This window comes from Scleropages formosus, chromosome 7, assembly GCF_900964775.1.
Source record: "Scleropages formosus chromosome 7, fSclFor1.1, whole genome shotgun sequence".
NCBI lineage: Eukaryota > Metazoa > Chordata > Actinopteri > Osteoglossiformes > Osteoglossidae > Scleropages > Scleropages formosus.
The window spans coordinates 21849821-21988059 of NC_041812.1; the positions used below are offsets into that span (position 1 = coordinate 21849821).

Genomic DNA, 138239 nt, shown 5'->3' on the forward strand with positions numbered 1-138239 from the left:
TGCTAAGGTCAGAGCTATAATTTCTCAAGTATTCATAGGAAAATTCTGTCTGAAATGTCACAGCAAAAAGTAACCTTAGTGAGGATGTAATTGGTGGAGGAAGCATTCATTCATTTGAAATAAGTCATATACTCCTTGTCACAATATCGTGATAGCACAATGGAGTGTTTTTAACTGAGAGATGTCACATCTGGCATCTCTGTAACATGTAACTTGGCCTAAGACATATTTATCTTTAACAAGTTAATTCTATGCATTTTTAGGCCTATTGAAGAGGTATGAGAAGTAAAGCTCTTTTCACAGTAGTATGACATCTGTTCCCCATCTTTTACAGTAACCTATTACACCTTAATGCATAAAACACATACATACAAAAAAAGTGTGTGTATTCTAGTCACTGTTGTGTAATTTTGTCTGTGCTGTGTATCACATTCAAAACCTTGTCTGGGTTGTGGCCACAGTTCCCTTGTTTTCATTGTATGACATCACAAATTTTACTGTATTTCATTTATATACAAACAAGAAGTCATATTTTTCTTCAGTTATTGCTTTGGAATAGAGGCATTGCCTTGCAAATGACTCTAGTTCAAATTTCTTCTCTTGCTACACTGCAGTACCCTTGATGCCCTTGATGAAGGTGTTTTGCTTCTGTAAAAACTACCCAAGACTATAAATGCAAAGTCAAAGGCTATGTGGGCTATAAAGAGCATAGGACCCCCTGTGCATTGTATCCTACTCAAGCTAAACTGCTTAGAAAGTCCTGTGCCTAAAGCTTAATATGAAAGGAGTTTATGAGTTAAAAGGTTGTTACAATGTACATGTAAGTACTGAAACAACTAAGTTCAGCACTTCTTTCGGAATTTTTTAAGACATGAAGCCAACAATTTTTCAGTCCATCTTGCTGAATATCAAAAGTCCCCTAGCATGATGCTGCTACTACCACACTTGAATGTAAGAGTGATGGGTTGCATTGGTTTGCACCAAACATCAAACACATCAAAATGATACAAACGATCTTAAGGCATACTTATATATAATGGCTATGTATAAGTCTGGATTTTACTCTTAGTGAAAATCACATTGGATATGTTCATGTCCAGATGTTCTGTGTATTTTACACTAGACAGCGAAGCTTGCATTATGCATGTTATGTTGCATTTGCATATGCTTGCATTTATATCCATGTTACACACAGATACACATGTGCACAGAGGGACTGGCTTCTCATATTGCAAAACTTTAAGTCGTGCATCTTCAAAGGTATAAACATTTTCTATTTTATTCATTTTTAAATAAAATTTTCAGCTTTTTCTTTTTTTTTTATTGTGCAATACTGTATAGCCACCTGCATTCCCTTTTCCAGTTAGCTTGAGTTAAAGTATCAATATGATTCAAGACCTTTACATTTGCATTTATTCATTTAGTAGACGCTTTTGTCCAAAGCGACGTACATCTCAGCAAAAGTACAATTTATGCATTACATATGCGTGTACTACTTACAATGGGTCACTCATCCATACATCAGTGGAACGCACTCTCTCTCTGTTACTCACACACTATGAGTGAACCTGAAGAGTATGTCTTTGGACTGTGGGAGGAAACAAGAGCACCCGGAGGAAACCCACACAGACATGGGGAGAACTCCACACAGATTGCGCAGGGATCAAACCCAAGTCCTCTCACACCACTCAGGCATGGCACAACAGCAGTGTCACTGTGCCACCGTGCCGCCCATCAATGCACATTTACATTTTATCAGTGCAGTAAATCTAATGTTCAGTGCTTCTTATTGTACAGTACATCTTAAGGAGACACTTTGATATGAGAGATGGTAATGAATCTCGTAAAGATCAAATTTGCTGAATTATAAGTTATCATATTACAATTCTTTTAAGACTGTTAAACTACTATTTGGTCTGAACTCTTCAGAAGGAGAAAGTAGTTTACTGGTTGGGCTGCTTTTACTTCTGAAACCTTTATGTTATTATTTATTTATTCCTTTTAGCAAGCAAATTGTGTTGCTGAGAAAAAATTTACAAATAATGAAAAAGAAAAAAAAAACTTTTTTTTTTTCTGTAAATAAAAGCATATCCCAAAGTCAGTCCTATTTGTTAAATTTTAGATTCTGGAATGAAATGTTTAATATTTAAATAGTTAGTTTTTCTGTTATTTCTTTTATTTATTTTTTTATTTTTTTATTCATTTATTTTCATCTAGATGTACACATATGCTCATTGAAAGTTAAAACAAAACTTAAAGTAAAAAAAAAAGTTTTTCCTTAAAATATTTTGAGTAATGAAAGTGTAAATAAAATATACTGATGATTTGTAACATCCAAAAGTGATAAACAATGCATATAAAATGTATATACAAGTATGAAAAATTGCCCCAGCAAGCCCTGTTAATATATGCTAAAACTTATATTGCAATTTGTAAATAGAATACATTTCTGAAAGATTTAGAAAGCACTAGAAATTTAAATGAAGGTGAATACATTTATTTAGCATCTTTTGTTTATGTCTTTTTTCTTTAAGTCTCTAGGACATCCCAAAGCCACAGGCTATGTAAATAACATTAACCAACTTCCAGATGTGTGGCAAGTTGCATGTTCTCTGGACAAGGATATATCCCAGTCATGGGATAGACAGCCACTTATTATTTATGACAATAAGTGTCCAGTGTAATTCATAATGATCCTTTAATGCTAATATTCTCTGTTCATTAAACTGGGCAGAAACCAAAAAAAAAAAAAAAAAAAAAACCTCTCAAATCAACTGCATTGACTGTGACCTACTTAAACTTCCGTAAACTTACTCATATTAGACTTTGTTTATTTCTGCACATAAAGTCTCAATGCTAAATTAAAATCTTTTCACCACAAATCTCCTCCGTCTTTTCAGGCAGCAAGAACCTTCATTCCTTTCTACTATAATTTTCTTTTAAATGAAAGGGAATATTAGTGCTGGATGTACTGTAGCACAAGTGCTCAAGGACTGGAATGGCTGCGTATAACAAGAACTGTAGTTTCTGACGGAATTGCAAACTATTTTTATTAGTGAAGTTCATGGTTGATTTCATCTGAGTTAAAAAGATGAACAATGGAATGCATGTAGATTTACAATGTGAGACGAATTTTTGACTTCCTTTCTATGAAAGAATGGCATTTGTTGCACTGTGAAGAATTGGGCCTCATTGTAAGCAGCAAAAAATGTGGCTCTGTCAAAAAAAAAAAAAGAATATGACTTAGATTTGAGTATAACCTTGAGGTCCACTTGACTGATAAACTAAAATTGTTTTCTGTTTCTTAGAAGCAAGCTACAAAATCATTTATACTGGCTAATGAATTTGAATAACCTACTATAATATCAGCAACACTATGTTGCTCTGGATAAAGGGAACTAAATTAGATGCTTAGAGGCCCCTTTAGAGTGTTGATTTTTGAACTTGTATTACTTAAAATGGCCCACATTGTGAGCACTCAAATATTTTTTCTTAAAGGCTTTAGCAAAGTCCACAAAAGTGAATCAATCTTTGAACTGATATTTTGCAGGGTGTGCTGTAAAGGTACATTAACCACCTGCTGTAGTGTCTGCTGGGGGCGACTGATCATTAGGCAACCCAGAACACAGCCCTGACTGTACAGACTGTAGGGCATGTGGGCTGATTTACCACAAAGTGACAACTCTGCTGTTGGTAGGAAGGAGTTACAATGCATGAGTGGCTGAGTAGCAACGTTGCCAGAATACTAAAAAAAGAGGGAGCTACTCGGTCATGAGCAAAAACAGGCCCTCAGTAAACTGCTAAAACATTATAGTGTTATTCTCTTTTTCACTCTTGGCTGAAACAAGTTTACGGAAAGCTGACTCAATAATAATAATAATAATAATAATAATAATAATAATAATAATAATGTAAAACATGTTTATTTAAATATATTTAAATTAAATATAGAAAATCAAATATATTATCATGCGTTGTTGTTGAGTCCATTCATTTTCTCATTATGGATATATCTTCAGATGGTCTCTCAGTCACTGTGCTAACATATATTAGTAAGGGGGAAAAAGGTACATGTAGCTTGACCTGATTTATCAGAGATCAGTGACCACTGGCTTCGCTCTTACATTTTCTCAACATGTGTAACTCAAAGTGACAGTAGCCTGAAGCCATCATGAGGCACAGAGGTAGGTGAGCTCTCTAAAATGTTGTATAACGTGCAAAGGAAACTGCTGATTGGAAAAAGGAAGGTTGCAGCATGTTGGTACAATGCAGCTGTGGCAATATCCCATTACATCCCTTTTGTTTGTTCTCCATGTATATATCCATATATATATATAAAGACTCTTTATGTATAGTTGTAGTAACCCTGAGCAAGGTACTTCACTATGAATTCTCTCATAAAATACTCAGCTGTGTACGTGAATCAAATCAGAAGTCACTTTGGATTAAAAGTATCGACTGAAAAACAGAATTAAAACCAAAAAGTATAGTTCACATCTAATCTATTTTTCCATAAATATTCATTTGGTGTACTTTGCATGTGACACTAAGAGGTGAACACTGAAAGGAAAGTTGAAAACAATGATTACAGAGCAAAAGACCTTTCTGTTTTCACATACATGAATAAAACATCAAGGAAAGCTTTTTGATTTATCTCCATGAACTGGGTGAAAGTTGCATCTGAATGTCAGTAATGCTGTCATTCAGTGCTGTGATCTATTTGAACTAATACAACTATTTGAGGGCTTTTTAGCATTTAAAATTACGTTGCATTTGTTTTCAGTGGCAAAGTATATGTATTCGTTGGCCAGGAATTGGTTAAAAAATTAATTATATGCTGTATATTTACATCATTACATTTATTCATTTTGCAGACACGTGTTCCCAAAGTGACGCACATCTCAATGTGTGTATTACTATATATATGGAAAATACTTTGCACTCTCATTCTCTCTGGCCACCGTATGTGGCATAGCTAACTGTAAAATAACTTTTCTTTAATGAAAGCAAGCAATTTATGGTCATAAGATTGAGTTGATCATAATCGGTTTGGTGATTATGTTTGGGAACTCCCTTGGAGTTTTCTAGATTGCCGTTTAATTTAAAATGCATGATTAGTATTTATTTGCATGATGAGCTGCTTACAATGCTGCTGTTTTTTGGAAATGAAAAGCAGTACTGAGCTGTTGTTGCCACACTGTTCATAACAATGTTTGTCATCGATTTTTGTGTGGCTTTTTATGCCATTGTGTGTTTCTGTTGGTTGACAGTAAAGGACTCAACTAGGTATATATAATTTAACTCTGTATCAAAAGCCCAATCCTATACACAGTTTAATTTACCGGCTATTATGAAATGCTAAAAATTTTAATATTACTTAACAAAAATAAGGTCAATTTTTGGATCAGCTTCTGGAACAATATCCACTACACCACTCATATGCATTTATGATAATATCTTTTTCATATCCAAACGGTATTGTCTGAAACTTATCCAAATCTGAGCATATGACAATAACTTCCAAAAGACAGTTTTTCATTCAGGTGCTATGCTTAAAGGTCCCAGCTGCAGAAGGATTAGAAAGCTGCCAAGAAACTTAAACAATTGTATTTTTAAGAGAACCAAGCAGATCAATCTCAGTCAAATCTGTAATACTGATGACAGTCAGTTTAAGCAAATGTCCCCCTATCCTTGAATGTCAGCTATTTAGCTAATTTTCTTTTTCCCCAAAGCTACTTAGTGGCTTACCCAGCTGCACTGTAAAGAGTCATTACTGGAGAAATAGAGAGTAAGTACCTTTCCAAAGGGTGCTACAACAGGAGGTGGAATTTAACCCTGGGATCACTGACTGTAAGGCAGCTCTAACCACTGCACCACCTGCTGTCCTTTATCTGTCCTTGACTGTTGAAAAAATTACTTTTTCAAACTGGTGAGGTGATGAAATTCACTCATATCTCTGTGTGAGACTGAGGGGAGAAGCAAAATTGACAAACACAGTAACAGAGAGAGAGAAAGAGAGAGAGAAATCTTCTTTGTACCAAACTGACTGCACCCGGAGGCTTGTCCAGGGCCCTGCTCCCTGTTACATGGACTGGACTGGCAGCCTTTCTTGTCATTTCACTGACTGACACAGGGCTGAACCTCACGCTGGAGCTCCCATGTCAGAAGCCAAAATGTGACCCAGAAATCAGTCGTAGCTGTCACTTGGCATTTCTCTTCCTTCTGCATCCAAACCGCAGCCTACACAGTCCTTTTTCTCACAATGTACCACATGCCTCACAGCCCATTCTGTGCACAGCTCCCTATAGTCAGTTTATTTGATTAACTCTGAGCTGTGTTTCAATGCATATATATATATATATATATATATATATATATATATATATAAATTACTTACTCTATATACACATACACATTGTCTGAAACCACTTGTCCCAAGCAGGGCTGTGGCAAACTGGAGCCTAACCCAGCAACACAGAGCACAGGGCTGGAGGGGGGAAGGGACACACCCAGGACAGGACACCAGTCCATCGCAAGGCCCTCAAGTGGGACTTGAACCCCAGACCCCCTAGAGAGCAGGCAGAGGCCAAACCCATACAGCCAGTTTCACACCGGAAGGAAAATATCTGAATATTTATTACATGTGATGTTTCCATCAGCATGAGGACACTGAGAATCTTCTAGCATTATGGCAGACCATGAATGTCTATGCATGCAGGAGATGAAAGTTACTAATGAGTTTTGGCATACATGTAAAGTGATCTCCTTGAATGAATCAGAGAATGACTTTTATACAAATACATGTTTAGATTTAGTTTCTATATACAGAAAAATGTTACTACAGTACGTATACAAGGGTAAGTCAAGAAGTATGTTTTTATACGTATTATTGTGGATACTTTCTGGCTTAACCTTGTCTGGGGTTTTTAGCAGGTGCAGCTGGGAGAACAGTGGTTAGAGCCACAGCTTTTGGACCCAAAGGTCAAAAGTTTGCATCTCACCTCCAGCTGTAGTACTCTTGAGGAAGGTACTCACCATAAAATTGTGCAAGTAAAAATAATTGTAAGTGGCTTGACATTGTATATTGCTTTCAAGAAAAGCACAAGCTAAATTAGTAAATGTGTTCATGAACTGCATAATTGTTCAACTACCTTCACTTAACTTGTGTATAAAAAAAAAAAAAAAAAATTATAAATTCATGTCAGTCAGGCATTGCCTGGAACTGCTTGTCCCGAGCGGGGTCGCGGCAAACCGGAGCCTAGCTGGCAACACAGGGCGCAAGGCCGCAAGTAGAGGGGACACGCCCAGGACCTGACACCAGTGCGTCGCAAGGCACCCAAGCAGGGCTTGAATCCCAGATGCGCCACTCAGCAGGCACAGCCCAACACATGCTGCGCCAGCGTGCCTCCCATGAATACATGGATTTTTAGAAATACATAAAAATTAAGCTGCACAGATTGCATGTTTCTTGAATTCAAATCTATATAGCGTTTGGAAAGCTCATAAGTAAGACTACTATTAATGAAAACTGACAACAACATATAAGCTGAAACTGTCTTTTTGACTGTTTTTTTAAACATGCACACATGCAAATTTATTCATTTAGCAGACTCTTTTCTCCAAAGCGACGTACGTCTCAGCGAAATACAATTTCTGCATTACATTAGGAGAAAGGGAGACATAATTGCAGACGTGTGATTCTTAAGTACAGTTAGTTTGTTTCTTTCCACTATATGCACCGATATTCATCACACGAGTAGCTGCATAAAACTCGGAATAGAGAATTCCTGATCACCTTTCCTACATTTTTCTTTTTTTTTTTAAAGGTACACAAGAATTTATGTACAATACAGGAGAAGCAACTGTGCAAACACGGACGGAGTGACACACACGCTCACACACACACACACACACAGATGGGGTTGACAGAGCTCTCTGTGATATCACAGTGCCCAGGGAAAGATTGTGCTGGGGGTCTTATTTCACCCACTAAGCTGACTGGTAATCAATTTCAATTACAGTTTTATTTCAGGGGTCAGGTGTGTGTGTGGTGAGTAACTGCACTAATCAGACTGATTGGCACATATGCCAAGTTAAGCTTTTCCCCAGAATTCAGGTTTTGCTTTCAGCCCTCTCAAAACATAGTCCTTTTCCATGCTTGACAGCTGTATTTATAACTTTCTATTGTTCTCTTATGTCAGTTCCAGTGCCATTTGTCAACTTAATAATGTACTATTAGTGATCCTTAAGGGACTACAAGATTAGCACATTATTTTTCACCCCGAGGGAACAGTTCCTCTGGAGAAGAAAGCTGCCTATTTTAAACAAGCATGCACTTTTTGTTGACAGCTCTCTGTAGTGCTGTTTAGAAATTAAATAAAAATGCAAAAGAAAGTTTAGTAGCTGCACAAAGAACAAATGCTAATCACTGTTGTGACTCAGGCAACATTGTAAAGCTGTCTTTGCTTTTTTTTTAATTTAATTGATTTTTTTTTGTATTAAGATGCATTTGTTCTGAGTGTACTGGGATTTAAAGTTGTAAAAATTTCCAGTGTACAGTATGAATATACCTATTTCTTTGTGTTCCTGTATGAAACAAGGGCACATGTGTTCACAGATGATACTGTGTTGTGAACTTATATAAATGCACCTGTCGCAGCCCCATGTCTAGTCAGTTTCTATTCCACTCATGTTCCATTGTGTTACATCCAGCCTTACTGCTTAGCAGCAAGTGTACTCTAACTGAGCACCGAAGATAATGCTGAAAAAAAATTCACATAAAGTGTGTGCACTTACCTTTTCCCTAGTTAACAAAAATTTTTACAAGCAAAGGGAACTCATTACAAACTTAATTTCCAAGCAACTTCTCTTAATTATAATGCAAACGTATAGATGAGAAAACCTGCCATCCTTCATGATATTGAGGAAAACATGAGAGCCACCACATCATTCTATATCTCCGTATCTCAAGAATGCTTAATCACTCTATAATTCATACCCATCTGCCACTTTTCCCAAAATGCTTTCTTGAAGCTTTGTACCTGAACCACATGCTTTTAGGTATCTTTGTATTTGTTATTGTTACTGCCTATTTCATTTACCGTTCTATGCCTGATATAAAGACACACTTTCTCATGGTCATTTTGTGTTATTGTCTCAGAGAGTGGCTGTGTGGTGGCTTAACATGTTTGTTCTGTGCCTGCTCTCTGGTGGGTCTGGGGTTTGAGCCCTGGGGGGGGTGCCTTATGACATCTTGGTGTCCTGTCCTGGGTGTGTCCTCTCCCCTCCAGCCTTGTGCCCTGTGTGGCTGGGTTAGACTCCAGCTTGCTGCAACCCCCACTTGGGACAAGTGGTTTCCTTCTGTGTGTGTCAGACAGCAAGAAAGTTGTCTTTGCAGAACCTCAAAACACACCACAGAAAATGAGGATAGTGATGTTTCAGATGCTGAATCAGGTGACATTAGGAATGTAACAGGCATTGCAAGCTCTAACACTTCATTGTTAACTGTGCTTACAAATGATTTTTATGGCATTAGAGGCAAAGGGATAATGTTAGTAGCAGTGTAAGTATATTGCTTACAAGATTAGGCAATAAACTGGCTGATTTGAATAAAGGTAACTGTTCGAGTGTCCAGACCAAATCATATTTCTTCATATTAATCAAAACTTGAGTCCTTCCTGATGAGGATTCAAACTTTTTTCAAAATGCATCAATCTTTAAGATAAAGCTACATATAAATAAAGATAAAGCTGTATATACTTTTGCAATATCAAATGGGGTTAGTCACAGTGTTGCTAAGTGAACATATACTGTATACTGTAGGCCTACAGTGTCACTGAGTTTGCATGTCCTTTTTCGTAAAGTTCTTTTATAAAAAAAGCAAGTCTTTGAAGAAGAGTCACATTTCAAGTATTTTCAAATTTACAATTCAACTTCATTCATCAATCGAAGGTGAAGTGGTGTAGCAAACTCTAATTTCAATTCACGTAGACGTTTCAAAATGATTCAGCTGATGCCAGGTGACCTTCCAGCTATCCTTGCTGAATAGCATTTCAAGGCAGCTGTTTCTTATGCTAAACTCTGTTCCTTGGATACCTGGGCAGGATGCATTAATCCACCTTATATTCCTCTCCCTGTTCCTTTGACTTCGGCCACAATCCTCTGAACTCTGCATCCTTCCAAAAAAGATATTTGTGCCTCAATTTCACCTAAAAAGTATATGTCATAGAAATATTTGAAGTAGTATTAAATAAATGAAACAGGAGGGATCACCACTTATAACAAAGGATTGTTATAAATACTAATAGCTGCGTGAGCAGCTGGGGGAAATGATGATTCAAAGGAAGCTGTCACATTCAAATTATTTCTCAACCTGCGGAGTTAGTGAGCTGGATATTTATGTATGTGAGTATGTATAGACCGATACATAGACACTTTCTTTATCCCAAAGGATATCTCAGGGCTGGCAGCACATATGAAACAAGGTAGTGACACTGGAACAGGTGAGTAGCACACCCATAGAGTTATAAGAGTATGCAAATAGTGAATTGAAGATAGACAAAAAAACTGAAAAAGCAGCACCAACAGCTTTACAGAATTACCGTAGAGCCCCCCTGGCTCACAAGGAGTGCCTTGTTTGGATTCTAAAGTGTATTGCAAACAATTTCACATACTGAGCCTATGTCTGCATGCAAAACCACATAGAGTGCATGTATGATACCTAGGCTTGTTACAGCTGGTAGCATAGTGTTTAGAGCTGTTCTCTTTGCACCCAGAGGTTCAAGTCTCACCTCCAGCTGTACTATCCATGAGCACGGTATTTACCTGAATTGTTCCAGTAAAGCTACTCACTTGTATCAACAGGTAAATAGTTGTCAGCACCTTAACATTGTCTGTTCCTTCGGATAAAAGCATTAGCTAAATGTAATTGAGATAATCTTGTTGTGTATCATAATTTTCTTCATTGTGGTTTCTTAGAATACCAGGTAGAAATAAGAGCTGCTACTGAGTACTGAGGTAGTTTATGTTTAGTTACATTATGCTTATATTTACCCATGTTTGTACTAATGTATCGTATATAAGATGTACGTCGCTTTGGAGAAAAGCATCTGCTAAATGAATAAATGTAAATGTAACAACAGATATTTAACTGTATGAACAGTTGGACAAAAGATATTTTGCTCATTAGGCTTAAGATCGGGGATGATGCTTTTCTTACACAAAGAAACTGGGTCTGTTCTGTTTCTCTTTCTCCAAATCTAATTTTCAGTGAACGTTTTTCACACAGTAATCAGTTACTCAGCATATCTGTCCTGGAGTTCACACTTAGCCGTTTGTTAAATTATTCAAATTCTAACCACACAAGTTTAAATAAAACACTGTTCTCTTCTGTCTATGTGTTGACTTGACCTAGTGTGGTTGCTAATAAGGCAGTGGTCTTGCTGCAGTGATCTTATGCAAAGTTAAGGGTCTTCATTTTGTTTCTAGGAATTTTGCTGCAAACACACAGTATCCATTGTATTATTTTTGGATCAAATACATTGTAGTGTATTTCTATACTTAATAATACACAGCACTGCTTAAAAGTATGTGAACCCCTTGTTCCTCTCATTTTTAGTACAAAATGGTTATTTAATGAGAAGCAGTCTTTCTCATCTGATATAACAGGTGTGCAAAAACCAATTCCATATGCTGCTTTAGAGAAAATCATGAGTGTGGTAGAAAAATGGAAGTAGTGTAGGTGCACAAATAAGTGAACCCCAATTGCATTGGTTAAATGCAAGTTAAAAAAAAAAAACTTACCAAGTAGGTAAGTAGAATCAGTGTGTAAATCATAATCAGTTATTCATTTTTGTATGTTTATGTTAAGATTTAAGACCAATCTGATTTTATGTTTATTCTTGTGTAAAACACTAAAAATAATGACTGTCCCTATGGGGTTCACATACTTTCAAGCAGCACTGTATGTTGAGTAGGAAATCAGTATTATAGCATTAATATTCAACATTGAAGTGGTTGATAGTTTTGTAAAACTCAGCAGCTAGTGGTGAAAACAAGTAAACAAATAATGAAACAATTAAATAAACTAATAAAATCAATTAAACGACTTACATAATGGGCAGAATGGTGTTCTGACCGTGTTCATTGAAGAAAATTTATTCTTAATCATGTCCTTCCAGTTTCTCATGAAGAAAGAGAGAAAATGGAAAACTTTATTTATTTATTTTTTTTTATCATGTTGCTGATTTAACTGGTGTGCTCACTGGTGTGGACAGACTATCAGTGAATGACCCTTTGAAAGAGGTCAGACTCAAGGGAAAACAGCACCGGCTCCAGACGGTTTCCAAACAGAGTAACATCTGTGTTTGCCATCTGCTTGCACTCAGTGGACACCTGGAAGTGGAGTATTGCCTTTCCCTACATATTCGGGCGGGGGCCTTACTTTGGCGCTTCCATGTGTCTAGACCTAGTTTGAAACTGCGGGAGAACGCAGCTGCAAATTGTTCAGTTTAATTAAATGGCTTACAGGAAGCAGTCAACAATAACATAATACTTATGTGGAAAGCATACTGCTGAAACACACATTTCAAAGATTAGTAGAAAGATATGAGAAGTCAGCAAACAATTTTTGTCAGATTTCCCTTGTACAACGAGCACTCCTTTCACAAGATTTCCAAGTTACAAGAAAATTTAAATTGTTCCTAGTTTTGCATAACAAGGTGTAAACTCTCACCTATGATGAATGCATTAAGAAGACAAATATTTCAGTTTCAAATGTTCACCTTGGTGATGTTGAACCACACAAGGAAAGTACACTGAGTCACATGCCAGTTGTCACACACCAGATCGTGTATGTTCTAGAAATCTTGTTCCTCCTTCTCATCTATAATAATAAAAAAAGTGTTAAAGTATAAAAATTTGAAGCAATCCAAAGAACTCTTTTGAAAGACAACATCATTACAAATGACTTTGTTAATTTGATTAGCTATTCATTGACTCCAGGTATCTCATAGGATATTGATTTTTGCTCTTTTTAAAACATTAGGGAGGAATTTTTTATACCTGGTATGAAAAAATGTAAACCTTTTGTAGCTCGGTAACACATTATATAATGTTCCCATTTAAACTAATGGGGATGATGAGTTTTTTAAATGAATTGTATTTGTGTTTCTAATGCAACGGTGAATTTATGCCATATATTCATGCTTGAAAAGTCACCAAAAAGTGAGAGCAACAAGTCCTTAAAGCTTTAAACTTTCTTTTTTCAGTCTTAACTACCAGTTATGAAATACTTATTTTTCTACATTAAAACTTCAAACATAGTGAAGACAACACACGTTTCACCGGATGCCATTTGTAACTCAACTATCCTGTCTTCTCCTAGGTATTTTTCTCAATATCTTAACAGCACAGGAAAAAGGGAAATGAGCAGGGATACAGGTTTGTTTTGCTTTTTCCATTTAATTTCCCCACAAAAAAGTGTTCATTAGTGGCCCAGGTGATAAAGCATTAGAACCATCAATATAAAGCCTCATTTTAGACCACAGTGTGTAGAAATCAATTTCCATTTACTGCTTCTTTGACTAGAGAAACTTCAAAACCATTACTTTGTTAAATTTTAACAAAATAATACATTCTTTTTGACCCTCTCCTCTAAGAAACTTAGTTATGGATGGGTGTAATGTCATAGTATAAAGTATTACAAGATGAATGGTTATGAATTTCTACTTATCTTTATGGAGGAGGATGCTGAATATTAGATAATGCCTGGATTCTGCAAGTGTTTTGGACAGGGCAATTTGTGTTGTCTGAGCGACTATTAAAAGTGACAGACAAAAGGGCTTTGCTTTGTGATCTGTCTGATTACGCTTCTTTTTTCCTCATTCTCTTATTGACTGTGGATACGGTGTAGCTTTCCATTTTCTGCTGAAATAAATTAAAAGTCAGAAGTAATTTGCTTGATGAGGTATAAAGATGGAACTTTAATTCTTATTTATTCAACGTATTTTTCTGAGGGGTACAAAATCATGTAGAATACCCATTGATTGTGAGAATAATCAGAAGGTTAGAGAAGTAATATAATATATTAGTCATGTAATATAATAGTAATAGAGTAATAGCAGAGTTACAGCCTTTGTTTTATTTTTCTATTAAATGAATTAAATAAAAGCTGTCATTTGAATACTGTTTTTATATAAACTTATTCACTTTCTTTTCATGCCAAATGAAATGAATATGGTAATGGCGTTGAAAAAGTCAAGATAGTTTCTGAAGACACATAAGGTTTTAGATTTCATTATGCTTTCATCATTACACTAATATTAACATTTATAGTTATAAAATAAAAAAAAAAAAACAATATTAAGAACTTTTTAGGTGATGAAAATATATTGTCTCCTTGCATCCCAACACATGGTACTGCAAACTGCTTACATGGCACTTTTTTTTACTGTTAAATTACTCACTTGTATGGTGAGAAGTGGCTGTAATGCCAGTACATTTTCTCAGTAATACGCATGAAGATGTTATTCTGTATTCAGTGTATTAGATTAAGATCATGTACACATAATGTTGGCACAGTATAATGAAAAATAAATATCAACAGTTTAAAAATAATGATGATCCTTTTGAGAGAATCGGGAAGTTTATTCCAAGTGAATATTTCATTTAAAACCTACAATTACTTTTGTCAGGAACAAAATGTGTAAAAGTATTTTAATGCTTTGTGCTAAAAATGTATGTAGCATTGATACAAACAGACAGATACACCACATTCACCTCACCTTTAAATACTCTGTGTGAGAATTCATACGAAACACTTCTTTTGGAATGTCAAAGCTGTTTAGGCTTTGATCCAACCCTGTGTCATTTCCAGAAAAGCTGCAGCGAGATAGTGCATGATGAAACTGTCTGAAAGTTGTCTGCTTCTGTATGCATCTAAGCATACCCTATTGCTGCTGCATTTATTATTTTTTTTTTCCTCTACAACTTGTAAGAAATTGTTGTAACATGTTTCAAAGGTTTTTGGACACATCAGCATGCATAAAAATAAAATAAGATAATAAACAAGAGGAGCACATCTGCGAACAAGTGCATTACTACTCAGTATTAAAACTCTTCCCTGTAACAACCACTATCTTTGTTGCTGCGAGGAGAAAGGGAAAGTGTATAAAGGAAAACGCTAACAAAAACTAATCTTTAGAATAAAAGTTATTTTAAGGTTTTAGGAATAAAGCTAATAGCATTTGCAGTTAGAATTAAAAGAAAAAATATATCAGTAGAGTACAAAAGCTTACAGCTAACAGAGCAAAAAAAAAAAAAAAATTCACAATTGCATGTGCTAACATGGTAGAAAAATGGTCTCTGAACCATCAGTTCACAAAAAGCAAACATTTTATATATATGTATAGTATTTGGTAATTGTTATGATGCACTTATATGCTACATTTATTTGGCTCGCCTATATAGAACTGTATGACAGCAATTACCAATTACTGAAATTATTGTATTATTGACAAATACATTGTTTTAGAAGTCCCCTTCACTATTTTCAAAGTATATTGAGGTTCTCTGAATAACACCACATCCTCAGCTCCTCCAAACAAATCCTAGAGTTTGTCTAGCTCAACATCTGTGCCAGTCATAGCATCCATGCTATTATTTTAATATGTGTTGAAGCATTATCTTAGCTTAAGCGTTTAATTATGTGGTGGATATATCTATGGGAAAAATAAATATTTTGGAAGAAACATGAAGGAATGAGATTAAGGTAAAGGCACTGATGCCAAAACTGGAAGCTGAAAACTTCTATTTCTTCCTTGATGTGAGTACTTATAAATATACCATATTACCCCCTGCTTAAAGAGTGACTGGTATACTTCATCCTACTTTACACAGGGTATGTTTTCCTATATCTTCAATACATCTTTTTAACAAATATGAACCATGGTAGGAATTAGAAATTGCTTACTTTGTTTGATCATGTCGGTTGGCTGGTGGCATCGTGGTTGGAGCGGCTGCCTTTGCTACTGAAGGTTGCCAGGTCAATCCCCACATCCAGCTGTAGTGCTCTTGAGTGAGGTGCTTGCTCCGCAACTGCTCCAGTACCTTCACCCATTCAGCCTTGCACCCATTGTCTTTGGCATAGGCTCTGCCTTGCTGCAACCCTGCTGGGGACAAATGGTTATTGAAATTGGTTGATTGGTTTGACTGTAGGATTTCAATATTAGATGCATGTTCCCAAATGTGCATACCATGGTTTTGTCTGATCTTCAGAAATATGTAACTTCTTTTAAGACAGTTTGAACATAAGTTGATTAAAATATATGATCAACAGAAGAAATACTAACTGGGGTTGCAAAAAAAAAATCAGTATAGCCAATACTTCGCTTCAACAATTAGTAGCATAATAAAAATGTCTAATAAAGAGAAACTGAACCAATTAATATTTAGTGATTCAGAGGAAATAATTTATATTGCCAAAGGTGAACTCTTTTGTTTTTTCATAAGAAAAGGAAAACAGGACACATTCAGCCTTGGATTTCATCACAAGCAAAGCAGCACATGAAACAAGTTATTTTAACCTTAATCATCAAGTTTCAAAGAAATGCACTCTAATTTGTCATTTTCTATATTCCATGGTTCACTCTCTTCCAATATGGAGAAATCATTTAAAATTCTCCACTTGATGGGTTGTACTCAGGAGTAATTACTTCACTATAATAAATGAGTCTGCAGTGAAGCAGAGTACTGCACACATCAGCAGACAAACAAAAAAAAGCTGGAACAGTTCCCCAGCCACCTAATGTCTCCCCCCAGAATGCAGACCTAGAAAAAAATAAAAAAGAACAGCGATTATGACAATTTGCTGTAATATTATATACCTCATGTATAACTGGTAGTTTGCGTTTAACTGCATTTAACTTCAAGAGCTAAATTAAATTACCAGCTTAATCTAGGTTTGATTCTAATGAAAATACAATTATTCTATTAATTTGAAAATTAAAATCAATTTATGATTTAAGACCAATTAGTTTCTAGTTTTGTAAGAAGGCAAAGCTGTTATTGTAGACTAAATCTTCAAGAATTTATTAATGAAAACAACAGACATTTTGATATTATAGATAGGTTCCCATTACATGGCCTAATATACAATACATTTGTATACACACACCCATTGTCTGAAACCGCTGGTTGCAAGTGGGGTCGCGACAAACTGGAGTCCAACCTGGCAACACAGGACACCAGGCTGAAGGGACACACGCCAGTTTGTCACAGGGCACCCCAAGCGGGACTCAAACCCCAAACCCACCGGAGAGCAGGACCCGGTCAAGCCTGCTGCGCCACTACCCCCCCATATATATACGTCTTTGACATCCAGGGAGGGCACTCAAGACAGACATATTTCTACGTCTCTCTGTGCAGCTAGCAATTCTGGCCATTCTGTCTTTTTTAACTGACACATAGTGGGGTGAGTTTTTTCAGAGAAAGAGGTTTTAAAATTGACTTGTGTGATTTAACGTCTTTACCAATGATGAATAGACTGGGTCTTGTCACATTTTCACTGCAAATGTCAAAGAACTGTAATGGACAGGGTAAAAATGATGTACTATTTCTTAAGTAAAATGGAAAAGTCTATGCTTCAGTAACACAAAGCAATAACAGTCAAGCCCAAATATTGAAACTAAGGAGTGTACAGTACAGATAAAGGAGTTACCAAACAGTACACAAGGTATTAATGCAGGTGCATCCTGGCACCGGTTTCAGCTTTCAGCCACATGCTTCATCAGAGAAATTTTCCAGAGTTTTCCCACATAGGTCATGTGTGTCATGACATAATTGAGAAGACGCACATCAACAAACATCTACAAAAGGTAAAAATGATGTAACTGGTAACCATTATTGATATCTATTAATCCACAGGGTTTCTACATCGTTACTTTTATAACGTGAGCTCACTAGGCCTTAAATCTCATAAAGCGCCATAATTATTTTCATGAGGCAGCTGTTATAAAAATGTAACTAGTCATGTTTAATTTATTGTTTGAAATAATCTCTTTTTGATGACATTTATCCTCTCTACAGTCTCACCTCCCATTCTTGCCGTAATAAATATGTGAGTAAGTCATTACAATGTAGACTTACTGAAAGATGTTTGTCAGAAGAAACTTTTACAGCGAAGAAAAGAAGCACGGAGTAACTTTTTCAGTATTGAAATTAGGTATTTTTTTATCTGATTTTTATCTGATTATTGTTATTTGGTGCTGGTTTGGACTGAAAATGACATAATGACATCATAATGCCCCGATCAATGACATTCACTTTGTAATTGGAAAAAGCTAATTAAGTGGATAAAATGTTTTAATCATAATACTAATCAAACAGGAAAGTTTAAAGAATATTTATTATATATAACATGGAAGCTCCCTTGACTCTCAAGATTTAATAGTGTACTGATTTTGTTACACTCAAGAGAATTAAATTTATTTTTGCAATGCAGCATACAGTAGTGAAACATTTAACCTACACAATGATGAGCTTTTTTAGTTTCTAACGTTTGTATTAAAATGAAATAATGAATAAATGAATGATCTTCAAAGTAAATGGCTAGATAATGCTTTACTGTTCTTAAAGCAAAGGGAAAGGAACCCAAATGAAAACAGACAGCTGAAAACCTGACACTTAAACGTTTCAGTTCAAAGCATCTTCAAGGAACTTCTGTTGAATAAATAAATGAAATGAAATGAAATTAACTTGCTTCTACTGCACTTTCCATTCTTTTCTCACCTGTCTTCTTCCCAGCATATCGTGTTCCTGATATGGTAAAGTAAACATTTTAACCTGCACCAACTGAGTGTTGAGAGACTTTCCATATAGCTGGGGTCATTTTCACTAGCAGATCCAACAGTGTGAAGTAAGACCTCACACACTGTCCTTTCCCATCAATAAAGAACTTTTATTTTAAACATCTGTCTCTATTTGGTTAAAATAAATTAGCAATAGGACACCTACAGCCAAAAAGTTCTAAAGACTGTCAGAATTATCCAGTTTATATTTCTTTAAGTACATTTCAACAGAGATAGCAGTTTTGTGGTTAAGCAAGAGGAGCATAACCACCTAAAAATGTTTGTTCTTCTTCAGAAACACTTGATCTGAGGATGACGTTTTAATATTTAAGTCTCAATCTATTGAAACAACAGAAAACAGAGGGTGACTAATCTCTTTACCACATAACCTGTAACTCTTAAGAGGCCTGTCCATCCATTGTCTACAACCTCTTGTCTTGAGTGGGATCACAGCGAGCCAGAGCCTAACCCGGCAACACAAGGCACTAGGTCAAAGAGGGAGGGGACACACTCTAGACAGGACGCTAGACTGCCATAAGGCACCCCAAGCAGGGCTTGAACCCCAGACCTCCCGCACAGCAGACATCAGCAAACTTGCCACCACTCCGCCACACCCCTCCTTCTTAAGAGGTTAAACAAACAAAAAAATAGGTGGAGTTGAGTTGTTGTAGTGGGAGCAAAAATAGTAAATATGCTCACATCGGATTTATAAGCTTTTATTTCTTACTTAGTTATGGAGTAGCAGTTGGGTTGTAGAGGGTAAAAAAGTTTTTTTTTTTTTTTTGTATTTTTATTAATTTTTAAACGAAGTACTGAGTCTTAGAGACTTAACAAGGAAGATTTTTGCTGATGCCCTCGGCCATCACACAGAGGATCAGACAACTAGTTGCCAGCTGTACTGAGGGACGTATTGTTAAACTTTGCCTCAACATAAGCTATTTTAAAGATTCCTTTTGAACCCAAGAGAACATCAAAGTTGGTACGATGGGTGCAATTACGGCTCCACTTCTCCTGAATCGTTAAGTCCATTCATTTGCATACTAAAATGATCTTTTCTGGAGATTTATTTCACTGTGAGGTTTTAAATTTGAACTTGATTAATACAGTAGCTTTGCTGTAAAGCATCTTAGCGTCATTACTCAAATAAAAGAGTATTGGCATTAATTGGGGGCAAGATGGAAGACTGATTACCACCAACAAAATTCAGTCTGTGTTTTGAGAACATTAAGCACATCTGAGACTAATGATCTGCTCATCATGCATTTTTTTTTTATTATTTATTAACATGTGCCATACTTCAGCTGAGACCAATCTAAGCAAATCTGTTTTGCACTGTCCGCTCTTAAAAAAAAAAAAAAAAAAAAAGTTCTTTACAATGTTTCCAAGTTTGCACAGCCAGGTTTCACTCAGGTTTAGTACCGTTCCAGGTACTAGAAAGCCCCTGTTGTAAAGTTTGCCCAGGGGGGTCAAAACTGTAGTCCAGGTACCGGTGCTGAAAAATGTAGCTTGTCAAATCATTGTTATGTTATTATGTATATAATTTTGTTTTCAGTAGTTCTTGAACTTATTGCTGTAAATATTCATGTGGCACGCCAGGGCTGTGTTGGGTGTGGGGGGGGGGGGGGGGGGTAGGGACTCATCATACCTCGCACTGATAACCAAGTCTATCTCACCTCATCTCCCCGACAGCAAGACAGGACATGGAGCCTGAAAAGCGCAACCACAACAGAGCCAAGGGAAGCACAATACATAGCCCTGCACCTCACATGACAACCCTAGACAGCCCAGCGCAGCCCTGCAAGCCAACCGAGAACCCCTTTTCATGCACCAGTCTCCCACCTCCCTCACCCGCCTTTGACCGTTTTCCCTGTCTGGGGCACCTAGGTCAGTAAAAGCGTGCAGTCACGTACCGGACATCTCCTGTGTTGTGTGTCACAGCGCATTCAGTTTTCCCCCATTAGACTGGCCTTTGCATCGGGCTTTACTAGTTATTAGTCAAAACTCCTTTTTAACCATCATGCTAGAACAGAATGCTTCTGGGACAATTTGCATGTGCGATGCTGCCTAAATGGTGGTGTTTTATCTCCCTCACACTTGAAAAATGAAATACAAGTTCTGCAAATTATTCACCAGTGGTGCTAAGGAATGAATGGATTTTGGAGGGATGTATTTGGCATGCAAGTTATGAAGGAGGTGTTGCAACATCTGCTCATGAAAAATGGACCTCCTTCACACTTATGTAAGCACTTTCCCTGAAATGGATCTTAGAGAATGTACAAAATCAGCATCAAAATATGAAACTAGAGGCAATTGCCTTGGTTATATTCATAAGCTGAAGAAGCACCGCAAGTCACCATGTAAACCCTAACAGCAATGCAGTGAGTTTAAATTAGAAAGATGATGAAGATAAAAATGTTTTACAATCCTACTGATTTTAGTTCCTTATAATCCTAACTATTATTCTAGATCATAATTAAGCATTTTTACATATTGTAAATACTTGTAAATCAGTTCCACTTGTAGAAAAGGTGCCTTGTAACAAAATTAGCATAAGAAAATAAAGAATCTTGACTATAAATGCTTTGATGAGATGAGGTAATTTCCACACAGAAGTATATAAATTAAAATTTGACAAAATCATTAATAGAAATAAAAATATGGGAGGCAGGGATTGTCAACACACGTACATTTGCCTGGAGTTCCTTTCTTAAGCTTGGGTACGGTGATCAGCGACCTGGCTGAATGCGACAGACTTTTTCTTCCGCAGCCAGGAGTGCTGAGCTGGCTTCGGGAAGGAAGGAGCTCTGGCTGCACAGTGTCACTAAGCCTCTTTGCTCACCTGCAGGGGGCTGAACAAAGGTGTTCATTCATCATCGGGGTTCTGCGGCAGCCTGTCGCAGGGAGTGGCTCAAGAGCACTGTGTGCAGCAAAAAAATCCCCAGTCAGCCAAAACCCTTTTTTAACTTTTAATATCTCACTTACAGGAATGAGGGCCATCTGTGGAATGAGCTCTGCCAGAATTTTCTGTGATGCACTTCATTTATATTTCTGAAAAAAAAAAAAAAAAAAAAAGTGTTTGTCTGGGAGTGTTCCATTGTGGCATAATATGTTTGTAAATATAAATGAAACTTAAGCTACTTATCAGTTATGCTTTTAGAAAACTTTATATTTTTCTCATGATTAAACATCATGCATGCTTTCACAGTTGAAGATATAGCACAATGAAATGACTTATTCCTATATTCATAAATGTTTAGTTAACCTAGGGGGGTGTGGTGGTGCAGTGGCGCAGTGGTGCAATGGGTTGGACCAGGTCCTGCTCTCTGGTGGGTCTGGGGTTTGAGCCCTGCTTGGGGTGCCTTGCAATGGACTGGCGTTCTGTCCTGGGTGTGTCCTCTCCCCCTCCAGCCTTACACCGTGTGTTGCTGGGTTCGGCTCTGGCTCCCCACGACCCCATATGCGACAAGCAGTTCTGGTGGTGTGTGTGTGTGTGTGGTTAACCTGTTTGGTAAACATTGTATATAATGAGAATCTAATTCAGGATTTATGACTGTAAAATGCTTGTATAGTAGAAACCCCAGACATTTTTTATAGATTCGCATGTACTGCGAAGCAGCTTCAGGAGAGAGCTATTTTACACAGTGACATTTAGCAGCCACCTCCATCTTTCACAAGTGCTCAAGCAAGTATAACACACATTTTGGATCAGCATAAATCCGAACAGCTCTCTGTTGGTCTCCAAAAGCAAAGGAACAGGAAGAAAAGTAAGCCTTCTCATCAGCAAGGGATGTTTGACAGGGAGTCAATTATTTTTTTACCCAACACCTCTTGAACCTAGTGGGAACCGGTTGTGATTTTTCATTCAGTCTGAGAGGTTCCATCCCATCCACTGCAGAGTTCTTCATACAGGTGTTAATGAACAGCAAAAGGGCAGCGGCACTCAGGAGAGGTCTGTATCTATGGCCAGGAGGCTCTAGTTAAATCCTTTCTGGGGAATAAACATATTTCTCACTTTCATATTGCCAATATGAAGATACATGAATAGAAAGTTAGTTACTGTCAATTTTGAAATAGATCATGGTCAAGGAATAATTAAGTAAGTTAAAACTAGGGTAAAATTGCCTGTGGTGCTGTTTAAACTAAGAATTAAGGAACATGTGAAGTTGTCTGACATTACTAAACAAAAACCTGGTAGGGTAGATTCTTTACGGCTGGGTACTCTGTTGCCCACTGAAAGATAGACATTGTCACAAAGTAAGGGTAAGTTAGTTGCTGTTGCCTTTTTGCCAGTTAATACCACCTTTAATAAACAAAGTGCTTGTGTTTACTGTGGTGTCAGAACTATATGGACTGTGTATTTTGCTAGACCATAAACAATTCAAGTAGAGAGGTAGTACTACTTTTAAACCACACAGTGCCATCCTTCTAAAGTGACATGGTTCATTGATGCAGTGTATTGAAAGGGGAGCCATGAGAATAATTAAATCCTAAGACTTCAAAGCTTTTACTTGAATATTGGCTTTTTCAGAGGTCAGCTAAGACCAGATATTTATATTTCACTTGCAGTTTTTCTTAACCACTACTGTGTCACTAGAAAAAATGGGAATGCACATGTTTATTGATCCTGGCAACAAACTGAATGTATTTTTTAAGTGAACTCCGATACGTTTTACTTCCTTTTAGGCTACAAGATTTAATCTGTTCATCAGGAAGAATAATGCAGCTCTTTATGAGGTCGTCACATGATTTTGTCAAAGAAACAGTCAGTTTTCAAAACATATTAATAATTCACAGGACTAAGGTAATTTGTTATATCTGATGAAATGTCATTGAGTATTAATAAACTATCTTACCCAAGGAACAATAGCATGATTTGGAAATATCCTGTGGATTTCAAATAACAAGAAAGGCCTCTCGTTTCTCAGAATAATTACAAAGTCATTCCTTCTAACAAATTAAATGTTAAAATTGAAACAACTAAATAAGAAACAATCAATGGTTCTTTATAAATCTGAAAAGGTATTCTAACAGTTGTGCTATAAGTATGAATACAGATAGTTTTATCATTTAATATACTGAAGCCACAGTACTGTAACAGATATACCAGACAGATTGACTTTTCTGACCAACTGTGAAATCTTCCCATAGTTCTGAAATATAAGCATAGTTCTGAAGACAGACCTTTACTCATATTTTTTAAATATACACATGATCATTATTGCAGCTCTCAGGACTTTCTGTGCCATAACCACCTCTGGGAAAGAATTTTTCTTATATGCATCATACCTATAGAAATGGGTCACTAAATCCATGGACTCCAATGAATAACAGGCTTTAAATGCAGAATATAGATTTTTTTCTATCCATCTGATATCTCTGGAATATCTGAACCTCTTGGGGATCTAATTTAAATTCAATTGGCAGTTGGCCTGTAGTGGTTATAGCTGCCTTTCAAACTGGTTAACTTGATTTTTGGTTTTTGCCCTTCCTTGACAGTCACTTACTAAAGGTAGTCCAAGGCCATATAATTGAAAGTTAAACCACTTTTTTTTCTTATTTATTTTTCCTTTCACTTGTTTATTTTTGAAAACTTCAAATAAAGAACATTTTTGTGATCATATTTAATACTGAATTGCACAAGATTTTTCAGTTCTGTGTCCTTTTTGAGCTTCATTTCGATCTGATTAAGCACTATTAGACCTTCTGTACGTTCTTCATTTTATTACTCAGATGGCAGAATTGAGTGATTCCTTAGATCCATACCGGAAAGTCAACCCGTGAGTAGGTGATAACAATATGTTTTTTTTTTCCTCCAAAGTGGTTAATTTACAGAATCACTATGTAGACTGTAATGAGTACCAGAATGAATTATTCAAGCTCTGTTTTGTCATCTTATGTGCATATTTTGTAGGTGTATGTTGCATGCTACTGTAAGCAAGTGTAATTTCCATCCATCCATCCATTCATCTAGCTGGGAAAGTGGCTATTATTACTTTTTTGTTGGTTATGTTGTATTAAGTTCTGCAGTTTTGAAAAGCACTTCAAAGAAATTAAATGGCTCTCTCCTTAACTATGTTTAGTTAGAAATAAAACCTTATTTGGCTTCATTTTTGAGGCAAGGCAGATGAAAGCAGAAAATGCTTTAAACCTCTGGAATGAAAGGTGTCAGCAAAGACTGCTATGAAGAAAGGATGGTCATCATACAAAAGTGAAAATGAACTGCTGTGAAGGTGTGACTTTCTGCCATCCCATATGTTTGTTGTCCACTTCTTACTTCAGCTTATCACAATTTCAACATGGTGACATAATATATCAAAGAACAAAATATAATATCAATGTAAGGTGAATATCCAGTGGCACGAATGTGTCAATTCTTCAAACATTGTCTAATGTTATATTGCTACCTTCCCCTTTTGCTCTGCAATGTCTACTTACATTTGCCCTGAAATGCAATAGAAAATGTCTTTCTCTTCTCAAGCTCCAAAGTATTGGAATTAACTAGGGTTTCCTTGCTAACTCCAGGTGCTCAGTAGATATTTTCTTTCTATATTGTCTTGAAGGTGAAGTTATTTTGTTTGTAATCCTTTGACACCTGTTTATTTGAAAATTTTGTTTTGTTACACCTTCCCTGTGGCATCTCGAAAATCCACCTCCTGTACGACACATTTGTGACCCAATGTGTTTTAAGAAGAATTGATCATTACCAAGTAACAGTTCTTTCTGATGGACACACATTGTAGTGAAAGTTCGGCCTACCAGCGGATACAAAGACTGCATGTGGTGTACCCCACAGAATGAAAATGAAACTGAGCCAGTTAACCTTTCTTTAAACTCCAAGTTTTAAAATCAAAATTCCACACTTTTGTCAACTTCAAATTCTGGACAAAAGGAGTGATTTCTTTTTTTAATATTTTTTGGTTAAGAAGAGTAAAAAGGCACATTTTAAACTTCCCTGGTTCAGTTTTGAAACTCTAAGCAGCTGACAACAGCATATTAATATATTATAACACTGGTGCTGCCTTTAAGCAACAAAATAAATAACGTGCTTAAACTATGTTTCATTCTAGTGAAGCAGCTCTAGGCTTGGATCTATTCTTTAAACTGTCATTGTGGGTGGTTTCTTATACTGATGGGCCTTTACTTTTTAAAACATTAAGTTGTTAAAAATTATTTAGAGTGCAAACTAATCTCCATGCTGGGAAGGATTTCCAGCAAATGATGGAACTTGCTTTTTTCCACTAAGTACTCTGTCATGGGGTGCATTCAACTAGATCTTGATTAAGAGTTGTAATCAACTTAGCCATTTTTTCTCAGCCACCCACTGAAAGAGACATTTCTCTTGTTGTAAATATCTGAAAATAATCACTGCTGCTTTTCATCCTGGCAGGCCGATGAATTTTCTTTGATGCAGCTTGACTGCTGGAAGTTGAACACACAACACTATGTGAAAGATGCAAATTCAATAAAATCACAGTTTATAACATGTAAAATAAACTTGTTTTACCGTTTTTCAGAGAAATCGTCTGTGGTGAAAATGTGTTCTGTATCCATTTTGATTCCATCAGCTGTTAATGCGGGTAGCTCGTAGCATAGTGCTTAGAGCTGCTGCCTTTGGATGCAGAAGCTGCTAGTTTGAAGGTCACCTATAGTTGTAATTCCCCTGAGTGAGGTATCTATGCAAAGTTTCTGCTCTAAAATGATGCGAATAGTTGAGGGTTGTTTAACATTGTAAGCTACTTTGGAGAAAAGCATTGATTAAATGAGATACTGTAATAATACAATGATGTAGAGGTGTCTGTGTATGGCAAATCACTGTCAACAGGTGGAGCAGCTAGTCATGTAGTGGTTAGAGCTGCTGCCCTTCAACCCTAAGGTTGCAGGTTTGATTCCCAGCTGTAGTACCTTTCTGCAAGGTACTTGTCCGAAATTGCTCCAGTAAAATTGCCGATATATAAATAGTTAAATAATTGTAAGTTGCTTTGAAGAAAAGTATCAGCTTAATGAACAAATGTTGAATCCAACAGCCAACTGTGTTGCTGAGTAGTTTCATGGACATCAATCCATTGACAGTCCAGCAAAGTTTCCATGTGATGTTTTGAAGCCTATGCACCATGTGGTTGCAGATACAACATCTTTCAAAAAAGGTTGCATCAAAGTTGCATCAGCCTGCATGTGCAATCTGTCCATCCAGAACGTCTTCAACCATCCCTGGACACTGCCAGTAGAGACTTTCCACTTGACCACACTTTGAGCATTTTTGTCTCTGTAGCCTGACGTCAATGTCCATCACGGCCTCACCCTAACAACACAGCATGCTGCAGGGTCCCAATGTGGCCCTTTCACAGTTGTTATCACATGTGCAGAAATATGACAATGTTATGTATACTGTATTTATGAGTGAAAAACAGTCTTCTCTCTCTGTAAAAAGGATGCAAACGGATACTATATACAGACATATGTGACATAGGCCTAATCAATTTACTGATTGCAATGTATTTTATAATTTTATATTATATAAAAATGTATCATTTATAATTTTTCTAATTTATATTTTATGAAAAGGCAAGGTAGACATGTGCAAACAGGGTTAATAGGTATGGGAGGTAATGGAAAAAGTAATAACTGATAAACTACCGAAGGACATGCCAAAGGTGTGGAAAATACATTTTTGCTACCTTTCTAAGGGGCAGATTTAATATTTAGTATATAGTGTATATATGTCTGTGGGGCTCTAATAGGTTTCATGTGACTGTTTATTATTGCCTGAAGCACTCATTACTGAACAAGCACAATAACATATAAATAAATAAAACACACAACGTTCTACTTCCTGTGTAACAAGGAAAATGAAGGATGCTTGTTCACAATTCTACTTGTCATTTTTTGCCATATTTATTTTTATAATGTTCTGCAGTCTGTAAATGAGTACCAGTAATTAAACATCAGTCACTGTACCTGTATCCCCACGCCTCTTAGATTCTTATTTTCATCAAGTCTTCAAATTTTATGGTTAATGTCTCTTCAAGGTCTGTGAATGGTAATGTACTTATCTCCAAGGACATGAACAAATGGCCCATTTATTCATGTTAACTATTAAATGTAATCTGTGCTGTTATCTTGTTAAACCACATGTTTTATTCATCACAGAGAATTCTTCAAGAAATTAAGCATACATTAAAATGAACTACATCAACCAAAGGGATCCTTCCACTGGAGAGCTTAAATGTGCCTCTTGGACTAAGTTGGCTGCATTATTCTGCTGTGATTTGAAAGTACTTGGTAACACTAGTCATGCGTGTGCCGCATAATGGTAAAGCCCCATGCTGTTTCTTTTTTTTTTTAAACCTGTGCCATTATAATTAGGGATATATGGCTTTTACTTCATACTGGCACTGATAAAATTGAATAGTTACAAAATAATGCTCATTATAATCATATGGTACTGCTTTGGATTGGTGAGTGTGCAGACTGGGGCTGTAGCCACATTCCATAGGCTGATACACATTAACTTGCAACACACAGACAGAAATAGGTCAGACACACCTAGAGTAGGGGTTGGACAGTGAAAATTCAAGACTTGACAAGTACGTCCTCAACAGTTCTTTACTATGTTTTTCTGCTATACCAGCTATGCTTAAAACATACCAGAAAGAGAGGTACAGTGTTAAAACCCTTGAGATCAAGCATGTACAGCCAATAGGTCCCAAGAATTAGTGAACACTGGTGTTGAAATTTTCGATATGAGTCTTTTGTTTATTTATGCTAAGCAACCAGCCACAAAACAAAAGTAGCCAGAAGTGGGTATGCTAAGGTAACAATTTCCAAGCACAACCAGTTCAAAACTACCATAAATGAGTATTTTCATCTTGTATTTTGCAGAAGCTGTAAAGGGAGAAGGTCTTAACCATATGTATTATTCCACTTCCACGCAGTCTGGCAATGAGGCTGGTGTCTTTCTGAATGCAGTGAGTTTTATTTACTTGCTTGTGCGTGATACTGAAACTTAAAGGGGTTGTTATTTTTTTGGAGTGCGTAAATGTGGACCTGGGGGCTCACAATCAAATTTTTTCTATATATATTGCACTGAATTACTTGTCTTGCAGGTTTTTTTTTTTTTTATGCAGGGTATGAAGGGCATATATTGTGTTGTTTGAAGTTCGAAATAACCTGGGGAATTCAGAATTGAGCATTAAGATATGTGTCCTTTCAAGGTGGACACTCACGTCAAAATTAGACATGTTTCTAGGATATTTTCAGGCACATCTCAGCTGTGTTTTTAAGTACAAAGCCACACCAGGCACTTTGATACAATTAATATCTACAATTAAACACTTTTTTTGGAGAAAGATATTAAATGTGGGCTGGTTTCTCTATTAGTTCTATGAATACAATATTTGGATGACCAAAGTGTTTTTGACCGTCTTATAGAGTGTAACATGAACACATGTGTGCAATAGTGTAACTTCTTGCCCGTATTTGTTTTATATATATATGTTGATGTCCTTGCAATTTCAGTTTGCGTTTGCAGTTTTTTGTGTTTCTATTGTTGTGACCCAGAGCTGTTGGGTTAATCAAAAAAAAAAAAAAAAAAGAAAAAGTAAAGTGGGACTGTATACGGCATCTGCCAATGTGGAAGGGCCATCTTTCAGGTGACCTTATTCAGACTGTTAGAGCATTAGACCCACTTATTCAGTTTCATATTTTTAGCTGTGAATAGAAGCCAGAAGCACCAGCACTGTGCTGTTTGAGCATTTTGTTGTGGCATGAATAAAACAACAGTATTTCTGGGCTCTGGTTTCTGTGTGCTCTTTCCAACAGCTATTGGCAATAAATACTTGCAGACAACATGGCAGAGACAAGTTGGTGGCCATCACATCAGTTTCTATACACCAAACCTAACTCTTTCTAATGCTCTATAAAGCCGCAAGCCTTGCAGCTTAAAAGCTGCTTGCCTCTACAGAATGTGTCATTGTTAGTAGATGTTACAGCTGAACAATTTGCCCTGACCTTTCCACTGTTTCGGAGAGGATGCAGCCCTTGCATGAGAAATATGGACTTGTGAGTCTGCTTGTGCTCTTTAATAGATGCTACAGATCAAGACCTTTCCAAGTGACTCTGTAATTTGGTGCCCTCCCGAAGGAAGTGGAGCACCTAAGCTGCCCCACTTAACACCCTACCTCTTGTGCTTTTCTCCCCTGGGCAGCCATGGGGTAATTTAGAGGAATAATAGACAAGTGCAATTACTAATGACTGTTCTATATCACAGAGCAGTGCTATAACAGACTTGTTATTTTTTAATTCTCTTACTTGGATTCACACCTGTTCAGTAAACTTGACACTGGATTCTAAAATGTTATCTTAGATCACTGTGTATTTTGTCATTTCTACAGTGAAATCAAAGCATCAGCTAATACAATGATGTTATGGGTGTGTTAGACAATCTCGTGGTCATGTTTTTGCAGTCAGTGCTATTATTGTGTGGAAGTTCAAGGCTGTTGACTGTTTAAAAAAGAATTTTTAGAAAAAATAATTATTTTGCTTTGACCATTAAACCTCCAAGCATGCCATTGCAATAATATCATAATGCAGCCCAACTGAAATGTAAGAAAACAATCAAAAACAACTGGTGATATTGCTGTAATTATGGTCACTTTGCTATAGGAAATGGCAGTACATAACTGTTGCAATCATGTATTTTGGCCAGATTACATAAACAAACAAAGATAAAACAAACCAGCTAGACAGCAAGCCAGAAAAAACTGGAATAGGGGAAATAACATGTACTGTAAAAAGAAAAAAAAAAAAAATAACACCCACCAAATGAGGCAAAGAAAACAGCAGGTTATTAAAGTTTGCAGGGGCTTCCTGTGATGCTTATCAGCTGCCTTTCCTACTTCCAAAGTGTCTCCGGTTTTCTTTCCTCTCTATCTCACAGTAGGGAAGTTAAACAGACTCTGGAAACCAGAGTATTTGCCTGTTGACAGTTTGCTTTACTGTACCTGGTGTATCGGAGAGGACGCTCTCTCTTTTCTGCGCTGATACTGGTAAATGTCAATGACCCAATAGCCAAAGCAGAGCCTGAAAAGGCAAAGAAGGACTGTACATGTTTAATTATATATATCTGATCCAGTACAAGTGTGCATTCTCCATAGAAACACACACACACACACACACACACACTTTCAGAACCGCTCGTCCCATACGGGGTCGCGGGGAACCGGAGCCTACCCGGTAACACAGGGCGTAAGGCCGGAGGGGGAGGGGACACACCCAGGACGGGACGCCAGTCCGTCGCAAGGCACCCCAAGCAGGACTCGAACCCTAGACCCACAGGAGAGCAGGACGTGTGGTCCAACCCACTGCGCCACCGCACCCCCCACTCCATAGAAACAATACAGGTTTTTTTATTCACGAACTATTTTATTTATTTCTATTTAGCCAACAACTTAGTTTGAGGCAACTTAGAATGTAAAGTATGTAGTCTACATTACTTAGAATTACTTATACATTTATACAGTTTATCATTTTTATTCAAGCAGTTCAGGGTATTTACCTTGCTCAGATATAAACCAGCAGAAGTGAGAATTTAAATGCATTGCCTCTAACCACTTTACTGGTTACTCTCCAACTGTTTCTCTAAGTTCAGCGCTATATATTTAATATGATATGTCCAACATGTTGCCCTCAAAACCTGGGATTCAGAAGTAGGATTTGCTACTGATATATAAGACATCAGCAAGTGAATTTGCTGTTACAGACCCTCTTTGTTAATGCTGGTTGAAGATGAGAACTGGATGCTCCTAAAAGCTCATCCTGACTCTAAACTGGTAACAAGTCTGTGATTTTGGACAAACCAACCTGGTAATATAGTTCATTTGCGCCACCACATTTCTTTGTGACAGAGGTGTGGGACTCAGCCTGAGCTATTATGATCTATCAAAAGTGAAAATACCTGGAAGAAGAAGAAATAAATAGCTGTTCTTGTATTCACTATAATACTTGCATATCCTTTTCAAAAAGCAAAATTAACTTCAGTTTTTACATTTTCAGCAGTAAACAGGTGTAGCTGCATGTCATGTACTACATCATATTCTTTAAGAATACATAGAGTTTGGCAATTAATTGCTTTACAATTAACTTCTTTTTTTTTCCCCCAAATTGCTTTTGCATTAATCATTGAGAAGATGCATAATGCTCTTTGTGTTTTCTGGTTTTTTTACAGAACATTTCATAGAGAAGTTCCAGGGGAGTCTCTTTCACTCCTTGGTTCAATAACCAACTCTTGATTACGTGGGGGTGGGATGCGGGGGGCAGTTGAAAGGGAAACCTTTTCTCAAAAAGTCACCCTGGCTAATGTCATTCCTTGAGTTAAAGTACCATGGGCCCCATGCCCAGACCTTTCACTCAAAAGTAACTAGAACATTCTCTGTTTCTGAAATCTGAACATTTGGATGCCCATCAGGAAACTGGCATCATGGAAGCAAAGGCCTTTCTTTGTGAGACTGAAATTTCACATTCTGAAAAAATATGAATGCAGACTACAGCAGGTGGTCCAGCAGTTATTGTGTTGAAATGGCTTGCATAAGGTTCTTGGGTCATGTGTGAATGGGTAAAGTGAATGTGCTTTAGGAAATATGCAAAGAAATGCAAGGTAGATTTTTATAATTAGGCAAACCTAGGCAATGGTTCAAAATTTGTGGCTGCCAAAATTTGTTACTAAAATAAATAACTAAATAAAAAAAGCTGTAATTTTGAAAAAAAATATTAAAGCTTGTTTAATAATAAAGTGCTATTAGTTGAAAGTCTGCTGTTATATATTATGACACATCTCCACCTCATGTCTTGTTGCAGATTTGTAAGCAACAGTTTCTGCCAAACTGTCGATCTCTTTAGTACATGCTCGATATCTATATATGCCCTTAACGAAATTCAGTATTATGTTTTCAGTCCGTTTTCAGGTGTTAAAGTAGAAATTTGTGTTTGATGCACATTTGATGTTCAAGTTGTTCTAAAGAATAACGTTAAAAAAAAAAAAATCTCCCTAAATTTAACAGCAAACAGCATTTAATTATCTCTTCATAATCTCTATGTATTTATATCAGAATATGTAGTTTTACATTTACATTTATTCATTTAGCATACGCTTTTGTCCAAAGCGACGTACATCTCTCAGTTACTTTCCACTTGATACACCAATGTTCATCGCTCAAGTAGGTGCAAAAAACACAGGATAGATGAATCTTGATAACCTCCTACCATTTTTTTTCTAATAACAATAAGATACACAAAATCACATACAGTGCTGAAGTAGCGGCTGTATAAAGGCTTATCTGGTGATGAAGTTATGGTAGATAAACATACACTGTACATGAGCTGGAGAAGTCCTGAGCAAAATGGGTCCAGAAAAGATGAGTTTTCAGACCTTTCTTGAATATAGACAGAGTTTCCGCAGTTCTGAGTGAGAGGGGTAGGTCATTCCACCACAACGGAGCCAGAACCGAGAACCTCCATGCTTTACCTTTCATGCGTGGGACCACCAAGCGAGCAGAAGTAGACGAGCGAAGGGTCTGGCTGGAGTGTAGCGGTTGATCAAGTCCTGTAAATAGCTGGGAGCAGTTCTATTGATGCATTTGTAGACAGTAACCAGGGTCTTGAATTTGATTCGGGCAGCTATAGGAAGCCAGTGCAGAGAGCTGAGTAGAGGAGATACATGGGAGCGCTTTGGCAAATCAAACACAACTCGTGCAGCAGTGTTATGTATCAGCTGTAGAGGTTTGATGGCATTAGCAGGAAAGCCACACAGGAGAGAGTTGCAGTAGTCCAGACGGGATTTCACCATGGACTGAACAAGTAGTTGGGCAGAGTCAGTTGTGAGATAGGGACGGATTCTGTGAATATTATGCAGGATGTTTGATGATTTTTTAAAAAATTGTTATATATATGGGGGGTGCTGTGTATATGTATATACAGGGGGGTGTGGTGGCGCATTGGGTTGGACCAGGTCCTGCTTTCCGGTGGGCCTGGGGTTTAAGTTCTGCTTGGGGTGCCTTGCGGCTGACTGGTGTCCCGTCCTGGGTGTGTCTCCTCCCTCTCTAGCCTTTCGCCCTGTGTTGCCAGTTTAGGCTCCAGCTCCCCGCGACCTTGTATGGGAGAAGCAGTTTTAGATGATGTGTGTGTGTGTGTGTGTGTGTATGTGTATATATATATATATATATATATATATATATATACACACACACACACACACATTTTCTGAACTGCTTGTCCCATACGGGGTCGCGGGGAACATATATATATATATATATATATATATATATATATATATATATATATATATATATATATATATACAGTATATTATTAATAAAGGTACAGGTACATGCACACAGATTGGAGATGCGAAATGAGTGAGATGAAGATATGCAGGCTGTTAACAAGTACTAGTGATCTGAAGGATTACCTTTGGCTCATTTTAAGTCTTCACTTATTCATTTCCGTTTCCTGGAAGTCCAGTCTGTAAACGAAAACAACAAATGATTCTCACAATCCAGGGGCATTGCTTACAGACCAGTTGTAGATTCAATGGTAACAATGTAGAGGTGAATCATTTATTTATTGGAGTCAATTGCTGTTGTAACATTAAAATGTGTAAGTGTAAAACTGATACTGCAGGTGAAGGTACCATCGTTTCAAAATAAAGGTGCAGGAGATTCATCATGTTCTGGTACAAACAGACAGTGTATGACACAAAGAACATGAATGGGGCAATAGATACTATTACATGCTACGTTTCAGCCTCATACACACCCATTCTTTGTACCAAAATGGACCAAAGCTGAGATTCTTATCACTGGTCGCTTCATATCAGTCGGCAGCGGCGGCCACATTAGTAACTGACTTTCCAGATTGGTATACTTTGCAGATGAGGATGCAAACACACAATCTTAGACCATCTCTTGATCAGGTTTCTTCACCTCAACTCAAAGCCCCAGCAGAAACCCCAGTGCTCTTAAACCATTTATTATTTTCAATTTCTATTTTACCCAAATGCTCCCATTATTATATTACAATATACAATACGGCTTGTTTCAGAACGAGAGCAAATTTGGCAGTGCTGAAGAATTTAGCTTTAAACATAGAGATATGAGACAAAAAGCCATTGTGTAGTTCTTGACTCTGTACTCTCCAAGTGGTAAAACACTGCTGTGATAACCTGCTGCAATGAGGAGGGTCACACAGTCTAGGCTGTTCCAGAAGAACACACGGAGACCACAATCCATCTCTCTGAGATACATTAGCATTTGTATAGGTTTTATTATTATTATTATTATTATTATTATTATTATTATTATTATTATTATTATTATTATTATTACCAGTAGTAGTAGTAGTAGTAGTCATAGTAGTACATTTTAAATTAGCTTATTACATTTAATTACACTTTTCTCCAGACCAGATTGCAGTATTGGGTTTTGATACTTAGCTACTTTCAAATCTATACCCATTTATACATTTCTAATAGACAGCATTACTGTTATTATTATTTCTGTATTTTATGTATTTTAGAATTAGGCCTTCATTTAATTTAACTTACACTGTTAAGTTTTATCACCACTCTATATAATGCAATACATATTTATAGATTATTAATTAAAATAATACACATTATTATTCTTGTTATGTTTTCTTACAAGAGTTTATTTCAGTGTTACTATGCTTGTCGCAATATGTAGATCCGTCTATGTACGTTTGCGTGATAATGCTTCATTCCAGCAGAATAGGTGCACCGAGGGAAAACAGAACTCTATGTTGTGTTAATGCTGTTGTTATTTTTGTTGTTACGGTTCACAAACCACATTCCACAGCTTTCTGGCTGTCTACGGCTGTTCTTGTATATCTGCCCTCTTTGATCAATCCTTTCATCAGGTTTCCTGATTTTCTGACAGGATTTTTTTTTTACAATTTTTTTTGTAATCTTATTTATTTATTTTAATATCACATTGCCATCATTTCTTTAATTAATTATGCAGTTTCTTTTTTTGTGATTTTTTAATTTATTTATTTATTTTATAAATAATACCGTCTTCATCATGTGTCTGATTTAATTTAATTTTGTGGTTATTCTATTTTGTTAATGACATTATGAAAAAAAATGCACTTGAATGTATATGGAGTGGGGGGTGCGGTGGCGCAGTGGGTTGGACCACAGTCCTGCTGTCCGGTGGGTCTGGGGTTCGAGTCCTGCTTGGGGTACCTTGCGATGGACTGGCGTCCCGTCCTGGGTGTGTCCCCTCCCCCTCCGGCCTTACGCCCTGTGTTGCCGGGTAGGCTCCGGTTCCTCGTGACCCCATATGGGACAAGCGGCTCTGAAGGTGTGTGTGTGTGTGTGTGTATATGGAGTAAATTACAGTGTCTATCTGACTTCCTATAGAACGATAACTTGGAAAAATGTGTTCCAGTAAAACCTTGGATATTTATTTTTGATACTGTGATAAAGGACTGATCTAGACTTAGATGTGGTAAAGGTCTCAAAATAAAATTGTATAAAGTTCATCTGAATTGCTTTTAATATGTGGGGAAATGAAGGCTTTGGACAAACCTGAAAGGATCGCAGACTGATACAATTTGAAAACCACTCGATAATCTCGTGTCATGCATGACATTTTTATTTACAGTATGCTTTCAAGCAAGTTTTAATTTTAATTCATTTTTGAAGAAAAAAACTAATGAATGAATATGTGTTACTCTGCAATGTAGTGGCAACACTACAGGGATGCTTGCTGCTTTGCACCATATGCTCCTGGGACACAGCAGACTACTACAACCATGCACTGGCCAAGCGATTTTTGATAATGCGTGTATAGACATGTTACAGAGTTTTTACTTATTATATCTTCATCAGAGGTTTTCACAAAACATAACCTGATAGAAAGTGGCCAGGCATGTGTTATTGACCTTTTAATGATTGCTTTGTGGAAAAAGTGACTTGAGAGTTATAAACAAATCAAGTTATTTCCTCCTGGGCCAGTCGTGTTTACAACTCAAGGACCTGTACTTTATATATTTTTACACCAAGCAAAATTAAACTGTCTTTGGTTAAGATTATGGTTATGCATATCTGATAGACTGAGTGTCAAAAGTTTAATTACCAAAAGTTACTTAGAACTTTCAGTACGAATATGTTCAAATAACAAATGCGAAGGAAAGCCGTTTTTATCTTTACTTCAGATTTAACATCGGGCTTTTAAATCACGACCCAACGGTTTGGCAAATAGTAAGGATGAAAGGAAGAATATTAAGGGAGAAAGATCCTCCTAAAATCCTTTGCTTCTGTCAATGCAGGCAGTTGAATGGCCACATTTTCCTACGGAGCTTTTACCATGATGGGATTCATTTCTGGGGCATCTTAGTGTTCTGCACTTGCCTCCTTGTCAGTCAGTGTTGTTTTAACACATAGTCACTTTGAAAATTTTAATGATTTGGGTGCACACCCTTAGTGAGTAATGACAGCGATGCTATCGTCAAAGGCATTTTTGGACACAATATCTTTAAATTGACATGTGTAAAGCAAATGATTAGCTTTCAGAGAAGTGCTGCATTAAGATGTTTGCGGTTCAATTTACCGGTACTGTTATCTAGAACAACTTGCCCATGCCTTTCTATCTGAATACAATAATCCATTCTAATAACGAAAGAATGACATCAGCACTGCCCTCATTAATCACATAAGAGTCTAAGTGCTTCAGAGGATGCAAAGTTTTATAACTGCTTGAACAGGAACGAAACATGGTCGAAGATAATGGGCACAATTCAATTTCTAGATTATTAGTTTTGGGTGGCCAGGGTGAAAACAGCCTTTAGAAAGCTACAGTAAATGGCGAGAGAGCACACTATGCACTTGCTGTCAGAAGCTCATTATGCCTTTTGGTGCTATAAGAATGAATGAAATAATGTAACTTTGAGCAAATTCCATGCTTTTACCAGAAGCAATTAATAGCTCAGCCAAGCGGAATATTATGCTGGAGCAGTTCAAGTTAAAAGCTGTGCTCTGATGTATTACTGGGTTCCAGTCATGATTTAAACCTGCAGAGATGCAATACAAGTCCATCTGTTCATCCATATGAAGGGAAATCATCAGTATATTGGTGAGTGTGATCTGGAGAAGACAGATGTGTTATCATCATTGTATTGTATCATTGTATTTATCTACTTTTGTCTCGGGGGGTGCGGTGGTGCAGTGGGTTGGACTGGGTCCTGCTCTCTGGTGGATCTGGGGTTCGAGTCCCGCTTGGGGTGCCTTGCGATGGACTGGCGTCCCGTCCTGGGCGTGTCCCCTCCCCCTCTGGCCTCATGCCCTGGGTTAGGCTCCGGCTCCCCGCGACCCCATATGGGACAAGTGGTTCAGACAGTGTGTGTGTGTGTGTGTGTGTGTGTGTGTGTGTGTGTGTGTGTGTGTGTGTGTGTGTGTGAACTTTTGTCTTAGAGTGCTCTAAAAAATAAATAACAATAGCACCAGAAAACCATATTCCTTACATATAGTGAACAAGCACCAGGTTAAAATATAATTGTTAGATGAGCTGTTGAATCTGAAATTAAAAGGGCAGCAGGTGGCGTGGTGGTTAGAGCTTATACATCAAGAGTCCGAGGTCACAGGTTTTAAATCCACCTCTTTACTGTAGCACCCTTCATCAAAGAACTTGATATGGTAAAAACTGAAAATTGCCAAGTAGTATGAATAGATGCATCAGTGTAACCAGGTTAACATTGTAGCTTGTGTTGTGCAAAAACCTCAGCTAAATAAATTTATTTAATAGTTACCAAATCTGCATGTAGCAATACATGTGACCTGCAGACGCAAACTCCGTCATAACTATTCCACAGCAGTTTTGCTGCTGGCACACAAGAAAGGGCATGATAGGGTACGCTCATGAAATAACTTTATTTTCATCACATTTTTGAATTATGCTTTTGACTTTGTAAGCTTCATCAACCACTCCAGACACAGAGACTTGCATAAATTATGCCAATTATCTGTTCAGAGAAAGCAGAACAGGAGGAAATCCTACAAAATGAGGGAATTACAGTCGCTATTTGTGAAAAAAGAAGGAACTGCCATGCAGATTTTTTTTTCTTTTTTTTTTTTTTTTCAAATCTCACATCTAATAGCATTAAATGGAGTGATAAATGGAAAACACACAGGGCTATGCTCTACTGACCTGCCTCTCTCTGACGGCACTAAGCAACCGCCTCAGGACCCCTGCAGGCTCACTCAACAGCCATGTTGCCTTGGTGGAGTGTTACTGGAGGATGATCTTCAGGTTTTACACGCAAACACGCACACACGCACACACACACTTATTCTCTCACTTTCTGATAGATCATTTCCCTCAAAGGTGTGAACTACAGCTGGAACTCATCTCAAGCCTTTAATTATTCACACTGCAGCACGTTAGGTAATACATTTAAATATTTAGTTTTTCCATTCCATATGATGCCTTACCAAAATCCAGATACTTATTTTATGAATTGGTGTTTAGAAGTATTAGAATGTTGGAGTGGCTGCGGGGAATGCCTGGCGTTGTTCTGTTTCGACTTAGAGTCCACTGGAGGGCTCGTACCTGCCAGCAGGCAGAGTTGCTCAGCCACCCACTGGGACATCTTTGACATAAGGTAGGAGGTGATGGAGTGGGGGCCGTGTGCCGCGAGCAGCACAGGCAGGATTGCAGACATTTGTGGGATTTTATATGCTTTGTGATTAAAAGGTTGTCGCTGAGGATGGGTGGCAGTCACTCGCAGACTTCCTTTCAACACCTAAACAGCTATGATCTTATAAGCTCTTCTGTCTAGGACGATTAAGTGGTTCTTTAAATTACAGAAAAGAATGGAAAAGCAAAAATCAAATACCTAAATAGTTTTACTTGCTCAATGATTCTCTTGCCGTTCAAGTTGGCCTCGTTATACTTGCCCTAATTTCAATTGACTCAAAATTTGAAAATAAGCATATAAAGCTAAGTTAATTGAACATTGTAGTGATAACCTGCACAATAGTTTTAACTTGTATTTCAATGATTATTTAAATCATGACATACTTTTTGTTGAATTCTGTAGAATAGATATTACTGCACATATATCTTTTTCAGGAGATATATTATATTGCACTTTTAGCGTTCAGAGAGCTTTTGTACATTGGTTGGCATTGCATGTTTATCAGTACAAGTAAGCTCACATCATGATGCACACATTTTTTTTTTTTTTAGAAAAATTCCATCACTCCTTCAGTTTGTCTTCCTTTTTAAATGTCTCATACATGTATCTTCCATTAATTAGGAATCATTCTTTCAAAACAGGTAAAGATTAATGAATACATTTTATAGAGTAAACCTGGATGGCACAGCGAGCAGCACTGCTGTCTCAGCACCTGGGTGATGCGAGAGGACTTTGCATATTTGCTCTGTGTCTGCGTGGGGTTCCTCCAAGTGCTCTGGTTTCCTCCTACAGTCCAAAGACATGCTGTTCAGGTTCCCCCACAGTGTGTGAGTGACAGAGGGAGTGTTCCACTGATGTATGGATGAGCGACCCAGCGTAAGTAGTGTATCTAGCAGTGTAAGTCACCTTGGTGAATAAGGTGTGTGGGCTGATAACACTACATAGAGTTCACTGGAAGTTGCTTTGGAGAAAAGCGTCTGCTAAATAAATGAATGAAAAACATTTATAAAAATGTGGTTCCTGAGACCATCAGTCCATCTCCCAGACTGATTGCTGCACCTGTGCAAAAACACCAAAAAGCAAATATCATACTGAAAACAGTCCTGCAGCTAGCCAGCTGTCTAATGTCTCTAGTCTGCAGTGTTTATGTTTAATTGTGCTAGTTTACAGTTAAATTACATGTCCTGTATAGCCTTTCTGTATTTACCTTAAAATTCTATTTTTATGTTGATCTTTTTATGGCATTGTCTGTGTATATTACATACTGTGTATGTTGTCCCCAGACTTTGTAGGCAGAATGACAATTAAGTTGACTTTGACCTTGGCTTTGAACAGTTATGAGGAAATAACCATCATGTGTGATTTAAAATGTCTTTAAAAATCTGTTGAAAGAAAAACCAGCAGTGAGAGCAGTCTTTATAACAAAGTGAAAGTAACAGGTATTGCTTTTTTAAATATGTGTTCTTTCACCGATATAGATGAAAGAATTGTACAAAAAAATAAACTAAATAGGGTTTAGTTAATTTTTACATCATTGTCATATTCCTCTAGTAAACACTGTATACTGTATGTCTACCCATTTCTTGTCTAGCAATCATTCATTCTTATGCTGTCCTCCTTGGCATTTCTTATGAGAAGACTTTGCGTTGTACAGACTCTCACTTATTTCGAGCCATGCTTTTTGACTCATGCTAATTCTGCCGCTGCTAAGAGTATCAGCTTCACACTTAAGTTTTTCTTATCATAGTTTCATGTACTTTTATTTTATTCTCCTTGGTAAAAAAAATGATCCTGTCCAATTGAATAAGAATGGTTTTAGTTTTTAGTTGAAGAATCATGTCAAATCCTTGTTCAGCTGTCTTTTCTGTTTTGTATTATGTTCTTCTTATGGTGCTGAAATGTGTCTATATATCGCCTTTCATGTTTGCTGAAATACACTCAAATTTCTACCCACTCTCCGAAGGAAGTAACGGACTGTCCCTATACTTGCAAAGACGACCACTACATTCAAAATGTCTATATATATATATATATAGTATACAGTATATTTACTGTATATGGCTTTAATCTTTGTGTTTCAGTCACCAGGTCAACAACAATGTAATGTTGATTTATTGCACCTTTTCCTACATGAATGAATATCTATATTTTTTCCATTACAGGTAATATCCTAAAAGACACATGTATAGAAATGTTCCAAAATCATTTCCATGAGACAACTAAAAATAACTAAACATAGAGATGGACATTGGTTTATCCGCCACTGGTGAATTCAGACTCCTGCCATCATGACTTGTTCACCGAACAAACCTCAGTCAGATTGGCAGAGAGGAGAAAGTGACATTGAGCGATTCCCACCACATCCACAAGTTCTAAGGTCATAAATCCCAACAGAGATGCATTGAAAAATTTTCAAAAAACCTGGAGAATATTTTCTTTATGCGCCAGAGTCTGCTTCCCATGTCCCTTGTGGACCTGTTGCAAGCTCCCTGCATGCAAAGCAGCCTTGGAGTATGTGTGCACTGGGGATAAATAGATAAATAAATAAATAAATCTTGATGATAAAAGCATGGCAATGTCTTCTGAATTCGGAAGAAAAAAACTCCTTATAAACTGAATATTTCTGAATGTCAATTATACAGTGTTTTCCAGGTAGCCACCTGTCAATCAGGACGTGTGCTGCAGCACAGAATACGTGATGTCTATGCAGGCAAATCACACCCCTACACTGAATAAAGGGATTTTGAGAAAACTTTCCAGACTAACAATGAAGCACCTTTTCTTCTAAAACATAATTTGAAACCTTTCCCCCCTTCTTTTCCTACAAGAGTGAATTACGAATCATGAATTATTAAAATGCTTATCTCAACATCTTTTCTTCAGTTTTAACAGTATACTTTGTGTGTGTGTGTGTGTGTGAGCCCGTGTGTATGAATAATTTTTTTTTTTTAAACGCATTTCACATTTTTTCATAAACTGGCCATTTCAATATGGATGTCAATGACAGAGGCCTTTTGAAATGTCAGCACTTGAGGTCATACATTGTCAGTTTCTCATGAGCTCATACTCCACAAGCAGCGCACCAGGTGGCATAAAGGTTCCAGCCACCTTTGAACTCGAGGGACTCAGATCTCACATCCTGCTGTACCCTAGACCAAGATACTTTGAAATGATACCATAAAAAAAACCCCAGCTATGCGAACCACCCAATGATTGGTTGAATCGTTTGACTTGTTCCTATGTGACTCAACGGAAATTCTTTGATTTCCAATTTTTGAGTTGTTAACTGCCTTTCAGATGTTAAAAAAACATGAAAAAATAATAATGTGGAGGATCATTTAAGTTTCAAACTCGAAACTAAAGGGTTGTAAAACCAGTATATCTTATAAATCGAAACAGATAAGCATATGATGCATATGACTGTACTAATGGCAGGCTGTTATTAAGAGCCGTCTGCCATTTCCTTAATGAGGACAAGGAATTAAAAAAGTTATTCCAGGGAGGCCGCCCTCACGTCTGCGCGCATTTAAACTATCATCATTCAAGTAATGGGTCTTCTTTACATATTTAAATATGTTTGCTAAATATCCTAAAAAAGTATCACTACTAAAATTATATATATATATATATATATATTTTAAACAGAATTTAAAAAAACTGTTTTCTAAAATTAATATCCCACAGACAACTGCGTACTATTTTAAGCTTCGCCCTGTGACTTTAAAGCACTGTGGTTCGTGTTGCATAAATTAAGATAACATTTCTCCTTGGGAAGACGTTTGTAGACAGTTTGTGTTATTGTGATAGCTTCACGGGCGGAAATTGGTTTTTAACTGTACCCCGTTGGAGTACCAGGGACTCATTAGCCCCGAGGCTATTTTGACACATGATGGAGAAAAAGTTCACAACATCCATCAATGTATGAATGTCCCGACAGAGACAGGATGTGATTGCATTAATTAAACATGTTTATAGTACAGGCAATATGTCATCTCCGTGTAATACTACAAAAACATTTTAAACTATGTTTAAATAAACATAAAAAATGCATAAATTCTGAAAGTCCCACATTATGCATTTAACATACATTTGTCAAGAAAAAAGGTCCTTGTGAATAATTTCATCTTGTTTGTACACAACCTCTTTTACCCCGATTAGGGGTACCCAACTGTCTGAATGAGTGAACAAATGGAAGTAGCTTGAGGTGCTTCTGAAAAAAGCATCATGGAAATGAATGAATAAATATTTTTCCACTTCTGGTTATATCTAATTATTATTAAGATTATTGTTAGAACCTGGATTGTAATTGCAGTGTATTCACTTTCCTCACGTACTGCAATTATTTTTGTTGTTGCTGTTCATGTTATTAAATGGATTAAAAATGAATTTGGTTTGACTGGTGACTATAGACATTTGGAAGTTTAAACTACTGTGTGTTAAGTGTCTTACCTCTCATCATTGCTACGTTTCTGCAACTTGAATCAGCATTCTTTCTCACTGAAATCTGCTGAGCTACCAGGTTCTATCGCATATTTTCATTTTATTTCTTCACAAAGAAACTTACCTGTTCTAACAACTGGATGCAGGTACCTCAGTTACAGCAGGAGACTTTTAGACATCAGCAAATCGACACACATGCAGGGTTTTGGAAGACAGAGTCATATCTATTTTAATGGACCCATTTTTCTGCATTCAAAGTCCTCTTTTCTTAGCTTTCTCTGATGCGTAGGGTACCTCGGGGGTAGCCAGGTCAGGGTGAACATGCCACCAATTCCACTGGGTTCATTCCCGGGAGCCTGGCATCAGTAGGGGCTTCTAGTCACTCAGTCAAAGGTACATGACAAGACCAGCACTGGTGCTCCGTATTGCAACGGAAACAATCCTGATTTGCAGAGGCACAGCTGCTGACTCTTTCAGAGAGATGTGTTAAAATGGCACCAGGTTGTTTTCCTAATGTATGTCATTGTCGTTACCACTTACATATACTTCCTCTCCACCTGATACAACACAACATGCTGTTATTTGAGATGTTTTAGAACACGTTGCTTTAGCTGATGCTTATGTGTGGATAAAATCTGGGCCTGAGCTGGATACACGTAATTCACCATAATGCTTTCGGACAGTAGAAAATTGCCCAATTTCCAAATCAAAATAACAATGTCAGACATCATTTCTTACTGCATTTGCAGGACTGGTCTAAGACTTGACAATAAGGCTCTGAGTGTTCGCTCTTTTCATCTAACCTAAAGTTACAGGCTTTTTTGCTGTCAAAATTATACTACTTCAGTTTCTTTTGGATCATTAACTGTGGGAAGTAAAAGCATAAAAATAACAAGAACAAAGAAAAAAAAAAGAATATGGCCATGATTTTTGTGTATAATGGACATTTAAGTTTGTATCCAATTCAAAAGAAAATATCTACTGAAAAATTAGCAGTTTTGGTTCTAATGCTGGAGAACTAAGGGATTTTTAACTATTGTTTTGTGTGTGTGTGTCTATCTCTATGTGTTTACACAATAGCATCACTTAAATCCTCAGACACCACATATTATTATTGTTGTTACTGTACCACTCAGCATCATAGTCCTGTCAGTTCACTCTTTGGATAATCTCTAAATAGCTCACAGGTCCAAAAACACTTGCGTTTATGAGCACGAGATGATTTCTGATGATTACTGATGATTAGTGATGATTACTGCACACTGGACAAGAGCATATTTTGGCACAGCATTTAAGGAGGGCGAGCTTTACTGAATTTTTTTTTTTTTTTAAATTTTGGTTTTATATCATTTAAGATGAAGTGAAATCAGCTAAGCAACACAACAGCATGAATCATGAAAAAAAAAATAAAATAAACGACTCTCTTTATTGATGTGCAACAGTGAGGCTGAGTGAGAGAAATTACATGGCATTTTTGTTACCCCTTCCCCCAAGTGTCCCATAAATCTGTCTACAGTCAGCAAATTAAAGTATATTTAATCCTTCTAAGCAACTGAAGCAAACCAACAGAACTCTTTAATAAACCCATAACTTTAGAAAGTTGTTTCTTCAGATAGAAGCATTGCAAGCAAGGCCCGCGTTATCAGCGTAAATAAAGATGTTAAAAAGCATCGTTAGAAAAATGTCACTCGATTTGCAGTGTCTTCTTCTTAATGCACACATATGTGTATAAAATTAGGCCACCTACATAATACCAGGATTTCAAATGTCAGAAATGATAAAATTGTGATTCATAGTTCAACAGATACCAAAATTTGAAAAATAATAAATGAATAAAAACGACACAGAATTCAGTAGAGCCGTCCGTTGATAGGAATACATTAACATTGCCACAGAGGGTATAGATGAGTGGTGAGCATGTGTTTCACACGGTACACTTTTCTGTTTTAAACTGCTTAAAGCATCGCCGCAGTGACCCGCAGCACGGCAACGGCCTCTGCCCCTCTCTCAGAGGAACAAAGCGATGATAGCTCAGCCAAATTATGCTCAGTGCAGATACCTGTTTCCCTGCTTTCTTTCAAGATAATAGCCTGTGGTTTCCTGCTTTCTTCTTTAAGGTGTTTGCCCATGGGATATTAGTTTAACAAAGGCTGGAGAAATATTAGCCAACTTCAGAATTTCAAAACAAGTGTTCCCTTTGAAGATAGGCGCTGACTTCAGGCAAATGTGCAACATGAAATGGTAAAATATGCATGCTACAGACACAACAACAAGGCACTTACCTCTGAGTGCTTTGAACTACGCGTTTTATTTAGCATCATGCATTCGCAAACAATTGGTTAAAAGAATTGGGATAGGTAAGTGCACGGGGCTTTAGCACCAGCAGGCATTGTTTCCTAAGGGAAAAATACATAAGCATTCAATGAAATATAATCAATTTGTTGTATCCGCAATGCAAACAAGCAGGTGTACATGTTCATTTTTAATCATGTCACCTGTCCCTGTAGCTATACGTGTGTGTGTGCGTGTGTGTGTGTGTGTGTGTGTGTGTGTGTGTGTCTCAGAGAGCGAGAGAGAGAGAGAGAGAGAGAGAGAGAGAGAGAGAGAGAGAGAGACCTTACAGTTTCCTGTCTAATGCATTGCAGTGGAGAGCATATGAAATTGTACAAAAGATGTTTGTACATGACAATGCAAAATAATTTATGTTCTTGTATTTATAAATATATTTGAAGTAGAAATCTGGAATTTTCAGTTTTACACACACTTTCAGAACCGCTTGTCCCATACAGGGTCGTGGGGAACCAGAGCCTACCTGGTAACACAGGGCATAAGGCCGGAGGGGGAGGGGACACACCCGGGATGGGACACCAGTCCGTTGCAAGGCACCCCAAGCGGGACTCAAACCCCAGACCCACCGGAGAGCAGGACTGTGGTCCAACCCACTGCACCACTGCACCCCTGTTTTCCAGTTTATTAACTAGCTAAAATTTATTACAGTTTTCCTTTCACCATGAAAATCACAAATGTAAGCAAAAGCTCTTAAATAGTGAGACTGAAATGTGATTGAAACGGATGTTGTTCACAAATGTCCTTGCAGCATTTGAAAATATAAAAATTGTGCTTTTTTTTCTTCTGATTGGAGTAATGGTGCAGGAAGTAGTGCCGTTGTCTCAGAGCTCCTAGATAATGAGAGAGGATGTGGGTTCAGTTCTTGTTCAGTCTGTGAGTTGCATGTTCACCACTTGTTTGTGGAGTTTTCCTCTGGGTGATCTGGTAGTCACTTAGGAGAAAACTGTCTATGAAATTAATAAATGTAACTATAAATGCAATGTAAAGAAACACATCTGCAGTTAATCCAGGACAGGTTCTATTCTGGATTGAATTTAAGGTTTTTTTTTTTTCACATGGATTAGAAAATATTTCTAAAAAATGCTGCAGTTTGGTGGGGGTTGTGGTGGCGCAGTGGGTTGGACCGGGTCCTCCTCTCAGGTGGGTCTGGGGTTCGAGTCCCGCTTGGGGTGCCTTGCAGTGGACTGGAGTCCTGTCCTGGGTGTGTCCCCTCCCCTGCCTGCCTGAGTTGCTGGGTAGGCTCTGGTGCCCCGCGACCCTGTATGGGACAGGCGGTTTAGAAAATGTGTGTGTGTGTGCTGTAATTTGATATCAGAATTTTGGAAAAAGTCTTTAAAGTGAAAGTTCAGAAAGAAATTTCACTTTGTTCTTTATTAGTTCTAAATGAAGTACTAACCAAGAATACATTACAGTTTTTCATATTCAGTTTTGTTGTCATGCTTTCCACTGAAACCTGAAACACACCTGAATCATTCCGTAATCTCCTTATTAGTGGATATTCACATAAATATGATAAATTGCTCTGTAATATGTAAAAATGTGGTTCAATTTTCAAAACAGCTCAGAAACGATTTACTTTTCAAGATGATTTTGGTGGCAGTGCAATGTCCTGCAAATTAATTTTCACTAGTAGGGAAACATTTTTGAATTTTTTCAAACATTCCACTTTCACGGATATTCTTTTTCTAAATGATAACCATAACATGTTTATTAATAACTTGGACAAGTTCAATAGGAACCCATTAAAATCATAGTGAAACTGAGCTTTAGAAGTTAAGGACAAAAATATGTCACACACAACCAAATATGTCCCTGGATCATAATGGGTTTATGAATGGTTGTATTAATCACTCGGGGAAGGTTTACCTAAATCTAGATGGGAAATGAAACCACCGAGTTATTGCAGGTTGCCATTAAGGTTTCTGCCCTTATGTTCTTTAATGTTTCACATGTGAAACTGCAATATCACTTTCAACAGAAGCTTTCTGAGTTTGTACCAGTTTGTCAGTTCAACCTTAATCAAAGCTGATATGCTTTTTTTTCACAGCCTTTAAACACTGAGAAGGACACAACATGATATTCATACATTTATACATGATAATGTGGGACCTTCTGTCGCATGCACCCACATACAAGTGTGTGTCTGTGGGGCAATGCAACATCTAATAATGGCATAATCCATATTATCTGCTGCAAACTGCCAGTCTCCAACTGGAGACAAAAAGGAGTACAGCTCTAGTAGCACGTGTGATAATTATAACTGAACGTTTAATCGTCAGATGTGAAAAAGCATTATTTTGGCAAAGCTGCATTCCATCGTATGTAGCATAGACAAGCAAATCACTCTGTGTCAATAAAAAATCAATCTATCTGATTCGTGATGCCAGCCAAGTGAGCTCACTCTTCACGCCAAGTGAACTCAGTACTGTACAAAACAGGACATGCATTAAAAACAGCATAGAACAATCATAATAATGTAAACCTGAGATAATAAATATGAGAGAACATGGCCTCAAGTGCCATTTGGGTAGGAATTCTCCCCTGGTTGAGACCTTACATCCCTATAGTCAAATTTAAACAAGTATAAATATATATACACCCAGTTATCCCCCATTATATGGACGTAGTTTGCTCTTGAAAACGGTTTGTATACCAAGAATGTATAAACTGCTCCTTTCCCATTTTTTTAAAAAAATAGGATGTACAGTATGGTGCAGCGGGCTTGTCTGATTCCTGATCTTCGGTGGGTCTGGGGTTCGAGTCCTGCTTGAGGTGCCTTGTGGCGGACTGACATCCCATCGGGGGTGTGTCCCCTCCCCCTCCAGCCTTTCGCCCTGTGTTGCTGGCTTGGGCTCCGGTTTGCCGCAACGTGGCTTGGAACAAGCGGTTTCAGATAGTGTGTATGTGTATATATACATTTATACTTTAAATCAATATATATGCCTTCCTGGACGTTATGGACACGCCCACATATTTTCACAAACACTTAAAAAGAGTCTCAAGAAATAGTAATCAAAACATTAGGATGATGCAATAGTAAAAGAATCAAGAAAGAAATGAACAAAGACTAAATTCAGGCAGAAATTTTATTTTTTTTAATGAACTACTCTACAGTAAGTACACGTATTCATACAAAAGACTCATACAGTGTAGTTACATTTATTCATTCAGCAAACACTTTTCTCCAAAGTGACATACAACTCAACAAACAACACAAAGAGCACATTATATCAACAGAAGGAAAGATGTGGATGCAAATATGTAATTCTGGAGAACAGTGAATTTGTTACATTCCACTATTTGAATCAGTAGCCTATGCATTATATGAATAGCTGCATATCGGTTTTTCTCGTATTAAACACATTATTAAAAAGAACATAAGGAAAGTAAAATATGTGTACACCAGAATGCGGGAGAAACTGTTACCACCTGTGCTGAAACCTACCAAAAATACTGAAATAAAGTGTTGTAAGGCCAGAAAACACAGTAATAACTATATAGATGTTTTTTTTTTTATTAAATGTAAACATGTAATTGACGCAGTTTGCAGAGCCTTATTTGTTCTGTTTATAAAAATGAATTAATCAGTCATTCATTTTTTTTCATTCCTTACTCATTCAGCAAGTGCAGCTGACTGCTGGACAAGGAATTTGCATTCAGATGCTTTGCAAACGGCAAATGATACAGGGGAAATTCAGTGAGGTGTGTGTGTGTGTGTATTTACAACTCTGATAATTTGTCTGCTATGTTTGTTTGCTTACTTCACACGTTTTCCTTCAGGACACAATTCCACTAACAGATGTGCAAATACCTATTTATCAAACATCAGAAATCGGAACTTGTGTATTGCAATTTGAATCTGCCTCTCTGCATTGCAAGCAAAGTGGGAACTTGATTACCAATCACTACTTAGTTTTTTTTTTTTTTTTTTCCCCACACTGAACAAGAGATGCAATGAAAGATATTTTATCACCCCATCTATGTAATTTTGGCACAAGAATACAATGTCCATTCAGCTTGTATCAGCAGACAAAAGTACATTTACTGAATTACGATAATAGAAAAAAAAAAAAAAAATTCTAAAGCAAGCTGCAATATAATAAGCTGATTTGTTTCCTGTTCCAGCAATTGTAAGACGTTTGGAATTTTTTTCAAGGAAGTTCCTGTTTTTTCTCTCTTGATAATTGTCTTGTTAGGTTGTTAGTCATGGATGAAAACTTTCCTCATTTCTTCTTGCTTGGCATCTGGTTTACTGTATTTATTTCTTCTCCTGTGCAGACTTCTGAGCTAGCTGATTTAAATTGTGGAGTCCTTTCAAATTCTCTATAAAACAAGTTTTGCTTTCTGTATGTCATGAAGTTACTGCAATTTTATGTTTAGAAAGCAATACAAACAGCTCAGACAGTGCTAATGTTAAATCTATAAATGAGATGCAGTGTCTCAGAGGTGTAATGATGTAATCAGCCATATTTCAAAACCCTACTTTATATTTGTGAAGATGGAATAGAACATAGATATTGAATACTACGAAACAGAAGAGAAGTTGGCAAACAGCCACCCTTTGGCCTGTTGTGAGGGAAGCTGAATGGCAGCTTGCCCAGGCAAGACTGCTGGATGGAAGTCCAGACAATCACGTTCCATCAGTAGGTGCCAATGAATTTCGTCCACTGATGCTGAGAATAAATAGGCACTGCATCGCTAAATGTCAGCTTTAAGAGAAAGGTGTTGATGTTGCTATAACCTTGCTTGACCTCAAGTTTCCTATGTTTTAATCCAACTGCAGATGACAGTTCAGTGCCTCTTCATCTTTGCAAAAGATGTGATGTTCACTCAGCTCCTCATGGGCCTGATGTCACATTTCCACCTCTCGCTCCAGTTTATTAATACAGGAATAATTGACATTATGCCAGAGATGAAATATGCATGATGCCATCCTGGGGAATGAAGTGGGAGAACAGAGCTCCTTCACCTTGAATGGTTGCAGGGCATCAATAATAAAAGCACGTTCATGCTCCTCTACAAAAATATTCTGGAGTTTTGAGAAAACGCAGTTTAACTCAGGCAAGCAGGACAGGTTGGTGTGCAGAGGTTCAGATTCCCAAGTGAAGCCCAGCCCCTTTTGCTAACACTCCTAAATAATGCAAAATAAAGAAGGTGAAGAAAAAAGAAACATATTAACAATAAGAATTGAAATTTTTTCATTTCAATGCAACGTTAAAGGTCTCAAAACTCAACATTCCTCAAAGAAAACATTTTCACCGGTCTTCATCTAAAAATCACCTCTTTCCCAAAAGATATGCAGTATATCATTATATAAACTAATGTACGAGGCTGTTGTAATCATCATGTTATCTATAAAGAAATTACTGATAAAAAGTGATCTAATTTGATTATTATCAGTGCCATTTGCAGTGAAAAGACAACTCCGGGATGCTGGCCTTAGAGGCAATGTTTAAAAGAAAAAGGCATGCCTGAGACTGGAAGGTACAAAGACAGTACTAAAACAGGCAAAAAACACAGATGCTGGATGATAGGTGACTGGAAAAGACTTTTATGAACGGATGAGTCTTCGCTGATGAGACTGATATTTAGTATGTAATAATTAAGGAAATGACCCACTGAGGACCTGTAAGGCACTGTTTCTCAAACTACACAACTCTGATGTGTTTATCTTCTTGTGCAGTTGCTCCTCTGGGCCTGCCACTTCTTTTTCTAACCTGGTTAGATTCAGTTTGCTGACATCTCTCAAGCTAGCAGTGGAAACCTTTGCATGAAATCTTCCATTTCTTGGTGATGCGATGGATGGAGTAGCTTTCATTTCAATAGGATGGCATATTTTTTGAGATAGCTGTCTTGTTAAGGCCATTTTTGCTGCCAGAAATTAACTTTAGAAATACTAGAACCTTGTAATCCAATGAAAGACAATTTACGTGCTTTCTGGAACAGAATGGTAGGTTTCAGCTGCGCTAACACAATTAAAAAGGTTTCTCTACCACTAGGACCATCACCGTTAGAGTTTACCATTAAAATGGCAATTTGCTGTCATAAGTGAATACTAAATTGTAATTCAGTATTCCAAGTAGGAGGATTGGTGATGGGGTGGGTTTGGACAGTACCTGCTCTTTAGTGGGTCCGGGGTTCGAGCCCCAGGGTGTGTCTCCTCCCCCTTTGGCCTTGTGCTCTGTGTTGGTGGGTAGGCTCTGGCTCCCCACAACCCCACTCTGAACAAGTTGGTTGTTTCAAGCAGTAACAGCCTGTTGCTGCATTAGTAATGACATCTTGGCTATACTTTTAAAGGAATTTAATGGTACCTTGTTCGTTTTGTGTATGAACTTTCTTTTCATTTTATATTAATATCCATTGCAATACAGTCTGTCTATTTATTCTGAGAAATTGACAAAAGTGGCTTTCTGGGCAGCAACTCAACAACCAGTTGTTCATAATGTACTGTATTTCCAAAAGTGCTTTGGTGCCCCATTCATTTCAAAAGCCTCATAGAAACTCAACACACTATAAAAATAAAGCAGCAGGGTTTTGCATTTTGATTTTCTTTTTTTTTTTTTTTTTTTGGATAATATACAAAAGGTATTTCAGTGGCAACCTGCCATCAATAAAAAGTACAACACCATTTAATGTAAAAACTCATTTACATAAATTGGAGACTAAAGTATAAACAAAACTTGTTGTTATGCAGTTACTAAGCAGCAAATTCAATAAAACAGACTCATTTTAAATCCAGTATTGTGAGTATAACATGGAAATGTTAACTTATTTCATTACTGAGCAGGCATTAACACATTATATACTGGACAACAGTCTGTCTTACTAAAACAAATATACTTTTTGCATAGTTATATAGGAACCCTAAGACTATACCACCATTCTGAAATAAAAATGTTAATTTTAAGCAAAGGGTCTGGGTTAATCTGTGAACTTATTAGTTAGGTGATCAGTCGAATCATTTTTTTTTTTTAAATTAACAAAAACACAGTGTCTGTTAGCAACGAGAAATATTGCTTAGAAATACTTTCAAAACCTGCACAAGGGGAGACCTGGAATATTGAGACCTGAATGACAGTGTTTTAAACCTTTGCAGTGTTTTTACTTCTATAATGACACATATCATTTCAAGAACATCTAAGGAATAATCTGTGTATACAGTACCTATAAAAAGTTTTCATGCCTTAGGATTTTTTAATGTTTTACTGTTTTACAACATTGAATCACAGTGGATTTAATTAGGGCTTTTTGACACTGAACATCAGAAAAAGACAGTGAATGTCAAAGTGAAACTAATCTCAACAAATTGATCTATATTTCTTACAGTTATTAAACAGAAAATCTCCCCCTGAAGCAGAGGTTCTCATTTTGGTAGTAAGACTTCATCAGCTTTGAAACAATCCTTAATTAATTTCCATCATAATGGCAATGAAAAACAAAGTTTTAACTGTTTTGAAGCAGCGAGATGAACCCAGTGCAAGGTGAAGACAAAGCACACAAGATCTTAGTAATTGCTTGACCACTGCTGATAACATGTTTTATTTATTTATTTATTTATTTATTTATTTAAAAACATTTCATGAGCCTTCAGACATCCTGTATTCTAAAAAGTGTAGCATTATTTAAGACACCATAAATGCCATGTCAGAATGAAATATCATTCCCAGGTGCTTGTGAAGGACCTGCCTGTGTTAAATTTTGACACTACGTATGTATAAATCTGTGTGTGCAGATGAATAAATGAATCTATTTTGATATACTTTAAACCAGAGGAGCACAGCTTCAGCTTTCAAAGCTTTAGAGGAGACATGTTAATAGCTTCTGCCTTGCACCTGGAACACCAGGTGAAATGACTAACAGCTCAATTTTGCTCTTCAATGAAGTCATGAAAGGGTGAAGCTGAGAATAAAACAGCACAGCCCGGGGGTGGGGTGGGGCTGATTTTTGCTGCTTTTTGCTTTTCTTTCACTATTATTTATTTGCATTGCACTGCAGAAAAACAATTCCAGGATTTACAGTAGGTGGTCATCCATAAATTAATTGGAATCGTTTGAAATCTTTGTTTAATGTATATAGTTATTTTTTAGGATAACTAATTTTGCTGAATTGAGATTTACCTTTTGGTTCTGTTTTACAGCGACGTGAATTAATCTGTAGAGGAAAAATCTGCCACTCTGTGTGCGTACTTCATGCAATTGTCCTTGAAGCAGAGATTACGCAAAGAGAAAAGTGGAACCAAAAACAGTTGGCTCTAAAGGAGTTACTTAGAAAATGACAGTTCTGTAGCTAGTATATGAGTTTCATAATGACTTATTTATTTCTTTTTTTTTGAATCTGATGTTGAGAGCTGGCAGAAGTAGCTTCAAAGTCTAAATGTGCTTAAATTTCAAAAATTGTGGAGAACTGAGACAATTTCTACGTCTGTTCTTCTTCAGCTAAGTTTTTTGTCTGGTGAGCACTTTTTAAAATATATATATATGCATTGTAAGGACTTCTCTTGACCGTACTTATAAAGTACATACCTGTCTTCACATTTTATTTATGTTACACGCTTACTAAAACCAAATGATGCTGCAGCTGATGTGGGGAAATTTCTTAATACAGCTTTTATTTTTTGTTAGAAAAAGAAATTATTTTCTGCTTTTAATCAGTTTGAATATTGCATGATTTGTCAAGAATGGAATATTGAATTTTGTTTTGTCTTCATATTAAAAATTCTTACAATGACATTTCCAAGGTCATCTATTGTGAAAATTCATGCTACTGTATAATTCAGATGATTTGCATTTAGTCAATTGCTTGCTGTTTCAGAACTGTGTTGTTGTTGTTATTTTTGTTATTTTTCAAAAAATTATTTTGTAGCTGTTAGATTCTACCATGTTAATTTTGTAACTTACACTTTAATATGTTTTCTGTATGTTGTATAAGATAAAAATTGATTCAGCTGCAGTCTTTACCAATGCAGGGGAAAGTATTTCACGTGGTACAAATATGTACAAATAGGAGCTCCTACCGCTGTTTTCAATGATTAGCCTGTAGCTTAGAAGTGTGCTCGCAGTTTAATTTGTTTAATATGAACATGAAGAGTGGGGGGTGCGGTGACACAGTGGGTTGGGCCACAGTCCTGCTCTCCGGTGGGTCTGGGGTTTGGGTCCCGCTTGGGGTGCTTTGCAGCAGACTGGGGTCCCGTCCTAGGTGTGTCCCCTTCCCCTCCGGCCTTACACCCTGTGTTACCGGGTAGGCTCCGGTTCCCCGCGACCCCATATGGGACAAGCGGTTCTGAAAATGTGTGTGTGTGTGTGTGTGTGTGTGTGTGTGTGTGAACATGAAGTGGGGGGGTGCAGTGGCACAGCAGGTTTGGCTGAGTCCTGCTCTGTGGAGGGTCTGGGGCTCGAATCCTGCTTGGGGTGCCCCACGATGGTCCGGCGCCATGCCTCGGGCATGCCCCCCCCCCCCCAAAAGGTGACAACAACTGAAAATTCCCAAATACAATTTGATGTGTGTGAACATCAAGTTGTATTCAGGAATTTTCAATTGACGTCACCTTAGCCTATGAATGTTAGTGCTGTGTGCACACATACCATGAATCAGCATTAACTCTCCACAAGCATGACCCCTTAACTTCATGCTGAAAATTATATTAATGTTTTTTGCTGAAACAACACAACATTCATGCACTGTGTCAGGAGAGATCAGATGTTAAGAGTAGTTCTCTTGCTGCCTGCCAGTGCAGTGTACTGATGTGCATTTTTCTGTAAGCATATTCGTCATACTTCTTGTTGATGGTTTTCACATGCTTTTTTTTTTTTAATTAATAGATTTTTTAAAAAAAATAGAAAATCCATTGAAACAGTTCTAGATTTCATAAAAAACTGCACTGTCAAACTAATGTCCAGTTTGAGGTGTTCGGTTGTCTCTGATGATGTCACCTCGACTGATGATGAAACATTTGCAACCTAAATGCCATGCTCGTTGAACAACCAAACACCTCAACCATCAACCCGAGCTACGAAGACCATCAATATTTTCTATGATCTTCAATGTCCAGTTTCTTTATAAAAATTTGTGCGTAGCAAAGATGAAGCTGTAAGAGATAAGACAAGTCATTTAAAAGATATTTGAGAAGGAAAAAACATACTGACATGCACTGAAGCCACTGTGGTTTGTTTTGAAGATGACAAACAAACAAAAATATATATTTTCCACTCGAAGTATCAAAAAGATTTCTTGTTTGAAACCGTATTCAGACTTGTATGTGAGTAGTCCCACACTCTTGAAAACCTAAATATGATATTACCAGGACATAACTAGATCCTCATTTATTTATTCTTCTGTCGCAGCTGATTATTGTGTACTTCAGCGGTGTTTACTGTCACTGGTGACACAAAGCAGAGGCTATATGTATGTTACAGTACTACTGATAATGTAGACAACATTAAATATGCTGCTAAAAAGACAACTACTGACTTGACTCTGTAGAAGAACATATTAAGTCTTTTTTTTAGAAAAAATATATTTTGCAAAATAAGAAACAATACATATATATTTTATGACAATACAAATACTAAATAATTAACATACCAGCTTTTAGCTTTAAAGCACAATAGAAAATATGATTTGCATTTAAGACTACTGCAAGAGTCTACTGCAACTGCCATCTGATGTATGCGTACAAAATGAGTATCCACACAGCTTCAGGAACTTTAGAATGTGCTAAGACGAGATACTAAGCCAAAATATCCTAAACAAAAAGACTTTGATAACAATAGGTACATTTTATATTTTTTCTAAACATAACAGCCTGCAATGGAGATCTTTAAGCCTCTGCTGAATTGTGTTTATGTATGTGCATGTGTGTGTGTTTGTATGTGCATTTTATGTCATTCATTAGTACTTCATCTCTGGACTACCAAGTTATTTTGCATCACACTGAATTGTGCTTAAACAATTTTCACTGAGCATGTATTTTTGTGTGTATATGTGTATATGTGTAATTTTAACACAATCTCTGTTTGCTTACAACATGTAAATGCTGTTTTGTCTTCACATCTAAATTTGGTCTAAACAAAACAACAAATCAAAGTAAAATAAGCAATATCAAACTGCTACCACCATACCTTCTTTTAACAAAGTAGTTGTGACTACATCATGTACAAAGAAGGACCCATTGTTATCTACTGTATTTAAATAATTTTGTTTCATTAGTCCGTTATGAACAAGCAAGTACAAATCACACTGATAATTGGTAATACAAACATTTCTATAAAGCTGGACTAAAAGCTTGCAGAATTGATATAATAAATTTGTCCATCCATTATCAAACAATATTGTGTATTAAAAGTATACATTAGTATTAATTAAATCATTTTTAGTCTTGTAATTCCTCCTATTATACATATATCTAGGAAAAAAAATGCATTTTTGTTATTGTTCATGCCTTTTTGTTTTTATCAGTTTTCATCCTAATGTTAGGTATCATATTATTCGATTGCTGTTCTGGGTGGGTCTGGGGTTCGAGCCCTGTTTGGGGTGCCTTGAGATGGACTGGTGTCCCATCCTGGGTGTGTCCCCTCCCCCTCCAGCCTTGCACCCTGTGTTGTCGGCTTAGGCTTCGGTTCACCACAACCCAGCTCGGGATAGCGGTTGTAGCGGTTGTGTGTGTTCTGTTGAGTCTCCAACATAGTGCCCTGTACACATTAATATTCTTTTGGTTGCCCTGTCCATACCAAATTATCCATGTTAGTTATCAAAACCAGTGCTAATTGTCTAAATTCCTATATTTTTGGTGGTCACAGCTGAAAAATCATGAATATATAAACACTCAATAGACTGTAAACTCACGACCCACAAAATCATAAACCTGTTAATACAAATAGTCAGCCTGTGTCAACATTACAATGTAAATGATGTGGAAGATTATGAAAGCTATACTTTCCACTAAGAATAAAAATGTGTCTCCTTTTTTTTTTTCTTTTTCACATTTTTTCAGATGATCTCTAATATCTGGTTCACCCCAGCAGAACAAACAATTATGTAAACATGACTCAAGAGTCTTTCCAGGTCCACGGTCAAGTGTCCCTGTCTCCCTCTGACATTAGGTAGAGATCTTCCAATATTCTGAAACGTGGACCCCAGTCTCTGAGGTAGTCATAATTCTGCTCTGAGTCTGAAGAGTTTGTCTCCAGGGAGCTTAGGGAGCCAACCACAGAGCCACGCCCCTCATAACCATAGATCTGAATAGAGTCATATGGGGGCGCAGTGGGGTCATTGTCTGCCTCGTGGAGCCGCACAGTGATAAAAGCATCCACATCAACTCCATTGGAGCCGGTATCCTGTCCCTGTCTAGGAATGAACTGCAGGTCCGGCTTGATGTCCTTCCGTGGCAAGTAGCTGTTGACACCGTCAGGGTTCTGTAGTGTAGCAATGTCGAAAGCCTCTGTGTCCTCCTCACCGCCGCCCTCGTCATCATATCGGATGATGTTCTCTCTAACATCCTCTTCGTCTTTGATGATGAGTGGTTCATTTTTGTGGTTGCGCAGCGTCACGTAGAGTACAATGATGACTAAATTGTAAGGCAACAAATAATAGTAAAAAAGGTTAGATGGCACTGGAGCACACTGCTTAGTAGAAGTCAATATATATATATATATATATATATATATAATATATGTGTGTACAGTAAGTAATTAAAACAGTAAGGTGGTATCAATACATATTAGTCATACTTAGAAACAAGGTGTTTGAAGATCAACTAACTAAATTCCTGACAAAATTAGGCAGTAAACTAGCAGCAGTATCTAGGATGGGGGACAAACTGAAAAATATAAACTAAGCTGGTAAAATACATCAAATAATGATCAATAAAACCATCCAGGAAACAGTAAGTGACAACTATAATAAATTTTTTGTGATTCATACTGAAATCAATATATTAATAAAAGAATTCTGAAATGAATTTAAAAATAATATACAAATTTAGGGGGGCGCGGTGGCGCAGTGGGTTGGACCACAGTCCTGCTCTCCGGTGGGTCTGGGGTTCGAATCCCGCTTGGGGTGCCTTGTGGCGGACTGGCGTCCTGTCCTGGGTGTGTCCCCTCCCCCTCCGGCCTTACGCCCTGTGTTGCTGGGTTAGGCTCCGGTTCCCCGTGACCCCGTATGGGACAAGTGGTTCTGATAATGTGTGTGTGTGTGTATACAAATTTATTAATTAGCTTTTTGTATTTTCACTTTGCTTTGGTGTTACCACTTTGTTTCTTCCGTGTTATAATTTCTATTTGTGTATTACCCCGGTGATTTGAAAATTGCCACTTTGATATTCATTTTATTCTACCATTTTGTGTTTTACTTTGCTTCTCGTTTTCCCACTTGTTTATGAGAGAGAAAACAACACTTTCATTCTGGAATCCCATATCAGTGACCAAAATTTGGACACTCCCCTGTGGAATCTTGGGAAAAAGGAAGAACATTCATTGGCCATTTACTGAACATTTACACCCACCCTATCACAGTCCTTATCCTCCATACCTTCCCAATGCAGCAATGACATTTTTAAAAAATTAACTAACAAACTTTAGCTGCGCTACATTAATGGACAGGGCATTGGGAGAGACTAAAAATGCCTTCATAATGTAGGCTAATTATGTTCATTGCACTTGGAAGGCACTAATTTGCTTTTTACATGACACTCTTTGTCCTCAGTCGCATACTGCCATGTCATAGCCTACTAATGTAGGTCTAATGCAAAAATTTCTATAAATAAATATATTCAGCTGTGTCCATGTTTTGAAGTGTTCAGCTTGCAAGAGCACGTACCTAAGAGTAAGATCACACAAGCAAGAATAGCTATCAAAGCTCCCATGCTTATTCCAATAGGCAAAACAAAGGCTTCAACATTGCAGGACTGCACAGCGCCGTCATTGCTGCAACCACACACCCGAATGGTGAGTGTGTTGGTGCTGCTCAATGGAGGGTTTCCATTGTCACTGATGACGATGGGCAGAAAGTACATCTCCTGCTTCTGCCGTCGAAAGGCGTCATGCTTAGCTACAACGCTGATGGAGTTGTCTGGATAAAGAGACAAAAGGGAACTCACATATATGCAGAAACTCCAAGACTAGGTTAATTCTATTTATAAATTCTCAGAGCTAAATATTTAAAATAGTCTTTAGCATGTACTTATGTAGCCACATCAATACAGTCATTTTACAACTATTGCATACATAAGTCACACTCTTACAAAACAGTCTGTGTGAATTTCTTTGGACCTGTGTAAACCAACAGTGCAGTTTTATTTGGTTTTCCTTTGTTGTGACAACACATTATTTATAGAAGTAAAATTCTGCATATTAATGGATTTTATATTTCAGTGATAAGTAGTTTTGACCATTTACATTTATTTAGCAGACACTATCTCCAAAGCAACTTCCAATGGATTCTATGTCGTGTTATCAGCCCACACACCTTATTCACCAAGGTGACTTACACTGGGTCACTCATCCATACATCAGTGGAACACACTCTCTGTCACTCACACACTATGGGTAAACCTGAACAGCATGTCTGTGGACTGTGGGAGGAAACCAGAGCACCCAGAGGAAAGGCATGCAGAAGTAAGGAAAACATGCAAACTCCACACAGACTGAACAGGGATCAAACCCACATCCTCTTACACCATGCAGGCAGTGTGAGACAGTAGCACTACTCACTGCACCAGTAGGCCACCCATAAATGTAACAGTAATAACAATAAATTTAATATTGCCAAGTGCCAGCCACTAAGATAATTATAGTGCCGTTAGATTATTTGTAGGGAAAATTATGGATACTTCTTAAAAATTTTGAAATTAATATTTAAATTAACTGATTGATTGATTGATTGATTGATTCATTCATTCATTCATTCATTCATTCATTCATGGATTTCTATTAAAGTATAAAATAATGATTGATGCAGGTGTTGCTTTTTTTATCAATGTGGTATCTGAAATTTAGTGATTCCAGAGAAACACCACTCCCTCAAGTGCCACTAGCTCTCTGTAGCATCTATAATAAAGTCCAATGTTGATTGTGCAGCTTTCCATTCTCACTGCATTAAAACTTTACACGTGGTCCTATACAGTTCATAAACAGGGAATGAATTTGGAGACACATTTCTAGTGCTTTTTCATACACCTGCAGAGAAATGTAAATTGATATTGTATGTTGAGATGAAAAGCACAAAAACAAATGGTGAAGGTGTGGCCAAAGACTCTAAAGCTGCAAATAAGTGAAATCATACTTCAATCAAGTGGATAACTACAGACGGATAATTTTAATACATATATGATACAGTAGATGTGGAAAATAGCTGCTATGCCTCCCCACCGCACGCCTTATTTTATGGCCCATTAGTTTCTATTAGAATAAGCAAACTTATTGATGTGTGTGACAAAAGGGAGTACTGCAGAACGGTGGCAAAAAGGGGAAAAAAAATCTTTGATGCACACATTTTTCATAACACAATGCTCATGAAAATATGGCATTATTAACATTAAAGCAAAGGCTGAAAGATCCTGAGAAAAAAATTAAATATAAAAAAGACCCCCTCAGCCAACCTAATAAGGGCCTAATAACTTAATGCATTATTAGAAGGAGAAAAATGCAAAGTGAAAGTTCAGAAACCTTCTAGAGCTAGTTGTAAGTTCTAGAAGCAAATGAACATTCAGTCTGACTTTTCAAACCACTAACATATCCATCCAGTTGTTTTATATGAGCCAGAAGGTTCATTTTGGGATATGTTTTTGGAGTTCAGCTGCTTGAAAAGGAAAAAAAGAAGAAGAAGAAGAAGAAGAAGAAGAAGAAGAAGAAGAAGAAGAAGAAGAAGAAGAAAATCAGACAAATCAATTCAAGGTTAAATATTTTGTTCAAGAGTACCACAGCTAGAGCTCGGGATCAAACCAATGTCCTTTGAATCCAAAGGCAGCGGTTCCAACCACTGCATTACCTGCTGTCCCACTAATACAGCAAAGAATGTGATATAAGACTTTACTGCTGGGGAATGGTAGGCCACCATATTTTTCCCCAATCAGCTTCACAAATATGCAAAATACATGGGGAACTCACAGTGGGCTGAACCTCCTGATTAAGGAGCGTTTAAAACTCTGTCTCTCTTAATTAAGTTAACTGCCGCTCACATACAGTGCTCCATGGGTAATTGTTACAAGATATACAATTGCAATAAGATGGTACTGCCCCCCACCTGAGTCATTACAAGGGAATCTGTGTTGTGCTTCTACCTTGCAATCAAAGACTACAACAGTGGAAATAAGTCAGTAAGCCGCTTTTCAATCAATTCGTATCATCAAAAAATCAATAGCTTGCATACTTACTGTATTATTTCTCTAAATTTCACAAGATTAGTTGATGCAATCTACCCATTAGTATTCCCAGCATGCTCATCATCTTCAATTATGGATCTAGATACATTACAGGAAATAGCTGATATTGTAATCCGCTCTCTGACCATGACATTCTGAGGGTTTGGCAGCATGAAGCTACCTTGTGAAATGATGATTACATAGGTTGCTTTGATCTCAAAGCACTTCACACGATGGAGAACAGCCCTCTGAATAGTGATATTAGCAGGAATGGAAGTTGAACGTGGTAGCTGTATACACACCCATTCCTAACTCACAAACATTCAAATTATGGGTTTCCATTTCTGCTAGACCATTGAATTTATACCTTCAGATATTATTAATTAGAATATTATCATATATGCAAACATTTCCATTCAAATATGACAGAAATTTTAGTGAACATTTTTGGCCAGCACCCCATTTTGATTTGGCCCTCAGCAGTCCAGTGTTTATATCCCAGTGGGAACAAATGCTCTAGCTCTCTCAAGAAGTTCTTTGTGCTGTTTATTGCAATTATTTACTGCAAAAAATCAAACAAATTTGAATGGTTAACTAAGCTAATCAACTTCTTGCCTTTCTGTTTTCTTTAATTAGCTAACTTGTAACTAGATTATTTATTATGTTTAGGATTAATTAATTAGGATTACTTGGGTACTGCCTGAAATGAGTATGAATTTTCTCCAGAAGAAAAAATGGTTTTTGACATTTTAGTGTTACAAATTTTCACAAAATGAACGAATTTCGAGGAATGAAGTACATTTGTAAACCAAAGTATTGTGGGAAGCATGCTTAAGCCTTAGGTATGCAAACACTGGAATACCATTGTAGCTGTGCAGTTTCTTATTCCCGTACACTCCTATCCACTCATATCCAGCAATATTTACTTCTGTAAATTTTTAATGAAAGTGTTTTGGTTTCTGAATGATGACTCCAAACTTCCAGATCTTCCTCAGAAATGCTTTGTTGTTCTTTGACTTCTAGGAAAAAATCTAGGGGATTAACTTCTCGTTCCCAATAAATCAGGTGGTGTTTCATTCCAAACACAGCCAGCAGCTTATATTCTGCAGAAGGGGGAGCCAGATGAAGATTCTTTACTGAGAGTCTTTTTGAAAATATTATGAAACATGAAGCTGTGGACTGAGTCTCACCAAGCGCAATAGAGGACAAAGAAATCCACTTAGCCTCCTCATCATGGTATTTAGTGCGACATGTTTAGTGCCATCTGCTGCATTATAGCAGCCTTAGAAGATGCTTTACTGTACACAGAGTGCAAGGAACAGGCTCATTTTCTTCCGAATGATATATGTGGTATGAATTTCTGATACTGTCGGCTGTAAGAGAACTTGTTCACAAAGCACCTCTATTAGTCTACAGAAAATAGAAGTAATTTTACCTATGTTGTTTTTTATTGTGAAATTTGGATTGTTTGACATTTCTGGCACCAGGCTGTAGATGAAAAAATGTCCATTTCGCTGGTCATCCTTGTCAATGGCGCTGACAGTCTGAATCACCTGAGGAGAAACACAGCACAATGGCAACTCAAAAAAAGGAATAAGCATGCACTACTTTGTTCTGCTCTTCATATGAAGCTAAGTTGTATTTACACTTATTAGTATTATTATTCCCTAAGTATTTGATTTTTAATTTCATAGTAGATGCAAATCAAATGATGGTGGATTGGATGCACTCGCCTGGCCTGGTTTCCCATTTTCACAGAGAAAAGCCTCATTGTCACTGGAAAACTCTGGTGCGTTGTCATTTATATCTAACACCTTAATTGCGACGACAGCCCGAGAGATCTGACTGTGGTTTCCTGACACAAAGACACAGGGGAACAAATTAGCAAAAGTGTTTGTTTGTTAATACAAATTAGGCTATTGTTTGTTTAACATACAAAAAAAGGTAAATTTCTTACCATCTTCACTCAAAACCAGTTACACAATGTGTCGCGACTGAGAAGCAGTAACAGTTTATTATTATTATTATTATTATTATTATTATTATTATTATTATTCGTGTTCTTTAAAGAAACCATTAATTTTTATAATGAATGATGTTTTCATTTTATGCCTTAAAAATAAGGACAGAGTGACGATGAGCTCAAATCTTTGCCAGAAAGTATGAAAAAAAGAAAGACCTGGGAATACTAAGACTTGGCAATAGACATGAAATCTAAAATCCATTAATTTTATAATGATTACTTTTTTTTATTTTTTGAAATTTATTTGCGACTTCATGTGGTTTTGTTCGACACAGAAGTAACACAGTGGATCCATTTAACATCTTCCTGTTTTAATTTCTTATGACAATATGTTGCTTGATTTACATTGGAAACCATTAATGAAATGTCTTACATTTGAGCAACATTAATACAGTACAAAAAGTTGAGGTAGACAATTTCAAGCTTTATAAGCTAAGTATGTCCTACTGATATAGAAGTACAAATGAATTCAGTTTTGCACCTTATTCATTTTTCTTTAATATGCTCCAAAGACTTTCTTCTTTCTATCCATTTAGTTTGCTCATTCCTAAAAGTTGTTTTATCTCCTTTGAACACGAGCAAAATTGTGCTGAGTTCTGGTGTGGCTGTTTGTTGCAAATATCTCTTTGCACTTCAGTTGTACAAATTACTGTTCAGCTCAGTCACCAGTAAAAGGATAAATGAGTTTTTGGTCTTATGGATCCAAACAGCAATTATGTCTAAAATCAGAAGCATCTGGGAGAAGAGTTGTAGAATTGAGGAGGGGGGGAAAAACTCAACAAAAACTGGGGTGTTGTTATGGATTTTAAAACCAATATAAGAACTAGAGAAAACTTATTTCACCTCTAATAATGAATTAAAATGGGAATACATTTTTATAAGGGCAATGTTCAGAAGCTGCATTTGGATCAAATGTTTTTAACTGCAGTTAGATGTAGGAGGGGATAAAAAGAACAAATAGATATACTGTAGGAGAGCAGCAGGAGAGCATAAATAAAGGCTTACATTTACATTTTTACATTTATTAATTTAGCAAGCACTTTTCTCCAAAGCAATATCTACATGTCATAGAAAATAGAACACAGTACAATTTGTTCACTACATTAGGAGAAAGAGAGACACAGTTGCAGACGTGTGATTCTTAAGTACAGTTCGTTTGTGTCTTTCCACCATATGCACCAACGGTCATCACGCAAGTAGCTACATAAAACCAGAATATCGATGATTCCTGATCACATTCCTAGTAGTTTTTTTTTTTTTTTTTTTTTGACATACATATAAACATTTACATTAGAAGAGTAGCTGCGTAAGGGTTTATCTTAAAGTTATAGTGCACGAACTTTTATACCTTGCATGAACTTAAGACATCATGGGTGAAGTCAGTCTGGAAAAGGTGAGTTTTAAGACCCTTTTTAGAGCTTAATCTATAATTATAAGTAAACAAAAATGGATATAGTTAAAATAGAATATACTTACTGACTTCTGTAGCTGTCACTGTGATGTTGTGCCACATGTCTGTCTCCCTGTCAAGTGGTTTGGCCAGAGTTATCTTTCCATCATCAACATTGATATTGAACTGCCTTTCAAGGTCTGTATGGCGATCAATGAAGTACCTGGTAGAGAATAATCATCCTTAGTGGAACAAACAAATTGTCAATCTGGCATGTAATACACAGTTTTTTAACCAAAAATTCCATGAATAACCATCTAAATGCACCTAATTCATGTTCTCCCTGCAGCGTAAAGTATGTGCTAAAAACTTTAAACTACAGTAATCAGTCACCTTATGGTCTATGAAATGAGCTAGAATTGAAAACTAGCCTTTTAGGATAATTTCTATATCTTGGTGTTTGGTAAAATGAATGAAAAAATAATTGAATGAAATCTTATTAATTCCACAGGAAAATTCCAATTGGTTGCTACAGTATATAATAAACAACATACATACCCATATATGACACATACATACATACACATACACATGCATGCACACATGCATACATACATACATACATACATACATACATTCATACATACATACAGTGATGAAATAAAGATGAATGAGTAGATAAGTAAATAAATAAGAAAGAATATTCATACACAAGAAAGAGCAGGGTGAAATGAGGACATGTCCCTATAAGCATGTTCTTTTCAATGAACGCCTTTTAAAAGAAAGAAGAAGATAGAACATAAATTACAGTAAAAATAACCCCATCCATTTCAACCCCTTTACATGAATGTGATCTGTCCTAGTGAGGTCACCTAGACATGAGCCTTCTTTTTCAGGCTCTAGCTACCAGAAACCAATGAATTGATGTCTCATTGCTGTAATAAACTGAGAATGAAAATTAGGGGACATAGAGCAACACAGAGTAATGGAAATCAGAGAGGGGCTGAAAACTGAGAAAGGCCTTCTTGGGGGAGATACACACACACACACACACACACACACACACACACACACACACACACACACACACACACACACACACACACACACACCATTTTCCAGACGGCACACAGACAGCAGAAAGCACCGGGGAGCATGTTCCAGGAGAGTGAGAACATTTGATTCTGCCGTGACAGGTTGACAGTACACCGTGCGATAAACCCCAGAAATTTCTGCGAGAAATAAAACCCTTTTGAACATTAAAAAGGAGCTATGTAGCTGAACAAAAAGTTAATTAAATATTCCCTGGGGGTGATCGTAAGCAAATTTGTAAATTAGCTTTTTTTTCTCATATTTATCATCACTGACATAATAGTTTTAATAGTGATTTTAACACTTTTCTTCTTCACTCCATTGACAGCTGTAAAGCTGGTTTTATCTCAGTTGTAGTTTAATGACGATTAACTTGGAATAACCATTTAAAATATATTACAGGCAACAGTCAAAGGTTTATGACATGTTCCATCAATATATTGGTCTTACACATATTGTGGCATGCAGCACTGTGGGTTTGGATGGGCAAAGGATACACAGACAGTGTTCATGACAAACATTTATCAGAACACTAGCACACAGGAAAATGGTGCTCTTGGACTGAAGACCCCTTTTCTTTCAGGACCTGCACCTCAAGCAAACCTTTTCCAACCTGCCTATCACCCATCAAGGTTTTCTCTCTCTTGCTGGCAAACACAGTCACCCCATTACATTACCTGTAAGACCCCCCAGTAGTTGAACACTTACATTTTTCCCATAATTCAGCTATTTACAGTAAACACAGGTCCTGCTCAAACTCTCGGTAACATGCACCATTACAATATATATCTTGTGTTCAGGTTTATATTATTTACATATTATATACATTTTATGTGTGTGTGTGTGTGTGTGTGTGTGTGTGTGTATCTTGTGTTCAGATTTGTCATTGTTTTCCTAAAAGATTTACTTATCACATAAAGCCTATACATCATGCCATTGTGTGATCATTGAGTTAAAAATACAGAGAAACATTTCCTTGGGTATTGTACCTTAAGAACTTTATTCAAAGTTACAACAGCAGTGTCCCTTCTGGGATATGAACTTGCTATTGACTGGTCTAGTTTTGGAGCTGCTGCTCCACACAGTAATAAATAATAAATGTAAAGGTCTTGCCATTGAATGGGATTTTTGCTGAAGCCTTTCCGTGCAGTACAGAGAAATTGCTTTTCCTTTCCTCTGTATCTCTTTTGGAATTAAGCATAATCCTGTTTAATAACAATTGATAGAACTGATTAAAGCTTTGTCTAGGAGTATTTCATAAAAGTTTAGTTATTTGCATTTACTTTTCAAAATGATACACAAACTGATGGTAAATCTCACCATAAAGTAAATAAGTAAGTAAATAAATTTCTGGGGGAAATGATGGAGTGACCATCATCTCACCACAAAGTAAATAAGTAAGTAAATAAATCAGCAGATGTAAAACAGAAAGTAGGCAGCTGAACAGAATGAAAGGTTGATATTCTGTTGATTTTCTATGCAATGTGCTTCTCACACACTGGCCTGTGTGTTGCTGGACCTCCCAACAGGGTGCCAGCTACCCTGACCTCTACTCCACCTTGGGAGATCACAAGGAATCCCATGTCTTCTCCTCAAAGGCTTTTAAATTAAAATGTTTGTCTTGGTGTCTGTCTTCTTCTGAATTATAATGTATGAAATATGTCAGCCAGGCAACCCTTCCACTCTACCCACCCCACTTGTCCTGTGTGGACTCAGAAAGGTCCAGCCTGACTGATCTCACATGGTATAGTTTATAATCCAAGCAAAACTGAGCTCTGTTGGAGGTGAGGGGGAAAAGATACGTTTTGAATCCATTTTACAGGAAATAATTATTGCGGCATTTACAATATGTTATTACAAGTGAATGCATTTTGATGCCCTGGAAAGTGATGGCCAACACCACTCCATCCACAGTGCAAGAGGTGTATATCTGAATGGAAAAGGACAACATGAATCATTCATTTATTCATTAACTGTACAAAATAAAACAGAGCAGCAGCATAGGAACAATGATCCATTTCAGAGAGACAACTTAAAATGCTTTTGGGAAGAGGGAGGTAGGTTCATAACAAAAGTGCCACAAATGAAAAACAGCAACAGGGGAAGCTCCCGTATCATTGGCATCATAAAGTGATTTCCCCAGTTTACCCTTGCCCCTTTATTGGAAAAGTTGTTGGGCAAAATGACTCACGATTATCAGGAAGTCGACGGGAAATCAGGGGTGGTTTCGCCTGGTGGGCACTGAATGAAATAGGGGTGGCAAACCGAAAGAGTGGCTCTGTTAGCTGAGTAATTGCATTACTGTTATCTCGCTAATGAGAGTAAGCTAAATAAAGGGTGGCAGGTCTTTTTTGTACGAGTCAGGAGACACATTAGTTGTTCAAAACCTATACATACAGCAGATATCATTGGTACACAGCACATGGTGTACCACAAATGTTCTTTTTGGAACTAGATATATGTATTTTTATAAGAAAAATGTGATGTGGGTCTAGTTTGTTCAATTTAAACAAACAAGCAAACCAACAAAAAAATAAATCTGCATTGGTTTAATTTGTTTTAAAACCTTGGGGCTGTTAATGTCACCTAATTGAGGCAGTAATAGATGTAGCTTATCATGAAAGAACACTGCATTCTATAGTGCAACAATTTATTTGTATTGACAAGCTGCAGAGAAATGAAAGAAAATGTCAGCCTATATCAGGGCTGTTAACCTTAAAGCTGTGTTCTAAAATGAAGTACAACACTTTTATAGTTGCAGGACACCATCATTTAATTCAGCAGATATGGTCTGTATATAAATACTTCATTCTGAAAGTTCATAATTTTTTTTTCTTTCCAGTGACATTTTGGAAGAAGAAGAAAGAAAGAAAGAAAGAAAGAAAGAATCCAACTTTTTCTTGGTAAATTAAGATTTCTTCCTCTAAATTATTATTAGTAGTAGTAGTAATATTATTTTATTGGTGGTATTGTTGTTAAGGGGGGCGCAGTGGGTTGGACCGGGTCCTGCTCTCCAGTAGGTCTGGGGTTCGAGTCCCCCTTGGGGTGCCTTGCAGCGGACTGGCGTCCCGTCCTGGGTGTGTCCCCTCCCCCTCCGGCCTTACGCCCTGTGTTGCCAGGTAGGCTCCGGTTCCCCGCAACCCCGTATGGAATAAGTGGTTCTGAAAATGTGTGTGTGTGTGTATTGTTGTTATTTATCTTGAGGAAAATGCATTAGTTTAAAGGAAAATGCATGAGATTAATTAGATTAGATTAAATTAAATGCATTAATTTCTATTGTACAGGCAGGCCCCAGATTACAAACAAGTTCTGTTCCTAAGTCTGTCTTTAAGTCAGATTTGTACGTAAGTCGTATTTTTGCTGAGATGCACGTCACTTTGGAAAAAAGCGTCTGCTAAATGAATAAAGGTAAATAAGTCGGAACAGTCAGGTATGGTGGGCATCTAAGACGAGTTAGTCAAATGTTTGTCTTAGTATATAGCGTATCGTGTACCGTCCTATGCACAAAAAACATTAAAGAAACACTTGCAGATACACTAAAATTTCTTTAATATAGAGAATACTGTGGCGCGCAACGCCTTGGGTTTGAATGGGGCGAAGAGGGATGCACAGACAGCGTTCATCCCAAACGTTTATTTGAACACCGGCACACAGGGAAATAATGCTCTCAGGCCGAGGACCCCGTTACCTCCAGAACCTGCGCTTCTAGCCAGCCTTCCCAGCCTGCTTAGCACCCTCAGACTCTCACTCAACACACTGGCAAACACAGCCACCCCATCATTTCCCCCAGAAGTGCCCCCAGTGGTTGTACACCTACATATCACATTTTTCCCCATTGTGCAACTATTTACACCAAACACATTTTCCCGCCTAAACACCGTAACGTGAGACTTTACATAGCCCTCCGTCAAAAAGAATAGCAGCTTCCCCGCTGCTGCCTGCCCCACAAATTTCCCAGTGTCCAGATCTGTCCCAGCTCCGTGGTCAGTGGCGAGCACTCCTCTTGTGTCTCGGGTTGTCTCGCCGCACCTCTTGCTGCTCGGCCATCTTTCAGCGGAGGACCCAGGCAGGCCTCCCTGCTTGCCGCTCTCGCCATAGTCCCCTCATCGCATGCCGAGTCCACCGCGACGCTCAGGAGACTGGCTCCCTCTTGTTGCGCAGCCCTCCTGCATTCACAGCGATTGCTCCGCCGCTCTGCGCTAACCTTGGAAAGCTCACTGGGGCGCCAGGCAGGCTGGGCACTTTCTTCATGAAAGTGGAGAAATCACATTGGCAGGTTCACTCACCTCGACCACAGAGTATTGTCTGTCTATAGACGAGGTACGCTGCTCCATGACGTCCAGCATGTTATCCGACCTCCCTGAGAAAGTGTAGCTCTGTGCGGGGCGGCTTTGTCCAGCACCTGTGTTCACCGGCGGTCCGCTGCTTCTTCCTGCCGCTCCCACCGTGAGCACAGGGTGACCCGACTCAACCTGCTCGCCCCTCTCTAGCGGCACCTTGCAACTCTTCTCCGCCACGGTGTGCACTTCCCCGGGGTCCCCTTGGACACCCACGCTCCAGAACAGCTCCCCTGCCTCAACCTCCACAGTCGCAGGCTTTTCTTCCGCTGGATGCTATTCATTTGTCCCGCTGGCTTCTGTCCTCGCACCATTTTCCCTTCCTTCGTCTTCGGTGTTCAGTTGCTTTCAAATCCAGCTTCTCATTATCCTGCCCTATCCCACTCTAACACCATGCCCTTGGTCCTAGGACCCCATTTCCTCCTGGACCTGCTCTTCTAGCCAGCTTTCCCACCCTTCTTAGGACCCCCAGGCTCTCTCTCAACACACTCCCAAACACGGTCACCCCTTCATTTCCCCTAAAAGTGCCCCCAGTGGTTGTACACCTACATTTGACATTTTTCCCCATAATGCAACTATTGACACGAAACACATCTTCCCACCTAAACAACGTAACGCGGGTCAGTACAGTAGAGTAATAATAATAATAATAATAATAATAATAATAATAATAACAAATGTTACTACAGTATTTGTAATACAGAGAGAGGAGGAGAGAGTGTGTGTGCGCGCGCGTGTGTGTGTGTATAAAAAACATTAAAGAAACTTAAATGTTCACTTTTCCATTGTTTGTTGGCATTTCAACTTTTTCCGATCACTTTATTTTTTCCACTTTAATATCAATGGTGATTGTTTTCCTTTTCTTTGATGCGTCATCATCACTTGCACTGGATTTACACTTTGGTGCCATGGTTGCAGGAGTAAAATCAAACAAATTAAAGCCAAATAGAATAACAGACATGAGACACTGTTAACAGCAACATGGTCTGTGTCATACTGAGAGGGCAGGAGACTGAGGTAGCTGTGTGGACCCAATCATGGGATTTTTATTGTCGGTACACAAGGGAGCAGGTGAGATTCGTGGTCGGGGACAGGCGTGGGTCGGGCAATGGGCAAACACAGGTCTTGGGGAGAATCCGATGTCCTGCTCGAGGAGGTGTTGCAACTGTCAGGAGCCCAGACATCAGGAGCGGAACGAGGGATTGAGGAGAATGAGGGACTTGGAAGGACGGGTAGGTAGTCGATGGTTCACTCGAAAGTGCTGGAAAGACGGGTTTCTGAAATGAGATTCTACAGCCATGGACCTTCGGGGCAAAGTCGTGGGCGTGACAGTCCGACTGAAAAAACTAAGCCTTTGTCCTACCTTCGGCTCACGAGCCAACAAACCGCTGTAGACACATAATGTTTTGATGCTCATTTCAAAGTAGCAGTAGTAGTTATTACGCATCTTTGTATGTACAGTAACTTGAATTTTTAATATAAGAGACTTTACGGGGGGTTCTTAACTACAGGTTGTACGTTCATAACCCAGTGACTGCCTGAAAATGTAATTTCAACAAACCAACGCTAACAATCGCTTGTCCTGAACGGGGTCATGGCAAGCCAGGGTCAAGGCTGGGACACACACACACACACACACACAGGGCGGGATGCTGGTCTGTCACAGGGCACCCCAAGCAGCACTCGAACCTCAGACCCACCACATAGTGGGCACCAGCCAAACCTGCCGCGCCACAACGCCCCAGCTATGTAATTCCACTTGGAAGTAAATGAAATGTTTGTCAAACTCATTTTAGTCCACTTGTATTTTCTTTAGCAAAATCTGTGATAGGATGATCTTTCAAACATTTACATTACATTTTTCATTTAGCAGACGCTTTTGTCCAAAGCAACATATATCTCAGCAAAAGTACAATTTATGCATTACATTAAAAGAAGGAGACATAGCTGCACACATGAAAGTCTACATTTTATGTCAAACATTTTAAAGTGTTCTTGTGGTCAAACATTTTAAAGTGTTCCTGCGGTTTTTACTTTGCTATAAAAATGTGATAATGATTACCACTTACTGCTACAGTGGCCCAGTATTTAGCGAAGACTTTAGTGACACGCTATGCAACAACGTTCCAACTCCTAGTCAACAAAACCTAAAAGTATTTTTTGATCACAATAAAAGACTCCAAAAAAATAAATATTGCATAGTTCCAATAAAAGCAAATTTGAAAAACCAGAAAGCTGAACTGGCCTGTAATAGGAAAATCCTTTAATTTCCTCTCTGCTCTGTGTACTACATAATCTAAAACCTGTTTAGTATTGTCTCTGAATCACAGCAAGTCACTGGAGAGTTCATGAAATGCCAGAGCGAACAGAAAAAAATTACCTGGTTAACCTTCACTGAAGGTGCTCTTGTGATATTTCTTTGCACAACTTGTATAATAAGGACGGAAGAAGAATCACTGAGACTATATTTTCATATGAATTCCTAAGTTCTGCGTTTAAAATCCATCCTTTAAATATGCAGAAATTGCTGATTATAAAAGCATTATATGTATAATTATATATAATTTAATATACATAATGCATACATTTTATTTCTATATACATTATTTTATATAAAATATAAAAAATATCACATATGTGATATTTTATATATTATATTTTATTTCTATATACATTATTTTCTCTGTGTGTGTGTGTGTGTGTGTGTGTGTGTGTGTGCGCGTTTCTATTTATGTTAATGTGTTTAGATTTTGTGCTTGGTTCTACCAGCACTACAAATACTGTTACAAAACAGGTGAATTCAGTAGTAGACATTAGTGTGTTCAGCAGCCTGACAGAGCATAATGTAAACCAGGAGCGGATCAAATGTTATTTCTCACCTGATCGGACTTGCAGCTGCATCTGGGTCCTGGGCAGATACTTGTCCAATGATTGTATTGACGTCAGTGTTTTCGTGCACCTGTAGCAGGTAGCTGGCCAGGGAGAAGACAGGCGGCTCGTCCGAGTCCTCCACCGTTACCCTCACCGTGGCCGTGTCCCTGAAGGGGCTGCCGCTGCTGAATTGTGGGTCAAACCCCACATTGGCTGCTTCAATTTTGAGGGTATAGGATTTTTTGCTCTCAAAGTCTAGAGGCTGTTAAGACAGTTGAAGAAATATTCATTTCACTAATGGCATGCATAATGGCAAATTCACTAAAAGACAAAAACAGTTATACATACAATCTGAACCACTTGTCCCATACCGGGTCACAGGGAGCCAGAGCCTAACCCAGCAACACAGGGCATAAGGCTGGAGGAGGAGGGGACACAGCCAGGACGGGACGCCAGTCCGTTGCAAGGCACCCCAAGCAGGACTTGAACCCCAGACCCACTGGAGAGCGGGACCAGGTCCAACCCACTGCGCCACTGCGCCACCGCACCCCCCTCATATATATATATATATATACAATATTAACATTACGGGGGGGTGCGGTGGCGCAGTGGGTTGGACCAGGTCCTACTCTCCAGTGGGTCTGGGGTTCAAGTCCCTCTTGGGGTGCCTTGAGGCGGACTGGCGTCCAGTCCTGGGTGTGTCCCCTCCCCCTCCGGCCTTACGCCCTGTGTTACCGGGTAGGCTCCGGTTCCCCGCGACCCCGTCTGGGACAAGCGGTTCTGAAAATGTGTGTGTGTGTGTGTGTGTGTGTGTGTGTATACAATATTAACAAAATACTGAAATACACATTCAATAGTTATGACTAATTTTCTTTACAGCACTGGGTTTTGGTTTAACTGTGCACGGGTGTCAGTCAGACAGAGGATGCTGTTCTCACAACCGTGTATCTGCACGTTTTTTCAGCACATTAACGTGCTAGTGTGCAGAACCTGCCATGATGAACTTAAATTGTGTAACGACTCGGTGACTAGACCTTCCTGTGGCCATCTGTGACCACTCATGCTGTAGTTTCTGTCATCTCAGAGCTCCTGTAATACCAGACTAATGGGATCAAGTCAATTCGATATTGTGTTCTAGGAGAATCAGACCTGGACCTCAGTTGAAGAAAGAAGGGGGCTTAAGGTTCTGCCAGGTAATAAGCAAAGATGATGAAAAATCAACTCGAGTTGTGTGTTGGGGAAGCAAGGAAGGATAGATAGATAGATAGATAGATAGATAGATAGATAGATAGATAGATAGATAGATAGATAGATAGATTCCTTACAGCAGGAGTTTGGAATGGAGTTGGATATTACAGAACATTTTGATAACTCACATGCAATCTTGTCAATAAGCCCAGCCCATTTTGTATTATTTGTTTAAACAGGGGGTTGCAGATGGCATTTCTAACTGCTGTGTTCAAATAGTTGAGTTTTTCACCTCATTTGGCATTTCTGTCAAGCAGATATTTGCTAAAATTTATTTACAAAATCCTGTAGGATTCCAGCTCTCGAGAACTGGAGTTGTTCACCTCTGCTTTAAATCCATCTGATCTCATTCTCTGTAAAAAAGTGAAATTATAATAATACCTTCCTTGCTGCTTTTATTCTTTTTCACTTTTAGATAATAGAGTGTGTGTTCTTATTTTCATATCGCCTGTTTTCAGCCAGAGGGTTCTCCTTTTCAGTCTCTCTGCACTAAATGACACTTTGAACAACCATTTTTTTCCCCCTCCCAGGTACAGCCATACATTTTAAAAGAGGTCCTCATTATCCCCATTTTGTCTAATTAGCATGTATGACATGCCTCCGCTCCTCTCAGTCACCTACACTGGGAGCGGAGTGTAGTGCCATTGTTTCATAACACGCTACTGGGAACACGTTCAACATTAAGGGCCCTTGACCTGCCGCAGTCAAGAGGATCTGCAATTTGGCTTTAGAATCGTGCCCGGCTGAGGTCCATGCCACTGCGTAGGCAGCAGGCTGCTGGAGGGAGGGAGGGAGGAAGGGAGGTTTGCTTTAATGTTCAATTCCTCCTGCAGCTGCCAGGTTCCGTCAAGTTGGTACACGTGCTCTGCGTCATGTGGAAATTCAGCACTGGGTCAACATGTACATGGAAAGCATGCCTACGAACATCAAAGATCGACGCCAGCGAGCAAGACGACAAGAAGCATACGTATTCGCAGGCAGTAGAGAGGTCTGAGTGATTGAAGATAAAAGAGTTTATACGAAGAAAATATATTAATAAAAAATACTGACTCTGTGCTTCTGGAGCCTCCTTTAGATCAATGTGTTTAACCTTGCAGACATGAATCATTAATAATTTATTACCAATGCCTGATAGTTTACAGATGTTCTTTCAGACAATGGCATATGAGAATGTGTCGAATGACTACGAAGTTGTGCATTCAGTGATACATAAAAAGTTTAAGACATTTTTTTAGTGTTCTGCAGTTACACTGTGTGACCTGCCATCTCCTCAGTAAATCAGGAGGCTGATTACAAGCTAGCTTTAAGGCCAGAACTTAAACTAAAAATGCTGTTTGTACACACTGTATAGAATGAATATTTTTCAGATTCAAAGACAAGAAATGACCAAGAAAACCTTTTGAATTGTTCTTTTGCTATGTTTTAGAAGGTTTTCAGACTGGTAACCACTAGAGTGGGCATCATAAGCCCATTAATAAGCTAAAGAATGTTAACTGACCATGCCAAATTGTATTTTTTTTTTTTTTTGGTACTAAAATCTGAGTTCTCTAAAGCGGGCTTGTATAAAATATATATAATTTTTTGAAATTTGCATACACACACACACACACACACACACACACACACACACACACACACACACACACACATTTTCTGAACCACTTGTCCCAGACAGGGTCACGGGGAACCGGAGCCTAACCCAGCAACACAGGGCATAAGGCCGGAGGGGGAGGGGACACACCCAGGACGGGACGCCAGTCTGTCGCAAGGCGCCCCAAGCGGGACTTGAACCCCAGACCCACCGGAGAGCAGGACCCGGTCCAACCCACTGGACCACTGCACCACCACACCTCCCCTTAAATTTGCATAACAGATTAAAATTACATTAAAATCACACACACACGCACACGCACGCACGCACGCACACGCACGCACGCACACACATTCAGAACCGCTCGTCCCATACGGGGTCACGGGGAACCAGAGCCTACCCGGCAACACAGGGCATGAGGCCGGAGGGGGAGGGGACACACCCAGGACAGGACGCCAGTCCGTCGCAAGGCACCCCAAGCGGGACTTGAACCCCAGACCCACCAGAGAGCAGGACTGTGGTCCAACCCACTGCGCCACCGCGCCCCCTCCTACATTAAAATCTTCCATTAAAATATTTTAAAAAAATCTTTAAAATCTTTAAAAAAAGAATCATAAGTGATTAGGAATCTAAATCATCTGGACTCACACATGTGCCTAATCAATGACTATCTTGATGACTTGTTAGATACTTTCCCTTAACTGAGGACATACTAATTCATGCTGGTTTTTGGAACAAATTTGTAATTATTCTAGTACTAAAACTGGGTAACTTATTTTAAAGCAATCTGAAAGTCAGCATTATGTTTAACATTTTTTCTCACATTTTTACAGGTCCTCTTTAAGTCAGCTGAACAATGAATTTTAATTAGCCCACCTGAATATTTATATAGTTTGAGAAAGATTTTGATTTCTTTAAAAGTTTTTCCTTTGTTCTTGGAGTTCTTTTCTCTGCATTTCCCCATGGATTTATACAACTTTTTTTTTTGTATTTTTGGTAAGTGGTATGGCATTGATGTTATTCTGGAAGGGAGTAAAAACTGGTTTAGCTCTAACAAAGTACTCAGGTGGTTGAATTTGGGTCAGATCAGTGGGAACTATGTTGCTTTCTTCAATAATTTCCCTTTTTATGCCTCCAAAAATATGTAAGCTTGATGGTTGTCACATCCTATGGATGGGTGATTAGAAAATCTATAAGGTCAAAAGCAGAAGGCAGAATGGTTAGAGCTTCTGCCTGCGAGCACAAAAGACGCAGGATTGAATCCCAGCTCCTGCTGTCATACCCTTGATCAGATGTTTTAATTTCACTGCAGTCCAACTAGTAGTTTAGACAGCCTGGTACTGCAGCACACCAGATGATCATTGGCTAAATACTCACCTTCTTCAGCAGGAGGATTCCCTCCTGTGTTTCAGGATCTGTGGTTATCTTAAAAATGTCCTTTTCATCTCCGTCGATGATGCTGTATGTTGATCTTGCATTTTCTCCAATATCCCTGTCATTGGCTTTCACTCTCCCTCCAGCTTTGCCCAGACCAAGATCCTCAGGAATAGAAAATTCATATATACCTGGCAGAAGGGAAGGGGAGAAACTGACATAGTAGGCACTGCATAACTTTTATCACGGAACGTGTTTTAAATAGGGAAAATTTAGGGAAAATTCATAAATTAAAGTCAATAAAATGTGCAATGCAAGTAATGTCTAGGGATAGAAGGACTACTTACAGTCTTAGAAAATCTGTATTAGACAAAGGCTTTTATATATATCACATGGTAATATAACTTTTCCTATGATTTCAAATACACACTGAATATAAAAATCCGAGGCTTACTTTTTGAAAATTTTGGTGGGTTGTCGTTGACATCCGTGAGTGTAACTGTGACAGTCGCTGTCCCTGACAGACCTCCCATGTGACCTCCCATGTCCTTCGCCTGAATGACAACCAGGTATTCTTCTCTCATTTCTCGATCCATCCCGTGAAGTGCAATTTTAATAACAGCTGAAATCAAACAGTTACATGGTGGTATTTATGCAACAGTTTTTATATCTCACCCAGAATATGTCACATCAGTCGATTATAGTTATTTCAAAATAACTATAATCCAAAATAATCAAAACTGAAAATAGCATTCTGGCAGAACTGGATTAGAATGAAAATAATGCATATCTTCTATAATTTGCCACTGTTTGGTCCTATCAGAAATCAGAAATGTTTGGATGGGTTCAATATAATGGGTTCCTATTGTATACCAGTTCCTATTCCTATTTGTCTTTTCCCTTCAAAAAAAAAAAAAAAAAAACCCCACAAAATATTACCTTGATCTTCAGGATGGCATGTGCTGCTGCCAAATGAGCTTGTTTACTTTCTGGATTACTGTGACAGAGGAATGGTTTGTCTTCTGATTGGCTGCAAATGATGCCGTCTGTCTGGTGTAATGTTAAATATTGTGTGTGGAGTGAAGTTTATTGACTGTAGTGCCGCTGAGCTCGGTGTAGGGCTCACCAAGGGATGTGGATAATCCTCTCTGAATGCGGAAGCCTGCCAGTTTATAGAGTGAAGATAATAACCTATTTTATCAAGCAGGGTTTGTCATGGGGTAGATTACACAAAATTCTTGGAGACATTCACGGGAAGATAATTGTGAACATAGAAAAGTGAGTTACATCAAAATAAAACGTTTCATAGCTTCTTTTGCACTGTACCCTCACACCTCTGGTTTTGGCTAATAAACAAACAAACATATAAATAGATAAGTTAGATACTTAATTAATTCATTCATTCAGGTGAAATGAAATAAAAAAAAACAATATTTTAAAAAAGTATTGGTGCATTGGAGAAATGAAACACTGGGAAGTAGCATGACATGAAATGATGTCAGTTTCACAGTGCATAATCTTTTGCTGTCTGTGCTTTACTAAATTTTCTCTCAGTGACGCGAAAAGCAAGCAGGAGATTAAAGCAGAATTACGAGTAATTACTTTCACATTACCACGGAGGGGGAAATTTAGCTCAACAAACTTGAAGACCAAAAACTGAGTAAAAACCGTTCTCCCCATAACAACCTCCCAAATTTTCTATCCTTATTCTTGAAGATTCTCTGCTATTTATGTAAGACTGCAGTACGTAATATTATGAAAAGGAAAGAAAGACAAACATTAATTTCCTTTCCATTAACTACTCAGGGAACTGTTACATGATATTTTCTCATTAATCAAATGTTGACAATTTTCTACAGGATGCTGGAGGTGTTGAACGGGGTCTAACTTGTTTTCCTCAGTCCTTTTGTCTTTCGTTTGCAATTGCAAAAACATCTGCCTCACTTGAATGAGTTGTCTGGGGATATTCAATAATCAGGTGTACAAATGAGAGTTGTTTTGCTTTAATTTTCATGACATAGAATATGCTGAATATAGTACCATTACACCAGACATATACAGAATATATGTACAGTGTTAATATGTAATACCATTTATCTGGAAAAAAAATGAAAATTAATATGAGTTTTTTTTTTTTTTTTTTTTTGAAGGCTAGGTAAAGGGGGATGAGCACAACCTCAGTGGAGACCGTGTAACTCTCCCAGTTACTCACCTGTGTTGGGGTCAATAGAGAAGTATGGTTGCCCTTCCAGTATACTGTACACCAGTTTCGCACTGTTCCCATATACTGGGTCATCTGCGTCTGTTGCTGTTACCTTGGTAACAGATCTACCTGCAAAGGACAGGGGGAAACAAACATCAAGTTAAAGTGAATGTCTGTGAGATATTGGGAGTGAAGAGGTGACCTGGAAGGTCAGACAGTCGTAGAAACCATACTTGGCCTCCCTGTGTGACTTTCTATTACTTAGAATTTTTCACTAGGTGATGTGTATTTTCAGCAAAAATCTGAGGGGTTGGCTGGGAGAATTGTTTATTTGGTTTGATTGCATATACAACTCTAGGTTTGTTCGAAAAAAATAAAATAAAATCAACATAATAAATAAACATATAAAAATAAATCTTTGGGCTGGAGACCATAACTGCAGTCATCCCATCTGGTGACATCTCATCTTTCCCAATCAGTCATGCATGCTGTGTAAGATACACCAATATACACACATTTATTATCAGGGAAGTAGATAGTTTCAAAAGATGATAATTTCAAAGCCCAATAATTTCTAAAGCTGACACTTTCTCCTGCTGATAACTTCCTTTTGCAGAGGATAAAATTATTTGGTGTTGATAAATAGTTCTTGTAACATGCATACTTTAAAGGAACCCACACCAACAAGGCTTGGAACTCGTCCCACTGATCCCACAAATGGTAAAATTTCTTATGTCACGACCTTACTGTAAGTGTGTATTGGTTTAGTGTTTCTCAAACGCAGCACTTCAAGGGCAGCATCTCCAAAACTGTTAATTTTCTGAGATGGATGCCGCTATGGAGAAAAGCGTCTGCTAAATGAATAAATGTAAAAGTAAACGTAAATGTAGTCATGCAGATGTATAAATGCGAAGTGCTTGTAGGGGTATGTCAGCAATACCCAAGGGTTCAGATTCATCAAACTGCAGTGTAATTATTGCACTTCAGCAATGCTAGTATCACCTTACTTCTGTTGTATGTTGAACTGCGGAGAAAGACGAACGTACTATTACCCTAATCCTAAAAAAACAGACATTCGCGGTTCGCTTACACAACACATTTTTCAGCCCAGTAATTCTTTTTCCAGTTATTGATATGAAGGAGTTCTTGTAATGCACTGGAGAGGTGAAGCACACAGGCACGACTACTTATTCCACCCTGAGACTCAAAGAAAGAGCAGTGTCAGAGGAGATCGTAAAGATGAGTTTTCTTTTGTGGGTAAATAAGAGAAGGAGCCCTGGTCTTCAGCAAACACCAAGTAATGAGAGGGAAGGGCAACCAAGCAGAGCAAGCGATAGCAGCCCGCACTGTTACCAGCCATGGCGCATTAGAATGCCTCGCACGACCTTGTGGCTCGGGCTTTTTATACAATCATTGCACATGTCAGCGATGATCAACAGTTACGGCAGCGTCCTCTCCGCAACAACAATAAAGCCCCCAGCTGCCAGCATCCCCGATGAACAGTCAGCAAACACCAACATATTCTGACACCAATAACTGCTACAGCGGTGGAACTCAATCCTCCCTGACTGTTAGACCCTTGAGTGACCTTCACCGATGTGTGTAAGGAATACATATATCTGCAGGATGAATGCCAATAACATCCTTCATGCTGCATGGCTTGCTTTCCTGATGTCTGAGCAAGTGCGTGTATGTGTCGTTGCATACGCTGTGATTTATTTTCTGCCCCCAGTTAAGGTAATTTCTGTGAGGAAGTGCAAACACATTATTCTCTACCCATAAGTGGACTACTAACTGATCCAAGCCTCAGCTTTCTTTCTCAAAATAACACCAAGAGGCGTGAAATAGGTACAAGTGCAATGATTGTTTTGTGTGTGTGTGTGTGTGTGTGTGTGTGTGTGTGTGATCATGCTCTTTTTAAAGCTTAATAAAAAGGTCGTACACACAGAACATCAGCTCACCCTGATGAATAATGAATTTCAGCATCTTTCAGTGTAATTCCAGGAGGGGTATGTCAGTGCAATTCATTTCAGGGTTATTACAATGTTTATTTAAATGAATACACTTCATCCCCATGGTGTCTAGTTGAGGGATAACATTAGCATTGTTTATGCCACAATTAAAATCTGAGCAATGAAAACCCAGTATGAAAAACAGATTTCTGTCAATATACTGCAGTACCAGTATATCATACATGTGGATATTACTTGCTATTAAGCAAGTCAGAAAGAGTCATCATACTGTTTTACTGTTGAGACATTACAGTCTGTTTCCAGCTCTTTACTGCATACCTGGCACAAAACATTGCATATCTTACAGCCTTCCATAAAAGTAGCCTTTAAAGATAAAATCTATTTGTAATGTAAAATTCCACAATTGCAATATACACACACACACACACACACACACACACACATTTTCAGAACCGCTTGTCCCATACAGGGTCGCGGGGAACTGGAGCCTACCCGGTAACACAGGGCGTAAGGCCGGAGGGGGAGGGGACACACCCAGGACGGGATGCCAGTCCATCGCAAGGCACCCCAAGCGGGACTTGAACCGCAGACTCACTGAAGAGTAGGACCTGGTCCAACCCACTGCGCCACTGCGCCCCCCAATTGCAATATATTTATGTGTTTATATGTATATTTAAAAAAAAAAGAACCATCTGTGTGGTTTCAGAAACAAAATGATATACAGTGCTCCTGAGGGGCACACAAGACCATATGTTTCTTTAAAATAACTGTAGGAATGATTGTTTTCGGTTCTGGTTCTGACATGGTGGAATGACCTCCCTGTCTCACTCAGGACTGCTGAATCCCGCTTTACATTTAAGAAGGGTCTCAAAACTCATTTCTTTTTGATTCATACTTCTCCCTGACCTTGAAGTTCGTGATATTGAAGTTCTCAGTAAACAGTTAGTATGTTTTTTGTTTAATCACTAGAAAAAAAAAAAAAAAAAAAAAAAACCTATACACAGCCGCTTGTCTAATATAGACTGGTTTCTATGGCAGTGTGTGACAAATGAACTGTACACAAGAATCATGTGTCTGTATCCAAATCTCTCCTTCTGTTGATGTTATGCACTCTAATTGTTATCTGAGATCTACATCGCTTTACAGAAAAGCATCTGCTACATGAACAAAATGTAAATGTAATAACAAAGTACAAATTGAATCCGAAGATGTCATAGAATCTAAATAAATTGGTTATGGACTTCTAGGATACTTAATTCAGCTTGTTTGTGTGTGCATGTGTGTGTGTGTGTGTGTGTGTGTGTGTGTGTGTACATAAAGTATAGTAAGAAGTGTACCAGGGTATTTTTAATGTATTACAAAATATACTTTACATTCTATGGGCCCTAATTACTTATTAGGAAATAAACACATATTGAAATGCAAAACAAAAAAAATATTGACCCCCCCTTTAGTCCTTTACACATTTAATATTTGCCCCTTTCACAGCAATTACAGCCTCAGGTCTGCTAGTAGTATGTGAGGATTGCATACTTTCTCCACACAGTCATAAGGGAAAAAAAAAATGCGTCTATACTTGGTATTTTAGAAAAACACATTTCTGAAATATATTAAGAATATATTGATTTTTTTTTCCCCCCCCGTTATGGGGGGGCTTCGAGCGCTCTGATTCAACCAAAGATACACCCAGTGATGCATATCCATTGATGGATCCATTCATCTGACTTTAACTGTCTCATTGCACAGCTAATGTATTACTTTCCAGACAGACAGCGCAACGGAAGCTGAACGTGTCAGCAAATGAGAATAAGCTTCTATCCACTTGCCCAGGCTAGTCTGCAGCATGATGCACTCACTTTTTAGACAGGACCCTTGGGCTATAGGTCTTTACAGTAGTCATGCTGCCAAGGAGTGTTCCTGGAATGTTCTCAAGGTTTGCACTCACAGCAGAAGTATACAGTCAGGTCCATGAGTCATCTCTGTGGGAATTAAGACATTAATCTTGTTTTGCCTCCAGATTATCAGCCCTCTTTTTTTCCCTTGTGGAAAGATCTGTTCACAAGTTGGCATTAACAGCATAACCCATGACTGGACTCCAGTTCTGCTTCGTGCCTTTCCAATTTTCCCACATGGTGCACAGGATGCAGATTCCTTAAGTGGACAGGGCCACAGTTGGTCTCATTCGCCCTTGAGGACCTGCCCCTGGACTCCAGCCTTTTCCCTGAAGGAGTACAAATATTTTGAAAGTTTTGCCCTTTCCTCGAACTGTTGTGCTTGGATTCAAACTTAGTTTGAAGTTTGTGTTTCTTTTCTGCTTTAGTGGAAGAAATTGATGCAAAGACCTGTAAAATATCTGAGTTCTGCCATGAACACGTCTTGTCTGGCACTGATGGACGCCATTAACAAATATTTTCACTGCACTGTCATTAATTAAATTGTGGTATAGTAAGCTGGGTCCTGCTTTCTGGCGGGTCTGGGGTTGGAGATCCACTTGGGGTGCCTTATGATGGACTGGCGCCCCATCCTGGGTATGTCCCCTCCCCCTCTGGCCTTGTGTTGCCAGGTTAGGCTCCAGTTCACCTCAACCCTGCTCAGAACAAGTGGTTTCAGCAAATGTGTGTGTAAGCTGTGCATGCGTGCACTCACATAAAATAAATAATATGTTTATTAAAGTAGAAAGCATTGGCCAACAAAAAGCCCATACAGTAGGCTATATGAATTAAGTTTCATATGGAAGGCACCAATAGTATACCAACAGTCAAGTCGTGATCTATTATTTCTTCTTAACATATTTTAATATGCATTTTACATATGTATGTCAGCAGACCTATATATCTATATATCTATCAATAGATAGATAGATAGATAGATAGATAGATAGAAAAGAGTAGAAATAGTAATTCATTTTACTTTTTACAATTTATTTTTACACACATATATATTAAATTGTTATATATAATAATATATATTAAATGTATACGTAAATAAATCCTGAATTACTATTTGTGTGTGAAATGCTGTGTGACCCTTCCATCCCCGAAGGACAGCAGGTCATTATAGGCAGCATTATACTAGATGAAGAGTATCTAATCAAGAGCTACACAAGGGCTCTTTATTGAAAATATTTTTAAAAATGCTGCACTCTCATGTTTCTCTGAAAGTAGTCATATGCATAACCGTATAATCAAAAGAACAATTGAATATAATTAGAACTGAGCGTAATATATGGGATAGTGCCTTATGAACATTGATGTGTCTGAAGGTACTATCAGTTGTAGGAGTAAAACCTCAGCACTCACTGCTCAAAATTAGTTTTGTGATGGAAGGTCATCTATATGCGCTATTTTGGTGTCATAACCCGATTCATGACTGCAGCTCACAGTGTCATGAAATTTCCACCTGCTGAACATGTCACAAGTGTACAAGCAGAAAGGTGGAACAGTTTCAGGGTCATGTAATCAAACTAGCACAGCATATAGTCCTTTACTCGTGTTTTGTCTAAAGTGACTTACAACTCTTAATACAACACAGTTAAAAAACATATACCAACGACGCACAAAGTAAACCAATTTAACACAGAAGGTTACTACGCGCAATTTAAATTCAACGATTCACTGAATGGACTGTAGGAGAAACATTGGACTGTGGGAGAAAACCCAGGTGAACTGATGGTTCTAAATTGCTCTGTGTGTGTGTGTGTGTGTGTGTGTGTGTGTGTTTGTGAGAGAGAGAGAGAGAGAGAGAGAGAGAGAGAGAGAGAGAGAGAGAGACATGGCCCTGCAGTGGACTGGTGTCGAATTCAGGGTGTACCCTGTCTCACACCCTATGTTTCCAGCATAGACTTTTGGCCACTACAACTCTGCACTGGAAAAAGCAGTTAGTGATGGATAGATATATGAACGGGAAGACGGACAGTCAGACTGACGGATAGATGGCTGTTTCGAAATACAAAAAGATGATTAAAACCAGTAAACTATTAGCTTAGTGGTTCCCAGGCCGTTAACCAGCTGTGAGTCCAATGTTGCAAATAATGTCCTGAGTAACACGAGGAGAAATGGAATGACTAGCATAAATAGGGTGACCAAAGCATAGCACAACAGATTTCTGAATGTGAGGAGACATGAAAGCAAATTCGCTGCAAAGCCTTCTCAGAAAATTTAGAAACAATCTAAATCATTGTTGGCACAGAAACTTGCCGGAATGTCCTTCTTCCCTTTGGAAATGTAGTGCATCTCTACAGAAAGTTCAGGCTTTCAGAACGAAATTCTTATATCCTTCAGCAATAGCTCTCACACACTGGGCTTATGCCAGATAATCTGTCTGCCACTTCCAATGACCATGTGGAGCAAAGGCAGCTAAGAACTGTAGAGAAAAAAGTGTCACCAGATCAAATCGGAAGTTAGAGCTGCCATCCCATTTCCTACAGGGACTGAGAAGCAAATGTGACCACATTCATCCTAGTGTGTAGGATAAAATAAATGTCAATGAGGGAAGGCTTTACCGTGAAGCACCGTGCTAGACACAGAGCCGAAGTCCTAAATTGCTGTCCAACAAAACAAAAAATTATAATCAGATTATGTGGTTTATTAGCTTGTGCAACAGTCGTGCAATATGAAAACAAACATTTTTCAGGTTTTTTTGTTAGAAACTGTTTATCGGTAGTATACTTCTAAGCTTTGGAAAAGAATCCTTTAAGATGTAAAGCATCATTATTAAAGATAAGTTGAAGCTTGAACTAAAACAGTATTTCTCTCTCACTTCCTCCTGTTATATATGCATATACACACAGAAGCACACACACAGTCGTGCCATTTCAAGTAAATGAGGTCTATAGACCATAAATTCCAGAAAGAAGTGTAGAACTTGTGATAATGATTAAGATGGGTGAAAGGAATAACCGAACATATGTGACCGTCATCGTTTATTACTGCTTTATGAACAATTTTAAGGCCTGTGCAATTTTGGATAGGAATACCAGAAATAAAAAGCTGTTTCCAACACAGCACGAGTGTTAATATATGACAGAACCTAGCTACGCACACACACACGCACACCACAAAAAACATAGTGATGGGAAGAGCTGAAAACCATTGACTTATCACCTGCCCCCCATTTGTATTCTGATTTGAGGTGCTGCACACCACTTCATTTGAAAGAACAATCTTCACTGCAGGTTGGAGGGCAGATCCAACCAATTACCCTTAATGGGATTCACTGACTTGTGCTGGGGACTTCTTGGGTTGGGTTCCTGCTTCTGCTGAGGCCTGCAGACAGGACCAATCTATATCTCACTGCTGGAATGGAATGGTAACAGTCGATACTTCACTCACATGCTGACACTCATGGAATGCTCGATTCTTGAAATCCTGTCAGAATGTAGAATAAATTGAGTGCAGACAAAAACAGGAATGTTTGTATAAAAAAAAAAAAAAGGCTACACACCAAATAACCGTAGAAACCTCTGATAATTAATAAGTGAATGAACATAAATCAAGGAAAATTATGTTTCTTTGGTAATTAGCATTTATTTTTAAGATTTTGTTTCTGAAAATGATATATGCTTAATATATTCCATAGATCATTGTTATGTGCGTTAAGCTGAGCCATCAGCCGTACACACTTATTAGTGGAGTACCACTTGTTTATTCCACTGAGATTTGAAGGGCACATAATACCCAGCACATGCCGTGTTGTACTGCTCAGTTTCTAATTTGTTCCGAAATCAAATTAATTCCACAGAATTGAACAGTCTGATTGGTTGTCTCATGTGTTGTTTATTTGTTTATTTAGTTATCTATTTATTTATTTATTTGTTATCTCAGGCTGTGTTGCGCACAGGATTGTGCCTCGTTTGGGGAATTACTAGATGTCAGGTGACACAGGGTGGACTAACATACAGTAATTTTATTTTACACATAATAAAGAGTGCAACACTGTAATTAAAGGTAAATATAGACTTTTTTCAACAAAGAGCAACAACACTGAAACTCATTTAAATACTTGCTCACTCCTCGGCCTTGTTTTTTACTCGGGTGCAGTAGATCATGCTGCATCGGAATGGGTATGGTCCACACTCACGCGTGCCGCAGGCAATAGTTGGGGAGATTTTTAACTTGTAAAGATAAAGAATTTTGGTTTGGGTTAGGTGTGACTGAGCTTTAATACCCTTGTGCAAAGTTCTGAAAATGCTCCAGTAAAATACTGTAAAATTGTGGATGAACTTTTGAGCTAAACAACGGTGAAATAGCCATAAAACAAGGGTCATTAAAATATCTGAGAGTCAGTACTAATAAATAAATAAATAAATAAATAAATGAATAAAATTAAGGGTCAGGCTGCACCTCGGTATAAGGGATTCATTCTTTGATCTAGGTGCCATAAAACTGCTCTTAATATGACCTTCCTGTGCTCTGCTTTTCCACTCTGGGTTAACATTCACTTTAAACAGGACTGTGACTCAGTGATGAATGTCCTCTGTTTCATCTATATTTATAAGCAACCATATGTATTTTATGAAACTATTTGCATTCCAGAGCACAACATTTCTGGTTCACAATGTAACTCGAAGTAATTACGTTTCACAGAATACTGTGCATAATGGTCAAGCGTTTTCCTCTATATTTAAATACACACAAAAAAAAAAAAAAATCATACAAGGAACTGAGTGATGCCGATGGAGAGTGCTTGAAGTAAATTTCTAGCTAGAACAGTTACAGGTAACTGCTGTATTTTCATTTTCATCAAGAGTGTGAGAGAAGCTATGTCATACAAAGTACTTCTGAAAACCCTGCCCAGGGTGTAGCATTAATAACAAGGGAAATATGAAATGTGTACACAGAAACAATATTAATAGAGTAGGTAAGACTCCAATCGATAAACGCACATGAGAAACAAGACTAAAATTCAATAAGGTAGAAATAAGATTCACTATCGCTCAAAAAACAATTTAAACTTTAGACGTCTTCTTAGTGTATGCTGGACTCTGCAAGTGAGGTCTGTGAAGATCTTGTGTCTCATTGTGTGCAATCCAGAGTTCCCTTTCTTATGCACCCACAATTAGTCTTGTAGTACAATTATAATCAACAGATTAATAAAATTTCAAATAGTGTAAAAACCCTATGGAATGATTACACATGTGGAATTACATCCCTGATTAGAATTATTGGAAACATGACAGCCCAATTAAAGGTTGACAATGATAATAAATAAAACAATCATCAAAATCAATTCAGATGGTAGCACAGTGGCCCGAACTGTTGTCTTCGGACACACTTCGGACATTGCAGGTTGAAATCCCACCTCTGTAGTACCTTTGAGCAAGGTACTTACCTTAAATTCCTCTCGTAAAATTAACCCAGTATGAACGGGTGAATCATTGTAGGTAGGTCAATATTGTAAGTTGCTTTGGAGAAATGCATCAGCAAAAGGAATAAATAATTTAATGAAAAATGACGTAGAGGGCCATGTGCTTTACGGCAGTTTATGATATTCAAATTATATCAATTTCACTATTTACAAGGACAATTTGACACTGGGAAAGAATTTACTTTCACAACAGTGAGATATGTGAAAGTCTCCATTTTTAAATTAAACATGAAAGGGGACATGCTAACAATTATTACAGCGGGGATGCTGTATCTTTTGTCATCGTAACTCTAAAAAATCCATTTGAGTCTTTTTTTCCATTTAAGAAATATCACAAGGCCTGCATGAAAAACTTCCTTTATCTAGCAGACTATATTTTGTGCTGTCCTTTCCTTTTTGTGAGGAGCAGATAATCTCCGCTCCATTGATAACGCTGTTGCGGCGGATCAGTCGAGGCACTCTTGCAAACAAAATACTTATCTGAGCACTTAACAGAAGACCATCCTTCTAATGTCTTTTCAATACCATTGAAAGATTTAAAGAAAAACTTGTATGATTACATTTTCCAGGCTCCATGTATGAAGATGGAAAGGACCCCAAAAGGGTTTTGTCAGTTCTTTCAATTCCCAAGCAACACAACTTTTTGTACAGTACAAAACATGGTTAATTTCATGACAACACTTAAGTGCCTTTTCTGCTGCTTTTTGTTGTGATTTGAGAGGGTGGTGTGTGTGTGTTAAGATGGGGGGAATGGCTTATGGCAATCTCATGCTGACTAAGACCCATGTAAATATGCAAAACCGAAATGATGTACATGACATTTATTCCCCTTCAAATGCAAACAAGGTGTATGCATTGCGGGATTACAAGAGTTTATTTAATAACATTTAGTCAGATGATCATTAATGGAACTTACTTATGAAAGGTAGGGAGTTCTCTTTTTTTACACACATGAATTTAGGACCAAACTGGCAGTACTTTAGAAACAAATTAAAATATCTCTATATATATATATTTTTTGCTGGACAGCTTTTAGATGTTTTGAAGACTACACAGTTTTAAATCACAAGCAGAACTTCCACATCATACTAGTTATTCTCAATAGTGACTTTACACAGAAAACAAAATGAGTAAAAAATCCAACAAATGCTCTACACTTAGCCAATTAGAGCCTCACTTTGGTCCCCTAGAGTTCAGAGGTGTTCAAAAAGAGCTTTAAAAATATACAAAATTTCCAGCCTCCTAGGGTCACCCAGAGGTCATAAGTAACATTATTATTATTATTATTATTATTATTATTATTATTATTATTATTATTATACTCTACCAGTCCAGTGTTTGAGTATACACAGATAGACAGCTTAAATAGAAGAAGCAAAGCAACCCACAAGTATTCCACATCTCTGGGAACTGCTGAAAAGATCTGGAAAGACATTTCAGGTGATTCCTGTTGATTTGTGAACTGGAGAGAAGAAAGAAAGAAAAGAAAGAAAGAAAGAAAGAAAGAAAGAAAGAAGAAAGAAAAGAAAGAAAATGCCCTTCACCCTAACTCTTAGATAAATAAAGGACCAAACCAGTGTCAACCAAAATACCTACAATAAAAAAAATGAAAACAGCATATCTGCAATATTAAAAAGTGAAAAACAATATGTAAATGCATATATATGCACATTATACAGTAGGCCAAGAGTAAGTTATTAGTGCTTATAAACATAGCAAGCGTGAGTGGGGCATATCATGACAGTGCCTTTTTATCCGCTTAACTTTTAAATGATTAAAATTCCAGTGTTACCATCTTCATTTAATAATCAGAAGAGCTCTGTGGTTGTCTAAAGAGCCCTGTTGTATACTAGAGACATTTTGAATGCATTAGACATTTTGATGCCATTAGAACAAAAAGTTCAGATGAAGATTTTTACTTCTAGCTAATATTTAATAAATTAGCACAGACAGACTAGTGCTCACGTGCCTCATAGCCGACCGACTGTTGGGAGAGAGAGACACTGGTTGATTCCCACTGGCACATCTCAATCTGCCTTCAGCAGGCACTTTTTCACACCACTGCCCGCAATTTCCCTCACTTCGCCTTCCAAACCCTTGGATGAGTGCTGTGAACATAACTACTGAAGGCACCGTGCCGGAAAGCAGGCGAGTCTTTTACTCCTGAGCACAGAGGACAAAGACTTCAGACATAGAGAAGGTGTGTGTGTGTGTGTGTGTGTGTGTGTGTGTGTGTGTGTATCCACATACACACATATCCCATGGATCCTCTGACTGAAGCTGTCAGTGTTTTGATAAACAGTATCTTTCTAAGACTGCTGAATTGAACCTCAGAAGGAGAGCGTACGTGTGCACCAATAAATACAGCAAGACAGAAACTAGGTCAGTTTTAACAGTGACTTGACTCTCCACAATGCCAGATAATAATTTGTAAGGTTGGGGCAGGGTCTGCAGCACCAGAAATGGTTGTTATGTCCATGAACATTGTGTTGCAAATGGTTTTATTTGTGTTGCCTCAATAGCTTTCCATAAATCCAAGAAATGAAATTGCAAACTATTGTTTGGGATGTAATTTTGCATTACAGACAGCCAGTTATAACAACAATAAGACTGCATATATTAGTTGTGCATTTTAAAATCACTCTGTTTAAAACCACTGAAGTAAAACTGCTCGCCCGCATGTAACAAACCAAATGGCTATGGTAAGATGTAAGTAACAGCAAGGTAAATTTATCTAGCTGTATAACTGGGTAAAAAACTGCAGGTAGTGAACATCATAAGTCACTTTGGAGAAAGTCTCAGATAAATGTGAATGCTGTTCTACTGGTGCATTATGACTGCTATATGTCAGCGTGCAAAGTGGTTGGCTTACCCACTTGGGACATCTCTGGGACAGTGGCATGATAAGGGCCGTGAGTGAACTCTGGCGCGTTATCGTTGATGTCCTGCACCTTGATGATGAATTCTGAAGGCGGCTCTAGGGGTTCATTAGTGTCCCTGTTGATGACCTGTGCCGTAAGCGTATATTCAGCCTTCTCTTCACGGTCCAGTCTCTTCATTGCATGGATGTCCCCAGTCCTTTCATTGATGGCAAAGATGGTCCCCGCCCCTTCTCCTGCAAGAATGTACTTGATGTTTTTATTCCTACATCCAAATCTGTATGGAGCTAAGAAAGGAAACAAGAAAGAAAGAAAGAAAAGAGAAGACAATTTTATTTTTTTTCAGAACAATAATAAATACCATACTCCAAAATGAAAGAAAAAATACCATCAAAATTTTGAAGAACCTATTTGTTCTTCCTCAGTCAGCTTCAAGACTTTAGAAACAGCTCTTAACAATGGAAAGAAGCTTTGGTCTGCAGCTCACCGTGCATTTGAATGACAGCTCGGATTTAAAGACTAAGGAAACAGCAAAACTAGGGATTTTCATACATTTATTTGGTTCTGTATCAGTGATTTTGTGTCCATCATTTACTTGACTGTTGCTTTCTAGAACTGTAATGAGCCATTGTTCTTCATTTCAAATTCTCATCTCACTCCTACTTATTCACAAAGACATCTATTGTTCAAAGGGTTTAGGATATTACTGTGGACTGTTAGACTACAAGGCAAGGCTGTCTGTGTGAGAATGTCTTTAACAAGCTGAAGACAAAGCTGGCACATGATGTGGACAGCTGACACACTCCTCTAGCGGTCCAGCCAATGACAAATTAATCTTAGAAGTACCTAACATTTAAAGCTCTAATATGATTATCCCTGACATTAAAAATCATTGCTGTGGTTTTGATCACATCCAGTGGAGCTGACATTTCTAGCCACGTGTATTTGCCTAAATCTATATCTATTTGCCTTTCTCTATATCTGCAGCTTTTGATAATAAAATTTGATCTGATCTTTTTCTCAGTTCCAGTCCTATTTAAACGAAGTCTGGGAGAGGAAAAAGCAACACCTGTATGGTTTTTATGTCTGTTCGTTGGTGTGGAAGACAATGGGACGTGCAATCATGACACACATGTGAAAACGTAATCGCCCCTTCAGGGTAAATAACGTTTTTTTTTTTTCTTTTTTTATAGGTGCAATGACTGCAACTAAACACTTCCTGTAACTGATGACCTCACACCACTGTGGAGGATCTTTGCCCCACTGCTCCAGGCAGAGGAGATTTATCTCAGCAACACTTGCATTTTTTTTGAGCATGAGCAGCTTTTCTCAGGTCTTTTTAGAGCATCCCAATCAGATTCAAGACAAGGCAAGACAAGTCCATTCCATAAGTTTAATTTTTTGAAATTATGTATCTAAAGATGGAAGTAGTTTTTTTATAGCACTGTACCTGCAGTTATTTTCTGGAAACACGCTATATAAATGTAACAATATAAAACTTTTTCTTTTTTTTTTGTGACAAATTACCATATCTGCATTTAATTGGAGGAAAGTGAAATCAGAAAGTAGATTAATGCAACACATAGCATATAACACGTTTATAGTATATAATGATCTGAATCATATAAAGAACGTGAAAAAACAAATATTTAATGCAAGCTGCTAAACTGAGTCTAGAACAAGCTAGAAACCAGGAGTAACTTTTAGCATTTTATTAAGAGTGGAAGCTGAGGCACATTTTGTTAACTTCATTAAACAGGATTAAAATCTGAGGAGAAAATAACAGTGACTTTTTTAAATGTAATGTTCTGATGTAGCTTAAGTTCTCTGTCCTCATGTATTGCTGTTTGATTGTTTAAAAATCTCTGCTTAGATGACTGATTACCATCTATAATAACCTCTCCAAAACAAGATCTTTCACTTCCAAGCTGCTCTGTCCTCCTGTTGAGAATTTTCTATTAACTGGACAACTCACTCATTTCAGCTTCTTTACTCGGTTAACATTCTGGAGTAACAAAGGACTCATGTTCTGCTTCTCCCACATACTGACCCCATAATGCGGTCCTGCAGATACATCCTGATAACATCCCACCTTGACAGCTTTCCCTGTCTGACCTTCCATCCTCCTCCATCGACATCTCCAGCTGATACAGAATGCTGATGCACAAGTTCTGTTTGACCTACCAATGCAATCCCATGTATCTGCCCTTCTTGTCTCTTTCCATAGGCTTTCTCTAGGTGCCTGCATCAAATTGAAGACTCTGGTTATGGCCTACAATACCATCAACAGAATTTTCCTCCTGACACCTATAGGACCTGATTGTTTAATAGGTTCCAGCATAAACTGCTATACTCCTCCACATCTGACCGTTTGATCATCCAAAATCAAAAGCCTGAAGTTTCTTGTGTTAAGTTCAATGCATTGGAATAACCCCCCTCTCTCATTCAGAACTGCTGAATTCTTCTTCACATCCTAGAAGGGTCTGAAAACATATCTCTTTCACACTCATGTCTCTCCAGATCTCCTGTCCACTCCACAAATTTACATCCTACTATAACTAACAAATACCTATGTATTTACTATGAATTCTGTATAATGTTACTAATGCAATGTTGCTGTAAAGGTTACCTTTTGAAATTTGTACTCTTTATCAGTTCTATACACAGCTACCCATTTAAAATATGCTGGTTTAATAATGAAATCATACTGACAAACAATACTTGAGAATTGCATGTCTGCATCTATGATTTTCTAACTGGCGAAATGCACTTTTGTTTTCATCAAGTTGAAACATCACTTGGATAAAAGCATCTGCTAATGATTACATGTAAATTTAAACGCTTCTCCAGCTTAGACAGTCGCGATTTTATATTAACCTTAGCAAATGATTTCACCGTTATGACAAACAGCATGTAAATCAGGTATGGTGAGGCATTCATGGCAACTGACCACCACTTTACATATGACTACATACACAGACCTTCTTAAACCTAGACCTAAAAGACATACACATGATTGTTTTTGAAAGTAGCCAAACACTGCATAGAGAGTTGGCTACCCTCGGTCGGTCAGTCTGTCTGTCTGTCTGTCTATCTATCTATCTATCTGGCTTTTGCTCAGCTCTTTACAGCCTTTCCCTTACGTAACTGCTTGGTATGCAAGTCACCTCACCTGGTCTTTCAGGTGTAAATCAGGCACCAGCTCATCACGGGCCTACCTGTTAACAAAATCAGTTCAGCCCAGCAGGGTTATTTACCACCAGGGACCAGGCTATCTATAAAAATACCCAATTACCACCTGGATCAGTTCATTAGCAAGCCTCTAAATCCAAAGAAGACCTAAATCACGTTGCATATTGCCGATTACAATTGCCTGGTTTGCAATCTCATCGCAGAGGGAAAATGGAGTGTTTCAGAGTCCCAAAGGGGTGGAGAATGTGGCGATGGGGGACTTTATTGTCCGCTCTGGAACAATATGTCATTCTCTGTCAGTTTATGGAAGCCAGAGGAGCAATCAGTGTGTGCTTAATGAGGACCGCTCCATCCTCCGGCCTAAGGGCTGCTGCTACAAGGACTTCTCTGCAGCCTGCAAGGGAAATGAATAATTTTGTTCATTGTCCAAGCAAATAAATGAAGAACAGTTCTGCAATTTCTCTTTTGGTGAGAAGGATATACCCTTTTCATCCTCTGAACCCTGAAGACCATGGCTTAGAAAGGACCAGAGCACTTAAAAGTTTATATACCATTACAGAGCAAACTGACATTTCAGTAGGGAGCATAGTGTTTAGAAGTCAGGCTTTAACTTGAAGTTTCCTTGTTCAAGATTCCTGAAGGGGCCTGCTGTAGTACTGCTGAGCCAGGTACTTATGCCTGTTTGATGGCGTCAAAACTGGCAGCTAGTGACATTGCGTTTAGAGCCAGTGCCTTTGGATTTGAAAAAAACAATGTTTGAATTGATACCCTGCTGTAATAGCCCTGATCAAGGAACTTACTCTGAAATGATGCAGTAAAAATACCACTTGCATAAGTGGATGTAACAGTACAAGTACCTTAGCACTGTAAGACACTTTCTTGAGAGGCCTCAGCTAAATCAATAACATAAAATGCAAAGCTGCATAAACTGGTAAAGTCATAAGTTTACTGAGACAAATAAAAGGAAAGCAATGAAGATACTGAAAAACAAATGTTACAGTTTTAGTTTTGTACTATACTGGGTTGTTTTGCATATAAATGTGGCTGTTAATCTAAGAACATGCTCTTATTTTCAATATTTCTGTAACCCTTCCTCTTTCTCACCTTCAGCCAGAAAAGTTAACAGAACCCACGACATTCATATTGCACTGTAGCGTTGTTTGTATGCATTTCCTGCTCTTTAGATCTCGTTATTTTATATGAAAAAGTCTTGGAATCCAGCTGTAAATGGGTCCTAAATTGGTAAAGGATAGTAAATTGCTGAGCCCCACCACCTCTGATGGGAAACTAGCAATTGAGTTTTTGAGAGTTTTGCTCAGTTTCTTCTCCTTCATCAATATAGAAACATTTGACTCTGTATGGCAATGATGCAAAGCAAACTTGAAGCAAAATGAGGAAAATGACATCCATGAACTTCAAAATCACACTTCAGAGTAAATAAATCTGCAAGAAATCGGAGCCGTGAAGATCCATTTATTTTTCTGTGGAGTGAATCATCATTCGCAGCAGATTTTTCTTCAGGCAACGAGTTGAGCAGTCCAGAGTAATAATCAGAGCTGAATTGTATCTGCACACATATTGAATCAAGAAAGCCGAGATGAGATATTGGTATAGTAAGCATTTGATTACAGTGCAGATAAATATTGTATGAACTGTAAATCTAGTGACAGATCCATCAAGATGCTCTTCTGCAACCATATACATTATGTCATTTCTAGAACTTCTCCGTTAATGTGGTTATAGTGCTTTCAAATTGCACTGTGTGTACTCCCGGTGCCATGTTAAATTACCATAATATTTGATGGATCAATACAAATTTCAACAACCTAAAATATTGGATGCCAGCTGTTTATTGGGCTTTTCCTTTTATTTTTATTTGCGAGAGCAACAGTTTCAGCAATGATGCTCATTTTGCACCTGGTGTTCCCTTAATTCCGTTGTGTGCATGTCCTCTTTTTCTGTGTGGTGAATGCTTAAATACACACACACACATTTTATGAACCGCTTGTCCCATACAGGGTTGTGGGGAACCGGAGCCTACCCGGCAACACAGGGCGTAAGACCAGAGGGGGAGGGGACACACCCGGGACGGGGACACACCTGCGACGGATGCCAGTCCGTCGCAAGGCACCCAAGCGGGACTCGAACCCCAGCCCCACCGGAGAGCAGGACCCGGTCCAACCCACTGCGCCACTGCGCCCCCAAATGCTTAAATATTTATTTGAAAAAAAAAAAAAAAAAAAAAAAACACGTGGAACCATTTCTTTTCTTTAAGAACTAAGGGTTTGTGGCTCTATACTTTTTTTGATTTTTTTTTTTTTTTTTCCACAGTGTGTTTAATACAAGGCAGCCCCATCTACTGGCCAAAAACTCACTGAAGTGAGTTTTACCAAAACATTTATAACCAGAAAAATATTATTTCTGCATGAGCTGGAGCAAGTATGTGAAATCTGAGTCATGTCATCAAAAGAGGACACATAGCACAGGACATTAAGCCTGGGCACTCTTAAATATTCTGTATACAATCTATACGGACAGTGACTCAGGTATCACAGCAATAGCGTACAGAACATGTGGTAAAAGCAGTCGTAGAAAGATTTCAGAAATTTAATCAGAATAATTGGTTTAAGGGGCACGGTGGCGCAGTGGGTTGGACCGGGTCCTGCTCTCCGGGGGTCTGGGGTTCGAGTCCCGCTTGGGGTGCCTTGCGACGGACTGGCGTCCCGTCCTGAGTGTGTCCCCTCCCCCTATGGCCTTATGCCCTGTGTTGCCGGGTTAGACTCCGGTTCCTCGCGACCCCCGCATGGGATAAGTGGTTCAGAAAATGTGTGTGTGTGTGTGGTGTGTGTGTAATTGGTTTAAGGAAGTGTAAGAAAAGCAAATTTAAACCGTTTCACTGCAAAAAAAAAAATAGATCCACACAACTAAATACATAAAAATCTTGAATTTATAACTGAGTAATCATATTACATATTATTGTATGAGAACAAACAGCTTTATTGAAGTGCTGAACAGTACTGTATATATTTATTCATTCAGCAGTTTTTATTTTCTGCAAAGCTATGTAAAATTGTTACTATTAATATTTAGCTGTCACTGTTGTCAGATGTTGCTTCCAACAGTAAATATCAACTACAGTAAACTTTCTACAGGCATTCTACAGAGCAGAGAAAAACAGTATAGTTTTGGGAAAATGTCATACAGGAGTAAAATACTTAAAAAGATTATATGTTTATATGCAATTATATGTTCGTTAAGCACTATAATTTAGGAATACTGTCTCCATTTCTATGACAAGTATATAGATTATGCTTTTATATTCAACAGTTTTCCTTGATACCATAGACATTCCCAAAACTGAGAAAATTTCAATCTCAAAATCATTCATTAAGAAACAACTCATTTCAATGATTTTTTTTTTTTTTCCAAATCTTGTGCAAGTTATATTATAACCTAATCAGCATCATGATTAGACAGCCCATGGGCACAATGCATTCATCACATAGTGTGGAGAAGAGGTCCAAAAAAAATGTAATTAAAGGCACAATAGTTTTCACACAACTGGCATAATGAATCAGAATGTGTGGTTTTCTAGAAGCACAGATGGAATATGTATCACTTCAGTTTAAAACTAGGTTTGTCATGATTTAGTACTTTTTATGTCCAGATGGTGCAGGTTAGAAATATAATCCATATTTGTTTTGTTGTCACGTTCACTCTCCTCCTTTAAACAAATTAGTAGCATGCTTCCAATGTTTTGGTAAGATGACAGCTCAGATGCATTTATTTGGATCGTTACAAAAAATGAACTTGCAGCATCTAAATAAGTAAACAATATCCCCAGTATCCAAGAATAGAAGAAAACATATTCATAACAATGTTTCAGTTTTAGTGAACATGTACTTATATTATGAATATTTAACATAGTATTATTGCCACAGTGGATAAACTACTTAAAAATGCTTTAAGAAATGCATGTGTTCTTCTACACTGATCAGTTTTTAGGGGTGATACAGATAAAACAGCAATGCAACAAAACAAAGTGTGATCTGATTTTTGAAAATATCCATGAAGTTTGTAAATATCCATAAAGCCTTCAGAAGTTGGGGACAACATTATAAAATGCAGCACATCTTGCCTGCACATTTTGAATTCTGTGTTGTGTCTGTTCTGTGGTATGTGATTTAATTAAAGAATGAAGAAAATCAAAAGAATAAAATTAAATATCCCCTCGTTGGAACCATCATGTAGCTATTGTGACTGTGGTGCTGCACTGTTATTCAAACTGAATTCAATATCATGTCATGGAAAGATTGTCTTAATTGAAGTAGCCTTGCTGATAATACAATCATGTTCAGAACATTTTAATCACACTCAAGTTCCTCAATTCCACATTTAAAAGGAAAGTATTTTCTTGAGTAGACCATTCTAAAAACTTGTTGAAAAAAGTAATAGTAAACAGTAAGCCTCTCCCAGCTGAGTACAGCTGACTCCTATTTACTTGCTAACAGTACCCATAAGATTCATAGATGCAAGTTAAATGTGAGCTTCTGACAAAGGAATTTACATATATATTTATGGGGTGGCATGGTAGTGTGGCAAGCAGTGCTACTGCCTCAAGCACTTTGATGGTTTTGAAACAATGTTGGTTTGATGGGTTCTTTCAGGTGCTCCAGGTTCCTCCAAAGTCCAAATGCATACAATTCAGGTGAACTGGTGACTTGAATTTACCCAGTTAGTCAGTGAGTGCATTTGTGTGTAGCTATCATGCGATGGACTGGTGTCCCTCCCTCTCAACCCAACATCAAGACTAAAGCCTAAACAACTAGTAGCTCAGTGTTACAACATCTGCAAGAAACAACTGCTATCACAACTAGAGATTGATGAGGTACAACACAAATGTTACGGCAAGGGGGAGCCAGGACAGGTCAGGGGGGAGATATCATTATTCCCACACTCTGAGATTGGGTACCAAGCCCCAAGAACAATGAGCCCTGTAAGCTGAATGCAAGAGCAGCTGACCTAAGAGATAAGATCATGGAGAAGGACACCTGGAGTCCCCGTGGCCGATTACCGAGACCAAGTGAAGTACCTACTGAAAGTCTACTAGAAGATGTAATGCAGCACTGTGAACAATCCCCTACTGTGACCATTACTGAGATCAACCAGCTGATGTACAACACAGCAACAGTGATCCTTGAGATGCTTGGGTACAAGATGAATACCAAGCATAAGAAGCAGTATCCTCCATGGAAAGAAGGCTAGAGGCCAAGATGAAGGCAGAACGAAGGGAAGTTAGCCAACTATCGGAACTGCAGAAAGCGTGATAAAGACCCTGCCTAAGAAGTACAGCAAGCTGTCTATACTTGAGGCCTTAGAAACTGCCAAGCAAAGACTCACAGCCTTGGCTAACCGCCTGAAGAGGTACACAAGAGAGAGAGGGCAGAAGAATAAACCAGATGTTCTCCACAGAACCATCCAAAGTGTACTCTCAGTGCCAGGGTAATAACATGAGAGTGGACCCACCAAGGTTGGAGACTGAGCAATACTGGAAAAACATATGGGAGAAGGAGGCATCACATAACGACAAAGCCCAGTGGCTAGTGGATCAAAGAGCAGACCACAGCAACCTCCCTGAACAGGATCCAGTAACCATCACAGTGGCAGACATCCAAGAAAGAGTCTCAAGTATGAAGAACTGGACAGCACCAGGCCCTGACATGATCCACGCCTTCTGGCTAAAGAAGCTAACTGCACTCCATGAGTGCCTGGCTACACAAATGAACCAGCTGCTAATGGATGGGACCCACCCTGAATGGTTAACAGAAGGCCGGACAGTCCTGATCCTGAAGGACCCCCAGAAAGGAGCAGTTCCATCCAACTATCGCCCGATAACCTGCCTCTGCACAACATGGAAGCTGCTCTCAGGTATCATAGCGGCTAAGATGAACAGGCATATGGCTCAATACATGAGCGGGGCCCAGAAAGGAATTGGTAGAAACACTAGAGGAGCAAAAACAGCTACTGGTAGACAGAACAGTCACTCGAGACTGCAAGACCAGACAGACCAACCTGTGCACCGCCTGGATTGACTACAAGAAAGCCTATGACTCGATGCCTCACTCATGGATCCTGGAATGCTTAGAACTATACAAGATCAACAGAACACTAAGAGCCTTCATCAGGAACTCAATGGGGCAGTGGAAAACAACACTAGAGGCCAACTCCAAGCAAATTGCGCAAGTCACCATCAAGTGTGGCATCTACCAAGGAGATGCATTGTCCCCACTGCTGTTCTGCATAAGCGTGAACCCCCTCAGCCAGATCATCACCAAGACTGGCTACGGATACCGACTATGGAATGGAGTAAACATCAGTCACCTCCTCTACATGGATGACATCAAGCTGTATGCCAAGAGTGAACGAGACATCAATTCCCTGATCCACACCACCAGGATCTACAGCAATGACATCAGAATGTCATTCGGACTGGATAAGTGTAGCCGGATGGTAACAAGAGAGGGAAGGTAGTCAGAACTGAGGGGATTGTACTACCAGAAGGCAACATAGCAGATGTTGAGGACAGCTACAAGTACCTTGGAATCCTGCAGGCGCATGGGAATCATGAAGAGGCCGCAAGGAAAGCAGCAACCGCCAAATACCTGCAGAGAGTAAGGCAAGTCCTGAGAAGTCAGCTGAATGGGAAGAACAAGGTCCGGGCTATCAACACCTACGCCCTGCCGGTCATCAGATGCCCCGCTGGCATAATAAGCTGGCCAAAAGAGGAGATAGAAGACACTGACATCAAGACAAGGAAGCTCCTGACAATGCATGGAGGGTTTCACCCCAAATCCAGCACCCTGAAGCTGTACGCTAAGCGGAAAGAAGGAGACCGAGGACTAGTGAGCGTCAGAGCCACTATCCAGGATGAAACAACAAAAATCCTTGACTACATCAGGAAGATGGCCCCGACTGATGAGATGCTTAGTGAATACCTCAGGCAGCAGAAACCCGAGAACGAGGAAGAACAGGAACCATCATGGAAGGACAAACCCCTACACGGTATGTACCACCGGCAGATTGAAGAAGTGGCTGATATCGAAAAATCATATCAGTGGCTGGACAAAGCTGGACTGAAAGACAGCACAGAGGCACTAATCATAGCAGCACAGGAACAAGCTCTAAGTACAAGATCAATAGAGGCTGGGGTCTACCGCACCAGGCAGGACCCCAGATGCAGGCTGTGCAAAGATGCCGCTGAGACAATCCAGCACATAACAGCAGGGTGTAAGATGCTAGCAGGCAAGGCATACATGGAACGCCATAACCAAGTGGCTGGCATAGTGTACAGGAACATCTGTGCCGAGTATGGGCTGGAAGTCCCAGGATCAAAGTGGGATACACCCCCAAGGGTGGTCGAGAATGACCAAGCTAAGATCCTGTGGGACTTCCAGATCCAGACTGACAAACTGGTAATGGCTAACCAACCGGACAGTAGTGGTGGACAAACGGAGGAAGAAAGCCGTAGTGATAGATGTCGCCATCCCAAGCGATGGCAACATCAGAAAGAAAGAACATGAGAAGCTTGAGAAATACCAAGGACTGAGAGAGGAGCTAGAAAAGATGTGGAAGGTGAAGGCGACAGTGGTCCCCGTGGTAATCGGAACACTTGGGGCTGTGACCCCTAAGTTGGGAGAGTGGCTCCAGCAGATCCCGGGAACAACATCCGAGATCTCTGTCCAGAAGAGCGCGGTCCTAGGAACAGCTAAGATACTGCGCAGAACCCTCAAGCTCCCAGGCCTCTGGTAGAGGACCCAAGTTTGAAGGAGTAAGACCGCCTGCAAAAAAGGGGGTGAGTGGGGAATTTTTTTCATATAATGTTCATGATTCTGTGACTGATGCTCATATATATTTTTAAAAACTTATATATATATTTTTTTTTCTTCTTCTTTTTTTTTTCATTTCCCAATGAGGAATACCTTGTGATGTACAGAGAAAAAGAAAAATGTACAGTGTTTTATGTGTTATAAAGTGGGCTAATTTAGGAACAAACAAGCACCGTGTTCTTCTCACTCTGAACTTGGAGATGGATGTAGACCTTCTTTTTGTTCCCAGGCAGTGTAAAGAGGTCACAGTAGGAAAGGAAACAGTCATAAATCTCAACTTGTTCAGCGACTCATTTATATCCCTCAAGGTTTGTCTGTCTGTCAGTCAGTGTATATGCTCTGCACAAAAGCTAAAAAATTGTATTAACTCTAAACCAACATTCCACTCAGAGTATACTAATTAATTGTTATACTTTTAATAATAATAGTAGATTCCACGACAAGGGCTTAGATAAAAGTACATAATATTAAACACACTTTATTTGTTTCATAGAATTTCCTTCCACAGATCACTCAAGTAGCTACCAATAGAAGTGATTTACAAATTGAACGAGCCAAGACTTGAGAACCTTTAAAATGCTAGACTGGATTCAGCTGTTCTGACGGACGGGGGTTGAGGCAGTAGTCCAAGATGAATATTATTATGACCTGAACCAGAAGGTGTGTAGATTGTGGTGTGAAGTGCAGGTGGATTCTGCAAACATTGTACAGCAGTTTACTATTGGATCAGGTTATGGCATCAATGTTTTGGGAGAAGCAAAGACCTGAGTCGATTCTTTCTCTCAGGCTTCCCTGTTTAACCCAATACTCTGATTGTTTGGGAAGGGAAACACAAGTTTGTCTTGCATACAAATATGAGATTCTGTTTGTTCTCATTGATCCAATGTGAAACTGATTTTTTTCTGTGTTTGTCTCATTCATTAAAAAAGAAAGAAATAATAATTGCTTAGGCTTTTTAGACCTTTTTTCACCGTGGAGACATCACACCATGCTACTTTTCATTAGATCCATCACAGTTCAACTTGTCTGAGACTGCAAACATCATTATAGATTTTTTTTTAACTTGCTCCTGGGTACTAACCAAGTCCTTTAGTGACTCATTTGAGACAAATACGAAACAAAAAAACACAACATTATTGCTGAAATGAGCTGTCTGTGTAGGAAATGTAAAGTCTCTTCAATTTTTGTAAAAAGCACAACAAATGGAACTTGTTTATGTGTGATTTTGAGATTCACACTCACTCACTTTCTATAACCACTTCTCCAGGACAGAGTGGTCCATGCGCTTTCCTGTGTTTAATGGGTACAATGAGTCTGAACAGAACACCAGCCCATTGTAGGGTAGCTGCACACATACGTATACAGAATGTATACATCCACTTGTCCTGAGCAGGGGTCACGGAGAGGTTGGGGGGGGGGGTGCATACCACTCGGGCATGCCCTGGGTGCGACGCCAGTCTGCTGCAGGGCACCCAAGGCAGAGCTTCAACCCCGAACCCGCCACACAGCAGGTCCCGGCCAAGTCCACTCCGCCACCGCACTCCCCCCTTCACACTCACACATACTACAGTTAATTTAGAGTAGCTAAACTCACCCAAATGTGAAACGTCTTCGCAGAGTCGGAGGAAACACATGCAAACACAGAAAAAACACATAAACTCCATACAATTTGACCTGGATTTGAATCTATGTCCAAAGAACGCACGAGCTGTGAGGCATCAGGACTGCCCATTGCGCCACCATACTGCCCATGTACATAATAATAATAATAATAATAATAATAATAATAAAGTTGTTGTTCAACATGTCAGATTAACTTTTTTTAACCATTGTTAATAAATAGCACGTACATTTTTCCAAAAATTCTAAAATGTTTGCAAAAACAATCCTGCATACTATGCCTGCTTATGTAAAATTAAACAATGCATACAATACCCCAAAAGAATCACAGAGTGTAACAGCACAGTGCATGGTATTGTGCTTCATATTCGCCCTTTTTTCAAAATCGGGGAAGGAAAAAAGGCCATTCCCCAAGACAACTGTCTACAAACAGAATGGTGTGAAACATAAAAATATGCTGCCAGTAATATTCAAGTTTTGACAACCCTGTTGCGTACAAATCAAAGTTTGCCTTCAATTTGCACGCAACTCTGTACCTTAAGGGACTGTGTCTCTTCATTCCCTCTTTTCAGACTGTAAATAAAATTCTATCATGCCGAGCTAGTGACAACACAGCGGCACAATGACAACACATCAGCGTTGCCATTTATAGTGTGTGTTCATCTGGTATCCTAATAGAGCACAGCTCTGTCGGAATCAACTTCAGCTTCGGCATGGTTTCCGTCAGGGTGATGCGAAAGTCTGTCAGCTGAGGGAATCTAACTGGAATCTTTCCACTTGTTGCTTGAATTGCTAGTTCTACTGTGTGGTGCACTGACACATGCTAATGGTTATATGGAAATTTAAAAAAATGTTGGGTTTACTTTTACTCCTCCTCCTCATCATCGTTTTCTTCAGTGTTCATTTTAAATGGGATTCTTAGAAAGCTTACCTTACTGATGTACTTATTTGTAAGTACATTAAAGTGTAATAATAATAATAATGATAATAATAAGAAGAACTACATTGCAGTGTATGGCTGTCTATATATAGACTGCAATGTACTTATTATTATTATTATTATTATTATTATTATTATTATTATTATTATTATACAGTAGGTACAGGGTGTCTCATTGGCTTGGAATCATGAGCGGAAATACATACATACATAAAATTTCTGCAACTATGAAATGCATCTTTACTACGTTCATTTGGTTTACTGAACCCGTGGTTGTTTTCAGATTTATTTCTAGTTTCATAGCAGGAATCAAATTGTATATTAAATGTTACAATTGGATTTTCCTGTCTTTACTTGACTTTTTCATTATCCATATTGTGTGTCATTATATATGAAAGGACTAGCAGTGAACAATTGGTTTTTGATTTCCATTTTGATGGAGGCTGTGGGAAAGAAAAACAGAAGCTAATATGCTTTAAATCCAGTTCATTGGGGAGATGTAAGTATACAGACTGAAACACATATTTCACTCGTTGTGCTCTTTTACTTTAATTCTTATGTGCTCGCTGTTTTTGTCAAAATGTTGTGCTGTGATGGTGGCAGATGGGTAGCATGCGGCGGAGCCTGTTTGTATTGCTCGCTGGACTTTGGCACATTAACCCCCATGTAACTGCTCTAATGCAACACCACACAATTGACAGAGAAGCTGAAGAAAGAAAGTTTCTAAGGAAATACCAACAAATTCTCGAGTTGTGTTTTTGAAATGTAATTGTGTGGTGCCCATGAGCTGGGAACAGATTTGTCTGAGAGATCCTATTACTCCTAAAATGCAGTTGCATTTTACCACCACACTTCTGGGCCCAGAAATATTACATGGGGGATAGATACAGTTCATGCACAAAGAAAATTTTTCCCATTAATTTTCTCACACAGAAACTGTTGGGATAAAAGCAAGTGATAGTGGATTATAAATGTGATAATTACAAAAAGCCATTATACTGGTAAGGTCACAACAAAAGAATTGTATGAACAATTTTAATTGCTTATTGACTTTAGATGCAACTTAAAAAGGGAGCATCCAAGGTCAATTCAGACACAAGGATCTTCAGCACTTCATTGTGGCACATATTAATGCCTTCAGTTCTTATTTGTTCAAATCATCTAAATCCAGTGATAATATTCTATATATAGTCTGCAACTTCTACACGAGTTTGCTTAGATAAGGTGGCAATCATCTTCTTTCTTCATGATATCAAATCTTAAATTTACTTATCTCTTTGTCATGATCATGATCACAATCATTAATCATCATACTCTGTTTTAGCACAAAAACGTGGGTGATGCAGCGAAAAAGAAATATTATAAAATATAAATTCAACAAGTGGATGTCAATATATTACATTTTGACATGTTTTGATGCTGTTCAAAATGGAAAGTTAACTAATTCTTCATTTTATGTGGATCAATATATACATGTTTTTATTTACACAGTGAAGATTCCTGCAAAGTTGTTCAATCAGTTGCTAGTGTTGGCAAAATTAGAACAGTATCATGGAACAGAGTTAAAGGGCATATGTCTTTCCAGAATCAATAAGTCTTATAATGAATACAGTAAATTCATGTTCAGTCAAGAGTAAAGCATTCTTTACAGTTGTACAGCTTAGCTTCCTGCTATGAGTGACTATGCATGCTCTTAGTCAATATTACAGGCACATCTTACGATGATGTGTTATGTCCTTTGAATTGCATTCATATTGCCCAAACCACCTGTGCATTAATATTAACTGTTTTCCTTAGGAGCACTTAGGATCTCAGTTTACACATTGATATCAGTCTTCATTATATTGCAATCTGAATGCTGTGACACAACTTCTTCTGTATGGTTTTGTCAACAGACAAATACTTTGCCTGTTCTAGATATTTGGAAGAAGGTATATAATACTTTCTGGGACAATTTTATTTTTGAAACTTAACCAAAATGTTCTACAGCTGACCAAGTTATTAAGGGAGGCCTTTTGAAGAGTGTGATTCTTTGAATTTAGATGCTGCTCCCATTCATCCACTGAACACTTCACTACATTCTTTGCTCCATCATACTTTCATTCACACTAACATTAGACAGCTGGTTTTAGTAATATAGGAGATCACACAGTAGTAGACAGAGAAAAGATATGACGCTGCCACTTTTTTTTTCCTGTTCAATGAACTAGACCACACTGATCCTTTTGGCAGCGTTATCAGTGCATCTCTCCAAAAACCCCACTCTTTCACGGCTGCTTTATAAATCAGTTGAATCTTCCAGACATGTAACCTGGATTTCATACTCCAGGCAGATTGGATGTGTCTCCTGTCACTATCATCCCAAGAAGACAACTTGCACATTACACCATGTGGTGACAAACCACCTTCAGATAGAGAAATCAGTATGGAGCTGCTTTGAATGACATATGTATAGTAATTCCTCTTATGTGGCATCAGAACATCCAACAGTGCATTAAATTCCAGGTGTCTCAGTGACAATGAAACTGAAATGATTTACATAAAAATTGTTCCATATTAGGAAATCATCCTTGTTCTCCCCCTCCCTCTTAAATATAAACCACTGAGTCATAAACAAACAGGTGTCATTTCAAACTGCATGGAGGAAAATGTCTCCATGAGAATGGGGTATACTGTAAATTTTGGAAAAAATCCATGAGTGCACCATTGTGCATTTGATCATATTAATTATGATGATATATGGAGAAAAACACTAGTGGAAATTAACAACCAAAGAATGAAACAAGTTAGAAGTTGGAGGTGCTTTGATGGGTGGTGCTGTTGTCAGAAAAGATGCTTTGCATATGCTGAATTATAGGTATAATAAATAAAGCAGTGTGTATAGAGTCCTGCTTGGGGTGCCTTGCGGTGGACTGGCATCCTGTCCGGGTTGTGTCCCCTGCCAGTCCAGCCTTGTGCCTTCTGTTACCGGGTTAGGCTCCGGTTTGGCGCGACCCTGCTCAGGACAAGCGGTTGTGGATAGTGTGTGTGGTGTTGTGTGTGTGTGTGTGTGTGTTGTGTGTGTGTGTGTGTGTGTGTGGTGTGTGTGTGTGTGTGTGTGTGGGTACCTCTACTAATTTAGAGATGGAAGTATAAGGGGTGCTTCATTGATTCTTGCCTAAGGGTGCCAAAAACCCAAGTGCCAGCCCAGTCCACTGATACATTATCCTACAGTAATGGACAGTCACTGATACACACAAAGAACAAGTAAGGAAGACCAATAAACTGCATACAGCCTTTAAAAATGAGATTTTCTATAAAAAGCATTTATAATTCTTGTGCATTGAGTTCACTGTTAGCCTGTAGAGCCTGATTAACTTATAGTGTAGGAGCAAGTAACCCCTGTTGTTGTTGCTGGCAGTAATGCAACTTCTCAATGTGAGGTAGGAAGTGCTTTAATGAATAAGAGGGGCACACATGTAACATGTGATCTAAGCAATGAGTCGATATGTGTGTGTCCGTGTACGTGTGAGATGAAAAGAAAAAAGTTATTTCCTTATTATTGCAGCAGGGTGGTTACTCAGAATGAGCACACTTCTGATAAAGGTCACTGTCCAACCCTGTTCCTGGACGCACAGCGGCACACTGACACAAAGAACACTCCTTCTTTGATTCTCCATGGAAACCTTGCCTTTCATTCATTTCATTATTCATCCATTTTATTAGCTTATGAAAACTGATTAAGGTCATTGTTTGCTGAAGCTCTGTATAGCGTTGAGTTGGTAGACACGACTGCTGTTCTTTTTTTATTACCAATCAACCTGGGAGCTGTGATTGGTTCCTGCCATGCTTGTTTTACAGGTGGTTTTCATTATGTATATACAATAAGTGGTCAGCCAATTTCTTTGGCTTTATATTAGCAATTAGACCCTGGCTTAACGTAACAAGAGTCAAGGATGCAAAAACGACTTAGCTTAAGATTTAAAGGCACTTATTCTACAGTTTACTTTTATTTAGATCACACTTTTTGGCAACTTTCAGTGTTAAGCTACTTACAGTTATTTACCCATTTATACAGCTGGGTAATTTCACTGCAGCAATTTAGGATAAGTACCTTGCTCAAGGGTACTACAGCTGGAGGTGGAACTCAAACCTGCGTCCTTCACCCACGCCACTACTTACACCAGAAATAAAAGCAGTGATGAATGAAAAAGCGTAGATAGCTGAGGCAGATGAATAATTTAGATTTTGTTGCGTGTGAATGTTTTGCAGCCTTGACCTGTTTTTTTTTTTTTCTTTTCCCCCCCAAGGTTGGCCTGTGACACTGTGACCTGAGAATACATCACACCCAAAACATTCAAAAAAGAAGACAATATCTTTTCACAGACCCATAAATCAGAAGGACAAATAATTTACTATAAATATTTTTATGAGCCTATAATCTGCAATGTACACATGAGGATCCATCACTGCAAAAAATAAAGTAAAAACACCTCACATCTGTGAGAGAGGTAGCTGGACTGAGTGGCTACTCTCTAAGATTGTAACCATTATGCTGAATTAATACAGATGATTAGAGAATGTAAGTTTTACATAGATGTGAGCTGTGTTTTCACTCTTTTTATACTTCAATGTGATGCCCTTCGGCATTCATACAGAACATTGATTTGGTCACATTTTGAGAATGGTGCTTAATGATGAAAGGTTTTCATAGTTCACTTATAACGGCTTTATTTTTTCGTATTTTTCCATGTAGACATCAAACAAAAGGCACAATTTATAGAAAGACACATTTGCGCAGTGCTTAATGCAACAAATGGATATCTGTAGTAAGATTTACCATAAAGTAAAATGTTAAATTTGGATTTTTTACCTTCATACATCAAAATTCAGCTACACTTGCTGTATCTGAAAATATGCGATTCAAGAGTTACTGTAACATTTAAAGAAAAGGCTTAGAAATAGCCCAGTGGTTGTATTCATTTTTGTTCCTGTTCAGCTGCTTGTTAAATTTGAACAAGGGAACTCTGGACTGTTTGACTGTGACGTTGCAGATATGGCATGTGGTCTGCGATCTTTTAAGTGAAATTAGGTTTAATTAATATTTTGAGTCATTGCAGTTTTCTTTAATTTTTTTTTTTTTCATACTGGGAATGCTTCATGGCCAGTTTGTACCATGTAACCCATGTTTTTTTTTTTTTTCTTTTTTTGCAAATGTTGAAGTCTCCACTCTGAAGGACAGAGCTATGTGACCACTGAAGGTTTGCACATAGATTGCAGGCTGCTGTCAGGTTTCTGAGAAGAACAATGAATGGAGAAGGGGAAGTAATGCTGGAGCTAAAGCCTGACTGCATCATCACCTCAAAGAGAGGAAGCAAAAGGAATACACATAGGACACACTTCAGCTGCACTACTGCTTCAACCCCATGCCAAATCTCCAGCTGCTCTTTGCTTTGAGACTTTAGCTTTCTCCGTATTACAGGAATGCAATTTTAACTTTTGTCGAAGCAAAGGTAGATTAGATAGATAGATAGATAGATAGATAGATAGATAGATAGATAGATTCAGGGAAAGTACTTTGATCAAAGGTACTACAGCAGGAGATGGGATTCAAGGATGAGATCTCCAAGTCTATTATTAGAAAATTAAATACCTGTTGCAGGTCTTGTCTCACAGTATATAATGTGCAAAAAAAGCAAACTAAAATAGTTTTTCCTACCTATATATCTGAACAATTTACTTTTTAAAGATATTTTTCCTATATCTGAACTTTCCATAATGTACTTTTTTGATAGACTATCTATATACACTGCCTAGAACATATCTTGGGCCCAATTAACTGGTCTTACCTCTGGATGGGCACGGTGATGAGTGTTTTGCCACATAGTTCCTGCATCAATACACCCTGCAGTCATGCCACTCCTGGTTCATTTTGGTCTGAGGGGATGAGGGCACTAGAAGCTGACACATCTATGCTTTTGTATAAAATGATCAAAGGGCAGCAGACAGCCATGCACTTGCAGCTGTGCACCACAGTGACTTTATCCAGGTTGTCAGCTTCTTCTCAGCTGTCTTTGTGGTGCTCAGATTGCACATTTGTTCAATGTACACACACACACACACACACACACACTCTGTCAGAAACCGCTTGTCCCAAGCAGGGTCGCGGCGAGCCAGAGCCTAACCTGGCAACACAGGGCGCAAGGCTGGAGGGAGAGGGAGCACACCCAGGACAGGATGCCAGCGGGACTCAGCCAAGCCCGCTCTGCCACCACACCCCCTCTTGTTCAATGTATTCAAATAATTTAGACAGAAACTAAAGTTTACTTTGTTTCAATTATTCACAGTGAGAAATGTTCCTACATAATGGATCTGGAAATATCACTTGCCCTGATCCGGGTCGTGGCAGAGCAGGACCTATCTTGGAATCATTCACCTTTTCATACACTATGGGCAGTTTATTGAACTACATGTCTTTAGACTGTGGGAGGAAACCAGAGTAGCAGGAAGAAACCTACGCAGACATTTGGAGAACATGAAAACCCCACATACCGAGCCGGATTTGAATTTAATTCCAAACAGCCCAGGTGTTATGAGGTGGCAGCACTACTTGCTGCAACACCCAATTACTAAACTATTAAACAACATATCATTATGATACAGTATTCCATTTTAGAGTACACTGTTGGTCTACAGTGGTCACTATTTGCAGTAAGCTGATGCTTGTTTTAAAAAAGGACTTTTTGTTTGTTTACTGTTTACAGCAATGAGCAAAAACATTATTAAATACATAAAAGTAGAATATAATTTACATTTATTCACTTCACAGATGCTTTTCTCCAAAGCAACTTATAATAGATACTATGTAGTGTTACTAGCCCATACACCTCATTCACGAAGGTGACCTGAACCTGAACAGCATGTCTTTGGACTGTGAGACGAAACCCACAGAGACACAGGGAGAGCATGCAAACTTCACACAGACTGAGTGGGGATCAAACCCACATTCTCTCACACCATCCAGGTGCTGTGAGACAGCAGCACTACTCACTGTACCCCCCACTTTAAAATTTTATGTGAAAAATGCAACATTCTCTATCCATATTCATGTTTTGAAGTAGTGTGAGTGATGCATTATTACTTTTCACACTGCTCCACATAAGCAGTATTTCATACATTACTTTTGAACTGACAAAAAATGTGTATATGAAAAAAAAATTAATTATATTTTGGCAATTAACTCCATAGATTATTGGAACTAAAAATAAAATGGGGTGATCATTACTAGGAAGGAGCAGGAAATCAAGAATATCGAGGTGAAGTTCTTTATCCTGAAGAACAATAAGGAGTATTACTTTAGAACCTCATGGAATGCCTTCAGTGAGAGTGCAGCTGGAAATAGGCCTAAGGCTTTCTGCACTCCAGGAAATGACAGTTATGCTGTATTTGCACATTTACATTTCAGCAAATATTTTATGACTTCATCATATGAAACTCCTCCAAAATGTTTCATTTGCTGTATTCTTGTGCTGATTATGCTATGAAAAGTTTGGACACCATTGGTTTGTACTGGTTACAGATAAACATGGACCCTGTAGGCTCTGAAACCTCAGTGCTGACATAGAATCCTGACAATCTACCTTGACTTCTATGAGACAATGATGACAGTTCTATATAAATATGGATATTATGTATTCAACAATGAACCTCATTTTGTGGAAAAGTGCACTACAAATGTCTCTTCTACGCATTTTCATTTGAGGACAATAAACAATAATTAGGATAACTGTCAACATTAAATTTTGTTTCAAAATATTCCTAGCATTCCCCTTCAACACACAAATAGATGCACACAAAATCAGTGCCACAGTTCACAAGCTCTAACTCAGCATGATTTATTGAAACATTTTTGGAGACAATTTTACAGTGTGCTGCTGCAGCACAAAAGTGGAAGCCTTGGGAAGGGTTTTCACAAGAAAACAGGCAACCAGTTTCAGCTTCAATATATGCAAAATTAATAGCCAGGCATGGGGAAAAAGTTATTTATACCTCTGTAAGGATACACATGGGTTGGAAAAGAAAAAAAGATTATCTGCTGAAGTTTTCCTCAATCTTCCCCACAAAAAAAAAAAAAAAAAGAAAAAAAAAAGAAATTGTGCAAATATGATGCAAAGCATCTATGCAATCTGCTGGCCCTGTGCTATGCTCCACCCCGATACTGCATTGTGTGTCTTACCATAGAAAACTCAAAAATACATTTTACCTTTCCATTCAGTTTTCTCCTTTCCGTAAATGATAAATTAGTAGTTAAATAATTTTCTCCGTGTTACTAATAATGACAATATTACACTGTCATTAATGCTTGAGTGTCTTAATCCTCTATTCAGTTATGAATTCCTGACATCATTCTTTGGAAAACATATATTTGTTAAAAGCCCTGATTTCAGACAATAAGCCAGTCAAGACAAGGAGACTTTGGTTTCACTGCTGTATTACCTGTTAAAATAGTTGGAAGTTACACAGGGTGAAGAAATGTTGAAAGTGCCAGAAGACAAATGTCTCAGATTTTCCAGTAATTAAATGACAATTATGAAGGCATCTGTACAGGGGAGCCATCATTATCAAATTCACACACACACACACACACACAGTCCCAAAAAAGTTGTCCTAAGCAGGGTTGCAGTGAACCGGAGCCTAACCTGGCAACGTAAAGCACAAGGCTGGAGGGGACACACTTAGAGCGGGATGCCAGTCCGCCCCAGGGCGCCCCAAGCAGGACTTGAACCCCAGACCCACAAGAGAGGGGGACCCAGTCAAGCCCACTGCACCACCATGCCCCCGCCTTATGAAGTACCTATTGCTAAATTACTAATACGTGTCATCTGTAAGAGCACTGGCACTAATAAGATAAATATGTGAGTTTCTAAACTAATACAGCTTTACAGAGGTGGAATAGGAAGTCTCTGAAGTACTAGGGCACCGGTCACTGAAAAAATAACAACTTACAATGTTGGTAACTTTGCCAGCTGAACATACGGTGCATTCAGAAAGTGCGATTGGGTTCAAATCCAGGATCGAGCTGGACCACTCAAGACCATTCACGGAAATGTCACTAAGCAATTCCTGTATTGTCTTTGCTTTGTGGTTAGGGTCATTGTCCTCTTGGAAAACTCTGTGAATGATCTTGAGTGGTCCAGCGAGAGCTCAGACTTGAACCAAATTGAACATCTCTGGAAAGACCTGAAACTAGCTGCCCACCGACAGTCCCTATCCAACCTGACAGAGCTTGAAAGGATCTGCAGAGAAGAACAGCAGAAAATCCCCAAATCCAGGTGTGCAAAGCTTGTCGCATTATACCCGAGAAGACTCAAGGCTGTAATTGCTGCCAAAGGTGATTCAGCTAAGTACCAAGTAAAGGGTCTGAATACTTTTCTCAGTGTAATATTTCTGTTTTTTAAATAAATTTGCAGAAATGTATTTTCTCTTGGGGGGCGCAGTGGTGCAGTGGGTTGGACCGGGTCCTGTTCTCCAGTGGGTCTGGGGTTCGAGTCCCGCTTGGGGTGCCTTGCGACGGACTGGCGTCCCGTCCTGGGTGTGTCCCCTCCCCCTCCAGCCTTCCGCCCTGTGTTGCCAGGTTAGGCTCTGGCTCCCCGCGACCCCAAATGGGACAAGCGTTTCAGAAAATGTGTGTGTGTGTTTTCTCTTTGTTAATGTCTTTGTCTCTCTGTTGAATGTAGATTGAAGAGGGTAAAATGAAATTAAACAACTTTAGCAAAAGGCTGCAACTTAAGAAAATGTTTAAAAAAGTGAAGGGGTCTGAATACTTTCTGAATGCACTGGATACACATAGAAAACAAATATTAGTTGCTAGTAATCACCTGGACTGATACAGAGAAAGGACTCGCCCAAGAGCAAGAGACAGAAAGGGACGAGAGACCGAGAGTGTTGATCCCCTTCTCCCTGATACCCAGCCAAAGAGTTTCAGAGTAAAGACTACTGAGTCCAGTCCAGGCTGCTGTCACGTAAACTTTCATAGGAAAAACCAAACAGTGGTTACAAGTCAAAGCCTACTAAACAGGATCAACTGAAATTCAACATCTGGACAGTTGTTAAAAATGCAAAGCAATTGCTTGAAATCGCAAAAGAGCTGAAACTTCTGTTACAAAGTACAAACAATGTACCAATCGAGAAAGATGTTAAAATGAAATATATAAGCTGGATTAATACGCAATAACTTGGATATCTGACTAGGGGGAAACATAATATGTTCAGTTGAGTCACGTATTAAATTTTTCTAGGATTGATGATTGCAATACATTTGTATTATGAGAAAAGAATTTAAATCTATATTAGGTGAGAAAATTGTTTGCTGCACTGTTCACTCATGATTTTCCAATAGATTTCCCATCTAAAGTGATTCATCACGGGTTTTGCAAATACCGTGGTGAATTTTAAAATCTTCTATGGCCTATAAAAAAAAAATAAAGAAATAACAAAAAACTAAGTACATTAATGGGATCTTCTAGGGCACAAATGCAGAGCAGATTTCCAAAACTTTCCTTCTTTCAAAGAGCTGGAGGATTTCCTTCTTCTTAATCTGTGTGACAGGATTCCAAGAAGTTATTCTAAAAGAAAAAGGGGTCCTTTATCCATATTAGATTGTTATTACACTATACACTATATATTGCTGTTCTTAATATTTAATCCACCCACTGCAGAGCACCAATATACTTTTTTTTTTTTTTTTTGTAAACAGTAGTTCACAGTAGAAGCTTAAAGTTGAATAACATTAGAAACTGCTACCCACATGCTAAGCAAGTGCAAAAGGTTGGACTGTTCAGAGCATTAGATATGAAAAAGATATGACTATGCTTCTTTGTAAAACACACACACACACACACACACACATTGTAAAATTGCAAAAGACATTTCAAAATGGTTAATTTACCATCTATTTGGTTGAAATTCAAATGCATTTTTTCACCATGCTCAAAATTCAAGGCTGCTTCTCTTCAGAGTGTCCAAGTGAAAACTTGGAAATTAAATTCATGTAAAATAAGGTGCTGCCCTAAATGCGCTGCATTTATTTAGTTTTCTCTCTGTATAGTATGTGAAAAATCATGTTCTGTAATTATAAGTACAGTTGCACGTGAATCGTTACTAAAGAGGCTATTTTTAGGTACGTGAGTAAAGGTGTACATACTTGCATAAGCACACTTAACGGACAGCAGCACTGATCCATACCCCTGAGACTTGTTCCTGCAATGTACTGACTGTGTTTGACAACCAGCTGCATCTCAGGCCAGCACTGCAGTGCCACATCAGCGACTAATAAGTCTGCTCTGTCTGAAAGAATCATGTTTATCTTTCACTTAAACTATATTTCTATTGTATGCCTCAGAGCTCCCACAGGGTATAGAAGATATGGCCCTTGATAAAGATTTTTGCAGATCAAATAAATAATGCACTGTGGTGCATTAATGTTGACTTTGTTTACTGCAAATAATTGAAAATCCTTTGAATAATGAGAGTGAGAAAAAGCTGCATTTTCAGCTGAGATGTTCTTGTCTCTGCCTGTTTTTCAGGTGTGCCCTCTACTGCGAAGGATGCTCTGTTGCTGGAGTCAGACTCCCCCAGTCAAAATCTGAGGCTGCGAATTACGACAAGAGGAACACTGTCACACACTGTTGCCATCACCACTCCCCCAACCCCCGCCACAGTGCAGTTTTACATATATGCTAATGGGCTCTGTCGGAAATCAGGGGAGCCCACTAACTGACAAGACAGGAGGTGTATGTATAATTAAACATCAGAAGACTGAGCAATAAAATGTAATAGATGGAATGAGTCTAATCTTTGCCCGAGGATCCCCAATAATCAACGAGGAACCAGAAGGCCAACAAACATGGAATGTATAACCTATTTTAATCACACTTCCTTTCTCTACGTGTTTTTTTTTTTTTTCTTCTAATTAAGGGCAATAAAAAGCTGAAACGGCCCTTTCTGAGATTTTACTGGGGTTTGGATGCTTTCAATCTCAACCAGCATGCTATCTCATTGCAACACGGAACTTATCTGTACCGTGCAAGCTATTATTTATCCTCATTGGAAAAAAGGAAGTGGAACTCAATTATTGCTGTCCCACTTAAGCAAGCCAAACACACCCGCGGTCTGTAACTCCGACCAAGCAACAACATATTTAAAGAAAGGCACTCAATGCTCTATGTCATCACAGACTCAGAAGCTGTTCATTTCCACATAACATGCGTAACAAGGCAGCTGTCCTGGAGGCAGTCCGAGCACCACGGCTCAGCTATTAGATGGTCTGTGCAGCTCTAGAGCTGCTTTGATTTTGACCAATATGGAACAAACCTGGCACAGCTCCACTGTGCTTTAAATTGATCCAGGTCCCTCAACTTTTTGAGTATTAGCACCTCCTACAGTTCAGTTAACCACCTGCTAGGCTTTAGATTACCTTTCCTGCAGATATTTTGCAGATGTTGTAAGATATGTAAATCATTACCTCTGAGGATTAGCAGGTGACTGAACTGAGCTGTATAAACTGTTTTATGACAGAAAACAACAAATACACTACTAATTTACATGAGACCATTGTAATTGAGGAGCTCTGCTTTTCCAGTGATATTGAAGTTATGCCTTTAAGTCTGGTTTTTTTATCAATATTTTGTAGATCTGAACACTATCACTGGCATTCAGGGTGATATTCAGCTAACATTTTTGTTCAATGACCCATTTTGAGTTGGCACGCAGCAGTCCAAAGTTTATATCTCTCTTGCTGTACATTTTGGGAACAAAGGCAGTATTAGTTTATTGGTTCCTTCAAGGTGATGTCTTGTGCTGTGTGTTTGATGTTAAAAACTAACTAATCCAAATTGTTTGCTACACTAGTACCCTTCTTGCCACTCAGTTTTCTGTACCTATACAATTAACTTATTTTTTTTTTTTGGTAACTGTATTCTCTATTAAGGAAGATAATATTCCTTGCTGTATTTGGGTTTTGGGGGGCGTGGCGCAGTGGGTTGGACTACAGTCCTGCTCTCCGGTGGGTCTGGGGTTCGAGTCCCGCTTGGGGTGCCTTGCGACGAACTGGCGTCCTGTCCTGGGTGCGTCCCCTCCCCCTCCGGCCTTACGCCCTGTGTTACCGGGTTGGCTCCGGTTCCCCGTGACCCCGTATGGGACGAGCGGTTCTGAAAATGTGTGTGTGTGTGTGTGTGTGTGTGTGTGTGTGTGTATTTGGGTTTTTGCTTGAAATTTTGGTGTATGTTGGTCCTGCTTTGAACAAATTATAATTTTTCTAAAATAAATTATTGTGATGGTTGTCATTTCAATTTTTGTCTAATGAATAGATTTCCAAATTTCCAAATAAGGTTTGTAAAGCAAGGAGTGAGTTTACACAATAAACATAAAGATACACAACCGAACAGGACTACCAACTCAAGCACAATTAAGAGAGAAGGGAAGTTAAAATGACAAATCAAATGACACTGAGTTTACTGTAGTGGAATTCATTTGACTCAAGGACATCTGCAAGTGTGAGTGATAATGAAACTATGGAGTGTGTTCTACAGAACTATAAGATGCACTATTTTGACAAACTGCTTTTATAGAAGTTTCTGTAGATCATAGATCAAATGGTCACACTACACTGGTAAAGACAGGATTTTTTTTTTCTTTATATGTCATTTTCAGGCATGATGAACTTGAATTTTGGAAAAGGAGCAAAAGTGGACTAATACTGAGAGTGTTTCAGAGGGATTCACATCCCCAGTGACACTTTAGAAATGAGCTCTGGGTTCAGTTTCCACCAAATTGAGAAACCTGAAGTCCTACATGGTCATTCATCAAGAGCTGCTGTTTTGGCTGTCTTTTGGACAACAAAAATGACCTCCTCCCTGCAAGAATGCAGTCATTGTCTGAATATCACAACATGCTTCCCCCTATACTGCAAGCAATTTCAACAATTTTATTGAAATGTTTGACAAATTAGGCAAATTCAGGTCTGCATTTGGCAAGTATTTCATGCAGTAACATTCTGGCATGTTGAAAAATAGCAGCTCAGCAGGAATTTGGGTGTGCTATACTGCTAAACTGGAATTGCTGCTCCATTTGGTAGCCCACTTTTGTACAACCCAAGGTCTTAGCAGATCCTAATCCCATTTCTGTCACTGGAAAAGCAAAAAAAAAAAAAAAACAAAAAAAAAAACTTTGCCGAATTAATGTTTCCACATGATAAGCAAGCTTAATATCCCACTGACAATTGGAATGCTGGAATACTCACCCTGCCAACTAAAATTGGATCGGGGCCAGAAAACTCCTCGAGCACAAACATTTGATTCCAAACCCATCCCCTCTTGGCACGGCTCAGAATCCTTTGTCCTTCACCGGGCCCATGCAGGCCCGCGGTGGACCCATCTCTCGAACCATTGGAATGGCCAACAAAGAGGGCAGTGGAAGCGTTGGGAACGCATGTAATCCACACAAGCAGTATTGATGTCCACATGTCTCCCAGCCTCTCCTCTCCACGTCTCGGCATTATTTTCAGTTGGAAGTTGTCAGTCAGAGAAAAAGAGAGAAAGAGACACCCAGGGTGGAGTGTGGTTTATTCCTTTTCACCTCAGGCCTCAGCCTTTGATTTCATGGTGACATAATAATAACTCTTAAGGCATGGTCTGTTTCAGAAGCAAGCGGTAACATAGTGGGTTCCTCAGAAGACTTTCCATTTGGTGGTCCTCCCATAGCTGAACCCTAGATGGTACCAAAAAAACAGATTAGTGACCATCAGGAGATGCCAAACATTGATGTTCACACAAACACAGGTTCTCATGACTACAACCTTGTCAAACAAACCAAGGTGTTGTAGAAAGCATAGAACTATTAAGTAATCAGAGGTCAAGTTACTCCAAGGAAAGAAGAAAAAAATCTAACTGTACAAAAATTCCTTGTCGGCAGAGAGATGTAGTAAATTAGCCATGTAATTCAGATTCCTATTGATTGGAAACATTTATGCTTCTACAAGGGAAATCCTGAAGAGAGCACTGACATATTTAATACTCAGCATGTATAAAATTGTTTGTGGTATTGATTGATTTTGATTGATACATCTTGATGTAAAATTCTAATAAAATATGGTATTAATACTAATAATTATAAGAGATGAGGATCAAGGTAAATGGATTCTTCATGATGTTTAATCACAGTAATGATTGTCCTTTTCTCTCAGCAAAATGTATTTGCTGGATACAGATTTAACACCTACTTTTTTTTTACAAAAAAGAATAAACCACATGTCAAAAAAAAAAAAAAAAAAAACTAATTCTAATAAAATGGGATATTGCATTTCTACACAACATCAGTCCTCACATGACTAAAATACATACATACAGACTCCTTAGACTCCTTTATATGGACTGCTTATTATCTTTCATTGGACATTTCATCTCATAAAGAACAAGCTGTGCGCCAGTCAAATGTGCTGTTCATTAAAATAAAACACTGAAACATGAAAAAAAAAAAAAACAGTTTAACTAAACAAATGGAAGACAATTACATAAAACCCAAGTGCCACATGAACTGTATATATGGAAATACAGAATAATTCTACTAGTCCAGATTACTCCTTTATAGCTAATGTACTGAAAAACAAAACTCAAAATACTATTGCAGTGGGAATAAAAAATAAACACATGGATTAAACTGAGAACACACTTCACTGCAGCAAGTCAACTGCATCCAGTAGTCACATATTCAACATCTGTGAATAGTATAACTGCGTTATACCGTACGTGAACAGGTCATTTGTTAAATTGCGTAAGAGAAAAAAAAAAATATATATATATATATATAGTCTGCAATGGTAGACTACTTCTATCGCTGTTTTTTCTTCTTCTTTATAATAATAATAATAATAATAATAATAATAATAATAATAATATCATTATCTGCCACTGATGATCTCCTTAGTCAGATCCCTTCTGACAATCTTGGACTCGGTTGGTGACAAACCATCCAGTGAAGTCAAGAAATTCAGACCTTTGCCTTTTTATGGAAAAGTAGATCAAGGATAGATAAATAAATAGTACCGGCAACAGTCTGCATACCTTATAATTCCTCACAAATACACACATACTGTATGTGCAATCCAGTGTGAACCACACACGGGGGTGTCACCTTCAGGAGCCTCTTGGAGGTGGGGGTGGGGGGTGGGGGGGGGTTAAAGCGGGCTCCTCTGTGGACAGAACTGAACTGACAGGGTTTTACGGCGGCCCCGTTTCAGCACCAGTTGAATGGACAGCTCCGCGCGCCTCTCTCGCGCCACCGCGCCAAATATTAATCGCGCGCAGAAAGTGAGATTTCTGTTTGAAAATGAAATCCGGCGAGAGCAAAACACTGGTGAAAGAATCGCTTTAAACGGCAAGACACGAAAGGAGCCGTTTATGCGCTCTCTCCGTTTACTGTCTTTATTCCGTCCTCACAGATACTTGGAATGCGTTTTAATTATTTAAAAAAAAAATAATAATAATAATCGTCACCGCGACTCATCAAGTTACAGAAGTGTTTTAACAACGGACATCTCCATCAGTTTCCCTATGAATGCTGCACTCGCTAGCATCCACTGCGAAAAGGTACAGCCGGTTTGAATATAACGAGATTGTTCGCGAAACTGCCGGATACAGAATGGTTATAATACTGTATAATACACCACACGTACACAATAACCACAGCACGTAAAAACCGACATTACTGCTCAGTGACTCGACCTGTTCGTCCTCTGAGTCCCAGTACAGCTTTTGTTCTACGTACTTACTCGTGTGGCGAGGCGTCCGCAGCACACGGTGAGCGTCACAGAAAGTGCTCTCATCCAAATATTCGCCGCGCACAAGTGGACGGAGAGACATAAAGGGGTGAAATATGAAGAAGGAGAAAGTGACGAGCGGAGTGGAGCGGAGCGGAGCGGCGCGACGTTGCTGTGCGGTCGCGCGCTGCCCGTAGCGGACTGGTTCGGCTCGCGCCGTGTGTGCGCGAGGGAAGGGCGCGCAGTGACGAAGAGCGGGGGAGAGAGACGGGTCAGGAGACGGGGATGGGAGACAGGAGACAGGTTATAGAGATAGAGAGGAGAGATAGTTCAGACAGTTTGTAGGAGCAGTTTCAGGAAGGCAGTGTCGAAGGACAGGGAGGGAGGAGGGACATGTTAGGCACAGGGGAGGAAGACAGCTCAGGGACATGGAGTAGAGAGTGTTTAGAGGGCTTAGAGAGACAGGTTAGCGATAGGGAAGAGAGCCGTGTTACAGGCGTGACAGAAAGACAGGATAGGCTATAGCGGCTGGTTAGGACGGGCATTGTTAGACAGGCAGGGAGTATTTTATTTTGTTGACAAGAGACGGTTTAGAGACAGGGAGGAGAGACGGGGAAGGAGCCTGAGAAATGAATGCAGCAACTTCCTGTCCTGAGACAAAGCAGGGCTACTTTCAGAGGGAAAAAGCCTCTTCACACTGTCAGCACACAAAACTGACTGAAACACTGCTGTGGTGTCAGTGCCAGCATAACAAGATAAACATTATGCCTTTGTCTTTAGGTCATCTAGTTAAAAGCCTACATGCTGTGCAATATATATATATATATATATATATATATATATATATAATATATATATATACGTACATATTTTTTTCTGTAAACACAGTCTTTTCTATGTGTATCAACAGAGCTGTCCACCTCATGTTGCCACCCATGCATTCCGCCCTTATCAGTGGACCGTTTTGATTGCATGTAAAACAGGTGGCACATTTCGCATGCTGTTCAATAGCTTTGAGCTCAGTAAGACTCAATATAGAATGTTTCACAGACTGCTCTAACATTCTTCTGCATGGAATAGTTCTGTGATTAACTCTGATATTCTATCAGGCCCCCCAGGCAGGCCTCCCATTGAACCATAGCAGTGGTTTGTGTCCAGCATTGGACCCTCTTTCACTGTTAGCTTTCCAGATTTGATCTGAATTCATGAGAAAATAGTGAACTATTCTCGGGGCTGCAGGGATCAAACTTAATTAAACTCTTAGCAGATCTACAACATCAAATAAAATGTACAGGCTGTATAGCAAATGTTAGAGTATATACATTTGCAAACAGTTTGTGACAATGAAATAAATAAATGCCTTTGTTGTTTGTTAAACCTAACCTAAGGTTAATCAAGAGGCAGTATCGTATTATACCACAATAACCATTGTCTAGTGCTTGTCCTGCACCTCCTCCCCCTTCCCTTTCTAAGCCATGTGCAGCATGCCAGCATATGAAGCCAACATTCAGCTGCAGGCCCTGAGCCTTCTAGTGTGTGCCTGGTGTGTGTCAGTGTAGCTGAACATATCCAACCGATCTGCAATTGACAGTACATACCCTTGGAACAGGGATAAAAAGTGAACTTGAGAAGGAAAAAGAAGTACAAAATATAGATCCATAACTGTTTACCCAAAGTCAGGATCGCCATGGCCAGAGCATATCCCAGAGGCACCAGGTACAAGGCTAGGTCTGGAAATAATCTGGAGCCCTGGTCCATTGCTAATGTAAAATGCAATTTGTTTTCATTTTCAATTCTAACAGTGATGAAAAATAACAATTAGCAATTAGTGAGGCGTTGCAGATCATCAGTGTGATGACACAGATGAACGCTTGCCCAAGGCTCAAAAATATTCGGGCTGCTGTAGATAAATAGAACAAATTTGATTTTTTTTTTCTTTTTTTTTTCTTTTTTTTTTTTTTTTTTTTTTTTTTGAAGCAAAAATTTGTTTCTTTAAACCAGAACTACAATACTGTCTGTACTGGTGGCAAGAAAGTGCTCAGAGTATTAGAGACACATTTATTAGGACAAAAGTGTGGTGTCTAGAGACCTAGTTTTTCACAGCTGTGAACTCACCATTGAGATCTAAATTCATATTGCAAAAGGGACATCTTTGCCTTATCTGGTGACCTTAATCCAATTTGCTTTAATATTCAGCTGTATTAAAAAAAAAAAAAAATTCTAAAATGTGCAATTCACCGTAGGGGGTGCGGTGGCATGGTGGCACGGTCCTGCTCTCCCGGTGGGTCTGGGGTTCAAGTCCTGCTTGGGGTGCCTTGTGACGGACTGGCGTCCCGTTCTGGGTGTGTCCCCTCCCCCTCTGGCCTTACGTCCTGTGTTACCGGGTTGGCTCCGGTTCCCCGTGACCCTGTATGGGACAAGCAGTTCTGATAATGTGTGTGGTGTGTGTGTGTGTGTGTGTGTGTGTTGTGATTTTCAACATGATATTGAGCTGGTGTTGTAAATTTTTCACTTGCATTTAGCATCAGGTAATATATTATTAATTTTTTGCTAGGCCACCCCATAATGTAATTAAAAGCAAATGTTAAAATTAGAGAGGGGGGCGCGGTGGCGCAGTGGGTTGGACCACAGTCCTGCTCTCCGGTGGGTCCTGGGGTTCGAGTCCCGCTTGGGGTGCCTTGCGACGGACTGGCGTCCCGTCCTGGGTGTGTCCCCTCCCCCTCCGGCCTTACGCCCCTGTGTTACCGGGTAGGCTCCGGTTCCCCGTGACCCCGTAAGGGACAGGCGGTTCTGAAAATGTGTGTGTGTGTGTGTGTGTTAAAATTAGATAAACTTCCAAAGTGCGAACATTAGCATCAGAAAACATCTGTTTGAATAATATGAAGTATGTAGTGAAGTAGGGAACTGAATACATTTTATACACACACACACACACACTTATACAGCACATACTTATACAAATCCACTCAGTTATGCAGTTCAATTTCAGACAAGGAACCTATGAATCACCTTTTTATTTTAGAAAAGTTATCTTTTTCAGGAGTTAACAATTGTTAAACCTCATGCTGTCTTCTTTTCGATAAATGTCATAAAAATGAATAGTACTTTGGGAATAGTGTTTCTTTGTAATATATGTCACAGTATGTGGTGTACAGTATATACATTTATTTTGATGTTTAATCAAGATGATGTTTCATCTCTCTTTCCTTTTTATTAGTAAAGCTTGGCAGGGGGCAAGGTGGTGCAGTGGGTTGGCCTGGGTCCTGCTCTCTGGTGGGTCTGGGGTTCGAGTCCCACTTGGGGTGCCTTGTGACAGACTGGTGTCCTGTCCTGGGTTTGTCCCCTCTCTTTCCAGCCTTACGCCCTGAGTTGCCGGGCTAGGCTCCAGTTCCCCCGCAACCCTATATAGGACAAGCAGTTCAGAAAGTGTGGGTGGTAAAGCTTGGAGCACATTCACATTGAAAATGTTTTTATTAGCTTACAATAAAGTTTGTAGAGTGCCTTTTTCATGACATTTATTTAATTGCATCCTCTCAGTATGACACTTTATTCCAGGCTCAAAAAATATGTTAAGAGCAGATCTGAAGGTCTGAAAAAAGCCAAGGTTGTAAGTGAGAGTTTAAATCGCTCACTTGTATTCAAGTTTTACTGGTGTTGGAATAACTGTACAAGTCATCCTCCATCCATACAATTTGTTACAAAACCATTGTCTCAACATCCGTGCCTCACATCCCAGTAATACCTTAAACTGCTGGCGTACTGCAGTGTGACCCATTCATTCATTCATTCATTCATTCATTCATTCATTCAGTCAGTCAGTCAGTCAAGCACTCCCATACACTTTGTTTTAATCTCTTAAGATATATGGGATTTCTTTCTATTCTTGTATTTTTACCCAAAATAAATAGAGCTTTGATACAGTTTAACCACCACCCATTCTCTTGTGACAGCACTGCAGACATTTTCATTCAGTATCTTTTAAAGGAGAATAAGGGTGTGGTTGTGTAACACGATTGTGCTTTAGAAATACATCTGTCTGTGCTTTTTATGTAGCGTGTTTAATTCCACTCCCATAAACGTAGCCAGCGATCAAAACGTCAGCTTTCTTAGGGAAGACAGACTAAGCAAGTGGAGGTTTTAAAGCTTTTCCCTGATCGATCATGTTACTTGCTTTGCTAGGTACATGTTGTCAGCCAATTTGAGTGAAGTGCTGGCAAGCTTCAAAAAAAGCTGTATCAGAAACTGGACAAGACAACCCATTTGTTAAGATTAAATAATATAGATCAAATAAATATGCCACAAGCCCGAGAAAACTGTACCAAGAAAAGAGACATGTATGATGGGAATGATAAAGAAAATTTAATATATGTAAGGGATCTATTTTTCAGAAAATATAGAATAAATGTAGTCTAACACGACTATGTATAACAGCCATGTGAGGGGTTCACAGAGACACTGTTAGCTTTATATCATATTTTTCCATATTCTACTACAGAGTAAAATAAAATGGGCACATTGATTTAAACCTGAGGCAATGCAGAGAATTTTCTTTAAGTACTTTTTTGACAGTATAATAACAGGGAGTAGACAAGACAGTCCACCATCCTTTAAAGCATGTATATCTTCAGTTTAATGGAGTTCCTGTCATTGCAGAACAAATAAAATAATTCCTTTTGACACCAAATTGAGCCCAGGTACATTACAGGGCTTCAATTCAGAAGGAATACAGCAATAAAATCCAGACATGTAGAATTAAACCTTCAGTTTCTTTTATTAGTATATCTTTTAATCATATAGCAAGCTCTATATATAGGGACACAAGCCATATATACGTGTGTGTGTGTGTGTGTGTGCATATAAACATATAAAACAGTTAAATAATTTGCAGAGACAATCAGGTATGCGAAAAGTTAAGACTGATTTTCATATTCATATTCAAAGAATCAAGTGTAATGTTCTTGCTGTGTTTATTTCAGATGAAGTTATTAATGCACATATGCATACAGGACACATGTTTCCAGCCTGTAAGTGACAAATTAAAGTTAATTGTAGTCTGCACTCACAATTTAAAAGGTATGCACAGATAATTAAGTGCAGTGCTGAGAAATTTGATATGCTGACATTTAAACTCTGCAACCTGAACTCTAAATTAACAACATAATCAAACTTCAAATCATGCAAATTGGAAGCATGGGGAATTTTATTACAGAAACTGTGAAACTGAGGATTGTATTGAAATTGTTATTTTTTCTTACTGTTTGCTTCATTGTTTCTTTATACCTCCTAACACCAACACTTTTTAAAAACACATTTTACATGCACCCAAATAGCCAGTCATTGAGCTAAAGCTGTGAAGCAACAAAGAGTGATAAACTTAAACTTAAAATATGCCAGTAGTGAATGTTGCCAGTAGAACAAATCAACTTTTAAAAACATTTTCACTGACTCATGCTTCATTTTGATGGGTGTCATTTGACAGTGTTATGGTAGTACATCAAATTGATGTAAACTGAGCTGCAAGGGTCAAAGATGGCTTTCTGGCCTTTAATATACAGGGAGGACATATTTACTGTACATGTAGATGTCAAAATAGCAGCATTACCAATATCATTTGTTACTGATGATGATTTATAAACTACTGCTTTCCCCCAGTTTTGGAGTCTGGCATAGATATTACGTATAGCATATTATATTTCCTACCTTTTTCAATGTCATTTTGGAGCCATAAATGTCATTTATATCCAGCTCAGAGTTTCTGGTATGTGCAATGCTGCTTTAAAGTATGTGAACCCTATAGGGCTGAAATTTTTTCAAGTATAAAATGTTAAAATAAACTCATTAATATAAATCTTAAATTAAAAAAAAAAAACTTTAAAAATTAATAAATTACTATTGTATAAACACCTGATTCTACTTACTTTCTTGCTTAACAAATGTGAATTGGAGTTCCCTTATTTTTGCATCTGCACTACTTCCATTTCTGCATGATTTCCTCTAAACCAACATATGCAATTGGTCATTACACTCCTATTATATCCTATGAGAAAGGCTGTATCTCATTAAATAACCATTTTGTGGATAAACTCAAGGATTTAAGGGGTTCACATACTTTCATGCAGCACTGTATGCCTCTGGTGTATCCAGCTCCAGCTCTCTCCCAAGGCCTTCCATCAGTAAAAACAGAGATAAAGGAAAACATTCGATGGAAGGCAAATAAGTGAAAACTCACAATTTGCTAAATATAAATGTATTTTTAACTGCCTTTTCGCACCCTGCCCCCAATAGTTATGAGTAAATGGAGATCACTCACTTCAATTACGAAAAGGGAAAAAAATACCATAGCAGTGAGGTGCCCTGGTTTGAATGAAATCTATATCAGTGCAACTTTGCAACATTGGATAGTAAATCCAGCATAGCGGTCACCCCTAGATTGCTATACCCTAAACCCCACTGCTGGAGCTTCAAGCTGGTTAGAAGAGGAATCATTCTGTACTTAAAAATGAGTTAGCAGGCTTTTCCTTGGATGGATGGCCTGGGGAATTGAATGGCTTGCATCCTCTCTAAGCGTGGTCTCTGTGGGCCTTCTTCCCCTCTAATTAATAATCTGTGTAAGCGTTAGACACCCTGCAAGATCATAAGAGAAGTCATTAGAAAATATGTTTCTCCCCCTGTCCCCTTATCTAAAACAAGTGTGAAGGAGCCCACCGGTCCCAGTGGGATCTCAACCACTGAGGCCCAAGACGGCTGGGTTCTGGAAATGAAGTGTGCCATCTTCCAACTTGTTCCTTGGAGTATACAACATAATGATTCTGGTCTTACACTAACAAGAATAAAAATGCCTTTCTTGAGACTGAGATAGTGTTAAATGAACAATATGATGGTTAAGCTGTATTTTAAGCCACATTTTGAATTTGATATGTTGGCCTTGGCTTGTATTGTCTTTACTGGGCCCACATTACTGAGGAGGGGGACCTGCAGGAGGAAAACAGTGGCCTAAATAGTAAAATGAAAAAAAATATTAATAAAGACTATATAGAATATTAGAAAATTTATTTGTGCCAGTTTAGTCATAAACTTGTAATTTGTCTCTCTGATGCTCATAAAAAAACTGTCAATGAGGAAATAGTTCTGATTTGCTTCCAAATTGTTTGTTAACAGAATTAATATTAGGGTTAAATTCTCCACAACATACAAAGTATAGGGGCAAACTGCTCTCTGAACTTAAAGCACCTCCTATGATGTAATATTTAATTGAGCAAAGTAATTGAAGCAGGGGTAGACGAGGGAGGAAGCGAGAGGCCGGTGGCTGCGTGCTCCAGTGGACTCACACTGATTGGGCATAAGTCCTACATCAAAAATGCATGATTATTGGAGGTTCTTTTTCCCCTGGCAACTTACAAGATGCTTGACTTTTAATATAAGAGCCTCAAGTGCAGCGGGAGCCAGTGTCAAGCCTGACTTCTTAACGGTTTCATATCACTGATGAAAAGAGGGCCACTGCTGCTTGCCGTTATTTACAAATGTTGGGATGTACTTTCTTGCTTTGGGGCCACTTTTTTTGGCATTTCTTTTTTTTTTTATGAAGACTGACTTTGCAGAGCGATGAAATGGCACCGCACATCTTACATCCAAACTGGGTGACTCACAGGGTGATTTGTTACGTTTCAGAAATGGCAGGAGTGGCTCTAGGAACACTTTGGAGGATGGGTGATGAAACCTTAGCTTTAGTAGGTTTTATCATTTCAGTGCTGCTGTCCAGAGTGTGCAATGTGACAGCCATCATGGGTTTTTGGATGAATACACCAACCCATGACACAGACCCATTCTTGCGCAGATACAAAATCTAGTCTTGACCTTTCTAAACATTAAAATCTAGAAGCCATTAAAAGAAGATTTAAATTCAATGTGTGTGCCATATTCTACAGTTGGATCACATTCATTACTTTATTTTATTCTACAAATAATATTTCAAACACATGCTGTTCAGTGTATTGTCGATCTGGGCTTCCCTTGTGTGAGTGTGTGTATGAATGTTCATCAACGGAGTGGCACTTCAGTCACTGTATGTCTTCCTTTACAATCTGTACTTCTTGGAATTGAGTTCCAGCTCACTGCGCTCCTGCTTGGAAAACAGTTGTTAAAAACTGGATAAAAAGATGAATGGGCATTGTGTCATACACATTCAAGTCCAAAGAAGACAGAAAATAATTTAAAACTGATAAAGGCTTCATATGAGTTTTAGAAGCTACGCAACCATTTTCTTAAATAAAATGAAGAACAAATATGGGAGGAAAAGTAAAGAAATGTGTGAATGTAAAGCAAATTGAAATATAAATGCATGAACTTATTGCTGTAATGAAGTGAACTTATGACTGTATCAGTTCAAAACGTCTCCATTTCAAAATTCATTGAGTGTCAAAAAGTGCCATCAAAAGAAGCAGTTCTAGTAATTCATGGCCATTTTAACTCAACAAATGCATCATGTGTTTGGCAGTATGATGCAAATTGAAAAATACTTTGAATTCTTGAGTGTTGTATAACAAAGATATCGCAGTGGGCTTTCCGGTTGTATAGCAGATGGATGACAGGCTGGTGATGTTGTCTATGAAGGTATTTCTTAGAATCATCAGTTATACATTAATGATGAGATAGAAAATGATGATAGCTCCTTTAAAAAAAAAAAAAAAAATCCTTTCAAAAAGTTAAAATGCAATGTAACGTGTCCATTTTTTGTGTTATAGTTTTGTAATTGGTTTATAAACAGCTCAAGGTCACAACAGCATTCAGGCAGATAGTACACCAAGAAATTTCAAATATGTATGCATAGAGCGAGTGGCTTATGGTCAAAAGGTAACAATTTATCACAGATCACGCAGCACTTTCTAGTAACTTTCAGGATGGGTGCAGATTTTCCAGAATTCATTAAAAATGTCATTTAAGTCAAATGTCAAGTGTAGAAATTTAAAACAGTTCACTCATACACATGTTTACAGAAGGAACTTCTGCTGTAGACCATATCGTTAAAATACATTTCTTTGCCAAATATGTAAGAGAAGATAGTCTATGTACAATAACAACATCAAGAAGGAGTTCATAAGCATTTTGGGGGGTGTGGTGGCACAGGGGGGTTTGGCCTCTGCCTACTGGGTAGTGGATCAGGGGTTCAAGTCCTGTGCAGGGTACCTTGGGGCAGACCGGTGTCCCATCTCCTCCTCAGCCCTATGCCCTACATTGCTGAGTTAGGCTCCAGCTGTCCACTACCAGACTTGGGACAAGTGATTGTAGACAATGCAATGTAAGAGTTTGAGATAATGTCACATATGCAGCCAGAAAGAAGACTTCAGAAAATATGGCAATAGTACAAATTCCATAACAGTGCAACTGAGAAACAGTCAAACACTTCTGTTGCGGAAATTGAAGGTGCTGTAAGTACCATAATTGGGAAGCAGCAACAATGCTGAGAGGGAAGACACACGGTAAACATAAAATCAAAGTGTAAAGCTGACCTGAGCAAAGCCAATCTGAATGAAAGAACTGGGCTGACTGCTTAAGAAAGAAAAAGAGTTGTCAGTACATTCTAAGTAATACTAGTTTTTCTGTCCACAAATGTGAAAAGCGCATGAATATAATCTGTGAAATATAAATATTCCTCTTGTTTAATAAACAGGTTTAGTTTCCTGTGTTGATTGACCAAAAGTAATCTTTATTATCAGATGTTTGATGTACTGCTTCTGGGTTGGAATCTCCCTTCAGCAATTTTGCAGAAACCATTTCGACTATAGCAAAAAAGTATATCATATACTCTATTGATTATGGAAATATGCTTGCAGCTAATAATGAAATGTGGTTTCTAGAAGGTAATACTACGTGTACTCTGTGCTCCATTGGATCTGCTGATAAGCAATCCGCAGGGCCTCTAAGAGTTTTGAAAGTATTCAGATTTTTATCAAAGTATAGTACTCATCTGGTGGTGTGGTCATCTTGGACCCTGGAACCACCCTTTACTATTTAGTTGGAATGAAGCAAAAAGTTCTGGACCAAAAAAAAAAAAAAAAGAAAAACTGATTTGCAAACTTGTTGTTTCTTCTTCTTCTTCTTCTTTCTTCTTCTTCTTCTTCTTCTTCTGCAGGGGTGCAGTGGGTTGGACCACAGCCACTCTCCCGTGGGTCGGGGTTCGAGTCCCGCTTGGGGTGCCTTGCAATGGACTGGCGTCCCGTCCTGGTGTGTCCCCTCCCCCTCCGGGCCTTACGCCCTGTGTTACCGGTAGGCTTCAGTTCCCCGCGACCCTGTATGGGACAAGCGTTCTGAAAATGTCTGTCTGTCTTCTTCTTCTCCAATGTGTGGAATGATATTTCACATTTTACATTTTCACAGCTTGTAGGATGAAACTTAAAGTGTTCAAGATGGACACACTCCAAAATCAAATGAAATGTAAGTTTAATAACCACTCAGTTTCCTTCTAGATGAGTTTCTACAGGTCTGTTTGGGTATTGCCTGCTTTGGTACTTTGTACTTTTACCGAAGAGACACATCCTGTCCCTGCCAATCTCTGCTTCATTAGTATGTTAATAACAGTGGAAGACATCTACAGGAGTCAAAACACATTAGAACAATTCTCAAGTCATCTTGTCCATGGAGAGAATTAACAAAGATTTATTTAGTTTTATTCCCTTCCTGTGGGGGTGCGGTGGCGCAGTGGGTTGGACCACAGTCCTGCTGTCCGGTGGGTCTGGGGTTCAAGTCCCGCTTGGGGTGCCTTGCGACGGACTGGCGTCCCGTCCTGGGTGTGTCCCCTCCCCCTCCGGCCTTACGCCCCTGTGTTCCCGGGTAGGCTCCGTGACCCCGTATGGGACAAGCGGTTCTGAAAATGTGTGTGTGTGTATTCCCTTCCTGAAAAACTGCCAGACTAAGGCAACTATACCAAACACTTCCCCCAAATATTTACTTTCCCCACAAATATTTATTTTCAGTAAAGCAAAGGGTACTTCTCTCTTACATGATCACCCTTTCAAAATTTTGAGAACAGTCAAATAGCCCTCTTTCATTTCCCAAACCCCATTGCCACCTGTCACCATGGCTTGACTGCCTCCAGTGGTGTGGCCTTGCTGTTCTGTAGTGTTAAAAGCATTGTGCAGCATGGGTGCTGGGCTGACGATGCTTTAATGAAGATGAATTTGCAGGCAGTTCAGAAAGGTTCTTGGAAAACATCCCAGCTCACCATCAACACTCCAGTCAGCTGGCATCTGAATCGCTGAGGATGCAATGGGGGGATAGAAGTAGTGGTGGGGGGCAAGCACCCTGTATCATGTGTGCCTACTTGCAAAAACACTGCCAAAAATATCTGGTACATCTATAGCTTTTGTTCAACTGACACCGGTTTTTAAAATTCTTGTTCTTGTTTCTTATTACAACAACAACAACAATAATAATGACAGAGAAGAAGAAGAAGAAGAAAAGAAGGAGATTTGTTGTTGTTACTTGTTTATTTATTTCAACTTAAGCTGCTTTGCATGCCTACCTTTCAAGTGCTGCACTGATTTCAAGATGCTACTTCTGACACACAAAGCCCTGCATGGATTCCTCCCAGGCCATCTCACAGACTTCCTCATACCAGATACCCCTTAATTGCACTGCTGACAGTGTGCAGGCTGCTTCGCACTCCGAAAAAAAAGCCACATTTTCTCAAGGGGAATGCTTTGTTAATTAAATATTCACCTATCTATCGTCAGGAACCAGAAGTGTCTCAGTAGTCATTTAATATCTAATCATCCTTCTGATCACCTCATAATATATGCATCGAAGAGTACCAGATAAGACTAAGATACAGAATGTTTTGGAGATCTCATAGCAATGTGAACAAGCTGAATCTGACCTTTGAAATGCCCTTGTGCTTTGGCTTTGTTGCTCTTCTCCTCATGTACCTTGCATGTATTTGAAAATAACAGTTTTTATGTAGCCAAGGGTTTGCATCATGTCCTTTCATTGCCCTGACATTCCCTTAGTGATTATTGATTTGTCTGTCTGTTTTTTTCTTTGCCTGTTTGCTTGTTTCCTTGCTCACTTGTTTACTACCAAATTAAATAATATTAGGCTGACTGGCTATGTGTTCTGCCATGTAATGTGAAAATGTCCTTTTGTGCAGACACCGTCCAGATATTGTCTAGAATGTGAGAATGAAAGTTTGACTATGGTGAATAGACCTGCTTAATAATCAGAAAAGGGAAGGCTGTGAAATTAAAAAAGTGGAATTTGGGGGGTTGGGGATGAGTGACATGTGCGGAAATTGTGCAGCCCAAGAAGTCTGACATCACAATCCAAATATAAACTCTTAAATATTACTTATTTTCACTTGAGAAGCTTACATTTACAGCATGTCCATCTTTTTGGAAATGGCACAGCACAGATACAGTGTCGCAAACCCAGTTCTTCTGTCCAAAAAAAAAAAAAAAGCAGAACGCAAATAAGTAGAGACATATTTAATTGTTTTTTCTGCACGGCTAAGAAATTCATAAATAAGTGGCTCCTTTGTGGTATGTATTGATTATATTAAATCATGAATAGCTCATTCTGAAGTGTACCCATTCCACATAAGCATTCGTTCTCCATGAGCTCGGCTGAACCACTGAGCCAACTTTTCTGCACTGAATGCCTTGAGCCATAGCTCAAATTGGTAGAGGCAGAAAAAAACACAGCATATATGTAAAAAAATAGCCTGAATCAGATTAGTGTCATCCAATCTTAAATAACAACAAGGTGCTTTGATAATTCCATTTGTTTAATGTAGATAATTGTATCAAAGAAAAGTTATTTGTGATACAGAGTTCTGTTCTTCTTGTTGCCATGGCAGCTCTGAGGGACATGAAGGCAAAGAGTAGAGAGTTTGTTGGCACTGAGATGCTGTAGAGGAAATTGGAGAATCTATTTAGTTTCTCATCATTTTGCATGTTTCATGCCTAAATCGATTTACCTTCATGAAATTTAGGAGAAAGATGCAAAGGCAAGCAACAACAGAACATTGTGTTGAATTTCTAAAGGTAATTGGCAAAAGTGACAATAAAAATTACTAATTGAAAATGTTTTTACACTTCTAAAACATTTGTTTTTCTTCACATCTGCATATATTAATTAAGCTCATAAAGGCCTTCATTTAATATTGTGTCATTACTTTTTATCAGCTATATTTAAATACCAATATATTTAAATAAATAAATAATAAAACAGTGAAGGGCAAACATGATAAAATATACATATGTACATATTTTAACATAAAGGCAGTTCTTCACATTTTCCAAACATCACAAAGGCTTGTGCTTGCAGTAAAATGCTGGCATTTATCATCAGTGCATGCCGCAGATAAACAAAGAATTACACACCAACTGCTAATGCAATACATTAACATAATAATTTGCAACCCCAAGGGAAGCAAGTAATAGATGGCGGGAAGGAGAGGACGCAGAAAGAGAAAAAAGAATTAAACCTTGGCCAAGCTGGCAATCTCTGAATGGAATTTCAGCTCGTGTTTACCATTATGAATGCAGTCAATGCCTTTCCCGGTCCTCTTTTACATCTGTACCATCAGGCCGCTGGCAGATTTTCTCTGAGCTCGGTCACACGGTGGATACCAGGACATCTGCATCATTTGCTAGATTTCAAGAGCTATATCATAGCATAATCTGGAACCTTAGTAAAAACTGAGATTTTTTTTCTTTCACAACCCTAAAGGTGAAACTGATATCAACAATAAATTTTGCACAGAATTTTTTTTTTATTTTTTATAGTGGTGGTTGTTTTACACTTGTAGCTCTTTTTCTTCTTGGGTATAAAACAATGATGAACAGCAGCCTAGAACTCAAAGAAAAACCATAATAGCTTAAAAGCCAGACTGCTACCCTGGAAAGTTTCACATCTCAGCCTGTTTCATTGTACTCTACGTTATACACCCATTTTCATTGTTAGAAACCTCATTTGTTCCTGGAAGTCCTTTCATTATGTAAGAAATGCATAAATAGAAATAATAAATACTAATATTTCTAATGCTGAAAATTTGAACTCATTCCATGTAGAAGCCAATAAAAAGCCACCAGAAAGGACATATTCCTGTTTCATCAGAAAATACAATAGTCAAAATTCCCCGCAGTTATTAAACAGTTACAAACACTGTAATAAAACACAGTACTGGACATAGAAACATAAATCCCTGCATGTATGTACTGTATGAATTTGTCTATGTATTTTCTGTATGGGGAGGAGATACAAAAATATTGAATCAATGACTATTTACATCTTCTCATAAATCTAGGTAACAATCAAGTTGACTGGTTAACTGATTAAAGACAATGAAGCAGTGGGTGTAGCCGCAGAATTATAGCTCAGAATAGATGGACCGAACCACAAGAATGGACAAACGTTAAAATGGCTGGTCTTTAAATTTGGTTCTCCTCAACTTTGCTGGGGAATTTGTAGTGAACATCATAATAAGATGAACCATCGACTCCAAATTCAAAAAAAAAAACAACTAATGAGGGACCAAGAGCAGCTTGCGAGGCGTACCGGGAAACAGAGTTACATCAAAGTGCTTCAACAGGCAAAACGGCATCGCTAAGTAAGCAAACAGCTTCTACAAGCTGCCACACACTGTAGTGCATCCATCACTATAACATGATCTGAACAGTGGCAGCACCTAAAATAGATGTGTCTCGAACAAAAGTTGTCTTGAAAAAGTCATCCATTTATTTAAAACAAACAAAATACACCGGGACAGTAGTAGCC

General features: G+C 38.5%; 1 protein-coding gene across 1 annotated transcript; it reads right to left on the reverse strand.

Moving 5' to 3' along the window:
- Window positions 1-58408: 58408 nt before the first annotated feature.
- LOC108926262 (cadherin-8-like) lies at window positions 58409-121211 on the reverse strand. Its single transcript, XM_018738850.2, is given in 12 exon segments — window positions 58409-58902; window positions 60153-60404; window positions 64130-64247; window positions 64428-64549; window positions 66194-66330; window positions 74416-74669; window positions 78624-78811; window positions 79075-79242; window positions 80833-80952; window positions 93034-93303; window positions 93306-93327; window positions 120957-121211. Coding segments are annotated over 12 exon segments (2400 nt in total).
- Window positions 121212-138239: the final 17028 nt, after the last annotated feature.